Source organism: Pectinophora gossypiella, unplaced genomic scaffold, assembly GCF_024362695.1.
Source record: "Pectinophora gossypiella unplaced genomic scaffold, ilPecGoss1.1 Pgos_77, whole genome shotgun sequence".
Lineage (NCBI taxonomy): Eukaryota > Metazoa > Arthropoda > Insecta > Lepidoptera > Gelechiidae > Pectinophora > Pectinophora gossypiella.
Genome location: NW_026063287.1, coordinates 1 through 124999, shown reverse-complemented (window position 1 = coordinate 124999; position 124999 = coordinate 1). Strand labels below are relative to the sequence as shown.

The following is a 124999-nucleotide window of genomic DNA, read 5'->3' as shown; positions in this document are numbered from 1 at the left end:
AAAAAAAACAAAAATATTAGTTCATCTCGAGCTCCTCCGTGCTTCGGAAGGCACGTTAAGCCGTTGGTCCCGGCTGCATTAGCAGTCGTTAATAACCATCAATCCGCACTGGGCCCATGTGATGGTTTAAGGCCCGATCTCCCTATCCATCCATAGGGAAGGCCCGTGCTCCAGTGGGGACGTTAATGGGCTGATGATGATGATGATGATGACCTAAAGGTGGCAAAAATTAAGCTGTCGTGTCTAAGGTTTCTGGTTCTTCAATAGTTCCTTTGATTATAAAGGTTCTATAAATACATATTAAATTCGCTTCGACCGTTCGGTAAAATTCTACCAAGTTCCGTGTGTATTAAAAATTCTCAATTTCCCTTCACGGTCAACCCTACTCCTGAACTATAAATTATGGCTGCACGTCCAGACCACAGGCGAACATATTGAAACTGGGATTAATACTATTCCTAGGGAAATTACATTACGAAGAGCGTAATCTGAAGCTTAGGGAAATAATTTATTTTGTATAAAACGATCCATTTATCTTTGGACTTTGAAACTAGGGCTGCGTTTGCATGTAGATATTTTTAAATTCTTACATCGCTTCTTCTCGGCCATAGATAGAACATAACACACCATCACATCTGTATCTCTGAAGGGGTAGGCAGAGGTGTATAGTAAAATACAACCACTCCTCGCCAGCCATGTTTAGGTCTTATTATGTCCTGTCACAAATCCACAAAAGCACGTGGTGTCATCAACTGGGTCGTGTACTGGGTTTAAGATAAATTATGAAATTCTGTTAACTAAATAAAAGCAGATCTAAAACTAACGAAAAACATTTCCTTTTTCTATTTTATTTATGAATTTTAATGAAGAAAAACTTGATAATAAGTCCGACATTTTATCACGTTTTTCCATGACGTCACAGTGTGCTTTTTCATGTTTCAATTTCGTGTTTCGACGTTTAGTAAAAAGTTACTGGTTTGACTAGTTGGAAACTAGTCTATTATGTATGATCCAAACATGAATTCAAACCATAATAGACACTTTCCAAATCATTTTAAATATTTAAGTATTACAGTAGGTACAAAATTATGAGTTCTATAATTGCCTTATATAATGTCTTAGCACCTTCCCTGACGTTACGCCCATAGAAGGATTTAAAATTCCAGGTCCCACACAATGCGGGATTTTTCAAGCTACGTTCTTCAAAAACAATATAGATGGCGCTGTATAGATTTTCCTTAGAATAGAATAGAATATGTTTATTTATCAAAAAACTTAAACATGTATACATTACTGGCGGACCCCGCACTAGGGAAACCCTGTATCGCGGAGGTCCTGAACATTTGTTATTACCAAACACTTTTAAATAAACCGGTGAGCTAGCCTTTCATAACAGTACTATTATAACATCATCATCATCATCAGCCGTACGACGCCCACTGCTGGGCATAGGCCTCCCCCAAGGATCTCCATGACGATCGGTCCTGCGCTGCCCGCAACGCGTTTTCCATTATAACATATTAATGTACAATTTAGAATAAACAAAGGTAAGTAATAGAAAACAATAAAAAAGTTACATTTTATATGGCACATTTCCTTCGTTTAACATTCTAGTTTCATGAATAAGAGGAATATGCATCTTAAATCTTTGTTTTTGAGTATAAATTATGATCATTTTTATTACACCCAGGCACAATTACATCTTCCAGCATTTATTATTCTGATTAAAACAAAGAGAAGCAATATAGGTAGCAACATAATTATATACATAATGGTGCTAATTCCTGTAAAATACCATCTAATTTTATTTTAAGTTATATCTGTCATTTTCTTATCCGCCGAAAAGGAAAGGGACGGGTAATCGACAAGCATAAAATTTATGGAACACACGTCAATTTTAAGCACAAATCTAAACCAACCGTCTAAAAATTTTACATCAGTCAATAACCCGACACAGTTAAGTAGACATCACGTCAAACGGTTTGCATACCAGCGACGTACCTTTTGATTCGCCCGGGTTATTCATTCATTTACTCATTCTTCCTAAAATTAAGAGCTGTGAATCATCCGTCCCTTTCCTTTTCGACGGATATGAAAATGACGGATATAACTTAAAATAAAATTAGGTGGTGTCTGCAGGAATCGGGGCCAATGTGATCCAAATATCAAGTAACAATTGTTTTTATATTATGTTTCTGCCATTATATTGTATTTGTGAATAATTATATATCCGAGTAATGTGAAAATAAGTAATTATAATTTTAAAGCTGTACAAAGCAATGTCTACTGTTTTTGGTAAACATAGATTGGATAGTTCCTCATTATAAACAATGACACGTCAGTGAAAGGGTTAAAAATAAACGTAGTGAAACGTATAAATTGTGTATATGTAATCAATAAATTAATTTAAATCTACAGCACATATTCCGGACAATAAAGGGGGTTGTAGAGTGCGTGAGAGAGATCATAAGGTTTCTCTTCAGAAATGTGTTCAGGGTGTTTACGGTGTTAACATGCTAAAAGATCCCATGTCTAGGGGGCGAGCCGGAGTGGGGGAGGGGGGAAAGGTCCCATTTTTGGGGTTTACAAACGATGCGTCTTAGAGAAAAAAGTTCTATTATTGAATAAAGTATAAAAATTGCTACGACATTTTTTTTTTTCATTTTTTTTGTCATTACACACTTTTCAGAATTTTCATCCATTTTTTCATTACTTCAAAAATAACGATTCCTCTCACGCACTCTACAACCCCTTTTGAGGCATTTGTTGCATATCTTTATAACAAACATAAAAATCTTCTGAAATCTATTAAGCCGTAGTCATCCTGTCCTATTAAAGACATTAAGCAAAGAGCCTTTCATTTTTATTATACAACGACGAGGGAAAGACCCCGGCCACCGATCCTAGCCTTCATAATATATTGAAATGTATGGAAATGCTCGCAGGATAACGCTTTTGGCATATTGACAAGAGTGTGCGCGAAAAGTATTGGGGTTTCGGCCCCTAAATGTGAAGATGTCAGGTATAAATGTGCCAACAAATCAAAATTCTTCCGCATCGTACGCGCTGCCGGAACTTAAACTTTTATACGAAATTATATTCACTGTCACAGAACAGAAGGTCATTTTCTTCTGAAAAATTAGTATGCCGTCCAGTCTCCTATCGCGTGGGTTGTGGTGGATTACTAATCTCATCAACCCTGGTGTCAGGGTTATTAGTGACTCATGTAACGATCACGTACTTACATCAGTAAGTAGTAACTGAGATCAACGGCTTAACGTGCCTTCTTAATCACGGATCGTCTTACTTTCGAACAATCAGGTGATCAGCCTGTAATGTTCTAATCAAACTAGGGATTACACAGTGATTTTTGTGGTATGTCCTCACCGAGATTCGAACCCGGGACCTCCGGATCGTGAGCCTAACGCTCAACCACTGGACCACTGAAGCCATCCAGTGACATTATGTCATCAGATTTTTTCATATCAACAAAAAGAAAATCTACCTTATTTTCTCGTATAGTAATGATTCGAATTTCCAATAATTTAAAATTTTGACGGTACGTACAACGCGGATTCTTCCGCGCACTTTTGGTCTGGTTACAGCTTAAGAAAGAATAATAAGTAATGTGATAATGTAACGTCTGCGCGGAATAAGAATTGGCTTGTTTGACAAAAGGAATATTGTTTTTAAAATGATAAGGGTGACATTATTATACCTTTTGATAATATTAACGTCAGTGCGTTTTGTTGCAATTTTTCGTGCCTTTTATCATTGTGGCTCTGCCCACTCCATTAGGAATTACGAGTGTAGTTATGAAGAAGTAAACAATCTTTCTCGGAGTCGATTCAATAAAAACCTAGCAACAGAAGTTTGGTACTTAATTGAAATATTTTTCTATGACTATACGCCATTTATTTTATCTTGTCATAATAAGGCTTATGATTACTTATGTCAATTGATCTGGTGGCTAGGTAAGTATACTTCAACTAACTTGTAAGTCAATGTCTATTCAAATTGCTTTCACATTAAGTACCCAAGTTTCTTAACAAATTCTATACAAATTAAAGTAGAATTTGATATATTACTAAGTATTCTGTCTTGAGTATTAAATAGTCATTTATGTAAGTTGGTAATGTATTATAATACCATGTTATATGTCTAATACTCTTGAATGAGTTGTTCAAAGGAACTTTGATGGATTTTGTTTTATACCTCTATAATATTATGGTTGAAACACAAAGATCCACTTATAAAGTATTATGCTGCTTATACTTCATTGACTACTCGTCTTTGAGGTCAATGACACCAAATAACTTTATCGATTCCAAATGTTGATTATATTAGATAAAAAAAAATGTTTAAGTATAGTATTTATAGTCACATCACTAATTTAAGCGCCACGCTCTTGCCGGTGTTGAATTCTCCTTGCTACTTTTTAGGGAAAAATAGGGCAATGGTTTCCCTTTTGCCTTCTGCGAGTAGGTATTTTATAGACATACAAATAATTAGTAAGTAGAAAGTGTGTCAAGGTCGAACCAAATTGAATTCAATAGTCTCTGCTTACCCTGTTGGGAAATAGGCGTGCACCGAAAAGCTAAGGGCCCACACTGATTTTTCACCCTCACCCGTTATCGGAGACGCGTTAAAAGTGTTGTAAATTGTTATTTATTGCACTAAATGAACATAATATACCTACAACACAAACAACACAGTTAGGCAAATGGTACAAAAGCCGGCCTTATAGCTAAGGTAGTGAAAGTTTTCAGGTAACCTATATGTACATCTAGGACAAAATTAATATAACGTTGTACAAGAATGAACAATGGAAAGTAATAAATACATTATTTTTATTAATGATAAATATAATAATATAAATATAATAATATAAATAAATACGTGTATATACCTCTACATATATGCCATGTGTGCAAAAAGATAATAATCAGAATAACTCTTGCCTCAAAAACCGGGTACTTATAGGCTTTGTCCACTGTTTTTGACAACAGTACTGCAGCAGCTTAGCACGTACAAAATATGGAAACGACATACAATAATATAATAATATCAATACGTGTATACAGGGTGTTAGTGACATCGTAACGAAAACTTTTAGGGATGATTCAGGCCATGATTCTGAGTTGATATCAAGTGGATTTTTCCGTCGCAAAAGTATGGAACGGAAAATAATTTAAGAAAAAAATTAAAAATATTCATAAATTTTCCAACAGGAAATTCCACTTAATATCAACTCAGAATCATGGTCTGAATCATCCCCCTCAGTATTCGTTACGGTGTCACTAACACCCATACCTACTTGTATGGCTACCTGTAGTACTGGTAAGGGGTGTAAGTGACATCGTAACGAATACTGAGGGGGCTGATTTAAGTCAGTATTCTGAGTTAATATCAAGTGGAATTTTCGATCGCAAAAGTACAGAATTCAAAATAATTAAAAAAAAAAAGAAAAAACATGAATTTTGCGACGGAAAATTCCACTTGATATTAACTCAGAAACATGGTCTGAATCATCCCCCTCAGTATTCGTTACGATGTCACTAACACCCTGTATACATACATTCACATATATATCAGATAATTATCAGAATCATTTATTCAACGTAATTTAATCACCACAAATAGCGATAAGCGGTGTTTTTGTGCCCCTACGATAGATGATGCTTAAATCTTTAGACAAGATACATACACTGAGATACATGACACTCATTCAAATTTTGTGAGAAATGTCCTAAAATACTTAAGTCCAAATTCTAAACTATAATATAGTCATAAGTAAATTCATATATTTTTATGTTATTCTACTTTAATTTTATATTTTATTCATATTTGTCAGTTCAGGATAAATAGACTGCTGCTAAATTACTAATTTGTAGATGCTATGTACACTGTAATTGTCATATTAATAAGTCTTAATTTAAGTAATTGTCTTATTTGTTAGTGTTTTATATATATGATGTAGTGGTATTTAATAAATAAATAAATAGATACATACACTGCTACATTACATTATGAAGAGATAATAACAGTTGTAAAATACTTTTCAAAGAAGAATTAAGAAGAGAAAGAAGACGTTATAAAGAAGGTGGAGGAAGAGAAAGTGCTGCTTGATTTATCCTTTAAAGTGTAATAATTGACTAATCCTAGAAGGACGTGCATTGACCAAATATGAGATGTCCTTAGAAACAGTTCAATAAGATCTACTTTAAACCGGCGTGCGTGTATGAAACGATTGATGAATGTGGAGGAAGCAAGATAAGTATGTCAGGGTCAAAGCAAATGGAACTCTCTTCTTACCCCGGTAGAAAATAGGCGTGAGTTTATGTATGTATATGTAATATATGAATATTAATTACCTACTATTGTTTAGTTTCACTGCAAACTACGTATTCCAGAAATACAACTCTAATTTGAAACTATTAATTTGTAGACTACTTCAACTTTAATTTTGCTGCACTATAGCATAATTTGTATGAAATCCCGGATAGTTTTTAAATTGTTTCTAAACTTTAATTATATGAAGCATCCCTACTACCACCCTATTTGCTGCGTTTATTAATAATTATCTTTCTCATTATGAATTTCGTGTACGTAGTTTGAATGAAAGTCGATTTATGTGAAAGCTTGATAATATAAATAAGTGTAGTGACTTGGTAGCGGTACCCGATTGGATCAACTTATTGGAGTGACTAAGTACGGAAAATCGACAAACGCGTTGTACCCATCCATCTGCCCAACATTATATTGGGCACATAGTGAAATAATTGGCCAAATTACGCGATGCCGGCACACCGTTATCTCAGGCAGAGGCTCAGTTTTTGCGATCTACCCACTACATACAGTCATGTCATGAGCAATATCATGTACCCACTTTAGAACCTTGTCGTACTTTCATATTTAGGGAGGGTGAGAATAAGACTTACTGTTGAATTAGTCAAAAAAGTTAATGTGACATGATATCAAAGTATACATATTAGTACTCGTGACCGTACATAACACAATGCGTGAAATCTTTGCGCCCTGCGTGTTCAATACAATGACGCTTTCAGGATTCTGTTGGGGCTGCCTCGCTACTGCAGCGCGTCGGGAATGTTTGCCGAGGCTAACGTAGATGACTTTTATGCCATAGTGCGAAAGACGGTGGCCTCGCTGTGGCATAGGACGTGGAACAGCACCAACGGTCTCCTGGAGGTTGTAGCCGGGCGAGTCGATGGCCCTGTGCTTAAACACTGGGTCGGTGTCCATGTTGTCGGGGCTTCGCGCACGTTTTAGACGGAATAATTTTAGAAAAAAAAAAAGGAAATGATAATATTAATTCTTGATTGTATTCCACACTACATTTCTGCCATCTAATTTAATATTGATTTTGTGTTTTTTTTTTATTGTAACGTAAATTTTATTATTGATTTTTAATTTAAATTTCTTGTTTATATTTTTTATGTATTTGTACTTTTATTTTTTAACAATTTTTGTACTTATTTAGTGTTTATTATTATTTATTTTTTCTATGGACGTTATTATGGTCCGAAAATAAATTATTTGAATTTGAATTTTGAATTTGTACGCTAAGCTGCTGCACTACTGTTGAAACAGTGGATAATAGTAACAAAAGCCTATACATGTTTTTTTGAGGCAAGAGTTAACACGTTTAATGCAGTTGTGAGAAACAGGATTGCCTCTTTCATGTCTCATCTGTATCGGTCGAATAATGTTCTTGCAAGGAACTGCAACTAAGGATGTTAGGCACTTCTTGGTACAAACGATGGCTAAAAGTTGTGATTTAAAGTTTTACTTATTTATATTTATTAAAACTTGATACATTTTGTGTATTTACTCTGTAACAAGAATTTTATTGCATTTCTCACTTTTTTTTAATGTTACTATCAAATTTATTTAAAAATAACAGCAAGAAATAATTAAAACTAAAACTAAAAACAAAAAGAAACAAAAGTACACGCAAGTAACTATTAAAAAGCTCAATTAAAAATGCTCCCTTTTTGGAATATTTATATTTTATTTTAAAGCAATTTGTTATTTATCTTTTATTAATTATTGTATTGTATTATATTATTATTATTTGTTTCTAACTCGATGGATCTTGTGTCGGAAATAAATATCTATTATTATTATACTACAGATAACGAAACTCGAAGGTTGAAAAAACATCTTGTAATTTGGTAATTACAATATTATAGGGTGGTCCCTATAATACGAGAATCGAGGTTTCGAAGAGGACCACACAAACAAAAACCGTTTTATTTTTGGTCGTGCCCATTTATCAAGTGAACTGTAGGTATTGTCCACGTATAATAACATATAATTTAACATAATAGCCTGTATTTACAAGACAGCCTTAAAAAGAATTTCGTTAGAGTTAATAAACCTTCTCTTTCCGGGAAAAACCTCTCCAAGTGTAAATGATTTATCCATCACGGAGGTCCTGACTGCTCAACTTTTCAATTGTCAATGGAAGCAATCAGTTTGCCCGATTACCCGCTATATCTGGTAATTGATCTGCAGATTAATCCTGTGATTAATCGCTGCGCACATACATCAATGTTTGCCAACTTAACTGTGTCCAAAACAGACAAAATTCAACCTTAGTTTCCGACGAGTAGAAGACACAATGATGGTAATGGTAAAATGGTCGACAGCGATATGTTTGACGATCAGTGCATATGTGTGTATGGGATGTCGCGTCTGTGTGCTTCTATTCAGATTTTAGCTATGCGTTCATTCAATAAAAGTGTAACGTTTCAGGAAAAAATGTGATAGAAAAAAATATGGCTCATGGTATCAGCTTTAGAAAAGTTTTAAAAGGATTTTATGTATACCGTTGTTGGACAAAACCGACTCGCAGTTACGCAGTATAAACTGTCGAATGCTTCGTTTTATTTTTTGTTTTTATATTATTTTATTTTTAAAACTATACATTGTATTTTATTGTGATTACTTGTGCTCTGTCCGCCCCATTACACATGTTTGAGTACTTCTTCGCTCTTGTGGGTTATGAGATCTATGACTGACCCCATCAACCCTGGTGTCAGGGTCATTATTGAGCTGCCAAAGACGTCTGACATGGCTCAAGTAACGTGTATATACTTACTTAAGTACTTACATAAATTGCAACCAGGACTGATTGCTTGACGCGCCCTCTGAAGCACGGAATCATCGTATTTTTCGGTCAATCGGGTGATTTGATTATTAAGTTTATGTATGGCTCAAGTAACGTGTATATATATTATTTACTTACGTAAATTGCAACCAGGACTGACTGCTTAAGGTGCCCTCTGAAGCAGGAAAACATCGTATTTCATAGATCGTCTGGCTTCTAATTTTGTCATTTTTGTTTTTGCTTTTAATATGAATAGGTATTTAGGGACGACTCTAAACGGTAAAAAAAAACAATGGCATCGTTTTGACGTTTATAAATATCTCTCTTGTATCCTTTTGCGAAACATTTTAAACCGGAATTTCCGTTTGCCGCGCAGCGATCGAAGGGAAATTTAGCGGAAGAAAAGCCATTACTAAAATAAAGCTGTAAATAGTGAAGGAAACTGAGTAACTGTGTAAATCTATGACGAAGGACTGTATCTAACTACATATAAGTTTTTAATCACTACTTGGTTGGTCTCGTGAGGTGGAACGTGGATACTTAGTTAATCACGTGAAGGCTGCTATATAAGAAAGAAAGAAACATTTATTACTTCAGGACACCACAGACACAGACAGACAGGTACATTACATTTAACACAGGACAGAAACTACATGGAAATCAATACACAGGGAAAACATCCAAAAGAAAAACAAACCAAAACCATAAAAACAATAATAATGAAAGTAAGCATCCTAAATGCAACGCACTGACGGCCCGATCATCTGCGGTGGCGTCCGGAATAAAAGGACCTCGCTCAGCATAAGTCGCGGCGTGAGCCACGATGCTGGTATTATGTGGGCCCTGCCGAACGAGGCTATACCTCTGACTATCCTCATTCGAATTTTATAAACCAGCATCGATCAGTCAACAAATCACAAGATATACGATGTAGGTTTTACCACATTATTCTATTGTGAGGTTTGTGTGAATTAGACATAATGTACGTACTATTATGATCTAACAACTAGTGATGGACTAACTATGCATCTAAATATGAATCTTTTTGACAAGTCTGCTATGACCGTAAATCAATAAACCTACTTAAAAAATATATTTTTTTTTTTCAATGACATGGAATAAAACCTCGGCTACGACTACACTTTCTTGAATCGTTAATTTTTACATATTTAATTATATTTAAATTATTTTGTATACAATTGAAATAAATTATTATCATTGTAATATTACTTATATATTAAAATTAAATAAATTATCAGGAAATTTTATGACACGGATAAAATCATACAAAAACTGAGATATACGTATTTAGCGGGTAAAAAATACATTTCACTTGTACTTGTTGGCGGTGAATAATTCAATGCCCAATAAATGTAAGACGACTTTTAATTAAATCTTGTTAACTGAAATGTTTGATTACACCTAAAGGAGAACAGGTAATTATTTATTGAAAAGATTTTGGCTTGAAATAGAAGAATAAATAATTTACTACCATCAAATCAGTGTGTAATTTCAAGTGAAATAATTATTTAGTGTAAAAATAAGAGTTTACAATTTCAATGAATACTATAATAAATGTTTTAATATTCAAATCTATTCCAAATAAGTATTAGGTGGATATATATAAATATTAACGAGTAGTGTGAACAAACTGTTAAGATACACCTAACTTGAAAAAGCTCCACAGAATCAATTTTGTATAAAGTCTGGCATTAAATATTAACTGTACATTTTGCGTTCCTAACCCGCATTTTAAATTATCATAATTATGGAATTTATAATTAGTCCAACTCCGTCCATCTGCATATTTAAAAGTGAGCCTATATTCAACAAGCTAACGACACTTAGCTTGTAGTATGTCGTTGGATATATTTTACGCGGCGGCGGCGTATAATAATATCTCTTTCTCAAGTCGAACGTATATCAATAGCGACGAGCGGCCGTCCCTTCAGTCTGTATAGGTTCGCACCTGCAGGCATTCGACGTCAGACCCCCGTCGCGAACGGACGCGTTTCCCCGAACGCTCTCGACGATTTCCGAACACACCCGAACTCACGTGCGCGAGTGAATTCAAATTCGAAAACGTATTTATTCGTGTTGATGTTCTAATTCCATGATTTATGTTTGGACGGTTTTTTCGAGTGCGGAAAGATTCCACTCCGGGGACATCACGCCAATGGAATACAAAATATGTGAGGACCTTTTTTCTATTATGTTAATAGGATTTTGTTTTTTTTTTCGTCCAGATGGAATTGGGTTTGGTTCGTTAATGCTTTTTTGGTTGAATACAAAGTAACGTAGAATTTTATTGCTATCGGCATTTAGATCCGTGGTTTTATTGATGTTGGGGGTTCTACTGAATTTGCTGTTTGAGAGATGCGAGGCTCCATTTAACAATGTTTCTCGATCCATTTTCGAAATAAAAGTTATCTTTGTAGCTGTCCTGGTCGAGCGGTTTAGTACCCATTACTTGAATGGTTACAGCTCGTAGACTTTCGTAGCTAATAGCTACGGCGTAGCAACACGAAATTGTTGTGGCAAAAAGTTTTCTAAATGTTATTACTGCGGTTTAATCTTTGCTGCGAGCGTTTGTAATTACAAACGTCATGAAACGTGATGGCAAAGGAAAACATGTTTTAAATGTTTTCCGTGCCAGCCACAAACACTATCTATCTATGTTTAAGTTATAATTATTCTTATGTACCGAAATTCAAAGTGACACGAATCATGACCAATAAAATTGTGCCATAAATATAAGTTACGGTATTCTGTTTTACCATCTAAACGATACCATAAAACACATTATAATTCATCGATTAAAGGAAGGGCTCCGTAGAAAAGACCTACAGCGTAGCAGCGATGGAAATAAAATTATATTGGTAATATTTCACAAATTGGTTTAGAAAATTGGACGTCGCTCTTTTATAAAGAGATTCCATTCTTTCGATTCTTAAGAAATATTACGAACATTTAAAAATACTTACTTTTAATTAATAAACTCAAACTAATTTCTTGTTAGGAAATTGTGCCAAATTCTTTCGCAGTTTCTTTTCACCTTCAGTTATTTTTCCTGAAAGTTATCCGCCTTTATTAGACACTTTGTTATTTCCTTGAAATATTAATGGTGATTGTTCATCAAAACGCTTCTCTGTCACTATATTAATATTTTGCCAGAAGAAGTTAATTATTTATTTTATTATGTTTACTTCGAAAGAGACATTCATTTCTCTCTTGGAAATATTTTAGCGCGTATGTACATAATATAGAAATGTGACAGCATAAGTGGTTTTCCTTTTTTGATTTTGTTATTATGTACCTACTTAGCTAAGTAAGAGCCGTTGTAACTCAGTTGGAAGAATGCTTTACTAAATGGTCACAGGTTCAAATCCAGCACGAGCTGCAATTTTCGAATTCATGTTTTGGTTTCTGGATTAAAATTGTGCTTGATTTGATTATCTTAGGCTGGCTTCTATTTCTATATTAGCGTTTTATAATTCATTCTCTGATCTATTCGTCTATCTTATTGTTAGCACAGAATAGTAGAGCGCCATAAATAATATCAAGCACGCGTAGACCACCGCTAGATAACCACGAAAGGGGTTACGAAGCATATTTCATTAAGCTATTCCGCTGCGGGTCGAGAGGTTCCAGCGGTTCCCAGTCTACTACTAAATTCAATTGAATTTAAACTAGCCCCGAGACCGTAGTATCTCAATCTGCTGAAATATAAATAAACATAATACGCTTTAGTAATACTTTTGGTACAGATCTGTTAGTATCGGAGCCGTCAACTCTCCCTATTTGTCTGGCCAAATACCTAGTTATGCCATCTGAAGGAAACCCACAATAAGTTACGTCAAATTAAAAGGGTATGACAACCATTATGAGAATAGACAGTGACAGTGACAAAAATGTATGAGACTGACATAACGTGACATGTCAATGTCATACATTTTTATCACTGTCACTGTTATCAAAATGGTTGGAACTTGGCTAAGGCCCGACGTCGGTATCCTAATATAAGAAACCATAGCTCACAAATAAAAAGGGCTGGAGTAGTAATGTATGATCCGTTCTCTATCCATTCGACAAGCGGAGTTCTCTGCCCAACAGTGGGAAATGGGAAGTTTCCTAGGTCAAACATAAATTATGAAACTCTGACTACTAAATAGAGAATCTAAAGATGACAAAAACTGTTTTCTTTTTTCTATTTAACTTAATTATGAATTTTAATAAATAAAAATGTAATATTAAGTGCAACTTTTGTCACGTTTTTCTATGACGTCACAGGTTGTTTATTCATACAAATTCCATAGTAATTTCGTGTTTTGACATTTAGTAAAAAGTAATTTATATGACTAGTTGAAAACTAGCCTATTATACAAGCTGTTTGTTGTTATATAGGTGTTCATGTAGGCTAGCGATCTTGTTTCAAACACATTGATGGATCTTTTTTTTTTTAAATAAGTATTATCTATTTAGTAATAAACAAAATGAACAATACAATATACTTTTAACAATTAAGCGACACTGCTATTTACTGCACTCCTAATGGATTTATGAAGATTTGTATTTTCTAAGTAAGTAAGTAGTGTCTTTTTTAATTCATGTGTCTATACAGTGTTGAAATATCGGTAGTCTCATCTCCCTGATTTTAACGCGATAAGAATCCGGTAATATGTGTTTTAATCTTGTGTAAACTATTGTGAACTTTACATAACTTAGCTTAAGTTATGTACGACTATATCACAATGTAGTAATCAGAGGTACATTCTTAAGATGAGCTAAGTATCCGCACTTCACCGAGTTTTCTGTTAGACCAGCGAGACAGATGAAGAGCCGTATCTCCGTTTGTAATTTTCGAGTCAACTAATGTTTTACTCATACTTTTTATACAAAGACAGTCTCGAAAACGAGAAATCTCTTTTCCATAGAATATTCGAAAATAAAGCAATTATAAAAAAAGTGAAAAAAGGAATAGTTGACTAAGTTTTAATTGTCTTATTTACAAAATAAACCTAAGTAATTTGAATTCATTGAAATGAAAGCGTAAAATTTCAAAAGGTAGCCAAATGATTCCATCCTTGTGAATTGCAATGTCAAATAGGTCAGATATCTCGAAATTCAATACGATTCCAGTAACGTTATACAGGTTCAATCTTCACGTGAATTTCGTCTCAATACCCACATTTCGGTAGCAGACAAGATATTTATTCTATCCAATATACAATTGACTTGACAAATAGATGTTTGTATAGAGATTGGGTGTTTGTTTTGGGTAGAATGTTTAGTTTCTTACAGCATTCGCTCGAGGGTTTAAACTTCGGGAATACCTTTTGTGTTATTCGTTTTAAAATTTGATCTCTTGAAATCGATTTTACGTAAGGCAAACTTAACAATACTCGTTTTTATACTGAATTGTGTCAGAGCAAATGGGACTCCGAGTCTGAAACAATGGAATAATTTGAAAACGTGTACAACCGTGCTTCCTATTTTTATATCTTTATTTTTTTACCTATGACCTGATTCCTGCAGACCCCTTTCATTTTATTTTCAGTTACTTATACCCTCAGCTTATACTGTCATTTTCATATCTATCGAAAAGGAAATATAGCAATATTTGACAGCTGTTAATTTTAAAATGAACGAGTGAGAACGAATTATCGATGCGAATCAAATAGGCATCCCGCTGATATGCAACCCGTTGACGTGTGCTGACAACCTAATTCTGTGGAGTTATTGGCCAATGTAAATTTTTGAGAGGGATGTTGATATATGTGTCTAAAATTGACGTGTGTTCCATAAACTTTATGCCTGTCTCTTTCCTTCAAGAAAATGACAGGTACTTATAATTTAAAATAAAATTAGATGGAGTATACCGGCATCAGCACCATTGTACAAATAGGAAAACAAAAAAAAATTACAACAAGAAGACAACCAAAAGGCCTAAGAGACTGATAGATTAACAAGAAGAGAGCAGATATCGAGTACAAGAACACATAAAAAATATATATAAATAAAAAAAAAATATACGACTAATTATTTTTAATAGTGTATTTTCATTTCACTTTTTGTACTTGTAGTAAACATTTTCTTCTACCAAAGAGAAATTTAAATGGATAAAAAATTCTGACTCGGATCGGACTTCCGATTATTGACTTAATGACTATACATAGACCGCAGAATTTTGAATGGACGGGAGGAGGACCTGGTGGTGTAATGGGTTCAAGTTTTGTCCGAATCAGACATTTTTCGCTTTCAATTTCTCTTTGTGAGTTTCCCTAAGCACTTATGGTATAAAAATAAAAAAAAACCCTTTAATTTTCTTCTATGTTAATGCCTTTATTAATGCCCTGTGTAATTAGGGATAGGAAAATATTGTAATTGTACTTTGTCTTCTAATTATTATCGTGTGAGTTGTGAGGACGATGGTCGACTTCATCTACTCCGGTGACAGGATTATAACTGTTGCCAAGCGACCTTCACTCCATGTACGGTCACGAGCATTAATATGTATACACTTTGGTACCATGTCACATTAACTTTTTTGACAAATTAAACTGTAAGTCTCACTAAATGTCAAATATGTTAGTGCGACAAAGTCCTAAAGTGGGTACATTATATTGCTCATGACTGTACTAAGTATTTGTTTACGTATATAAATAACAGTCGGAACTAAGCTCGAAACTACCTATAAGTATTACTCTCAAACTATAAGTGATTTAGCCTTCAATGTCCTAATCAAACTAAAAACAATTTTGCAAAATTATTTATTTATTTTATTTTTACCACCCACCGGCAAACGAACCGAAGATAGGGTTCGTTTTATTTTTTTACTACTTTTCCATGCTTGATTTTAGGCCAAGTATTTAATGCCATACGCGGCAAATCTACAATAAGTAACTAAATAAAAATAAAATCATGCTTTACTCAAACATGAACGTAAATCTAGAATAGACTGAAAGTCTATGGCGTTTTCCTCCTTTTAAGTATAAGCAGCCTATAGTATACGTCACACCGATGGGTACTGGCCACCGTTCAATAAACCAGAGGGGATATGGAGCATAATCTACCACTGCTCCATTGCTGGTTGGTAGAAGTGTTTTGACGTAGTAGGTCGGGACCAACAGCTTAACGTAACGTAACGAATCAGCCTGCAATGTCCCACAACAAAGGACAGTCTCACAAAGTGATTTCGACAAAAAATGAAAATAAAAATGTCCCCATTGGGGATCAAACCCGGACCTCCAGATCGTAAGCCTAACGATCTAACCGCTAGACTGTGGAAGCCGTTTTCCGCCTTCATAAATCCGAAGATGTAACACGGGACGACTTCTAAAAGTATATAAGCGGGTCTCCATTATCATGTTTCAGAGAAAAGGGCCCTATTATCATACGTCACTGTCACAGTAACAACTATGTACATTCTCGTATTTCATATCACGATTTCTCCTCAATAGTGACGCTGCTAAACGATATCTCCATTTAAATAACTCGATTTAATTGAAGAAGAAACACAAAACACACTTTTTTTAGTTTAGGCAGGGTTACTATTGAGCGTGTGCTCGATAGACGCGACACTCATTGACCACACCTGGTTTGACACACTGGCGAACAGGAGAATGAAACGCCATCAAACCGACAACAATCCACTAGTTGGAGACTTCTAACTGCAGAGTGTGCGGTAGAGTTTGCCGCTCTAGGATTGGCTTGCACAGCCATGAAAAAAAGTGCATTTCTTCGAGGCAATGACGTCATAAATCGTCTGAAACAGACGTATAAGGCCAATGATGATGATGATGATGATGATGACGATGACTATTGAGATGCCAAAGGCCTCTGACACGACTCATGTAACGACTACATACGTACGTAGTAACCGGGACCAACGGCTTAACTTGCCTTCCTAAGCACGGATCATCTTACTTGTGGATTATCAGGTGATCAGTCTGCAATGTTCTAATCAAACTAGGGATCACAAAGGGATTTTTGTGATTTGTCCCCACCGGGATTCGAAGCCGGGACCTCCGTCAGCTCTCAACCACTGGACTACCATTAAAGTCAGTCATGATTAATCTAAAAAGTAGAATGGACGCTAGAAACTTTTTTTATGGTTTATAGAAACATCGACAACTTCCGAACATTTTTAAACTTGTTTTGTTTTCGATTTATAAATCGAGTCGATCAAAAAAAAATCAATAAGTATTTATTTTCTTTTCTTACATGTTTTTTCTTAAACCAGTTACTGGAGCCTCCTTTTAAGCAAAATATGCCTGTACCAGGAGACCCCGCTCTTCTATAACAGTAGTAAATAGGTAAGAAAGTCTTGTTACCTTTAAGTTTTACAAATAATTAAAGAATGTTTGTATAATGTGTGTGCGTGCGTTCGTGTGTGTAAGTGTGGGCGTGCTCCGGCAATTAGGGTAGATTCCTCCTGCCCTACGACGAAAGTCTTGGGGTCGGTTCGGTCGGTCGATGAGATTTAAGATAGTAATCGAATGGCTTGCCTTTTCAAGGAATAGGCGCAACACTATATATCAATTTCAGAACACGTTTGATAACGTTTCATAACGCGAGTATAATGGCTGAAACATGTTGGACATGTTTAAGTGCTAGTAGTTGTTATGAATATGCTCCGCGATTATGTATTGATAAGGATGTTTGATGGCTTGTGGTAATATCTTGATATATTAAAGCACTAATTATATTTAAATAATTTGTTAGGAGCTCGGTGCCGCAGCGGTAAACGCGCTCGGTCTGCGATTGTTGAAGTTAAGCAACTTTCGCAAAGGCCGGTCATAGGATGGGTGACCACAAAATAAAAAAAAATCTCCGTGCTTCGGAAGGCACGTTCAGCCGTTGGTCCCGGTTGCATTAGCAGTCGTTAATAACCACCAATCCGCACTGGGCCCGATGGTTTAAGGCCCGATCTCCCTATCCATCCATAGGGAAGGCCCGTGCCCCAGCAGTGGAGACGTTAATGGGCTGATGATGATGATGATGGTGATGAATTATATTTGAATAATAAATAAAGTTTTCATTTACATACATATTTAAGTTCAAACCTTAAGGTTTGGCTTAAAGTTTAAGTAACCCCGAGCCCCTTCAAGCCAAGTTCAAGACCTCAAAACCGGATTGAGAATCAAAGTCATGTTCTAAATTAACTCCCGAACGAATTCGGATTTGAACCTGCGTCCTCCGGATCGTTATCGCAAGTGAAGAAATGGAACTCCTTTCGAAGAAAAGTTTTTTTTTTTTATTATAAAAATTCAAGTCATTTATTTTTGAATTGTCCGCAGACGTTTCTTTTTAATAATTCGTTGCGATAATGTTATCAAAATTAAAATTGTCGAAATAAACACAAGCTGTATTTACGTTGCTTTTTTAAAAAAGCGGTCTCAGAGACCGCAATTTTTTTAAAAAGCAACGCAATTTTTTAAAAAAGCAACGTAAATACAGCTTGTGTTTATTTCGACAATTTTAATTTCGATAACATTATCGCAACGAATTATTAAAAAGAAACGTCTGCGGACAATTCAAATAAAAAAATAAATGACTTGAATTTTGATAATAAAAAAAAAACTTTTCTTCGAAAGGAGTTCCATTACCTGTAACAGAGCAGCAGCGTGATAAATTAAAGTTTTTTTTTTAAATTATAAAAGCAAGCTAAAATAAAAAGCAAGTAGATTATTGAATCTGTTTTTGGTATATTATATATTTTTTGTTTCATATTTGTACGTGTATGTTGAATGTGGAGGAAGAAATAAGTACTTATTTCAGGATCGAAGCAAATGAAATTCCATGGTCTCCACTTATGACGGTAGGAAATAGTTTATATATAAAAAATGCATTTTTGTGAAAAAGTGGTATCAGGTCATAGTAGATTTGATTCCGTAGTGTCTGCCTACCCGAAACAGGAAATAGGCGTGATCTTTTGTATGTGTGTTTCCAGTTGTCTAGCACTCAATAAATATACAGTGGCCCCGATTCCTGCAGACACCGCCTAATTTTATTTTAAGTTATATCCGTCATTTTCATATCCGTCGAAAAGGAAAGGGACGGATGATTCACAGCTCTTAATTTTAGGAAGAATGAGTAAATGAATGAATAACCCGGGCGAATCAAAAAGGTACGTCGCTGGTATGCAATCCGTTTGACGTGCTGTCTACTTAACTGTGTCAGGTTATTGACTGATATAATATTTTTAGACGGTTGGTTTAGATTTGTGCTTAAAATTGACGTGTATACCATAAATTTTATGCTTGTCGATTACCCGCCCCTTTCCTTTTCGGTGGATAAGAAAATGACAGATATAACTTAAAATAAAATTAGATAGTATTTACAGGAATTAGCACCATTGTCTCTTTAATTTGAAGTTTCTACCTCATCATCATTATGTACCAAAACTTTCAAAGATAAAGGAATTCATTAGTAAAACAAACTTAAATAAACTCCATTTAAAATTTTCACATAATTTACCATTATTATAATCTTGTACTCAATCTTTACCCAGTTAATTCAATAGCAAACATAATGCGGTAACATTCAGCAAGATCTGTCTTCGATACTAAAAGGAAAATTATGGGTTAACATTGGCCCATTTAAATTACGTATTGGCTAATGTCAACATACCACGTGATTCGGCATTGTTAAGCTAACGAAATGAAACAATTAAAGAGGTAAAAAGGTCAAGTTTATATTACACTGAATAAACACGTACAAGGAAAAATAATTATCAAACTCTTTCTCTTTATCTTTAATTAGGAATTTGATAAAAAGTTGTTCTCGTTAAATGTAATTTATACGTTTTTGTAATTGATGGTGTAAACACATTTTAAAGAGGGACACATGCACACTGTTACTTTTATTTGAACTTACATAAAATAACATAAGCTCAACTATATCTCAATTAGGATAGTCAAAGGTACATCCATAGCAAGATTAACTAAATAGGTATCCATACCTCACCGAGCTTTCCGACCAACGTGATAGGTGATGAGCTGTATCGCCGTATATAATGGTCAACACAACTATGTTAGTGACAACTTCACTAAAATGAGCATTACAAAAATCTTCTTATTCTAACTTCTAATCATCATATCTCACTAAGAAACCATGGTGGCTTCACCACCAGTCCGGTCACGAACAAAATATTTATGCAACCAAAAGACACAAGGGCCTTTGACCAAGTTGCAATTATTGCGACAATTGACAGTGACAGTTATAAAAATGTATGGGATTGACATGTCATCTTATGTCAAATCCATATTTTCGTCACTGTCACTGTCGATTATCCCAAATGCCCTGGTTGCAGCTTACGAAAACATCCCGCTCAGGGACGATACTGAAAAGTATCGGCGTCAGAAGGGCGTAATATACGATCCCGACGACCCGATTATTCTAGCCATAGAGGCGGCCAATCAGCTCGCGTCACCAAACACTTCAGAACCTCGATACCGACGCCGCCGGCGTGGTCGACGATTTCCCTCATTCAGCGCATATCGCTATCGACCCACTAGGGTCGATTAATTCTTTCAAATATTCTTCCTCTCAGACGACATCCTGAGCCGAGGTTCGCGCCCAACTGGACACCCTCAGGCCTGTTCTTAAACGTTGTACTGCTCACCCAGTACAACAAGAACAGCCTTCAGCGCTCCCCATTTGTCGGGCCAAGTAGTTAATGACATCTGCGGCAAATCTACAATAAGTTACGACAAAATTAATAAAAAAAATAAAACAAAAAAATAATAATGTCGATTGTAATAATCGATTGTAACTTAGCTAAGGCCCCAGATGAGGTAGCATTTATACACATAAGTACATTTTATTGGTGGCGTAACCAAGGTTGATGATGGTGTCCGAGTGAGGTAAAGCTCTTAGATTTCCTAACGACCGCAAACTCAATTTGTTAAATTAATTTTCCTAATGATTCCAAATAATTTGTGTAAGTAACTCGACGCCAAATCAACGAAACAATAAATTTTATGGTCTTCAAGATAATAACAATTCTAATTTCAAATTTCTCAAACTTGGAGCCATAATTAAAGGCACATGCTAACTCGAGTTTAATAACAAATAATTGTATACCTACCAACATAAGAAAACCTGACGAAAACAAGCTTTCAGAAATTTGATATTGGACTTTGTTCGGAAATCAAATTACTCCAACAATAACGGCGAGTTTGGTTTCGAAGAAACTTTTTATTATTAACCATGTCAAGACACAGTTTTTAGGTCAAATCAGTGGGTGCTTTTGATCTAAAATTTTAGATAATTACTTGTATACAAAGTTATTAATTACCTGTACACGATTGCTTGGAACTTGACGAAATATTCGAGTTCGTGTTTTATCCATTGAAGTGGTTGTTATTAACCCGTAGCGTACGAACTCGAACATTAGCTCCTGTTCGAGTTCGAACGAACGAACTTACTTACATCAGTAAGTAGTAACCGGGACCAACGGCTTAAAGTGTCTTCCGAAGCACGGATCATCTTACTTTCGAACAATCTGGTGATCAGCCAGTAACGTCCTAACTAAACTAGGGATCACAGAGTAATTTTTGTCATATGTCCCGACCGGGAATCGAACCTAGAAACTCCGGATCGTGAGCCCAACGCTCAACCACTGGACCACGGAGGTCGTCGACACTTATGTATCTTGATACAGAAAGGCACAAAAAGCGGCCGTATTTCTCATGCAGCAATTTCTTACAACACACAACAACCTGATACTTACAGAAATATTTTGTACAAATATAATAGTAGTAGCGGATTAGTACATTCTAACTAAAATTAAAAGGTTAAAACAAAGAAGGCCCGGAAAGTATCAACATTTGAACATAGAACGAGTGTTGTTACAAAGTTTCTTTTATAGCAAACTCGTTGCGGTTATTATTGTCGCTTACAGTACAATAACTAATTACAGTTCGTTAAACTTTTATCTTGGCATCTACAATTAACGTAGTCGATAGTAAATAGGACCCACGAGGTTTTACAATATGTGCGACGCTTAAAGTACTAGCGAGAAGCGTGCAGCGAATAATTAATACCTATGCGGCGTGCACAATTTCATCTTTTGAGTATGTTTTAAAATATAAACGGAATAAGATATTCAAATTCAAAAATATCTTTATTCAATAGGTAACATAGTTGCACTTTGAATCGTCAATTTTTACATAACGAACATCTCATCCGCCTAAAACTACTGCAGCTTCTCACAACTGTGCCTAACAGTGAGTGTATTTGCGCCTGCCCTTTCTGGTATGCCTTATAGGCGTGATGATTATGTTATGTGTTAGCGTTACCAACTTTATCCCTGATAATTACGTATATAATATTTAGTACATTTACTAAAATAAGTAATATGATTTTCAAATTGCGCACAAAATGTCGTGAGCAAAACCACACACCCGAGAAATACGCTCGGAGGTATGTGACCTAACCTACAGGCTGGTTTTCCCTTCGAGTTGAAAGGTCAGGCCTCGTCGCCTCTGTAAAAAACCGGACCTGACAAACCTGGTTAGGTAAGCGGACCTGGTCAAAACTTTGAAATTGTTCATTGAACCATTTAAATGGTTTACGTCAACGGTTACGGAGTCTTTAAGGCATTTGATTTAGACGATATCGTCACCTACCGTCAGGTGAGATTGTGGTCAAACGCGAAACTATATTATTAAAAAAGAAGTCTATCGCTACCAAATGGACAGAGGGTTTATGCCCTTATTAAAGGTAAAACGTTAGCCACAGAGCAATGCATAGTTTCATGGCAGTTAACCTACTTTTCGCATGCACAATCACGTGTTCAATACGGTTAGCGTATGTTGTGTATCGGGTCAAATCTGATTTAAACGATCGACTTTTTAATGAACTAGTTTCAGAAAATGGAAAAATATACAATGGAAAATCGTCTTTGTATTTAGCGCTTTCAATCTAGGTTTATACATTTATACCTATACTCACGCCTATTTCCTACCGGGGTAAGCAGAAACTATGGAATTCCATAATGCATTTCCATTTTCCAGATTTCAATATATTTTCTTTTCTAGGTTTAGTTTTGCTTGACGAGTATTTACTTTGCATTAGTATATTAAACCACTAACTGCACTCGTTCCAAATGTAATTTTTTGCCTCTTAGTAATTTTTCCTACCTTTGTGGGTTTGTTGGGAAATATTATGTAATTATCACAAAAAAATATCATTATTTAATTTTTTCAATTATCATTATTTCTTTTTAAAAGTATACTTTATCTTCTCTTTCGGAGGGTATTTATCAGAGACACGGGTCACAGACCTATTTATTATTTTTATTATTGTTATTATTTGTGCGCAATAAAGTGTTTTGTTACTATTATTATTATCACATATTTTGTTGCCATCGAAAATCTGTTGCCAACATAAAGAAACAATAAATTCTTCTCCAAAAAAATATATGAATAGGTAATATATAATAACCTACCTAGTAACTGTTCAACAAGAGCAAGAACAAGTTTAATCTCCGAGACTATTTGACAACTACACAAGTCACAACTGAGCGATTGCTATCGGCATGCCAGCGACCGTGTCGACGGCTTCGCCCCATGTCGACTCGACGACGCAGTAGCCCTGTGTCGGCATCGTCGACACCATCGTCGTGTCTATAAGCACCCATCACCACACCTTTTGCGCTGTCGTAAGTGCCCTAACACCTGCACTATTGAAGACCTTTGCGAAGCCACTGACAATGCCGTAAGCGTGGCCAATCATTGGTCAGCAAAAATTTAGTATCGATCGCCGTCGACTCACAAAGAAGAAGCTTATATCCAAATTAGGTACTTTATAAATTGACTGAATATTCGACATTCAATAGGTTTTATTTTTGACGAAATGTATGGTAAATTGAGTTTTTAACTGCTCATATCTTTTAAAAAAGACCAACATAGCTCATAGAAACTTTGTATTTGTGTACGTTTTTACCGACTTCAAAAAAGGAGGAGGTTCTCAATTCGACCGTATATTTTTTTTTTTTTTTTTTTTTTTTTTTTTTTTATGTTTGTTCGGGCATATCTTCGTCGTATATGAACCGATTTTGATAATTCTTTTTTTGTTTGAAAGGAGATATAGCCAAGGGGGTCCCATGTCAAGGAAGTCAGGATCTGATGATGGAAGACCAGAGAAATCGAGGGGAATTTTCAAAAATCGTAGGAGCGACTAGTGCGTTTGTAAAGTCATATTGATCGGATCGATCTTGAGGCTTCGGGAAAACTTCCCGACCTTCGAAAACTGGTCAGCATCAGGGAGATACCCTATGGCCTGGCAAAACTATACAACCTGGAGCAATTTTTCTTTCACGAAACGTATTTAAATCTTGATCAAATTCAATCGCCGGTGCAAAAAAACAAAATGGCGGAAAAAAAAGATGGCCGCCATACAAAATTTTGTCGATTTTGGAAGAAGCCCGTTTGGGTAAAAATAATGTATGGGGCGCTTACTCAAAACGTCATGTAGAGTACGGAAATACTTTCTGGTCACCAAAAACTGCTCCGCATCAGAGAGATACTCTACGGCCTAGCAAAACTATCGCACGTGAACCAATATTTCTTTCAGAGCACTTATTTAAATCTTGGTCAAATTCCATAGCGCGTAAAAAAAAAAACAAAATGGCGGAAAAACAAGATGGCCGCCATACACAATTTTGTTTTTTCAGAAAATGTCTCGGGATATAAAATATATATCGGGGTTGTGATCGGATCGTCATGTTAAGTATGGAAATACTTCCCGATTTTCGAAAACTGCTCCGCATCAGGGTGACACCCTACGGCCTGGCGAAACTATCACACCTGAACCAATTTTTCTTTCACGAAACCTATTTAAATCTTGGTCGAATTTAATGGCCGGTGAAAAAAATACAAAATGGCGAAAAAACAAGATGGCCGCCATACAAAATTTTGTTTTTCCAGAAAATGTCTTGGGGGTAAAAATGATGTATAGGGGTGTGATCGGAACGTCATCTTTGAAAACTGCTCCCAATCAGGGAGACATCCTACGGTGTGGCAAACCTATTGCACCTGGATTTTGTTTGTTTCCACGACACCCATTTAAATCTTGGTCAAATTCTGTCGCCGGTGAAAAAAACAAAATGGCGGAAAAACAAAATGGCCGCCATACGAAGAGGGACAGTTTCGAATAAACAGGACACGCGAGCTGCTTTAGCAGCGAGCGAACCACGCGAAATCTACTGTATCTATATGTATGCGTGAGTGTGTATGATAGCAGCTTCCACTGACAACCACATGTGTGTATGTACACATACACATGTGTGTGTGTGTGTGTGTGCGTGTATCTGTGTGTGTGCGTGTGTACGTGCGCGTGTGCTCGTGTGCGTTAGCGCGTGTGAGAGTGTGTGTGTGTAAACAATTCACTACTAATAATATATTATATTATTATATATGAATATAAATCAGAAAATCTGTCTGTCTGCATCCTTGCTCGGTCTAACCATCACTTAAAATCGTAAAATAAAATAAAATTTTTAACAAAAAAAAACCGACTTCAAACGCAAAACTAAAAAGCAATAAATAAATTTACTTCGCACAAAGTAATTAGTACGTATTTTCAATTAGTTAATTAATTTATAATTCTGAAGTCGGTGCCAAGTAAATGCTACAACAACCCTACTACAATATCAAATTACTATGTACACACAATATTGTTTAATACCTATATCAAAGCAATTACAAAACAATGTCAAACAAAAAATTACAAAACAATCAGTATTGAAAAATATATGAATCGGTACTTCGTTCTTCGTCTTCGTAGCATTTCCTTGGCACCGGCTTCAGAATTATAAATTAATTAACTAATTGAAAATACGTACTAATTACTTTGTGCGAAGTAAATTTATTTATTGCTTTTTAGTTTTGCGTTTGAAGTCGGTTTTTTTTTGTTAAAAATTTTATTACCTTATCTCCTATACGTAAATCCTATAATCTAATCCGGCCAAATAGTATAAAAACTATTGTTAAACCTAACTTTAACACGATATTAACGGCCTCCGTGGTCCAGTGGCTACGCGTTGGGCTCACGATCCGATGGTCCCGGGTTCGAATCCCGGGATATATTACAAAAAAATCACTTTGTCAGCCCCGGTTTGTTTATGACATTGCAAGCTGATCATTCGTTTGTTCGAAAGTAAGATGATCCGTGCTTCGGAAAGAACGTTAGGCAGTTGTCATCGGTTACTACTCACTGATGTAAGTACATAGTCGTTACATGTATGGAAGAATAACACGATTGGATTTTTGTTAAGCATCGGTAGGTACCTAGTTATTGTTTCGTCTAAAACTGGGCTCACCGCAAGCATTTCGCTTCAAAATGTCTGCCATAGTTTAAAAGCCGCTAGTTTTAGCTCGGCTTAAGAGGTGGACGGGTTGAGTGTCCTTATCCACAGTAGTCTAGTTTCGCTTCTCGCCTTCCGAGCCTTAACAAGCTGCTTCTAATTTCATTTTTAACATACCTATTTTTTACATAGACTATCGTTGTAGATATATTATGTAATACTAACTGGATTTAAAAAAAAAGAAAAGAAAGGAAAACATGAAACAGTAGGACTAGGGCCGTGTGCTGGGAGGTTTTCTGGCCACGTCTTTCCCTCAGCGTTACAGATTCCGATGTGGTAGTAGTTTTACAGCTAGTTACATAATATGTAATTTAATTTTTTTGACGTTCAAAAAGCGCTAATTTTGTAAGCCAATTTTGAAAAATGAATTTGTAAGCAAATTTTTTTTTGAGATTAAAAAGCTTCTCTTTTATGGTTTCCGTACCAAAACTGAACTCTGAATTATTTAGTAGTTCGGAGATCAGTTCTATTCAAAAAAATATAGTGAATATTATTTTGTTTTTTCCTGTTTGTGCAATAAAGTATTTGTTATGTTATGTTATATAGTAAGTAACTAAATATTATTATACATCAGTGGCATTAGTGCCATTGATTTGAAATTTGGAATAATTTGGTAAAAGTCATTCCAACCCCCCTGCCCCGTTTTCGGGGTTTTATAAATTGTATTATACTTACATAAGTTATACCCGTCATTTTTTTATCTGCCTAAAAAGAAAGGGACGGATGATTGACAACTGCTAATGTTGGAATTAAAGAATAACCCGGGCGAATAAAATTGGCATCTCGCTCATGTACAATCCATTTGACGTGTGCTCAATTCTATCGGGTAATTGGCCAATATAACATTTTGGAAGGGTTTTTACTGCCTAAAATTGACGTGTTTTCTATAAATAATAAATTAATAATATAAAAAGAAATATATGATACCTAATAATATTAACACTTTATTACGAGGCCGTCGGCTAGAGCAAGCAGCTTTTGTGCATATCAGTATAAAAACACACATTTAGAATCAGTACTAAACAATAAACCATAATATCGTCACTTCAACATCATCAGCCCATTAACGTCCCCACTGCTGGGGCACGGGATAGGGAGGAGCTCGGTGGCGCAGCGGTAAACGCGCTCGCAGTCTACGATTGTTGAAGTAAAGCAACTTTCGCAAAGGCCGGTCATAGGATATCGTCACTTACCGAAAAGAAAAAAAAATAAAATAAAGATTCTAATCTATTCTATTCTACCATCAGGTGAGATTGTGGTCAAACGCATACGCGATATTTAAAAAGAAAAAACGCCCTTATAACTAAGCAACAACCTTTTCCTGGCATAGTATGTAAATATCATAATTGCCTTAATACGGTCAGTTTATAAGTTCAGGTGGCTCCACATACAACGTATAACTTTTCCTTAACTGACATTGCGTGTGACATTCCGTTCAGCTTTTAGTTTTAATTTATGGTAATTTTACTTAAACAAGCACGAATGACAGCTTTATTAACGTGTGCAACTATATTTCGTGTCATAATGTCACCGCCATTAATATAAATCCCGTTATTTAACGAGAACGGTACCTATTTTATTTATAATAAAAATTATGAACATATTATTTTTTTAAATAAAAAACCAAACCAATTGACTCGATCTACTTCGGGAAATATTTTGAAAAAAATAAATAAAAAAGAAATACCTGAGACAATAAAAACACGTAGTAAGAATGCACCTCCACCAACCCGCAGTGGAGCAGTGTGTTGGATTATGCTTTATACCCCCTCTGGTTGATTGAGGGGAGGCCTGTGTCCAGCAGTGAGATATATGTATAATATGTTATGGTAGTCTGTGACAATATAGACTTAAGCGGAGGAACCAGAAAAAGATCAAATATACCTATCGAGAAAACAAGAATGTGAACCTAAATTACAAATATAAAACTGGCCAAGTGCGAATGTGACTCGCACACGCTGGGTTCTGTACCATTGTCTAGGTAAATAACAGTAGGTACACAAATTTCATATTGTCTACTTGTTGCCATTATTGAAAACAAAAAATTCGCGTTTGTTGTATGGGAACTCACCAAATATTTATTTTATTTTGTTTTTAGTATTATTTGTTATAGCGGAAACAGATTAACATAATGTGTAAAAAAAATCAGCTGTCTAGCTATCGCGGTTCTTGCGATACGGGTTATGACAGACGAACGGACAGACAGACATGGAAAACTTAGTATTAGGGTTCCGTTTTTACCATTTGGGTACAGAACCTTAAAAACGTAAAGACTAGAAAACTCGTATGTATGTAACAGTGGGCGGATGTAGGTAAGATAGATTGACCACTAAGGGTCAAAGTACAGGAATTCTTGCACGTACACGATCTTAGACATTGATGACTATAAAGAAGAAAAAATGTAGTAAATTCCATTGAAAGGTCGTTCGTGCCAAAATTGTTACAGCAAAGGGTAAAAATACGTTAAGTTCTATATAAAAGTTACATAACTTTCAAAGAAACCTGTTGTGTAAAATGTATTAATGAGAATGGAAATCAATTTTTAATTAATAATGTGGCGGACCCAACTAGTTGGCCAGCTAGTTCCGCCCACATGCAACAGATGGCGCCACATTCAATAATGCAGTCTTCTCTTCTCAACTTAAATTTTATTAAATATTCCTAATAGAGTAATTCTGAATACGAATTCAATTACTTACTTAAAATACAAATTGTTACAATGTTTCTATTTTATTAATGTCCCTCGAGAAGAATCGCATTCCCGAATAAAAGCAATTACGACTTTCTTTAAAAGTAAATGTGTGTCTAAAAAATAGAAGAATGCACCTACGTACGAACTCGACTAATACGAACTCTCCTGCTAATGAGTAGAAGCCTTATGTAAGAACTTTCTTCTACGTAAAATATACTTACCTAAATTTACACATAAAACATGTCATGTGTATTTTTCCAGTTAGTAAATCTGAGAATTTTGATTTCGGCTCTGTTGTAAAAATGTTTCGTCTGTTAGTAACTGAGACCCTGTTCAATCTTCATTTAGTATGTTGAGATGTAAGGAGTCCTTGTATCGCCGAGATAACAGTTCCGGATTTGAAAAGCTTTGGAATGTTTCTGTAAGTGTTCATATATATGCAGATACCTACATTATACATATTGTTATGAATAGCAAACTCTGATCATTCGAGAACAGTCAACAGAACAAAATATCACTACATACACAACGCACAGAACACAAATACACAGACGCAGAGAGGACAGCAACATAAAACAGTTTGAAGTCTGTTTTAGGTCTCATCATCATCATCATCAGCCCATTAACGTCCCCACTGCTGGGGCACGGGCCTTCCCTATGGATGGATAGGGAGATCGGGCCTTAAACCATCACGCGGGCCCAGTGCGGATTGATGGTTATTAACGACTGCTTAACGTGCCTTCCGAAGCACGGAGAAGCTCGAAATGAAAACTTTTTTTTTTGCGGTCACCTATCCTATGACCGGCCTTTGCGAAAGTTGCTTAACTTCATCAATCGCAGACCGAGCGCGTTTACCGCTGCGCCACCGAGCTCCTCAGCCGGTTTTTAGGTCTACATCCCATTTAATTACTTAACAATATTAACTTTATTGTAATTATATTTTTTTGTAAGTAAATAAGTCGTTTTTATCCAGATAAAATGAAAAAATTACTTAATTAAATAAAATATATGAAAAAGATAAATTTTATATACTGCAGTGCCCACCCTAAAAATACCATAAGCCAATTCCAGTTCGACGAACTTTCAGAAATGTAATATTTATACGACCAATAATAAATGGCATTATAACAAAAAAAAGATAAGTCTTGAGGTAATAAATCATCTGTCTCAGAAGCGAGATTACTCGTGCTTGCCGAAGAAAGAGGCGTAGATATACGTGGTTTTCAGAAATAATAAATATTTGAGTAATATACTACATAATAGACCTGCGTTTGTAATATAAACATACGTTTGTAGTGATTTCCTTCTCGAAAAGGGATTGCCAGTTCGATCCATGGCACCAGTCTTGCACCAATGAGTTATTATAATTATTAATCAGTACAGGTGGGTTAAAAAGGCCACATTGAAGCAATTCATCTAAAGAAGCAAAATAGCTATTTGACATTTGCGTATATAAAAGTAAGTGCGCAATGCAAACAAATGACAAATAGCAATATTGCTTTTGTTGATCTGGCCTTTTTGATCCCCCAGTTTTAACATTGTTGGTTCGACCAGACGGCTTAAGAACCGTGGCTAATTTGTCCATCTTCCGATGTACGAGTATGTACCTCTGATTACCCCAATCGAGACATAGTCGTAAGTTTACTATGTATAATATAATCATCTTGTTGAAAACTATACATACCATGTGGTAAGGATCTAAAATTGATATCACACACTAAAATGGCGAAGAGACCCGACATAACCCGAGAAAAATATTTTCGCAGGCATGTGACCTAACCTGAATAGATTTAGGTATCCCCTTCGGGTTGGAAGGTCAGATGGCAATCGAAAACAGGTATATACGTGAACCTTACACATTAGGCAAATATTTCCTGTGCCAATTTTCATTAAATGTGTTTGTTTTTGTATGATATAACAGAAGCGGTAGACAGAGGTATACTGTCAGCTATGTTTAAGTTCCATGTAATGAGGAGCAGGCCTTTTTCCATTAACCAGATACGAATCCTGGAAACCATGTGATTTCAATTCTCTATGACCTAAGGCTTTTTGGCGGGAAACGGGAACGGGACAGTTGCTTTCTTCATTGAATAATCTAAATAATTAATACGAAGTGGTGTTTTGTGATTAATGATCGCATTAAGTTAGTCGGAAGACATTCGCGAGTGTTATTATATCGGAGTATTCAATAAACAAAGTGTATCTGCCTATTTTCGCTTCGTGCCAGGAAGCCGCTTCATAACTCAAAAGTTTATGCGGACTTTTGAGTTAATTCGTTTGGGGTTCGGAGTAGGAGTCTACTCCGAGGGTGGGGGCTTAGGTTTCATCATCATCACCTTTCATCATTTTTTTAATCATCAAGAAAAATAATACGTAAGACATGGCTGTATGGGCATAGTTCCCTTTGCCTTACCCTTTGGGGAAAACCAAAACAAAAAAAAATCTCTATGACCTAAAAAATTGAATTGAGACTCATAAATTCGAATCTAGTGGTTTACTCGAACTGGGAATCGAACCTGCGACATTTCCTTTTAAAGTCCGAGTTATTTTATCGTCTTGCTTTTTTTGTAATTGTTTATTGGAAATTTGATAATATGATGTTATTGTTTATTTTTTATGTGTGGCGCCCTTTTATAATCAACTATTTCTATTCTATTCTATTAAAGTCCATGTTCTCTGAACAGAGTCGGCACAGTTTTACTGTATGTACTATAAATGAATTCGTATTTTTATAGCCACCCTGTATACCTCTAAACAGAGAATCAGGTGACGCCTGCCATATATTGTGTTTTATGGCTTTATCGTCCCTTTATGCGAACCAAATCTCTGCGCGCTCGTATACAATGCGATCGGAAGTATACGACGGTTATCAATCCATATCACTGTATTGTGCACGCAATTTCATGGGGAGTTGGGGGTGAGGAGAAAATTGAAAGTAATACTACAATGGTTGTGACTCGTTTTACGTTGTCGAGTGATACTTTAGGTCCCCGATACCGACCCCGCCGGCGTGGTCGACGATTTCCCTCATTCAGCGCTTATCGCTATCGACCCACTAGGGTCGATTAATTCTTTCAAATATTTTTCCTCTCAGACGACGCCCTTAGCCGAGGTTCGCGCCCAACTGGGCACCCTCAGGCCTGTTGTCTTAAACGTTGTACCGGGTGAGAGCCTTCAGCGCTCCCCATTTGTCCGGCCAAGTAGTTAATGCCATCTGCGGCAAATCTACAATAAGTCACGTCAAAAAAAAAAGTGATACTTACTGAATGCGATTCCACCAGCTTCGGAAGACACGTTAAGCCGTTGGTCCCGGTTACTACTTACTGATGTAAGTACGTAATCGCTATATGAGTCATGTCAGGGGCCTTTGGAAACTCAATAGTAACCCTGACACCAGGGTTGGCGAGGTTGGTAATCCACCTCAATTTAATTTATGTATACATTGATGCTAATTCTAATACACAGTATCTTAAATTTTATTTTAAGTTATACCTGACATTTTCTTATCCGCCGAAAAGTGTGAAAAAAAGTATCTTTGATTTGGGTTGGTTTTGTTTTTTTTAATGGGTTGTCATTTCAAATAAAGCAGAGGTGACAGTGCGACGCGGTTTCATGAAAATTCCGCTACTTGATCAGAAACGATCGTCTGTGTATATCAGGATTAAAATTCTAAAACGAGTCGAAGGCAAATCGCGGATTTGTTTACCGTCAAACAGTAAGCGCTTTTTCATTAGCATTTCGTGTTTGAGTTTCGCGGTAAGCGTGTTACGAGGGACCATCGCTGTGACTAAGTAATACCAGAATATTACCTATATTTGTTTAAAGTGCAGTTTTCACTAGCACAGTTGGGTCGAATATTATAGACGGCGTTACGGCTCACCACCTGTCATGTTGGTATAACAAAAGGCTCGGTACGGTGTGGGTACATAGTTCAAATTGCGATGGATGTACCTCTGGCTATATCAAGACGAATATGCTTATTACATTTAAAAAGAAAGAAAGTCTAAAGAAAAAAAGAGTTCGGTAAAGAAAGTATTTATAATTAGAGCGCGTCACAGTACAAAAACAATAGGAAAAGAAATATTAATTTAGTTGATTATCATCCCGATTATGTTGAAGTTTTTTCGGTAATAACGGCTTCCGTGGTCCAGTAGTTAAGCTTTAAGCTCACGATACGGAGGTTTCGGGTTCGAATCCCGGTGGGGATACGTCACAAAAATCACTTTGTGATCCCTATTTCGTTTAGGATATTACAGGCTGATCACCCGATTGTCCGAAAGTAATATCATCCGTGCTTCGGAAAGCACTATATTTGTGCTCTAAAAAGTATGAAAGAATATTTCTCCGAAATTCTTCCGAGTAATATTTTCTTGTAAGCATACATAGCGGTGAAACTTGTTACCCTCCGTATGCTTCACCGCAGTCGGGTAAAAAAAAATGCTAGAGATCGAATATGATTATAAAAGAATGCAAAATCAGAAACACTGTTGATCTTGTATTACATAATTTCTAGCGAACGGAATCGTTCTTAATTCAAATATACGGATTTGTTTTATTCAACAATGCAAACTGAATCGCAACCGGATTGGATTCAAGATTGATAAATTATTTGTTTCCATAATTTCGGAAGCGTGACAACAAAGATAAAAGCTTATGAAAGTACGACAACGCTCAAAGTTATAAACTTTTCGAAGAAAAACAGTCGAATCTAGGAATTTAATTGGAGGGTTGAAACAATACACCCTATCCACCATAGAGAGTAATATTGCTGTTTAGATGAAATGCTTCGATCTAGCCTTTTTACCCCCCAGTACGTAATCAGTACTTATTTCTAATTTATACTCCACGTTTAACGTAGCTATGTCTACGCGGGCGTAACACCGTCTACGGGCGCAGCAGTCTACGAGTTTTAATACGAAGCGAGAATTTTTAGTTTTAATTTCAATTTCCGAGTTTCCTCCGAAACTAATTTCGTAGTTTCTGTTCTTGTACACAACTTTTTGTTTCTCGCCAACAAAAGTCTTAATTATTTTTTTGTATGTAGGTAAGTAACTTGCGGGAGAGAAAAGAAAAACTAACAAAAGACATTGTGTTGAAACATGTAAAATAATAATTTTATTATAAAAGGAAAAGTTGTGTTCGCTTTCTTCGATCTGGTAGGTTAAAAACGCCACATTGACGCAATTCATTAAAATACGTAACATAAATATATATAAACTCACGCCTATTTCCCACTGGGGTAAGAAAGACTATGGAATTCCATTAACACACAGTTACTTTTCTCTTTTTATTTTAATAAGTATATCATTTTTGTCTGTGATATAACCAATAGGTTAATTCATGTCTGATCGAATATAACTACATGTTTTCTTGTTCGTCTTATAAAGATAATTATATTATAAGTATAATAATATAATATAATAAGTATAAGAAAAGTATAATTATATTATTTAGTTTCAACAGCGTTAAAAATCTTATAATACTTTGTGTAAAACCAAATTGGTAAGTTGCAACCAGGAGTTTATGAATGTTGTCGTTATCTTTAATTGTGGTATCAATTACGTATTTATATGTGCTAATGTGTCAAAACATGTTCTATTGATTATCATGTTGATAACCTACAATAAATAAAGAAATAACTTGAAGAAATTACGTAATTAGATCAACATAATACTTTCTTAAAAAACTGGAATAGCAGTAGTGTTCATTGTAAAGGAAAACGTTCCAGAAAATTAGAGGGTCGTCCTGTGTAGATTATAAATACACCCTTGTTTCTGAGGGTGGGTAAGGGGATTAAACTGAAACGGACCATCGTTAGAACCTTCAATATCCATTACATTGCATGTTATATTGTCTACAACTTGCCATTCATATAGCAAAAGTCATTCACAATACATAACAATAAGCTCACATCATCATTATCATCACCAGCCCATTAACGTCCCCACTGCTGGGGCACGGGCATTCCCTATGGATGGATAGGGAGATCGGGCCTTAAACCACCACGCGGGCCCAGCGCGGATTGATGGTTATTAACGACTGCTAATGCAGCCGGCACCAACGGCTTAACGTGCCTTCCGAAGCACGGAGGAGCTCGAGATGATTTTTTTTTTTGTGGTCACCCTTCCTATGACCGGCCTTTGCGAAAGTTGCTTAACTTCAGCAATCGCAGACCGAGCGCGTTTACCGCTGCGCCACCGAGCTCCTCAAAGCTCACAACTATATACCAATTAGGGTATTTACATCTTAGTAGGTTATTATAAAGTAAGTGATTATTAAGAAGATATGAATACATGGAATTAACTGTCTAAGAACTGATAATAGGCAGCTAAATTAATTAATTGTATAAAAATATTTAATGTTTATTTTTTTTAAAGAACGTCTACGGTCCTGTGCCGGTGTTTTTCTTGCAGCTTCTTTTCCCCGGCTATACAGGTTGTAAGAAGCTGCAGTACTTTTAGGCGGATGAGACGTACGTTATGTAAAAATTGACGATTCAAAGTGTAACTATGTTACCTATCGAATAAAGATATTTTTGAATTTGGATTTGAATCTATCACAAAATACACTAAGCACCCGCACCTCACCGAGCTTTCTGTTAGACCAACGTGATATGTGGTGAGCCGTATCGCCGTTTATAACGGTCGAGCCGACTGAGCTAGTGAAAACTGCATTCAAATAAACTTGTCACAATAGAGATTCGGTAATTATGTCTACTGATACTACCTGTTTTAACGAAATACTACAATTAATACTACTAGTTAGTTGCTACTGCAATTGGGGCTTCTCTATGTTCACCATCAGGCATAGTTGAGCCAACATACTTAGCCAATATTATATGATAATATATAATATATACAGGTTGTTAGTGACATCGTAACGAAAACTTTGAGGGATGATTGAGACCATGATTCTGAGATGATATCAAGTGGAATTTTCCGTCGCAAAAGTATGGAACTGAAAATAATTAAAAAAAAAACAATCATTTTGATGCATTTTCCGACTGAAAATTCCACTTGATATCAACTCAGAATCATGGTCTGAATCATCCCCCTCAGTATTTGTTACGGTGTCACTAACACCCATACCTACTTGTATGATTACAGTATGTACTTGTGCGGAGTGTAAGTGACATCGTAACGAATAATGAGGATGATGATTCAGCTGATTATTCTTAGTTAATATCAAGTGGAATTTTTTATCGCAAAAGTATAGAATTGAAAATAATTAAAAAAAAAAACTAAAAAAAAACATGAATTTTGCGACGAAAAATTCCACTTGATATTAACTCAGAATCATAGTCTGGATCATCCCTTTGAGTATTCGTTACGATGTCACAACACCCTGTATATATATATTTAAATATATAATTATAAAAAAAAAAAATATACGGTCGAATTGAGAACCTCCTCCTTTTTTGAAGTCGGTAAAAATAAATACCCGGGAAGTCAAACGTAAGGTCAAGTTCAAACGTCAGTTCATTTATTGCAATATTTTTTTACCTAATTTTCAAAAACAGGAAATATTTTCAATTCGTTTCAACCGTATCGATGACAGAGAGCATTGAAAACGATCTAATAATGGTTTTTTCCCGTTAAAATCATTCAGTTCGTGTAATTTGATTCCCTAAAAGCACTTTGGATTTTGCAGCCTATTCGCTGGAATTTGCAACCTCATGCTAATGAAAGTAGGTTTTAATGAATTCAGTTTGTAATTAATTTGTGTTTAATAACATCGAATATGTTACAACATAATTTATATTACTGAAGTTGGAGTGTTTTGCAAACTTATCTTTCGTCGCTTATCTTTTGAGGAATACAAATAAGGGCCTGCCTCATAAGTGTTAGAATCCATCGGCCTAATCTCGACTGATAACATCACTGGTTTCTGTACATCACTGGTTTCTATATCCGATCCCGACGATCCGATTACTCTAGCCATAGAGGCAGTCAACCAGCTCGCGACATCAAACACTTCAGAACCCCGATACCGACCCCGCCGGCGTGGTCGACGATTTCCCTCAATCAGCGCTTATCGCTATCGACCCGCTAATCTAATCTAATCTAGCCTACAAGATCCCACTGCTGGGAAAAGGCCTTCCCTTCCTCTTTCCATTTTTCACGGTCCTGTGCGACCCGCTAGGGTCGATTAATTATTTCAAATATTTTTCCTCTCAGTCGACACCCTGAGCCGAGGTTCGCGCCCAACTGCGCACCCTCAGGCCAGTTGTCTTAAACGTCGTACCGGCTGAGAGCCTTCAGTGCTCCCCATTTGTACAAGTAGTTAATGCCATGTGCGGCAAATCTAAAATAAGTCACGTCAAAAAAACGACGTTCCCTACGTATACTAGTCAAAGTGAAAGAAAATTCGAACTGCACTGGCAACTGCATTACAATGTACACATTAAATCACATCTCCTGGCATTTTTATTTTTTCGTAATTCGTTATAGTTTAGATTTTAAATAGCCCGTAAATAATTCTAAGTGCATTCTAAGTGCATCAAGGATTTAAAGAGTATTCAAATTGCCGCTTAGAATGGAGTACCGCGTATGCCATCCCTTTCACTCACACGCACACTACGACATTTGACACTTCGAACACTTTTGGCGGGAACACGTCGTTACAGGTTAGCTTACGAGAAAAATATTTTGTATTGGTTGTTTTTATGGCTAAAGTGTAAAATTCAGTTTAAATTTACGTATGATTAGTGTCTACGTGGAATAAAAATGGCGGGAAAAAGAAGGCTTTATGGACGACTCGAAAAAGAAGTCTCAAGTTTCGAAAACAGAGCAAGATCGCTTTTTAAGAAACCGTCACAAGGATAAAAGTAATGGTAAGTACCAAATTAAGATAAATTTAATTCATTTTAGCTTTAGGTAATCTGTAACTGCTTTTAATGTTATATTTTTTACTAAAACAACGTACATTATTCTACCTGGTAGATAGAATAATATGCGTTTTTGGGTCTAAGTTAATTGCCAAACTACACTATTCGATCCGGTAGATAGAATAGTATGTGTATTAATATGTTTGTAGTAAATGTATAAAAAATAGTATTCTATCTGGTAGAGCGAATAGTTTACGTTTTTGAGATTTCACAGACGAGGGAGGAGCATTATTATTTCTGGTAAGTAAATTGAATTCTGTGCCTTATAGGTTCATATTTATATAGCCACATAAGTTATTCTAAGTGACAAATAGATTAGTACACACCAGGTTAGTAGGATTAGTATACAGGAAGTGTATTTCAATTAGACTCATTGCATACTCAGGTTACCGCATTGAACAATTCGTTACTTTGAAACGAAGGACAAAAAAACGCTAGCTAGCTATTTAGACCGTGGTACTGAACAATATTTGCTACGTAAAGTAAATTAAATGTATATATTTGTCCCATAGTAGAAACAGTTCAGTAAGTACTATAGGTAAGTACCGTAAACAAATCTGTTTCAATGCACTTCATACAAAACACGGTGTATGTAACGGAACAAGTGATAAATAACATGCACTATCAAATACGTAGGGTAGTTTTCGAGAGATAATGCATTTATTTGAGACGGATACATTTTTAGGGTTTCATGACTTTCTTAATTTGTAGTCGTTAATAAAATGTTATTTATTTCTTGGTAAAATTGTAGTTTTTAAATAAGGACCTCCCCCACGTTAAAGTGTCCAGCAGTAGAGGTATCTTCGTTTGATGCAGTCCTAAAAACGGCGGTTGAGTCCGTCCTCAACGTATCCTTTGATGAGATCAATGGGTGCAGGAGGCTCTTCCGATTCGTTATGGCGATTTAGGAGTGCGGTGTGCACGGGATGTGGGTTTGCCGGCTTTTTTGGCGTCGGCGCATGGGGTTGCGGACCTTGTCGCTACTGTCCTTTATTCTAATGGCGGCGGGGAAATTTTGCCTTATGTGTCCGATGCCTTGACAGTTTGGGGTGGCCTGAATCCGGGTGTATCGGTCCCTGTTATCTGCCCTATTCAGCGTGCGTGGGATGATGTTGGGGCAAAGCGGATCGAGCGTCAGCTCCTGGCACATGCTAGTGGGGCATATTTGGCTAGACTCCGGGCGGTTTCACAACCTGAATCTGGGGCATGGTTGCACGCATTACCCTCCCCTCACTTAGGCACTTTATTAGACGATGATTCGTTGCGTGTGGCGGTCGCTTTCCGCCTGGGTTGCAAGGTGTGTGAACCCCACATTTATATGCACCTGCGGTTCCATGGTGGAGGCTGATGGCCATCACGCACTGAGTTGTCGACGTTGCGCGGGGAGGTTTTCACGTCACCATGCACTCAATGATATTGCGCGGAGAGCCTTAGAATATCAGCGAGTGTTCCCTGCGTGCTTGAGCCTCCGGACCTATGTAGGTCCGACGGGAAAGGCCGGATGGGCTGACTTTGGTGCCTTGGAAAAATGGCAAGTGCCTAGTTTGGGATGCTACCTGCGTCAATACTGTCGCTTCCAGTCACCTTAGTCGCACCGTCCACTCTCCTTCAGCAGCAGCTGAGGACGCCGCTGAGAAGAAAAGAGAAAAATACGCAGCACTGGCGCCACTGTACGATTTTGTGCCCGTTGCTGTGGAGACCTTTGGCTGTTGGGGAGCAGACACCAGAATCCTCATTTCAGAGTTAGGGCGCAGGCTCAGGGAAAAAACGGGTGACTCCCGCTCCGGTTCGTTCTTGGAGCAAAGGTTCGCCATTGCTATTCAGCGCGGTAATGCGGCGAGCGTTATGGGTACTTTTGCACCGGGAACGGTCAGGGGCGGGTTATTTATGGACTAAGATTTTTTAATAATTTTATTGATAAATTGTATATTTAGTATTAAGATTTAATAAATTCTTATTTTTCATCATCATCAATTTAAGAGCCCCTCATCTACTCACACCACTTATTTTTACTTTATCAAAATTCATATATAAGTTAAATAGAAAAAAAAACGTTTTTTACGTTTTTTTTGTCTATCCTAACAACCTATAACTATAATATGTTAGATTTGATTATAAAATACCTAACAAAAGAAGAGAGAGAAGTACAAATTATGTTACATTAATATTGCAAACTAAAATTTAAAGTAAAAATTGACAAGTATTTGTAAACATTTTTCTTGTCTCAAGTACTTTATACTATAAATAAGTAAATAAAAAAATAAACACCTATAATTTCATGTTATTTTTGATAATGTTTATGTTTTCTACTTACTCTATTTTAAACGTTATGATGGGTAAGAATTATGTGATGTCAAAAAAAATACTTTATACTTAAGAATAACTTTCGTAAAAAGACTGTTGGTATCTTTTTTCAATGTTACTTCTGTTTCTAAGAATAAAAAATATAACAAAAGCTTCGTGATTATTAAAATTGTTTTAATTTATAAAATTTCCCCTTCACCAACTGCGTTTTTATACAAATAGAATTGTTAGCATCTTAAGCCTTATTTTTATTTTTACAATGTATACCATTCTATTTACAGAAAATATTAGATATCTGAGTAATTATTTCATTCTAATTTATATTTAGTAGTAAAAAGTAAAAAATACACAGAAACTCACAATTTCGTCACAATTAATTAATCACATCATGTAAAAATAAATGACTTGTTCAGTCCTATGTATATCAGTCTACGTGTCACATTGAATAGTTTGGTTAATAAAATAGTAAAATTATTCAAAGAATACTATTCTTTGTGGTAGATAGAATAGTTTACGTAAAAAAGGGCCACAAAAACCATCCACGTATAGTATGCTATGTGGTAGTTAGAATGGTATACACGCAATTTATTGTCCCTTAAAATATTCTATCTACAAAAAATCCAAAAATAATAAATTTTAGTAAAATATAACTTAACTATTCATCAGGAAATTGTTAAAAGTATACACTGTATGAGTTTTATGGTTGTAGCTCGATTACGAAAAAAGTAATGACTGTTTTACGGTTTTCTGGCTCTCCTGTAAAGTGACGATTTTTCAGTTAGCGTAGTGTACGTAGGGAGCGTCGAAAAGATGTACTTTGACAGGTCTAAATCGTACCGCGCATTAAAGCAATTGTAAAACATTATTAAAAGTTTTCATCTCGAGCTCCTTCGTGCTTCGGAAGGCACGTTAAGCCGTTGGTCCCGGCTGCATTACCAGTCGTTAATAACCATCAGTCCGCACTGGGCCCGCCTGATGGTTTAAGGCCCGATCTCTATATCCATCTATAGGGAAGGCCCGTGCCCCTGCAGTGGGGACGTTAATGGGAAATATAATCACTAATTGTACTGAACTAGACGTGTTTTACACTCTAATTCCAATATATCTTTATTCAGTAGGTAACATAGTTACACTTTGAATCGAGATTTTTCACATAACGAACGTCTCATCCGTCTAAAATCCGTCTACTGCAGCTTCTCACAACCTGTATAGCCGAGGAAAAGAAACTGCAAGGAAAACCTCGCCACAGACTCCTAGATGTTTCTGGTGACGGATACCATGTATCTGCTAGCTTGCAACACACAACTTTTTGTCCATATTATAACACTTTTTTTAAAAGTATTTTAATAAAATATAATAAAACATTATAACAAAATACACTGTAACAAAACGAAATACCATAAACCACTTCCGTAACATTATTTTATTTGTTTGGTTGCATTAAACGATTTCTTTCATGTGTAATATCTATACATTTTAATAAAAAAATATTTCCTATTTTGTGTAAGCGTAAGTAAATGTAAGTACACTTCTTTAACTTTATTGCGATCACATGTGGAATGCGCGATATTGTTTTCTTATGTTATTTACTTTTTTAACCTACCGAAGTTGGAATAGCTATGGAAAATGTCTCAGGTTATACTAGTATTGCGTAACAGCCTCACTGGTTCAATGGTTGAGCGCCTTAATACTATCAGACGTATAAAATAAAAGTTTAAAAACAAAACCGACTACGGAAAAGTCACGCTCTTATATATTTTAAGAAACAAGACAATGGAACCGATTCCTGCAGACACCTCCTAATTTTACTTTAAGTTATACCTGTCATTTTCTTATCCACCGAAAAGGAAAGGGACGGATGATTGACAGCTATTAATTTTAGGAAGAATGAGTACATTAATGGATAACCCGGGCGCTTTAAATGTGTAAAATTTTTAGACGGTTGTTTTAGATTTGTGCTTAAAATTGACGTGTGTTCCATAAATTTTATGCTAGTCGATTACCCGTCCCTTTCTTTTTCGGCGGATAAGAAAATGACAGTTATAACCTAAAATAAAATTAAATGGTGTTTACAGGAATTAGCACCAATATTTCTCTTAAATTCTTCCGAACAGTGATACTCTTGAGTGAAAGCCGTGGTCGTATGCCATCGTAATCAAACTCTTAGAACATATTACAGACATACATAGCGGTCAAACACAACCTAAAGCCGCAGCAAAGCAAAAACGAGGGTAAAAAAATGTGATAAACAAACTTCGATTTACGTAAAGCGCGAAGGAAAAGTGAATTGAAATACAAAGTTAAAATGGCACTTTTCACCTAAAAAAAATATTCTTCCACTTTCCGTATAAAGAGCCGTACGTAAAGACATGTCGTTTTTTTTTCTGACTTCACACAAAAGGGTCGGGTCGACAATTTGGGCTTCTTTCTACGTACAATGGTACAGTGAAGCGATCATGAGTTTACGCCAGGTTACGCAGAACGTTAACTACAGTATTAGTCTAAATTGCTTTACCGAATTCAGTAGATATCTCGTTGGTATGCAATCAATGGACAAAAGATGTCTTTTTAATTCGCACGGTTATTTGTTATAGATAAAGATTTATTTATTTATTTATTTACTTACTAACACAAATTACATAGACATTACAGGCAGTCCCAATTCGACTATGTAATGCAATTATAACATTAGTACCTAACTAAAGAATTTAATAACTAACTCCGTGAATTCCGTCAACGAACACGTAAATAGGTCGATGTCAGTACACTGCTGAGAAATATCGTTTATGGTCCTAAGTGCGTGCGCTACTGGAGCGTATCTGCCGATGTTGGTGCGCGCGGTGGGCAACACGAACATGCGCGGGGGCCGCCTGGAAGATAAGATAAAGATAAAGATAATTTATTTGCTTAAACATCGGTCACAAATGTTTTTTTTTTTTTACATTAGGTATATGGTAGGTAATAGACATCATAGAAAGGAATATAGAAGAAAATAGATTTAGAAGAAGACCAATTACAGCTTACAATGTCATGGAACAGGTTAAGGAGAAGGCGAACGTCGGAACGTCGTGTCTTGTAAGGAAGTCAACAAATAGGCCTTTGATATAAAAAAACGGATAATGCTACACCGACAAGAGCGTGGCTCTTAAATTAATGATGATGATGGTAACAGAAATTAGTCATCACCCGTGTATTTTCATTTCATGTTAGAAAGGACACAATTCCTCTGTCGGTTTTGATGACATGCATGAGAAGAAAAGTTGATAAAATTTTACAAAACAAAGAACTTTCTAGGCTCAGATTGTATTCGAAAGACAAACTAGCTACATTAAGCGCGCTCGTGAAGAAAATTTCAAGGTAAAAGCTAAATTACAAAGTTGCAAAGTTTTGCACATTTTATCACGTGGATTTCGTCAAATTTACCAAAATTGGCACTCTATAAAAGTTTACTGTTGTCGTCTAAAGTTTATATGAAGTTGTGGTGAGAGTAGTGAAGTTATTTTACACATAACTTTGTATGAAATATTCCTTAAGTACAGAACGAAATTAATTCTAAACTAAAGCCGTAGTCATGCCAACAATTCACCCTGTCCCTTCTAGAACATTCACGAAAGCAACTAGTCTTTATTATCTTAGACAATTATCATCAAAACACACACACACTCAAGTCGTTAGTATTTCAGTAATTTCAACCCGACCTCTATCATTATCGACCCTAGTCGGGGCCACTTTAATTGCTGCTATAAAGCTAACTTTATGTAAATAGTGAACTCAAATAAACTTACAGGGAAATTAGCCCAGCTAATTTATATGGACCCTTCCATTTGGACTATAAAAGTGTCCTAAATTATCGGGCACCTGTTAAATTACATTGTAAATAATTCTCAGGTATTTGTACTAGTGTCGACGGGTAGCGAAAAGACAGTTTTTTATGTTATTTATTTACTTTATAACAATATAATTATAACATAGCATCACGCCAGTATTCCCTTAAAGGGGTAGGCAGAGATGTACAGTATACAGGGTGTGAGCGACATCGAAACGGAAACTTTGAGCGATTCATTCAGATTATGATTCTGAGTTGATAGCAAGTGGAATTTTTCGTCGCGAAAGTATGTAACTGAAAATGTTTAATAAAACACTAATATATCCATGAATTTTCCGACAGGAAATTCCACTTGATATCTACCCGGAATCATGGTCTGAATCAACCCCCTAACAACCAATCCAGCCAATCGAATTTAAAAAAAAATCGGTAAAGTATATATAGAATTGAAAATTATAAAAAATTAAAACACAAAAATAATATCATTAATTTTGCCACGGAAAATTTCACTTGATATTAACTCAGAATAATGGCCTGAATCATCTCCCTCAGTATTCGTTGCTATGTCACTTAACAGCCTGTTACACCCACTTCTTGCCAGCTGTTAGCTCTCATGTAATAATAGGTGGCGAGTATGTTACCATTAACTGGGCACCAGACCAGTCAACAACGTTATATTAATTATCTATGGTCCAAATATGACCTTCATTTTTTAAATAAAATATTATCTGTTGCCCGAAACAGCACCATTAAAACCTTCACTACTTCATCAAAACTACGATAATGTAAAACTAACTATAAGTACATTACTGTCGATCTCAGCGGTTCAGTGGTTGAGCGTATGTCTCACGATCCGAAGGTTCTGAATTCGATTCTAGGAGGTGATATGCCTCACAAAAATCACTTTGTTAAACTGTCACTAGTTTGATCAAGATATTAAGACTAAAATCACCTGATTGTCTGAAAATTACAATGGTCCGTGCTTCAGAAAGCACGGTAAGACGTAGTCACTGGTCTCGGTCACTGTTTACTGATGTAAGTACGTTGTCGTAAGTATCTTTGGCGGATCAATATTAAACCTGACACCAGGGTTGATGAGGTTGGCAAAAAAGAAGATTACTTAAAATGCTGACCAAACCATTTAGGATTACGGGCTTGAATTTATAAATAGACTTAATATACTTACTTTACTTTGAGATCGCAGGTTCGAATCCAGCGCAGGCCTAAACCATTGATTGTCTAATTTGTTTTCGAATTCATACTTGGATCATAAATTATTATCACGTGCACAGCGGTGAAGGAAAACATCGTAAGCAAACACACATACTCGAGAAATGCATTTTCGGAACTAACCTGTATTGGGCTGGTTTTCCCTTGACGGGTTGGAAGGTCTGACAGGCAGTCGCTTCTGTAAAAAACCGGACCTGTCAAATCTTCAAATTAATCTAGCGGACCCTGTGATGTAATGGAGATGATGACTTTAAAAATAAGTACACTGCTTTATCACTATTTTCTTCTTCTTTTTTCATCTTTTGTTCTTTTTTTTTTAAAGAACGTCTAGGGCCCTGTGCCGAGGTTTTTCTTGCAGCTTCTTTTCCCCGGCTATACAGGTTGTGAGAAGCTGCAGTAGTTTTAGGCAGATGAGACGTTCGTTATGTAAAAATTGACGATTCAAAGTGTAACCTACTGAATAAAGATATTTTTGAATTTGAAACTAATAGTGAAAAGGATTCCTGACAAGCCCGTTTTCTCTTAGTCAGTGAAAGACACCAAAATAAACCCACTATTTATTCTGAATTACTATACAAAGTGTATTTAAACAATTCAGCCTTTAATATTAATGAAAATTAAATTGTTGCTATTAATTGATGGTTCCTCTTGCCAATTTTGCTTCATAATCTAAATTTTGAAGAGGAAGGATAATTATAATCCTGAGCCTCCGTTTACTATGTTTGGTTTATCTAAATATTCGTTGCTGCATTAATTAGTAGATACAGTTTAAATCGTAGACAAAATGCTTCATAAGACTGTTTTTTTTTTCAATAGCGTCTAGAGCATGTGTCTAGGCTTTTCTTGCAGTAACTTCTCCTTAGTTATAGCTTTTCATAACCTCTATAGAGGTTATGAAAAGCTGTAGTAGTTTTAGGTGGATGAGAAGTTTGACAAAATCTAAATTTTAGTGTCTTTTTAATTATTTTCTGTTCAGTGCTTTTGCGACGGAAAATTCCACATGATATTAACTCAGAATCGTAGTCTAAATCATCCCTAAAAGTTGTCGTTACGATGTCATTAAAACCCTGTATTTTGTTGGCATACCAAATACAGTGTTGTTTAAAATATTTCACAATTTAAACCAATTGGGATGGTGAAAGTGACATTACATTACATAAAATTCAAAAATAAATGTAATTATCATAATACCATACTTAAAAATAACAAGGTATCGAATACCAATGTGGAAAAAGGTAAACTTAATAAAATTAATAAAAAAGTACATTAAGCAGATAGAAAATAAAGAAGCATGACAGTATTCTATTACTTAATGCTCATAACGAGACTGTTATGAGATAGTATGTCATTATTCTGTAACTCAATACTCACATCGCCCATAAATATAAAATATTGCTCTTTAGAAAAAGTATTTTTTTTTAAATCAGACGTCGTTTGAGAGAGAGTGGAGATGACCCCCGTGCCGAATTGCTCTTGGCGCAAACGTTGTCCATTGCTGTACAGCGAGGAAATGCAGCTAGTGTAATGGGCACCTTGGCGCGCGGTATTAGGCTGCCTGTCCATTTAAGCGGAGCGAGCTTGCGGAGCGGTGAAAGGGATAAAATATATTAACCAATAAGATTGACCAATCTCTGTCCACTGCAGCTGAGCGGAGTTTTTATGCAATCCTATTGGTTAATATTTATCCGTTTCACCGCTCCGCAAGCTCGCTCCGCTTCAATGGACAGGCAGCCTTAGTCAGGGGCGGGCTTTTTGACGAGTGCAGTAAATAGCATTATTTTTGTTAATTATTGATAAATCATTTCGTATTTAGAAGTGTTTAAGGATGAAATTATTGTTTATTACTAGAATTAAAATAAATTGGATTGTTTTATCTATGCTTATGATTTATTTAAATATAATTCTTTATTTTTTGACGTATCTTAAGTACTTCTTGGCCCTGATTCCTGGAGACAACTCCTAATTTTACATACATACATAGATACATAAACTCACGCCCATAATCCCAAATGGGGTGGGCAGAGCCACAAGTAATCAAAGACAACTTGCAGCCACTGTTGATACGAAGTCCTAAGATGGATATGATGAACCTTATGGTGATAAGGGATCAGCCTATCTCCCATAACATTAGTCCATCATGTTAGAGGATGCAATCCCTCTGTCGGTTTTACGACATGCCCGGGAAGACAAGCAGCTGGACGTGTTCTATGTTTTTTATTAGCTCCCAGAACAGCATAGAAGCAATACCTCCTAATTTTATTTTAATAATAATAAAGATTTTTATTATGTTTAAATTTAGGTACAATTATAAAATAATAGTTGCAGTTATAGAGGCAAATTACGTCTCACTAAATTTTGCCTTTGCAGGCATATACACATTTCACCCGGCTAAACGTGCCTTCCGAAGCACGGAGTATCTAACTTTCGAACAATCAGGTTATCGGCCGGTAATGCCCTAACCAAAGAAGGGATCACAAAGTAATTTTTGTGACATGTCGCCATAGTGATTCGAACCCGGGGCCTCCGGATCGTGAGCCCAATGCTCAACCACTGAACCACGGAGGCCGTTATTAGGTAAGTAACGTAAAATAAGCCGGAATCGATAAATGTACCTAAATCATAATTGTTGGATCAAATGAAAACGTCATTTACACAGACCTTGAGCTGTCAGTAACGTCACCACATCTATCTGCCTCTGACAGCTGTTGTAATAATGACAGTGGAGAATACGGGGACCTAAACCATAATTATATTTTTCTCATGTCCTCAGTATAATCGTATTTTTTTTTTGATTCCCAACTCCTTTTTATCCGTGTTCTCTTTCCTACCACTATTATTTGTTTATTGTTTAGTAATGATTATAATATCTATGCATTATTAACCCATTTTATTAAAAATAATAATATAAAATTGTAATTACGCACTCCTTAAACATGTAATTAAGTTTATTTATTCTTTTCTGCTTCAAACTAATCCTTTTCCGTGTCCTTTCCGTTAATTTTATAGCCATATTTCCCTAACTTTGGTGATTGGCTAAATGCGGAGGCGAAGCCATTCAATAAAAAATAATAATGACAGCTGTCACTCAGAACGTGTGGAAATACACGTTACTAGTACCCAGTCGAGTCCACTTATAACTTTCCAAAATTGACCGACAAAATACTCTCTAACTTAATATAACACATACTTTATTGCACACACAAGAAACGATATTACAAACAAAGAAAAATTGAAGATTACATGAGGCATTACTGATAAGTAGCATTCTCTTCCAGGCAACCTTTAGTTAGAGAATATTGCTTTTTAATCTTAAAATCCGTGATAGCCACTTCGGAGAACGGGAGACTTACATTTTTGTTAACAAAACCTAGAAATAGATAAAATTGTTTCGCGTGGCACTTGACAAATAGAATATTTGACTAGGTCAAAGATAATAATCGTATATAAAATGCTAATCAAGAAATACAAGCCAATTTAATACAATAATATAATAATAATAATATATCGTTTATTTCAGATTTAAAAACCCATACATTAAAAAAAGATACCACAAACAATACAAACAATTAAAATATTAAAAATCAAATTCAAATTACAAAATAAACAACTTAAAATTAAAAATCAACAATATAAACCAATCTCATTTTACTTTTCTACTTAATATCGAAATTTATTTAAAAATTAAGTAACAATGAGTACGACGTTTGACCGCTTTTATTGATGACGTCACAGAACAGTACTTCCATACAAACTCCGAATAGAACTTTCGTTTTGCCATTTCGTAAAAAGTATCTCATTTGACTAGGTTGGCTAGTAGACTATTGTACATTAGATAGATAGATCATCTTCCTATCATTATCCCGTTTTTCACGGGGTCCGCTGTATGAAACATGACAAATTGATAGTTTTTAAAAATACGTAGACTTTGTTTGCCAGGGTTATTAATTTGCAGACCCGATTGACAATAAATTAATTTTAATATTGTAATATTTAAGTACATACCTATTTAATATTGCACGCCCGATTGGGTTAAATTGTACCTAAGAACTGTATTTTTTTCTTTTTATAATCTATGACATCTTTTTTTTGTACTGTACAATTGCAATAAAACTCTTTTGATTTTTTTTTTGTTTCGCTTATCTAACTCGAAGATTTGACAGGTCCGGTTTTTTTACAGAAGCGTTTGCCTGTCTGACTTTCCAACCTGTGAAGGGTGAACCGGCCTAATATAGGTTAGGTCACATACCTCCGAAAATGCATTTCTCGGGAATGTGTGTTTCCTCACGATGTTTTTCTTCACCGCTGAGCACGTGACGTGATAATTATGATCCAAACAAGAATAGAAAACAAATTCGACAATCATTGGTTTAGGCCTGTGCTAGATTGTAGAGGAGGTGGAACTACTCCATGGAAATCCTCTCTACTCTCACGTCCGCATGCCTGATGGAAAGGCATCTAATTCTGTAAATCGGTTTATAGTGCGGGAGTAGTCTACCACCATCCGCTTACGATGTACTCCGCCTCCTGTCACTAGGACTAGGTGTATATTTATAGATTTTCTATTTTCCTTTTTTTTTTTTTTTGTGTCTTGAATGTACTCCGAGGTTACTCTTATATCCATTTTTTTTTTTTTTCTTCTATTTTTATAATGTTCTGTTTTTATAATGAAGTGTCATCGTCTGAATCTCTTGAGTTGCTTATTATTAGGTATTTTGTGTGTACTATTTATATAAGTAGGTATATATGCTAGGTTATGTATATAGGTTAGGTATATATTATATTTGTAAGTATGTTATATTATTTATTTGCATGTATTTGTTGTTAAGTTGTATGCATAGTTTGTACCCGCAATCTTTCAATTATTTTTTTTACCTTTTTCCTCACCTTATGGTTGTCTGGAAGAAATCGCTTTAAGCGATAAGGCCGCCATTTGCCATGTACTTAGTTAAGAGACTTTTTGTAATTATTTCTTTTTATTTTGGTGCAATAAAGTGTATTTGTATTGTATTGTATTGTAGGACCTGTGCTCTTCGAACCTGCGACCTCAAAGTGAGAGGCAAGCGTTCTACCAAGTGGGCTACCACAGCATACGTTAGATAGATAGATACAATCTTTATTTAGGCTTTTATTTTTTTATATGCCCGATCTTAGTATAAAAAAATTTAAATAAAATACAAACGTAAACGACCACATTATCACTCCGTATACGCTTCGCAATGACGTGGCACCGCACCCTGTGACCGCACTTCCAAAGCCTTGCACCTACCCATTACCTGCCCGTTATGTAAATACTTTTAGCTTTTTGTAGCATTAGACAGGTAATGTTTGTGTCCACAACCTTTATAAATGGAATCGTTTTTTCTTCGTCTTTGGTTTTTATATATCTGTTTTGTCGCGTTGGCTATGAAAATAGAGTAATGGATTTTAGACACACAGCTCACACCTTACATACATTAACATAAACAACCTATATACATCCCGCTCTTGGGCTCAGGCCTCCCCTCAATCAATCGGAGGGTATATGGAGCATACACCACCACGCTGCTACACTAGTGGAGCTGTTTTACGGCTAATAGTCGAGACCAACAGCTTAATGTGCCCTCCGAAGCACGGAATCATCTTTCACATGACAATCAGGTGATTCAAGCCTACAATGTCCTTACCAAACGAAGGATAGTCTTACAAAGTCATTTCGACAATGTCCCCATCGGGAATCGAACCCGGATCTCCGGATCGTGAGCCCAACGCTGTAACCACTAGATCACTGAGGCTGTTAGAAATCTAGTAATAAAAACATAGAATAAATACTACGTATAGAAGGGACATTTTCCGCACGCACCGATACAAACTTAGATTATCAGCTTAATAAGGCAACAGTCATTTATTTTTAATATATTTAACCCGTTAAGGAGTAAGGGAACGGCCGTGGTTATGTTTCTAAAATAAATATTTGAGAGATTTTAATACGAGCAGGTACGAGTTAAAATCACAGAGTTCATATTGCAGAGAGATACCGCGCGAGCATAGTTGGTGGGACCGAAATATGCACGAAATGAGCATATCATATGCGGTTACGATCGTATTGTTAAAAATCCTTTTCATTCATGGCTTTTTTGATACCGCACAATTACAATTACCAAGAACTAATTTACGAGCTAGATCAGTAGTAATACAAGGATGTTACTACGCACTCTCAGGTAAATCGATGTAGCGATTCAGCCAGAAATGTCTTGGTGCGGCCGCTTCATTCGCCGATGAACACACAGGCGACATGTGGACTTTTAGAATTGAGTGCTGAAAGCATATCGCCTTTGTTTCTATGATCTGTGGTTAAAATAAATAATAGTCCAACAACTAAATTTCTAACTTTTGTAGTACTTAGTTTCATATTTTATGAAAATGTTCGCGTAACCACAGCAATATGTGAATTTAAAAGGCTACATTGGAGGCTTATGTTATGTTACATAATCCGATTACTTTACGAGCTTTTAGTGAATAGCAAACTATTAATTTTATAAATTACTTAAAGTAGTTTAATATTATTTACTGCATCATTATAAAACAAAAACTAAAAATAGTACCAGATTTAAAATAAAGTTCACGCTATGAAAGAAATCTACGGATTTTAAAAGCCTTGCTTGAAAATTAGATATCAATCCATCACTTGCTATGTTATTTGATAAACACATTAGAATATATGTACGATAAGCTGCAAAAGTCCAATCAGTTTCTTGCAAAGTAATAAATGTTTACAATTCATGTCGTTTCTGTGATAGACCAAAAACACCTACAAAAACATTAATTTTATAATTATGACAACTAATGGTTCATAATTTCACTACTGTTTACAAATAATTCACTGGGTTTAGTGACTGAACTTTTGCGCTTTGATTGTACATAGACACACTATGGCAAGAAAAAATGTGCCACACATATGGGACATGCACGTACTAGTTCCAAAGATTATGCCTCATATGTGGTTCATACACAGTGAACGTGTTAATAATGGAATTTATTGGTAAGTCATAATAATTCTATGCAGAATCGGCGACACTAGCGCCGCGGCTGCGGGACTTCGTTCGTGGCGCGGACTACATATTAAACTTGTTATCATCTTTAAAAAAAAAATTGTAAAATTAGGTGACAGCAAGGTGAGTCTTTAACAATAATGGTAATTTTGAAATTAGAATTTGAGCTTACATGGAACAGATAAAGAGAGGGTGAAAATCGTGTCTTATAAGGAGGTGAAGAAATTGGTCTTTGATAGACAAGAATGGAGAATACTACACCGACAAGAGCGTGGCTCTTAAATTAGTGATGATGAATTTTGAAATATAATATTATAAATGTAGCTTATTTAATAAAAAAATTACAGAAATACAAATAATTTTAATAAAATATATTTTATTTACATTTGAGCTCGTTACGTTGAGGACACAAAAAATTAAATATTCCTCGAAATACCTTCTTAGCTAACAAAAATAGGGTACGATAAAATCTAACCGAGATATTATTTCCAAGAAAAAGTTTGAAAACCCTTGGAAAGCCATTTATTTTACGAATTCTATCCATTCTTTATTTGATATTATGACGACGCCCTAAATTCCTTCACGAAATCAACATAAAACTTGGGCTTGTAACGTAAAAATTGTTCTGCGGTATATAAGTATAATACAGGGCTGTATTTTTTGTAAAGGTCGGTATACATTCCAACGACAATATTACAAAGTGTTGCCTTTTTACACAAAGCGTCACTTCGAAGTGATCCAGTGTGTAACGACGTTTTTATGTTCATCGTAAAACCGGGATCGCCCTTAAATCTCCATCATTACCGTGTTTAAACCTTATGAATTATACAACGAACTTAATGCGTGACTAAATAAGGTTGAAAATGGTGGAATAGAGGGCCTTTATCAGCTCTGAAGGTTATTCTAAAGCCGATGATTGACAGGACCGATCGCCTTAACGAGACGTCGTTGGTAAGACGTTCTTAAAATTCAAATTTAATCATACTGCCCTAAGGAGTCGTGTAATGGATCGCTTTTTTATCGACACATCTATTTATTTACGTTTCAGTGATAAATTGTGATCATCTGCACGCTTGTCACTGTTGTTAGCGGAAAAATCGCAACCCTCGGACCCTAAACCCTTGTTATAAGCGTCCAAATCGATAATTTTGTTCGACGGAGTTTATTCTCCACCAAAATCAGATTATGCAAATATATTGTAAAGGAAATCCAAAGGAATATTAAACAGCTGTATATCTTTGTGTTCTTTAAATGTACTTATAAAAGAAATATAGCAGAAGTAGGTATGAGAATTTTGCTTTAAACACAGTTTTGAACATTCTAGTTTTAAAAGTGTAGAAAGTCTTTTAAACAAATTCTAGTTAAGATTAAAACATTTTCGAAGTTAATATTGTTAATAATTATCTTATTTCTTATAAGACATTTTAAAGACCTCCATAAAAGGCTTTGGTCATAAAGCGACCTAATCTTACTCAGTTCGTTGCTCGTGTTAGAAGTTGGTTCTTGGCCAATTTTACGGTCATATTTATTTTTATAGTCGCTATTTCATCAATAACATTAGCCATAAAAGAAGGATACCTTTTTAACTAAAATATTTAAATAAAAACTCTTTATTCGAAACTACAGACACCATACAAGGAAATAATTGCAAATTATCTTCTGAATACTTGTGGTTTTGGTCACCCTAGTAGGGATTGTATGCATGAGTTGTATAAGTAAGTTGTTTCGTCAATTAAATGTCCGTACTTCACTCAGTACTTAGGTCTCACAGAATACCAGCATCGCGGCTCAAGCCGCGGCATAATTATCAGTGAGGACCTTTTGTTCTGGACACCATCCACTACACATGGGTAAGCCGACATGACATCACATTTAATTTAGATATAAGTTTCTGTGTTCGTTTTTCATGTTCCTGTATAGAAAATATTTCATGTGTGCGATATTTTGTCTTTTGATGTGATGCCATTATAATGGGGTGTTAGTGACATTGTAACGAAAACTTCGATGGATGATTCAGACCATGATTCCGAGTTGATATCAAGTGGAAGTTTTCATCGCCAAAATATTGAAGTAAAAAAAAACTAAACCTTTTCATGAATTTTCCAACAGGAAATTCCTCTTGATATCAACTGCGCATTTGTATAGGCTGCATTTTATCATTACTTTTCATAAAGAAACTGCATACAAAAGTATTTAATGAACAGCCGACTATACCAAGGTTTTTAACGTTCCTGTGACAAGAAGGGATCTCCTTGCATGATAGTTGATATTTGACTTATTGTCCTGCAGGTCATAATGCACAAGACGAACTTTTAATATAATATATTTATGGAGCTCCGTGTGTCGTATAGTTTGCGAGTGGAGTGTAAAGTTGAAGTATGAACTATTTACTCATACTTGTATGGCGCACGTTTCGCTCACCTTTGATCCTTTCAACCTCCCTAAAATTGAATTAAGCAAGTACTTCTTCCACTATCGTGTGGGTTGTGAGCTGAATTACCAACCTCATCAACCCTGGTGTCAGGGTTATTATTGAGCCGCCAAAGGCCCCTGACATGGCTCATGTAACGACTACTTACTTACATCAGTAAGTAGTAACCGGGACCAACGGCTTAACGTGCCTTCCGAAGCACGGAACATCTTACTTTCGGACAATCAGGGTGATCAGCCTATAATGTCCTTACCAAACTAGGGATCACAAAGTGACTTTTGTGATATGTCTCCACCGGGATTCAACCCGGGACCTCCAGATCGTGAGCCCAACGCTCAACCACTGGACCACGGAGGTCGTCAAGTACTTGAAATGAAATACAAAGATCTTTTTTGGTACTATTTTTATACATTACCGAGTACTTATTTAGGGTGCATCCTTTTTTGTTGCATACTCTGCAATTTTAGTCCAATTCCTATTATATTTTATCACGTTTTTCGCTTCTCTTAATGGTCTTTGACTTCTTCATCTTTGGGAAATCACTAATCTGCGCTGCGTTGGAGTAAAAAGATGCATTCGAAAATCTTGTTTAAATCTTGTTAGTTTTATTTTTAAACTTTGTAGGTAGGTTGATTAGACTAATGTTAGCTTTGGAGGCTTTGTCTTTTACCTACTTGGAATATAGATCTAACTAGTGATAATTTGAAAGTCTATTTTCGTTTGTGCTAGCAACGAATCGAAATTACTTCGTGCGCAGAGATAGTTACATGTTTGTTGTCCTCCTCATCTCTTTAGTCGTCATCATCATCATCACCAGCCCATTAACGTCCCCACTGCTGGGGCACGGGCCTTCCCTATGGATGGATAGGGAGATCGGGCCTTAAACCACCACGCGGGCCCTCTGCGGATTGGTGGTTATTAACGACTGCTAATGCAGCCGGGACCAACGGCTTTACGTGCCTTCCGAAGCACGGAGGAGCTTGAGATGAAAACTTTTTTTTGTGGTCACCCATCCTATGACCGGCCTTTGCGAAAGTTGCTTAACTTCAACAATCGCAGACCGAGCGCGTTTACCGCTGCGCCACCGAGCTCCTCATCGAGCTCCTCTTTAGTCGTATTGCTGTTTAGTTGAGCTCTAATATTTTTTTAGTCATGTTTATGAAAACGTGGTCAAACATAGTGATACTAAAAAACTTCTCATGACAACATGATAGAAGTAACAAATAAAAGTTTGCGTTCAAAAACAATACTTTATTTAGTAGAAATAAACCGCTAAATTTTTGATTGAATCCTTAATAATTCACAGTTCAGCTACCCTTATTACTAAAAGAATAAGGTCTACTCAATATTTTATCTCCAACAAGTCTCATACAAAGCAAAAGTAATTCTGTCGGGTAAAAAAAAGTATGCCTAGATTTAAATCCCTTTTATTATTGGACGAGACAAGGGACAGGCAAGAACAGGTAAAAGGGGGTAAAATTTGCACGGCCCAGGGAGGGGGAAACACGACACTTCGACTATTAGGTGTCCTTTGCGTCTTCTCATTTTTACGATTATTCCGAAAGTGCCAGCAAACGGGACTTCGTTCTTTCTCGAAACGTGTGGTACAAGGTATAGGAATACCTAACAGATAATTGGAAATAATAATATGCAATAGTCCAACGTGAATCGGGAATTGACTTTGAGTGCACTCCCATAGTGCGTACATATTGCTACTCCACTGCTGGTTGGTAGAGGTGTTTTGAACTGAATCATACTTTTCGCAAACATCCCTCATCACCAACCCATTAACGTCCCCACTGCTGGGGCACGGGCCTTCCCTATGGATGGATAGGGAGATCAGGCCTTAAACCACCACGCGGGCCCAGTGCGGATTGGTGGTTATTAAGGACTGCTAACGCAGCCGGGACCAACGGCTTAACATGCCTTCCGAAGCACGAAGGAGCTTGAGATGTAACTTTTTTTTGTTGTGGTCACCCATCCTATGACCGGCCTTTGCAAAAGTTGCTTAACTTTAGCAATCGCAGACCGAGCGCGATTATCGCTGCGCCACCGAGCTCATCAGGCGGAATTTAAACATAGCTGGCGGGGAGTGTGTGCATACTATACACCTCTGCGTACCCCTTCTGGGCTACAGGCGTGACTCTATGTTATATTTTCATACAATGAAGCGATTCTAACGTATTTTATTTCGTGTAATTTCATTTTTATTAATAATATTAATTTTATTTGATTTTATATATAATTTAATTTTAATTTATCTAATCTAATCTGATATACTTATACTTATAATTATGGATATTAATCTGAAATAAATAATTTGAATTTGATTCTGCCGGTGATGTTCCTTACCATACAAAAGACATCCTGACAATGTTCACATCGGAAATCGAACTCAGCAAGTACAAGTGCGGCACTGTTCCCCCAAACGATGGAGCATCTTACATCGTGTCCTGCGTGCCCGAACACCTGCACGCAGGAGGATCTGATGAGCGCTGCAGATAGCGCCATACTTGTTGCCAAGTTTTGGGCCAAAACTATTTAGTTTGCCATCGACACGATAAGAAGATCGAACCCGGACCTCCAGAGCGTGAACCTAACGCTCAAACCTAGCTAGACTACGGTAGCTGTTTAGATCATTTCATGAAACCTTATTTATCTAGCCTTTGTTTCATTACAAATCAACAAGTTATCACCTAATTGTATATGAATACATTGACCCGAAGAGCCAAATAGGCTTTACTGGGCTTAGGCTAGGCTTGATTAGACTAATCGGTGGTTCTGAATCGAAGGGCGTAATATACAATCCCGACGACCCGATTACTCTAGCCATAGAGGCGGGCAATCAGCTTGCGACACCAAACACTTCAGAACCCCGATAGGGACCCCTCATTCACCCCCTAAGGTCGATTAATTCTTTCAAATATTCTTCTCTCAGACGACGCCCTGAGCCGAGGATCGCACCCATCTGGGCACCCTCAGGCCTATTGTCTTAAATTTTGTACCGGGCGAGAGCCATGACTTATCTGATCTGTGGCAAATCTAAGTCACGTCAACAAAAAGGTGGTTCTGAACATACCATCTTCAGGGTTGACGATTAGTCAATTCGTGGTGTAACACCTCTATTGTTGCATTTGAATAATGAAGTTCCCGACACATTCCCGAAATGCGTTTCGGAGGTATTATGTGACTTAACCGGGCTGGTTTTCCCTTAGCGGGAACCAATGAGCCACACGATACAAGAAATAGGTTAGGCTTAAAATATGTATGAACCCTATCGCATCGATTATAATTGACATTAATTATTGACACTTCGTTTCAATTTGTCAAACAAGTTGATATAACGAGGTTATTCATAAAATATACAGGTTGTGACATGTCACGAAAACTTTGAGGGATGATTCAGACCATGATTCTGAGTTGATATCAAGTGGAATTTTTCGTCTCAAAAGTATGGAACTTAAAACATTTAAAAATACACCAAACATTTTATGAATTTTTCGACGGGAAATTTCACTTGATATCAACTCAGAATCATGGTCTCAATCATCCCCCTCAGTAATGGGCCGTTTACCGCAACTCGACGTCTGAGCTTTGCGTGATACCTGAAACGGCTGGATCACTCCAGCCAGCCTTAGTCCCCAAGAAAATCTAACAGTCCTTTGACGTTGCTAACCACCTCAGGGAGGCACCCCGTTAGACCAAGATGCCTGGCCCGGTAGCTGGCGACTCCTCCACACTCCAGTAGAACATGAGCCGCTGTCTCCTCCATCTGATCCATGCAGGCTCTGCACAGGATCCCCCACAGTATACACTATTGAAGCTAAATTAATGTACATTATAAGCAGCATACCTAATATTTTTAATTACGTATTTAAATACACATGATTACATTAAAAATGACGACATCCGTGGTCCAGTGGTTGAGCGATGGGCTCACGGTCCGGAGATCCCGGGTTCGATTCCCGGTAGGAATATTATCACTAAAAATACTTTGTGGTTCCTAGTTTGGTTAGGACATTACTGGCTGACCACCAGATTGTCCGAAAGTAATATGATCCGTGCTCGGTAGGCATGTTAAGCCGTTGGTCCCGGTTACTACTTTCTAATGTAAATAAGTAGTTGTTACATGAGACATGTCAGGGGCCTTTGGCGGCTCAATAGTAACCCTAACACCAGGGTTGATGAGGTTGGAACTGCACCTCACAAACAAACAATTTTACTGTATAAAACAATCTCTTCCAGGCGACAAGATACTCTTGCGATAAGAAGTAACCACTCCGCGCTGTTCTAACTTTTGTGGTTAGGCGTTAAACCACAATGGTTAAGCACGGGATTTACCCTACTTCTATCGACGAGGTAGCAGATACAATTCCGTTGCAACATTTTAAGGTTAATTTCTTTTTGGCTTCTTTTATTTTTAGTATTTTGTTTCTTGTATTTTAGGTGAGTAGACATGGATGTAAATTTGTCCGAAGTAAAGTATTTGTTTTTTTATTTATGTTAGACTTGTGTTTGACCACAATTTCACCTGATACAGGCTTATCTATAAAATTCCTATTCAGTCTAGTTTTGAAGCAGAGTTTTTTTCTTCAGAAAGTATTTTTATTTATCAAAAATAAACATTATCACATAAGAACTCTTCTGTCTTTAGACGCCAAAGAGAATAATAATATAATTATTACTATTGGCGACCTACCAATAATACAATGGTTCTCGGGCAAACAGCAATATATTTTACAAGAAGACATAAGACAAAGTCATTATCAATAAACAAAGACAATAAAAGAATAAAAAACTATAAGTATCAAAGAAGTAAAATTATATAAAAAAGATGTGCTATCTTGCACAATTACGGTTTTAGACGTCACTCAAAGATTAACTTATTTATTTATTTAGTTATATTATAATAACGCGCCTGTCAGCTTGGATGGTATGCCGTAAAGTAGTCACATCATCACAGTACGCAAAAGTTTATGCAGTGTAGGAATTTAAAGGAAAGACTTCCAATATACTGCTTTTTTTTCTGTAGCCTATTTAATGTCCCACTGCTGGACAAAGGCCTCCCCCTTCTCTTTCCAACCCTCCCTGTCATGGGCATTGTATTGCCAAGTGTGCCGGAAGGCGTCCAGGGGCCTGTTTAATAAAACTTACAATTGAAAATTACAACGACAATTTGATGTTTATTACGAAGCTAATATTTAACTGCAAAATATTCGTGATCATACACTCCGCAATGTACATCAAATTGTCATTGAAATTTACAATTGTAAGTTTTATTAAACAGGCCCGTCCCTCCACGGTCGTCGTGAGCTGCCTCGACGTCAATGACCCTGTGGGGACCAATCAGATAATCATCATCATCATCACCAGCCCACTAACGTCCCCACTGCTGGACTTCCCTATGGATGGATACGGAGATCGGGCCTTAAACCATCACGCGGGTCCAGTGCGGATTGATGGTTATTAACGACTGCTATTGCAGCCGGGACCAACGGCTTAACGTGCCTTCCGAAGCACGGAGGAGCTCGAGATGAAAACTTTTTTTTATGGTCACCCATCCTATGACCGGCCTCTGCGAAAGTTGCTTTACTTCAACAATCGCAGACCGAGCGCGTTAACCGCTGCGCCACCGAGCTCCTCAAATCCGAGCTCCTCAGATAATAAACTGCTACAACACAAAAATATATTTACTGAAAGCTAATCTCCTCCATCTTGCACCACAAGTAGGGTGGACTTGAATTATAAATCAAGAGGACACAAGCACACCTGAGACGCCGGACTTTCTCTTTATAATAATACTTACGTCTGTTTTACAACAACTTCAGATATACGACCGGACAAAATATCACGCCTGTATCCTCGAAGGGGTAGGCAGAGGTGTATAGTACACACTCTTTTCACCAGCGTACCATATAAGATTACTGACGTAACTTTACTTTCTTTAAAAAAAGTTATTAAAAAAAAACAACAAAAAAATTTGATATGATGTTGTCTTTTTTTTGTGTATGTGGCGTCCTTTTATAATAAACTTTCTCTATTCTATTCTTTATACTTGAGAATTGTAAATTGTTGTTCTTCGGATATTATTAGCATAACAGCCTCTAGTCTAGTGACTATAGCGTTCGTTATAACCTGCAGGGTTCCAGTTCGATTCTCGGTGAGGACATTGTAAAACTGCACGTCACCGAATAAGATGATTTAAAGCGAGTAATTTTCTAGTTTTAATGATAAAGGTCCCAGACCATCTCTGAAGGACCTCTAAAGAAGAAAAATCAGCAAATTTGTTAATCTCGACAGTCGCCAAATTAAATTCTTTCTTCCATAACATAAGCTCAAGAGTATATCCTATTGGGGTAGAGATACATCCATCGCAAGATGAACTATTCCCACACCTCATCGAGCTTTCTGTTAGACCCACGTGATAGGTGGCGGCGTCTTCTAAAATAATAAAAAACAAATTCAAATTTTATACAACCCTAAACACGCAACGGCCAGTAACAGACACAATAGTACATACACATACATACATAAACTCACGCCCGTAATCCCTAATGGGGTGGGCAGAGCCACAAGTAATCAAAGACAACTTGCAGCCACTGTTGATACGAATTCCAAAGATGGATATGATGAACCTTATGGTGATAAGGGATCAGCCTATCGCCCATAACATTAGTCCATCATGTTAGAGGACACAATCCCTCTGTCGGTTTTTACGACATGCCCGGGAAGAGAAGCAGCTGAACGTGTTCTATGTTTTTTATATGCTCCCAGAACAGCATAGAAGCATAGACACAATAGTCCCTATAGTTATTACATGTTAAAATCTTCATAACTAAAAAATAATACCAAACTTAATTGATTATTTATGGAATCACTCGCTTAGACATAAAATGTCACGCCCCAAATAAAGAACAAACATTAGCTTTCCACTTAATAAGTCTATTATTTATCTACCTACCCCACCACGTCGATAAAGCTGTGAATACACCGTCTATTCATCTCGCTATCCAGTGGCGTAGTTAGACGGTTCATCCGTTTCGGGGCGACATATGTGTTTTTTTTTTTCAGAAACCGTCATAACGGTTTTTTTCTGTAAGACCAATCTATATCTGACTAATTAATGACATTCAGAGGCAAATCTACCCTAGCTACATTTTTTTTGACGTGATTTATTATGTATTTACCGCAGATGGTATTAACTACTTGGCCGAACAAATGGGGAGCGCTGAAAGCTCTCACCCGGTACAACGTTTAGTAGCTACAAGTTGCGTCTGCTAACATTAAAAACACCACTAAAATTACCTTACTAACTCTGCATAAAATACATAATTAACACGTTACTTGATGCAGCGTTGGGCTCGCGATTCAGAGGTCCCGGGTTCAGTGAAACCTAACCATGCAAATCACTTTGTCATCCCTAGATTGGTTAGGAAATTTCCGGCTGTTTTACCTTAAGTGTCTGAGAGTGAAATGATCCGTGTTTCGGAGGGCATGTTAGGCAGTCAGTCCCGGCAATATTTACATAAGTAACGCCTATGGAAGCGCAGGTTCGAATCCAGCACAGGCCTAAAATAATGATTGTCGAATGTTTTTTCCGAATTTATGTTTCGATCATAAATGATTATCACGTGCTCAGCGGTGAAGGAAATCATGAGGAAACCAACGTAATAAGTAAATTATTATTATTATGTATGTCGTTTCCATATCTCGGGCCTATGGAGTCCCGGACTTTTGGAAGGCGTGCGTGGGGCCGAAGCCAACACGTAGAGGCCCCTTAAGACAGTTTAATCTAAATGTGGTGTGACACCAACCGGCGATTATCCCGGTATGCACTATGGGAGTGCAACCAAAGACAATCCCCGGTTCGTGTAGGACTATTGCATATTATGGGAATAATGGGGGCAGATTATGGGGGCTAGTGGACTGGGATACTGGAGCTATGGGGGATTATGGTATTAAACAGCATGTGTGTATTCATCGGGTGACATCCCAATATCGACATCTGCTTCCACCTACTAGCTACGCCACTGTCATTACCACGTAGAGATAACCCTATAAATAAAAGTTGTCATCATTATCCTCAACTTTATTATATTGAAAATCGACATCAAAGGAGAGTATTCAGCAACTTTCGAATGGCACTGGAGTTTGTGAAATAACTTGGATGGTGCGGGGAGACTTGCGGTAGAACGTTCGAGAAAATTCGAGAACATTCGAGAACATTCGAGAATTTGTGGATACGTGTTTGTGAACATTGATTGTGATGTCTCCGAACTTAAGCACTAACTGAGCATTGAACTATGACTTGACTTTAAAATTTACATAATCAGAATGAGAATCATTTATTCAACGTAATTATCATAGATAAACTTGTTGAAGGTCAATCTAATATTTTTGAATCTACATCATTTCGTAATGTGTGTCACTTGGCTATCTGGGGTGGGTTGTACGGTGGACGACCAACCAACCTCATCAATTCTGGTGTCACGGTTATTATGGAGCATCCATAGGCCTCTGACATGGCTCATGTAACGACTACAAACACCCTAATATTACACATTAGCACACACTGCAAAACTAAGTACTACATACATACATAAACTCACGCCTATTTCCCACCGGGGTAAGCAGAGACTATGAAATTCCATTTGCTTCGATCCTGACCTTGTTTTTATTAGCATCTTGCATAATTATCGCAGCAGAGAGCGGGTTATAAAATGTGGCAGCTTCCGAACACTTTCTGCTACAGTTACAAACGATTTTTTTGACGTGTCTTATGGTAGATTTGCCGCAAATGGCATTAACTACTTGGCCGAACAAAACCCGTTTTCACCAAGGCTTAATTATAACGTAACGTATTACAGTACAAAATTTCTAAATTTGTTACTTTACAAACGAATGTATTTCTTATAACTCAGCCAAAAAGTCGAGCTAACCTAATCTAACTTCATTAAAATTTCTTTCTGAACTATCCATATAGACCTTATTTCTTAATAAAATAAAATACCCATACTCATATTTCCATACTCAGATAAGTTAAAAAAAAATGAAATTATGACTTTAATTGTTTTTATAATATCCTGTTCTGTGTTAAATAAATAAATAAGATTTTTTTGTAATACTGTGAAGAAAGTATTCCATGTTTGAAATTTTGCTATTCCATTGTTGATTGTTGATCTTGTGTCCATTGTGGTCAATAAAGTATCTATGTATTTATTAATCCGTTTATTGAAAAATCAACCATTATCTACTCTATTATTATTTTTATATATATAATCATCAATTGAGCATCATTAATTGAGCTTTTTAATTTAGTTTTAGTAGTATAGTTTTAATTATTTGTAATTTTAATGCCTAAAGGAAGTTATTTTAAGTTATGTAGAGCTATTATTCTGTGTATTATTCTTTGTTAATTTGTTAATTGTATAATAAATTTTAATAAAAAAGAGAAAAATAAAATATATATATATATATTTTCATATCCTTACTTTCTGAATATAATAAATATCAATATTACCTATTATTATGCAGTCACATTACAGTTAGACTCAACTCAACCAATATTCACAAGCGCTATTGTGCTACATTCATGCTTTATGTCAAAGGAACGGGATATTTTTATTGTGTTGCAATGAATAATTGAATACTTCTATCCTTCCATCTTTTTATCATCAATTTCTATGACATTTCCACAATTCCTGCACGATTCAAACACGATTTCCATTCATTCTGAGTGAATAAACTGCATTGTTGAACGGATTATGTGTAACCATTTTTATCTTTATTTAGTTGTTATATTATGTTGTTGGGTTTTGATTAAGTATTTATAGGTTATGTTTATGTTATGGACAAAAAAAAAATATGAAAAAAAATGGTTTAAAGAGAAGTGTGTCAGGTTCGATGCAAATGGAATTCCATAGTCTCTGCTTACCCCGGTGGGATATAGGAGTGATTTTGTATATCTATGTGTGTATGAACATAAAATAAAATTAATATTACAAAGCATCACGCCTGTATCCCCGAAGGGGTATATACATATAATATTATTATACACCCACTCCTTGTCAGCTATGGTTTGTACATACATACATAATGTATATAGGATTGATGTTATTCTTTATTTTTTGGTGATGGATGTAGACGGATACGTCATGTCTATTCATGATTTCTAATCTGTCACTATAAATAGAGCTACTACGTCGCAGTAGTATTGTGGCGTCCATTATAGAAATAAAACTTTTTTTTTTGACGAAGCCAATAGGTATTTATTTTTAATATTGTTACCTAATTATTCATTTATCGATCAGCCGAAATATATAAATGAGTGTTTCTTTCTTTCATTTAGTCGAGGCGCTTTCGTCTTTTGTTTTGCATAGACACCAACGCGACGCATTTTTAATCGAATACACACACATTACAAAGCATATGCCTAGCACGCCGCGCTGTACGCCTTTCATGTGTATTATAATTATATTATAATATATGGGCAGCAGTGTTTCTATACTATTAACACACCTAACCAAATAGTATGTATAATAAGTAAGTACTCCTATATTCCAAGAAAAATGTATAAATGATGTAACAATTGAACTATTAAATCAGTGTAAGTAGCAAGTAAATTGCATACAGTTCCAAGCAATTAACTGAATTCGAAGTTGCAAAGATTCTAGGAAGTAGGACTCGCCTCTTTGTGTAAATAATTACAATGGAGTTCGACTCTACTTGTACTTGTTTTTTACGATCTTTAACTTACTAAAGCAAATTTCGTTACTTAATTTCAGCGGCTGTAAGTAGGTAATTATATCGCAAAAACCGAATACCCAATTCTGACGTCATCATCGTGATTTTGAATAGGTTGGTTTTCATTACATTAAAGAACTTTAATACCAAGTATGGCTGTAAGGTATTTTATATGTTTATATAAACCATTTTTTTTTTTAATTTTGATTGTTAAGCAGTGATGTGGTCTAAGGTGGAGCTCAAAAACTTCCTATTTACTCTTGCCTTTAAAACCTCACGAAATTTAAAAATGTATGTGCACAATTAATTTCAAATTGCAATATTGCTTTTCTGGATGTATAGTTTCGATGTGGCTTTTTTAACCCCCAAGTTCAGAATAATTAGCGATTATCACTACATAGCATAAAACAAAGTCGCTTTTCTGTCCCTATATCCCTATATACGCTTAAATCTTTAAAACTACGCAACAGATTATGATGCGGTTTTTTTATTAGATAGAGTGATTAAAGAGGAAGGTTTATAATATGTATAATAACATCCATCAAATAGTGGAGAAATACTGTTATTTTTGAGGTTTTTATGTGATGTCGTAAATAATTTAATTTTTTGCTCAGCATTGCACGCCGGGGCGGGTCGCTAGTATTTCAATAAAGATAACATTTCAAAATTGCATCAAAGCATGGTAATAGTTAAATCTGTCAAAGAACAGAAGCCAGTGTTGTCACGTTCATTAGCATAGTGATGTATACGTATTATGTAGTCGAGATTAGGGCGATCGATTCTGTTCTAACACTACTTTCATTGTATGTCAAATTTACTTGCACCTTATATTTCGACCTTTCGATGTAGTCTTGCACAGTAGCTCAATATTTTGACCTTTTCCGTGCCTTTTACAAGCTCCAACATAATATCACAGCAGTTGAGTGACAGAGGGAGTCGCGTGATAGGTCGTGGTCGAACTATACAATTAATCAGTTACAACTTGGTGAAAATACTTCAGGTTTTTGTTATTAAGGACTAAATGATTGATCGCTGTTGTTTTGTCTACAATGCAGGCGAGTTTATTTATACGTATACATAGCTGTGAGGATATTAATTTATCATAAAAATACATTTTTAGGGTTCTGAAACTCAAAAGGAAAACGGAACCCTTATAGAATCACTTTGTTGTCCGTCTGTCCGTCAAGGGATTATTCCCGGAAACGCGTAGAGGTATCACTTTGAACTTAACAAGTAATACTTACGTCTGCGGTCTTATGAAGCTATGTAAAAATCAAGCTTCTAAATCCATTTTTAACCTGTTTTTGCATTTACAAACTTATATTTGCAGTTGGTTAACTATTCGCGACGTAGTCGATGTATGGCGCCAACAGTTATACAACAGTAAAATTAAATTGTTTTTTCAATTACAAACTTATTTGCAGTTTGGACTTATGTTGATTTGTCTTGATGAACACCAGAGTGTTAGGACCAGAGTCCTAGGTGGTATTTGGTGGTTGGCATTCAGTCTGATAATGATCAGATGGCAATTTGTGCGGAACCCTCGGTGCACGAGTTAGACTCGCACTTGACCGGCTCTTTTTTCTATAGCCTATATGTCTTATTGCTGAGCAAAGCCCTCCAGAAGGCGTCGAGCTCGTCCCTCCCTCGTTGCCGTCGTCTGCTGCGTCTACTTCGACGATCTAGTGGGCTGAACCCCACACTTCCAAAAAACACAAAAAACACTTCCTGAGAATTTATAAGATCCGTATTTATAAGTATGTGAATACCGTAACGGCATTCATGGTCTAGTGGTTAAATGTATCGCTCAAGATCCGGAGGTCCCGGATCCTACTTATATTAATATACTTATAATATACGTAGCTGGCGTGGAGTGGGTATAATACTACGGGAATATAAGCATGATACTATAATATATATTATTTAGATCCATAATGTCAGAAAGGACAATCTCTGTAGGTTTTTACAATATGCCCGAGAAGATTTCCTGGGCATATTGTAAAAAAAAGGTATCTAGGTAAACTAACCTATGCATCTAGGTAACTACTTACGTCTAACTACATATTACTACGTCGCCATTCATAAACAGTAACAACTCTTTTAAACAGCCATACCTACTTTGCAAAGTTGTTAAACTGTTCTTATCATTACCTGAATCAGTTCAGTTAGTTACAAGCGAAGTATTGTTCAGTTCCATTGTAGAAATCTTTTCAAATTTCAGTTGAAAAGCACAGCTTTCTGTGAATGTAAAGTACAAACGTACGGAAGAAAGTTTTAATTGGATTGGCGAAACATTTCCTGAACGGGAACCCCGCTTATCATAATATGAAGGTTAGTTTTTAAATGGTTTGCGTTTTACTTTGTCGAGGAGAATGTTGATTTATAATTTTCATTTCCGGTGAAAATGCCTCTTCAAATTGGTAGTGTTATTGCAACGCCGCGGGTTGCGTTACGGAATCGCGCTTCTATCGCTATTTAAAGAAGTTAGTATTAACATTTCATTTATACTCTCTCGCGACTGAACCGTGATAATATTGCAAAAAGTCGCAGTGTATAAAGGGCTTTAATACAAACACAAACAGGGAGAGTTCCAATGGAATTCAAATCTTCGGATTACAATCGGCACGTTCGATAACGACATTATCACGGTTGCAGAATTTGAAATTAGTTATGAAATGAAACATGACGACATAGGAATAAAAGACGGTTCGGCAGACGGTTATAAGGTCAATTATATACTATTGTAACGAAGTCTGTCATCTTTATGTTTGGACTAATAAGAATTTGCATGACCTATACTCCTAAATTGTAGATCAGAATCACTTGATACTTCACTTGTTTATATTTTGTAGGGATTATCAGTAATCATATTAAATAGGTAAATTAAACGAGTATTAGGAATACAAAATAATTGTTATTGTAGAGTGGGTATTATAAGTTTTTTACTTCTTAATATTAACATTCCAAATTCAGATTTCATTTTTTAAAACGCCTATTTTGTTCAATAATAATCGGAGGTGTTTCAATTATTTTGATGAGGAGTAAGTATATAAGATATTTAGCTTTCAATATGAACCTCAAATATGACACCACCAAATCTAAACAACGTTTATAATGTAACCCAATACAAAGGTTAAAGGAATACATTAGTAGAATGACATAATAATATTATGATAGGTAAAGAGTCAATCAATTCCCTGAATCGATGTCATTTTCCTAAAAGCCTTAGCGTTTAACTGGTCGTCGATTTCCCCAAATGGTTATTACTTGCTGTTGAAAATTGAGTGACTATAGCGCAAAATGGTAATGGGCAAGTGATTCACAATTTCTATGGAATTGTTTAAAATGTTCAAGCAATGCCAAATGGCTTTTTTTTTAAATGCTGTGACACTAAGACCTATTTTGGCGTAGTCGAAATTAAATTTTCATTTTTGACATCAGTTCGTGTAGATTTGCCTCTGAAAAAAAAATCTAAAAATCTATTACTCGATTAGAGAAAAGTTAGAAAATAGGTATATTTCTTTGAAATTCTTCCAATTAGTGATATTTAGGAGAGAGCCGTGGTCGCATGCCGTGGTAAAGAAACTCTTAGGACAGATTGGCATCATTCATTCATCTCATTTGTTAAATTCTGACAGGTGGTTTTGAAGTTAAATTGGAACAAACGTACATACACACATACACAGCGGTCAAACACATAACTCGCCTTTTTGCTTCGTTGCAGTCTGGTAGAAAAAAGAAGAACAAGGATAAAAAGCGCTAGTAAGTGTCCTTACACTTACTTATTTATATGCCTATTTCCCCTTGGAAATAGGCAGATATTGAGAGTTATTGAAGACCAAAGACGCAAGATGATTGGAAGCTTAATAAGGACACGACGAATTGATTGTATTTTTGGGAATTACTTTGGACGCTAAGCTGCAATGGAGTCCCCATATTGATAGGTTGTCCAAAAGGCTCAGCTCAGCAGCATTCGCGGTCAAAAAAAATCGTTTAATAACCGATGTAGAAACCGCGCGATTAGTTTATTTTCCCTACTTCCACAGTCTAATGTCGTACGGCATCTTGCTGTGGGGTCATGCTGCAGATATGAACAGCATTTTTGTTCTGCAAAAGCGAGCCATTCGGGCGATTTACAAATTGGGACCCAAGATGTCACTTAGAAATAAATTTAAAGAAATTAATATTTTAACTTTGGCATCACAATATATCCTTGAAAACTTAATATATGTAAAAAAACATATAGGATTATTTGCAAAAAATAGCGATCGGCACATTTTTAATACCCGGAATAAAAATAAACTTGCTTTACAAGTTAGTCGATTATATAAGATTACTAAATCTTTTAAGGGGCAATGTATACGTTTTTACAATAAGATTCCCATTGACATTCAGAATTTGCCTTTCAACTGCTTTAAGACAGTAGTTAAACAAAAACTTTCCAAAAAAGGTTATTATAAAGTTAGTGATTATTTAGAAGATATGAATGCATGGGATTAACTGTCTGAGAACTGATATTAGGCAGCTAAATTACTCAATTGTATATCAATATTTTATGTTTATTTTTTTAAAGAACGTCTAGGGCCCTGTGCCGAGGTTTTTCTTGCAGCTTCTTTTCCCCGGCTATACAGGTTGTGAGAAGCTGCAGTAGTTTTAGGCGGATGAGACGTTCGTTATGTAAAAATTGACGATTCAAAGTGTAACTATGTTACCTACTGAATAAAGATATTTTTGAATTTGAATTTGAATTTTGATTAAAGACATCATAGAAGGGAAGCTACGAGGAAAGAGAGGAAGGGGAAGACCAATAAGAGCTGACGTGGAATATATTAAAGAGAAGGCACGTCGTGTCTAAAAAAAATGAAAAATTAGCCTTAGATAGATAAGAATGGAGAATCCAGCAAGAGATCTTTTAAATAAGTGATGATGACAATAAAATGTGGGTGTGTATAATATACATCTCTGTCTACCCCTTCGGATATACAGGCGTGATGCTATTTTGTGTTGTTTATAATGTTGTTGTGCTAAGATAAAAGACTATACGGGGTACATAATAATAGAGAGGTTAGTATATAAATGAAATATTATATTAAGTTTCCGTGAATTATAATTAACGTATTTGGAATGTTAATATAAAGCCAAGAATATGATCCTAAAAATAAAAAATATCATGTTCTTTTCCATTAAAAGCAAAAGTCTTGACCGTAATCTGTACGTTATTCAAATCTATCATCGCGAGCTTTTCTTGGGGCTATTGATATCCCATCGACTTGGGTTAACACCATTTATACTTTCATAGAGGGTGTTTCCTCAAGCAAACTTAACAAGCGACAACTCTCGACAGCTCTCGACCACTCTTGTAACGGTCAGTGCCATGGACAAATGGGCCCTTGACGGGAGTTACTCCGACCACTGAACTGTTTGTATGGTGCAAGCTTCCGGATAAAGTTTAAATGAGCGGAAGATGAGATGAGGAGGATTTGAGCATTCAAAGCTGAATGAAACATGGAACTCCAATTTGAAGTTGTGAATAGTATGTAAAATAATTTTATTGAGTTTTGGAAAGGTTTAACAATGGAGTTTGGACATAACGTACCATCCCGCCTGTATAACCGAAGGGGTAGGAACTGGTGTATACTTGTGGTACTGGTGGTGGTGTACTGGTGTACTGGTTAGTGACATCGTAATAAATATTGTGGGGGATGATTCAGACCATGATCCTCACTTGACATCAAGTGGAATTTTACGTAAAAAGGTTCATAATTTTTTTATTTTGTGTTTTTAAATTATTTACAATTCTATAAGTATTTTCAAATGGAATTTCTGGTCGGAAAATTCAAAAACATTTAAGCGTTTTTACTTTTACTTTTGGGACGGAAAATTCCTTTTGATATCAACTCAGAATCATGGTCTGAATCATCTCTCAACGTTTTCGTTAGGATGTCACTAACACCTTGTATATCCCTTCTCCTCGCTATGTATGTTTATGGTAGGTATGGGTTTTAAATGAAATTGATTATAATGTATGGCTCCAAATGGTTCGTGTAATATTACACACGGTGCGGCTCGCCAGTTCTGTTTCTTGAACTTGGCTTGACACGCTACCGCGTGTCTAGATGTTAGTCAGGTTTGATGTCGAATATCTGCGCAACACTTACTGAATATTTAGGTACTCAATAGTAGGTAGCAAAATATGAATTATTTTTGTAAAGTTTTACCTCTTAAAGTATCTAATTTAGAACTACACGTGGAAAAATATAAAATATGTTATTTGGTAAGTCCCTCAGATTGATCGGGGGTTCATGAATAAGTGAATTTATTTATCAGGTCATTATTCAAGACTTGTATGCTGGGGTAAGTAAAATACAGGCCCTAGCCAATCCGGGCCTAGATGTGTCAGGAACTTTAGGCGGTTATAACTCTGACACCAGGGTCAATGACATCGGTCATTGTTTTCACATCCCTCCCGAGAGAAGATTGAAACTCATATTCAAAATATATTTGTTCAGTAGGTAACATACATCGTAGTTACACGTTGAATAGTCAAATTTACATTAACGAACGTATCATCCGCCTAAAACTAGTGCCGCTTCTCACAACCTGTATAACCGGGGAAAAGAAGCTGCTAGAAAATCATCGGCACAGGGCCGTTAACTTTGTTTAAAAAAACTTAAAATATTGTTAAACGATGCATCAAAACTTTCGTATGGAGTATAGCCCTCTGTGGATGTGAAACTTGAACACTGACGCAGAAAGACAGAAAGAGACTCGAGTCCTTAGAAATGTGGTGTTGGAGGAGGATGGAAAGAATAAGTTGGACAGAAAGAGTTACTAATGAGGAAGTGCTAGGAAGAGTAAAAGAAAAGAGTAAAATATTAAGATTTATTGAGGACAGAAGAGGCTAGATAATTGGACATTTAATAAGACACGACGTATTTATTAAAAACATCATAGAAAGGAATCTACAAGGAAATAGAGGAAGGGGAAGACCGAGAAGAGCTAACATGGAACAGATTAAAGAGAATGTGAACGTCGTGTCTTATAAGGAATTGAAAGAATTGGCCTTTGATAGACAAGAATAGAAAATGCTACACCGGCTAGAGCGTGGCTCTGAAATTAATGATGATGATGATTGTTATTGAATACAATTTAGCAAAGAACTCCCGCCGTAGCTCACATCTCGAGCCACCGATGACTGGATCCACTTCACTAGCCATCGCTTTTGTGCGAGATTGACGGCTTGTTGTTCGAGCGAGTGCAAATGAGCTTTTTTGCCGACCCTACTTTGTTATCCCTAGTGTACTTCTCTTTTAATTGGTTAGATCCTGTCTATTCGTTCGTGAATCTGGCATTGATGGCCAGCACAGATACGATTATTTTGGCCGATTAGAGTACTAATCGGTTGATATGTGCTTGTTGGTATTTATAAGCTGTTTTTTTATTTCTCACACGGGGAACGCCGGTTTGAACCCCGTTACCAGCCTTGCGTCAATGAGTTATTAATTTATCTTAAGTGCATTTTTCACAAAAATAGTTGGCTCGACCATTATAGACGGCGACTTAGTTCATCTTGCGATGGATGTACCTTTGACTACCCCAACGATTTTCCTGTACCCAAAGGTTGTCTGGAGGAAATTGCTGCATAAGCAATAAGGCTGCCTGTTGTGTCTTTTTATCCATCTATACTTCATTTACTTACAAAGGATCTTAGAACTATAAGCATAATTAAACACCACTAAAAACAATGCGGATCTTAAACGAAAAGCGAAATTCCGTGAAATTTTCCTCTACACAAATGGAAGGGGAGCGGTTTTCGCAAAGTCAGCTAGACATTTATTGCTTGCAGTAGCTATAAAATTTTTCACAGTACATTGCACGCCGCATATCAGCTATCTTGACTGTGTCAACACGTAACAAACGTTGGAAGATAAACTGTTTGTGCAAAATAGTACGCTAACTTTTTCTAAAAATTGAATTTAGATATTCGACCTTAGTCTTTTATTATATTGATCAACGAAGTCGCATTCAGAATTGACTAAGGACCGCGACGTTGCTCAGCCAAACCGCAGTGGGGCAGCGAAGTGGAGTTTCAATTAGTGGAGCAATCATTGATTTAAGTACCACCCATTCTTGTCTATCAAAGGTCAATTTCTTTGGCTTCCATATAAGACACCACGTCCGCATTCTCTTTAATTTATTCCATATACGCTCTTCTTAGTCTTCTCATTCATATCTTTCCTTATAGCCAAATCACCTTGCCTCTTTCGTCTTTAATAACTCTCAATATTTTGTCTCTTTTCTATACTCTTACTAGCTTCTTTATTCGAAATGGAATAAACACCTAATCAATATTTAAGGGGAAGTCATGTGTGTAGCTGTGGGGCGTTTATAAGCATCAGTGTATGTACATTATGTTTATGTATGAATTAAGGTGTCACGGTATTATTTACACTAGGTTAGATAAATGGGGCGTTGAGGGCTGTCACCCGGTGAAAATGTAAGCAAGTCAAATTCCAAAGGATATGGTATTTTCTTGACACAACAAAAAAAGATTAAGTGACTAACCACACCATACGTTGCCGCTCTGTTGTGACGTTAGAGCTTCTTCGTTCTACATACTGAGTTATGACATCGGAACGCATCACGTGGTCTGTCATTGTTTGTTTTGATTTAATTCGTTTAAAGATTTTAGTTCCACCGATTCACCACTAGATGTCGCTGTTTTTTTTAATTAGAACGCAGTATTGACTTGTTCATCTAGTTTCTTATAAGATTTTTTTTGTTGATTTTCTTGTGAGTGTAGTAAATAAAAAAAGTGAGTTTGAGTGTTTCATTGTGCAGGCATTGAGATTTATTTATTTATTAATGGATCACTTACAGCTATGTACATTATAACATTTAGTTAGGACAGTTCAGAGGGGGAATGCTGCCAGCGTTTTGGGCGCTCTGCCTCAGTGCAGCGCGCTGGAGGAGATCTTCTATTTATAATAAGTTCGTATTGTTAATATTGTTATTTTTAGATCAAAGTCTGTGTCGACAAAATAAAACTAAGTAGTTAGGACATAATTAAACAAAGTAAAATAGTACTTATGTGTAAGCCAATTACAAGTGAACACAACATTCATCATAAAAAAAAAAACAACATCTAGTCTGTTGAGGCTAACTTCTCGTCTTACTCGGGTTTTTTGTAATGGTGTTAAAAATAATGCATAATATTTTCAAACAGAGAATTTCATTAAAACTTATTACAACATTTCCTATTAAGCCAAATAATTTATGGCCTTGCAATAGGCCATTGTCCATATATCTTGTTAAAAAGAACACTATCGCTTCCACGAGATTCGTAAGTGAACGTTTTCTATGGTTTGTATCCATTTCTATTACGAAATACAAATAAACACCCTCCCTAAAATGAAATTTACAATTCAAACACTGTTATTCCGGATATTCTCCCAATCCGCACTAAGCGCGTTGCTTTTGTTTCCTGATGCAAACCACAAAGACTGGAATTGCCTGTCGTTGTTTATATTTAGAACATTATAATCTTGGTATTGCTAAATGTCTTCTATTTTCATTTCTTGACAGATTTGCAGAACGTAAATAGTGAAAGTGTATGATAACTTCTTTTTATACTTTTAAAATGATAACTTTTATATTCGTATTTGTAATGTCGCTACACTGTATTTTTTTCTTTTTCTTCTTGACAATGTCTTGCAAGCAGTAGGACAATGTTCGACCTTATTTTTTTTTTCAATAGTGAAATCCATGTTTTCAAGGTTCCTATGTTTTATTTATCGGTTCATTCCGATAAAAAAAACCTGCTGTTCCGCTGTTGGTAGGAATAATCTTACCGTGTGCTTTAACGCACAAGTGCGAGCGAGACACAATGCTATCTCTCTCCCACTTACTCCTAAGTGGCTTACGGTCATTTAAGACTAAAGTAAGACCCAGAGGGGGTGGGATTGGCGCTCGATAGGAATTGGTGCGGGGCGTAGAGTCACCATTATATACGTAGTATTATTTATCCTCCAACAATTTTTGTGATAGTCCTGTTCGGAGAACACCTGACTTACATCGTAGTGTCACGGGTTAGAATCCCGGCTCGAGCTTTCATCATCATCAATTTAAGAGCCACGCTTTTGTCGGTGCAGCATTTTCCATTCCACGACATTTCCAGACACGACGTTAACCTTTTCTTTAATCTGTTCCATATAAGCTCTTCTTGGTCTTCCCCTTCCTCTCTTTCCTTCTAACATTCCTTCTATGTTGTTTTTAATAAATTCGTCGTGTCTTATTAGGTGTCCAGTCATCTCTGACTCTCCTGTCCTCAATAATTCTCAGTATTTGTCTCTTTTCCCTTACTCTCCCTAGCACTTCCTCATTTGTAACCCTTTCTGTCCAACTTATTCTTTCCATCCTCCTCCAACACCACAATTCAAAGGCCTCGAAATATGGTGTTGGAGGAGGATGGAAAGAATAAGTTGGCTTTATAGCTGAAATCGACTTTATGAGTTAATACTTTGAATACATGGGACTCAGACATAGCTGGCGCGGAGTTATGAACCAAGCTGAGCTGGAGTGCATACTATAACTCTCTGCCAACCGCTTTGGGGCCACATGCTATGTTATGTTGCTATGTTATGTCTGTTACAATATTTTAATTTCCAACTCTTTTTAAGCGCAGTTCGAATCGCTAAGACGTGTTGAGACGGGGCCGTTGTACTAATGATACTATTATACTAATTAATAGATGTTAATTTATAATAAATAACAAATTTAGTCTTGTTTATTTATTTAACAGTTTATTGTATTAGACTAACATAAGACAGACACACTGTTCATCTTATTTCTAGTAGAAATCTGATAAATTATGAATTCTGATAAATTATAAATTCCTGCTAACAGACCTGGAAAGAGATGAACTGAAAACTTAGAACTTTTTATTGTTTTTAATATACTTAATATAGGGCAAACCTTACTCAAAAGTCAGTTTTACTTTGATAATACTACTAATTATACAAAGTAGGTACCTGCTTAACAATGGTGCTACATTCTTAGTACACCGAAATGGTCTTAGAAATATTTTATTCGCTTTATGGCTTTAAGCACTTAACAAGATAAACCACTAATCCCCATTGAGTGCTTGCTTCCAAATCATGTAGGTACACACAAATAAATTGAATTCACAGTTTGCCGAGTGTTTAGAGTCGACTTAGTGGGGGTACAAAGCTCCTTATGCCAAGGGTGAGAGGGATATAGAGGATTTGTTGAGGAAGGAGGAGGCACGAAATCTCCAAGAGAAGAGAGGCAGTGTGTAATGAACGTAACAATGCTTTTGTTTACTTTTTTGTATTGCTACACGACTGAGAAAAGATATTTTCGAATAGTTAGCAGAACGTTCATAATAATTCTCATAAAGAGAAAACTTGGAAATGCGAATGATGATAAGCAAAATAAATAAAACCTTTTATGAAGCCAAAATGGCACATTTTTATTAATAAAATATTGTTGCTTCACCAGGTGGCTTTAATTACTTGGCCGGAAAAATGAGGAGCGCTGAAGGCTCTCACCCGTTACGACGTTTATGACAACAGGTCAGGTCGTCTGAGAGAAAAAATATTTGAAAGAATTAATCGACCCTAGTGGGTCGATAGTGATAAGCGCTGATTGAGGGAAATCGTCGACCACGCCGGCGGGGTCGGTATCGGGGTCCTGAAAAGTTTGGTGTCGCGAGCTGATTGGCTGCCTCTATGGCTAGAGTAATCGGGTCGTCGGGATTGTATATTACGTCCTCCCCAAAAAGGCACAGATCTTAGTTAGTAGATTATGGAGTGTTTTAATCCGATTGATCCAACAAAGTTGTTATTTTAGATCAAAACGCTTTGTATATCCCGCATTTTACCTAAAAGAGATTCAAAGAGCCTCGCAAAAGGTCTTCATGTAAGATTCATTCCTTATGAAGACTTAATCCTTAATGAACAAGAAATTTTCTGATAAATTCGACAAAGGAGATGTATGCCCGTATTTTAAAGCAAACCTTTTTCGTTTAATGAATCGACCTTCGGTAAACGAATGTACAAAGAATCGAGTTTTGAATCGAGGTATTGGAATTTGAAAATAATTATAAAGAAGAATAGGAAGTAATTTTAAAAGGTGTTGAAAATAGTTAAATTTATATAGAGGCTTTTTATCAGTGGTGAATAAATTTCAGGAGTTTTTGTAGAATATTATCTATTTCCCGTAATAGTTGGTGTTACGACTCACCACCTATCACGTTGGTCAGACAAAGCTCTGTGAGGCGTCGGTACTTAGTCCATCTTGCGATAGATGTACCGCTGACTACCCCAATTGGGATATAGTCTCACGCTAATGTTATGTTATGTTCCTATCTTCAATACTCAAATATTGCCTTCCATTCCAAGATAGGCTACTGACACCAGGGTTGATGGGGTTGGTAATCCACCTCACAACCCACACGATAGAAGAAGAAGTACCCGTACTTATAAAAAAATATGAGCATAATGCTGACTTTCATTATTTCAATTCCACAGAAACCCCATTTTAATGTGATAAATTATGTATCTATCTGTTTCTTGTCCGTACTAATTACTATGAAGCGATTAATTTGCGCCAAACCTGCGGCTACAAACACGGGTTTTAATAATTTAACGATTTATTTATAATGTTGACAACTCGATTATTATTGATGTTGCGAACTCTTCGTAGGTTTTGTAATCTTTTTATATTATTATGTTTTTATATTTATTCTTTTTTGACGTTTTGTACGTTGATTTTGTTTTACTTCTTGTCGTTTTCTTTTTTGGTGACTGGTGAAAAATATATTAAATAATTCTCAAAGCTAAGTATCTGTTATTCCTTCATTTCATTTAGTTATACAGTCCACTTCATATTCATCAGCTACCACCGTAATTCACAATTTACTTGACAGTTTCAAAACTCAATCGACGTTAATTAAACGTTGATGTTTTGCTTGCAGCTAGATATATATTTTATTAACATAAGAGTCTCTGTGGTCTGGGTTCGATTCCCGATGGAGACATTGACGAAATCACTTTGTGAGACTGTCCTTTGTTTGGTAAGGACTATTCAAGCTTGAATCACCTGATTGCCTGAAATAGTAAGATGATTTCGTGCTTAGGAGGGCACGTTAAGCCGTTGGTTTCGGCTATTAGGCCTAAAAATACCTCCACCAGCCCGCAGTGGAGCAGCGTGGTGGAGTATGCTCCATACCCCCTTTGGTTGAAATGGTGTATATAGGATGTTAATGTATGTAATGTAACTTAACATAGTTGTAGTAACGTAACATGCGATTGATGAACGTGGAGGAAGCTAGAGAAGTGTGTCAGAATCGAAGCAAATGGAATTCCATAGTCTCTGCTTACCCCGGTGGGAAATACGCGTAAGCTTATGTATGTATATATGTGGTAACATAAGATAGGGAACACGCCTTTAACCCCGAAGGAACAAATACACCCAATGAAATAGGGGCAAGATTATAGCCATTAATCGAGCATGAATTCCGGAAACCACGTGAAATCAATTATTTATAATAGCAAATAGAAGTGAGACACACACACATACACACACACACACACACATACACACACACACACACACACACACACACACGCACGCACGCACGCACGCACACGCACGCACGCACACGCACGCACGCACGCTCGCACGCACGCACACACATACACATACAAGCATTTATAGATTTGATATTTTCTTTTTAAGAAATATTTTATGATTTAGTCTAACAATTAAAAAAAATATATTTTTTTATATTTTGTTATTTTTTCTTGACCATGACTTTTTGGGGGCGGAGGCCTGGAGTCCTAAAACACAGGGTCTCCTAGTTTAGGCTCCAGCCTCTACAAATATTGTATTTTTGTATATATTTATGTATCCATGTGTTTTATTATTTGTAGAGGAAATAAAGATTTTACTTACTTACTTACTTTAATTATAATCCAAACATGAATTCAAATTCACCAAGTCGAATTCATTGGTTAAGACCCACAGGGCTAGGATTCGAAGCCACGACACTACACAACGTAAGTCACACGTTCTTAAAACAGGACTACCACGGATTCACGGATATTTTATTTAACTTAAATTAATAATTTTGTCAATAATAATAATAAAAAGTTTATTTAGGTAAAACCTACGACACACATATACATTTACAACATTAAAATATACACACATTAATATATAGTTGGAAAACATAAAGGTATATGGGTGCCGCAGCTCACCAAAAAAGGCCAGGGTGCAGTGAAAATTTACCCAGAGGGCAACACTGATTTTCAACCCACGCCGATCGGTGAAACGCGAGTACCGCACAATAAATTAAGTACCCGCACAAATAATTATATCAGTGCTGTGTTTACTTACATTTCTCAGTTGACTCGATTCTTTTCGGTGTTATGCAAGTCACTGCCATGGCAATCTATACAAAGATTGTGAAGCGACGTCAACGACGGAAGGAGATTAATGACTGTTGCTTTTCCGGTACCTATACTGTAAAATGACAGGCGACATATTATCTTCATGGAACCCTAATTCTTGTTGCACACAGTACCGGGAAAGCAGTGGTAGAATTTTGCCCAGGCCCTTGCGTCCTTGAACCATTTTGTCTAGCTTTGTCTCGTTTTTCACAAGGTCCGTTTACCTAACTTGAAGACTTGACAGGTCCGATTTTTACTGAAGCGACTGCCAGTCTGACCATCCAACCCGCGAAGGGAAAACCAGCCCAATACAGGTTAGGTCTCACACCTCCGAAAATGCATTTCTCGGGAATGTGAGTTTTCTCACGATGTTTTCGATTTTGTCTAGCCTCTTGCCGACTTGAAACATTTTGTCTGGGCCTTCGCCTAATCGAACTATTCTGTTTGGGACTTTGGTTACTTGAACCGATTTGTCTGGGCCCTCGTTTACTTAATCCTAATTTATAGTATATCTTCCAAAAAGGTAGTACTTACTTTTAATTATAGATCACTCAAGGACTTTAGAAGGGATCAGCAAGGTGTGAAACGTGCAGTGACTCTTCTTATTCATATTTGTACAACATTTGTACAGTAGTCAGCCATGTTGGTGTTTGACCGTCTAAGGACCTGTGGCGAGGTTTTTCTTGCAGCTTCTTTTCCCCGGCCATGCAGGTTGTGAGAAGCTGCAGTAGTTTTAGGCGGATGAGACGTTCGTTATGTAAAAAATGACGATTCAAAGTGTGATTATATTGCCTAATGAATAAAGATGTTTTTGAATTTGAATTTGAATGGAGGCAGGGTAGAATACATCAGCACTTAAACCAACATTATACACATTATAACACTAGAACTCAGCTCAAGGGAACACATCATGTCTAGACCTTCTAACGGTAATAGAACATGCACTTCTGGCTATTAGTGCTAACACTTGAAATACAAATTCCTATTCAGATGTGCATACTTCAACTCGGTTTTGACGTAGAAACTATAGTCTACATAAGCGTGAAGAGCTAATTCTTAGTAGAGTGCCTTCCTATTTTCTTAATTAAATTTTCGTTTAAGTTTTTAATTCTTGCTTTAGTGACGTCACCAAGGGTGAAATTTTAAGTGTTTCTAAAAAATAGATAGGATTGATAAAACACAAAAATATCGAAATTGGTTCCTTAAAATGGACTATATTTTCAAAACAAATTATAAAAACAATACATAAAAAAATCGTAGCATGGCCAATTGTACATGTTATGAATACGTCAAAAGATAACTTGCAATCATCTTTTTTGACAACCATGAAATCAATCTTATTAACTTTACAAAATCGTACACATACATACCTACATGGTGTTAATGACATCGTAGCGAAAACAAGGTGATTTAGACAACGACTCTGAGTTGATATCAAGCGAATTCCACTTGATATTAACTCAGTATCATGGTCTGAATCATCCCCTTCAGTATTCGGTACGACGTAACTACTACCCTGTATAGGTATATAAACTCACGCTCGTGATATCTAATGGGGTGGTCAGTGCCACAGATAATCAGACAGAAGACAACTAAATCGATTCCGCTAATTAGGAATGGAACAACGTGGTGTAGTGTGTACTACTACATACTCTGTAAACAATGACGACAAGAGGTCTGTGTACTCAACAGAGAAACGATTTTCATATTTATGTTTTATGTATTGTTATGATAATAATCATTAGGCTCTATCTAATAAGCGTTAGGCTCACGATCTGGAGGTCCGGGTTCAATTCCCGATGGGAAGATTGTCGAAATCACTTTGTGAGACTGTCCTTTGTTTGGTAAGGACTTTTCAGGCTTGAATCACCTGATTGTCCGAAAAAGTAAGATGATTCCGTGCTTCGGAGGGCACGTTAAGCCGTTGGTCCCGGCTATTAGCCGTAAAAACACCTCCACCAACCCGCAGTGGAGCAGCGTGGTGGAGTATGCTCCATACCCCCTCCGGTTGATTGAGGGGAGGCCTGTGCCCAGCAGTGGGACGTATATAGGCAGTTTATGTTATGTTATGAATGATAACAACAATAATAAATTAAATCCCGCAACCCTCTTAACCGCAAAAGCTTAAAGTAATGACATTTAAAAAAAAATAAACTCCTAAAAAGTATGACTGAAATAAAATTTGAAATGAGCTCCCTTTTCAATTACGTGAGGGTTGGAAACTGATTCCAAGCAAAGCCTAAAATAATTTACGCAGAATTATAATACTTTTAGGTTGTTCCGCTTCCCTTTACTTGGCCCTTTTAGTCTTTTCGTGTTTACTTTTAATGTAATTTCAGATAAACTTATATTAACTTCCTTCCTTGCTGGACTGGCGCTTCATCAACTCCATCATTGATCACGCCTGTATCCCCGAAAGGGTAGCCAGTGCATAATGTACACACCTATTCAACGCCAGCTACGTTTGAGTCCCTTAGTAGTCTCTGGGTAAATTTTCACTGAACCCCGGCCTTTTTTGGTGAGCTGCGGCACCCATAAACCTTTATGTTTTCCAACTAAATATTAATGTGTGTATATTTTAATGTTGTAAATGTATAATAATATGTGTGTCGTAGGTTTTACCTAAATAAGCTTTATACATTGTTTTAAGTTTACGCATCATCATCAGTCATCCCGTGATCATAGCACTTGCAACAGTGTCGAAAATCGGGAGTCTCATATCCCCATTTTAACGCGGTAAGGACCCGTTATTATGTGCTTTAATTAAATAAGCTTTTTTATTATATTTTTTTTTAAATAGGAGGTAGTACGCCACTACTTCCATTAACTGGGCACAAATCCTGGAAACCACGGGATTTGATTAATACAATACAATACAATAACAAAAGCGGTTACAATACAATACAACAACACTAAAAACAATTCAAAAGTGACAATAAAAAGAAAATTGGCGGCCTTATTACTAAATTGCAATTTCTTCCAGGCAACCTTAGATTGGACCTGCCCTAACCTAACCTTGGATTAATCTATGATTCAAACATAAATTCAAACTCATAAAGTTGATTTCAGTGGTTTAGAGGCCGAGCCGGGATTCAAACCTTGGACACTATGATGTAAGTGACGCGTTCTCCGAAAAGGGCCACGGAGATTTTTTTTAAACATATGTAGTTTTATTTTATAAGCTGTCACCAACGCTTCATTACATCCAACATGATAACTAGTGGTTTTGACCACCACAGCTAGTTGGCTAATTTATAGGTAGAGTAGAAGTGAGGGTAGTTTCTCTTATGTCATGTGAGATCAATGACCGACGGTGCCATTTCTAGTACACAGAACAAGTATCTTAGTTATAAAAGAGCGTTAGTAATTTACCTCCTTCGTAGATCTTTTCTGGAAAAAGACTGCAAAAATGGAGTCTACGTTTAAGTTGAAGTCAGTGGTTCGTATTTTCCTCTTTAAATAAAAGTCAACTAAAACTGCGGGTTGGTCGCCACTGTAAATAGCACACTTTCAATTAAACTTACAAACGCTGGAAAAATAAATGGGCAAGGATCTAAAGTGTCAGTTAATTAATTCCTTTTGAGACCTCACAGTGTAATTACTGTAGCTAGGTAATTAAGAAGTGTTTGCGTAAACGGACACTTCATTTTTTTCTGTGTTTAGCCGGCGACAAATCGTTTATTTTTATTAAATTTAAAGCTATGTCGGAAAAATGTTGAAGATTCTTAGATCAGAATTTTGGACGGCGCCGTCTTCAGATTTTTTTAATTTATATGTTTGTAGTTTTATGGAGAAAACTGTTTTTTGGCGCTAAAAAGGTTATCTGTTCACAATTTACAGTGTATGCTGTTTAGAAACAATTCTCAATTTCTTTAAATTCGGAATTTGGAATTTCTTACTCACTGACATAATTAATACCAAATCTATCTCCTTGAAGCATGTTTGCGCTGGAATTACAAATCCCTCGCCACTTAAGACACAAATCTAACCGCTTAGCGCTCAGTTAGTGTAGTCTTAAGACGGAATTAATATTCATACTGGCTCGCTGAGTCTGGATATTCCTTTCGTGAATGGCTCGCAGTGTTCGGGACAAGCGAGACGGTGGCTGTGACATAAAGAGAACGAATATACACGCTATCGGCCAGCTTCTTAGAAACTAGGCCTCATACGTGTGGGAAATTGTGGGATATAGAAATAACACGGGATATTTTAAATATCTTTACTCTTTATATTTTAACAAAATCTTCTAACCCGACCATCATCGCACCAAAAGACTCCCCTCTTTTACCTTTTAAAACTGGCTTACGTCCCATTCATTAACCATCCTCCTTTCATATCATAAACAATCAAATTCTAATTCATTATCCTTCCATAGTACATACATACTTCCACATAAATACATACTTGCTTATAGTATAGGTCATATACATAATTTAAAAACCTATACATAATATAAAAACCTATAGAGGTACATTTATTACATAAACTCACGCTAGTAATCCGTGTGATGTTGTCACGAGGCCACCGCTTCCAATTGCGTTGAAAACGATATAGTTCAGTGTGCGTACTACGTACATAGTGTACATGAAAATATTTATATGTACGTACTTTAGTAATAAAGAAAGCAACGAATTTAAAAGTGGCTCCGCTGCAGAGCATGCTCCCAAGCGGAGCCGCTCAGTATACACACTTCTAGATGTTTTCTTTCTCTTATTTTAAGTACAGGTTATATGTGTATAACTCCTGTAAACACCATCTAATTTTATTTTACACGCACACGTCAAACGGTTTGCATATCAGCAAGATACCTTTTTGATTCACCTGGGTTTTTCATTCATTTACTCATTCTTCTTAAAATTCAAGAGCTGTCAATCATCTGTCCCTTTCCTTTTCGACGGATAAGAAAATGACAGGTATAACTTGAAGTTAAATTAGGAGGTGTCTGCAGGAATCGGGACCATTGTGCGTGAAAAGTTTTTATGCGTACGTTCTATATTAAGAAAGAAAATAACGAATTAAAGTGGCCCCGCTACAGAGCGTCACACTAGTAATCAATAATGCAGCCATTTTTAATACGGAAACAACATGTATAAATTTACCGCTCGAAGCGCTGGTTATCGTTTCACATGACTCGCCACATTCTATACCTACTAAATGATGTCAACCAGTGATGTGCCGTTCCCGCGAATTTTCCCGAAATGGGAATGTTCCTGTTATTAAAACTCTATGATAGGAAGAATAGGTTTAACTTGCCACTCAAAGACAAAGAATCATCATCCCCCTAGTATTATCCCGTTATTCACAGGGTCCGCTTACCTAACCTGAAGATTTGACAGGTCCGGTTTTTTTACAGAAGCGACTGCCTGTCTGACCTTCCGACCCGCGCAGGGAAAACCAGTTCAATACAGGTTAAGTCACCTACCTCCGAAAATGCATTTCTCGGGAATGTGGACCTAATGGCTGTTTTATTTATATGCTTCTATGCTGTTCTGGGAGCAAATAAAAAACATAGAAAACGTTCAGCTGCTTGTCTTCCCGGGCATGTCGTAAAAACCGACAGAGGGATTGTGTCCTCTAACATGATGGACTAATGTTATGGGCGATAGGTTGATCCCTTATCACCATAAGGTTCATCATACGTATCCAGCTTACGACATCGTATCAACAGTGGCTGCAAGTTGTCTTTGATTACTTGTGGCTCTGCCCACCCCATTAGGGATTACGGGCGTGAGTTTATGTATGTATGTATGTATTTATATCCACCTGTTCTTTCTTGTACTCTGATCATATCTACTTTTTTACTGCCGGGAATGTTGCCAGAGTGGGAATATTCTCGGTAACGGAACAACCTGGTTTTAACTTTCTTAAGTCCTCACATCGAAGCGGTAGCGCAAACGTTGCGGGGTAGGGAGCGGGTGTGTGTATGCAAGCTCGAAAACTCGAAGACTACAAAATATTACCAAAACTTGCCGGGTGCCGGTTTAATTAAGGACTTTCCAGGCTACTTTCCCGAATAAAAATATAGATGGCGGTGTAGTAGGCTGAGCTGTAAGCCATCTACGGGGTCCACAGGTAACGGAACGGCCATCAGATAATTATGATGGTTGCTAATATAAAAATAAGCAGTCTCCGACCAAACAGCGACAGGATTAGCAGAACGTAGTGTCGTAGTTCACTGGGACGGGCTAACCTATAAAATGCTACTTAGGTTCCATGACGGTCTTGTGACGTAGCGAGTAGGTGCCGCTACTTTAAAAGCGCACCCCTGATGCCGGGCAACAGCGGTATCAGTACTGGTTGGAGGCCGAGGAAATGGATTCTGGTAGGGCTCTAGCTAGAACATCACCGATTGAGAAATTGGTCGTTGTACTGCGGAACGGAAGGCGATTGGGGCAACCACCGTTCTACACAGAAAGAGAGAGAGATATATATATAGATAATAGGGTAGTTTCCAACTAGTCAAATCAGTTACTTTTTACGAAACGTCAAAACATGAAATTACTATGGAATTTGTATGAAAAAGCAACCTGTAACGTCATAGAAAAACGTGACAAAATGTCACAATTAAGTAATATTACATTTTTTTATTTATTTAAATTCATAAATAAGTTAAATAGAAAAAATAAAACGTTTTTGTCACCTTTAGATCTGTTTTTATTTAGTAATCAGAATTTCATAATTTATCTTTGACCTAGAATAATTACCTATTGTGTGGCAGAGGCATATATTAAACATAATTATTGCTTGATATTTGTATTAGTTATGGTATAGAAATATGTTTCTACCTGTATTGCTTCTCTTTATTTTAATCAGAATAATAATGGGTGGAAGATGTAATTGTGCCTGGGTGTAATAACAAGGGTCATCATTTATACTCAAAAACAAAGATAAAAGACGCATATATCTGTTATCCGTGAAATTTGAAGGTTAAATGAAGGCAACTCTGTACTCTGTGTCTTTTTAGGGAAACGTAGCATGAATAGTCCTTCATTACTTCTAAGTATTGCTAGTTAAGTTTTGCGGAATAAAATATTGTCTTCCTTCTCACTGGGACACAAGGGTGGCGGCATCACCATCAACTTAAGAGCCACGCTCTTGTCGCTGTAACATTCTCCATTCTTGTCTATCAAGGGACAATTCTTTGACTTCTTTATAAGACACGACGTTTGCCTTCTCTTTAATTTGTTCTACGTAAGCTCTTCTTCTTTCTTTTCTTCTTCATTTGTTTTCTTTTTCTCTTGTGGCGACACCAGCACTAACAAAATGTATGCAGTTGTATAAAGGGTACCCCAAATAATTTCCCGATGGTGATGCCTTGGCGTCCTTGAGACACGGCCCTTAGAGTCTCTACATGCAAAAGCCTCAACATATTATCTGTATTACTATGAATATGTGTCAGTCAAATGTAACAATTTTGTATAACCAGCTGCCACACTGTTCCCGAGCTAACTAGTCAAAGCTGTTATAACAGTAGTAACTGTAATGAACATTGTGTTCGTGTAAGAGACAGCCCACAGACAGTCGTAGACAATGACGCAAGTGGTGCGTTTACCCTACTTCGCTTGATTATGAGGTGTAGGAGGATTGGCCTGGAAGATTTTGGCTTTATGTGAATCATAAGACTAACGTGTAGTTATAAGCTGATCAACTGTTTAACAGAAAATAAGATGATCCGGGCTTCGAAAGACACGTTAAGCCGTCCGTAACCGTTAGGTATATGAGCCATTTCAGTGCCTTTAGCGGCTCAATAATAACCATGATACCAAGTTTGTTAGAGTTGGTAATCCACTCACAACCCAGACCACGCTGCCGCGTCGTATAAGAATCGTATGATAACCTTATGTATGTGGGATGGAAATAAAAGCTCGGGAAATCAGCTTCGCACAGTTTATTATTTTTTACAAATACAATTATCTTATCGTTTCGCCATTACGAGAAAAAGTGAAAGTCACACCACTCATAGATTAATCTAGAACATTGCCATAGACAAAAAATATTATAGACCTCTTTCAGGGATACATTCGTTTCGTGGAATTCCAAAATCCTACAGCTCGGCTATCCTGCTGAAGTCTGACCTCAGACTTCCCTACTGTAATACAAATGTCTACAACCCTATTTAACAATAAACTGGTTTACAACACTACAATTTGGTTTGAATTTTAATTACAAATTTGCAACATATCCCTAACACTACCCCGTTTCTTACAAAGGAAAGAGTCAACTAGATCAATAATAATAACCTTTTAATAACACTACAGGTATCTATAAGTAAACGAAACATAAGTAAATTATTTAAATTTTCATACAACATAAGTAAGCAAAACAAAAGTAAATTGTTATTCTCCTACATCATAAGTAAGCAAAACAAAAGTAAATTGTTGTTATTCTCCTACAACATAAGTAAGCAAAACAAAAGCAAATTGTATTTTTCCTACAACATAAGTAAGCAAAACAAAAGTAAACTGTTATCTTCATAAAACATAATGTGTAAACAAAACAAAGGTAAATTGTTATCCTTGTAAAAAAAAATGTAACAAGTAAAATAAAAGAAACAAATTGTAATTGCCCTCTTACAACGTAAGTGAAACTTAAGGACTTAAAATCTTAAACATGACAAAATTATTTAGGTATAAACAAAACATAAAATGTATAGGTACACAAACATACTCAATTATTGTGCTCTCAAAGATGGAATGTCTCACAGTCGTTTGTCACCACCAACAATAGCAACAAAACAGCCAATTAGTTCAGACAGATCTAGACAGATAGATCTAGTCGCAGTGACTATCAGGGTAGGCAGAACCTCAGGTAAGTAGAAATCAAGATTCCTGAAACAGATAAAACAAATAGACAAAGAAATAATACCTATTCTGCAGGAATGGGCCACTTTTTCATGTATTCTGCACAAGTAGATGTGACAATAGGACCTTCTGCAGAGCTGTCAGCTTTCTCAACATTGTACCTGTCATTCCTCTTCACTTTAGTTATCCTATATGGTCCCAAATATTTAGGTTTTAATTTTAGCCCTGGTCCAAATTGTGTCCTCTTAATTGCCACCAAGTCTCCTTCTTCATATTTCTTACTCTCCTTCCTTTTCCTATTATATTGCTTCTTATTCTCCTCCTGTACCTTTTGAATTTGTTCCTTCGCTTTCCTTCTTAATACTTCTCTATCTTCATTATACATCTCTGCACTTTCTTGTTGTAGCATTAATTGTAGTTCTATGTCTTCCTTATTTTTCATTTTCCTTCCAATAAGTAGATTAAAAGGTGTAGTATTTATACTTCTCTGATATGTACTGTTAAGTGCTCGCTGTACTCTACTAACATGCCGGTACCATAAGCCTTGATCTTGTACACATAACTTGGTCAATACCGGTATAATGGTACGATGGATGCGCTCCACTTGTCCATTCCCACGTGGCACTCCAGTGGTAACTTGAATGTGTTCAATCTTTTCATCTTCACAGTATTTCTTAAAATCCTGGCTTGTAAATGCAGTCCCCTTATCTGAAATAATTCTATCTGGGTTTCCAAACATTTGTTGTAAAATGTAGAGTTTCGACAATGTCTCCTTACTAGTGGTTGACTTAGTAGGAAATAACCAAACAAATTTTGTAAAGGCATCTACTACAGTGAGAATATGGTTATACTGTTTCTGGGTTGCGGTCAGTGGTCCAATGTGGTCCACATGTAAAGTTTGTAATGGTAATGCTTCCTTCTCAATAGGGTTTAGGTATCCTTCCTGCCTTCCACTTTTTCTTGATGCTAGAATGCAAGGGATGCATGTCAACAGGTAATCATTAATCTTCTTGTCCACATCTGAAATAAAAAAATCCTTGTTAATCAACTCCTTCATCTTCTTGCTAGAGAAATGTCCATTGCTATGTGTATTCTTAAAAATTTGCTTTTCCATACTTTTGGGCACAACCATTAGTCTTTGATCTCCTTTGAAAAGAATGTTATTTTCTACCCAATAATCCTTGTAGGTACTGCCTTTCAAAATGTCCTTTATAGCTTTTAATCCTTCATCTTGATCTTGAGCTTCTCTTAGTTGATTGTGAATACTGTTTACCATCAGTCCAACATATGGGTTTCTACTTAAAGCGTCCACATGTCGCATCCTCGAGCCCGCTCGGTGTTCCACTTTATAGTTGTATTCTTGCAGAAGCATAATCCATCTTGCAATCCTGGTAACTAAATCTTTTTTCTTTAAGGTCATTTCAAAAGCTAAACAGTCTGTTACTATTGTAAATGTAATACCAATCAAGTATTTTCTGAACTTCTTAACACCTTCTACTATTGCTAGAGCCTCCAGTTCATAACTTGAATACTTCTTTTCTGCATCAGATGTCTTCTTGCTCATATAGTGTACAGGATGGAAACAACAATCATTAGGGTCTCTCTGCATAAGAATTGCAGAATATGCCAGTTGGGATGCGTCTGTATGCAGCTGTGTTTCCAACGCTGGATCAAATATTCGCAGTACTGGGTGCTCAGACAACTTGTGCTTCAACATTTGAAAAGCAATTTTCTCCTGTTCTCCAAAATGAAAATACTTGTCTTTTTTTAGTAAATCAGTAAGCGGTCTTGCTATCGTCGAATAGTCCTGGATAAATTTACGGAAATATGAGGTAAGTCCAATAAAACTTTGTAGCTCCTTACGTGTTTGAGGCTGAGGGAACTTCATGACTGCGTCAGTTTTGTCCGTTGATGGCTTTACGGTACTATTCTCCACTACATGCCCCAGATATTCAACTCTAGTGGTAAGTAACTCACTTTTTTTCCAGTTTATTAGCAAGCCGTACTCTGCAGCTCTTCGCAGGACCTTTTCTAGCTTCATCACCCCTTCTTCGTAAGTTACTGACGGTATGATCACATCATCAATAAATATTAGCACTCCGTCCTCCACAATGATGTCTCTGAAAATGGAATTGATAAACCGTGTGAAATAGTTCGGACAAATTGACAAACCGAAGGGTGCTCTCGTGAACTCATACTGTCCATTCTGTGTCACGAATGAGGTGTATTTTGTACACTTCTCATTTATCTTTAGATGGAAAAACGCATCTTTTAGGTCAAGTTTACTAAAAACTTTTGCTCCTTGTAGCTTGTCAATATGGTCTTCTATAATTGGTAGAGGGAATTCGTCCTTCACCATCTTCTCATTAACTTTCCTATAATCTACACATACTCGGGTAGTACCATCCTTCTTTTTCACAAGTACCAATGGACTTGCATACTCTGAAAAACTAGGCTTTATAATGCCTCTTGTTAACCACTCACTTACCTGGGTATCAACTTCTTGTTGCTCCTTGATAGCCAGACGCCTTGGTCGCTGAGCAACTGGGATGTCGTCCTTCATCACAATGTGCATCTCAATGGGTGCCTCCTTCGTTTGCACTGGGCTGTAATTCTTGACAAGATTCCGTACCTGATCCTTCAACTGCTGGTTTGGCATGTAAGCTATTGGTTCTTCTGTGACATCTGCAATCAAACAATTTAAAAGACTACCGTTCTCACGGGACACAACATTCACTAACCCCCTATCAAAAACCAGTGTTATGTTTTGTAAAAATGGCTGACCTAGAATAACTTTGTAAGGCATTACATCTTTGGGCACAATATAGAATGTAGTAGTACAACAGTATCCGTCGATATTCAGTTCACATTCAGTCCTGCCTAAAGAAGAAACTTTCGCCGCACCAAGTCCAGAAAACTCGATGTTTTCTTTGACGTACGAAGTCACATTGAGCTCGAAAAACAAATCCACCGTTATTAAGTTCACATCACTGCCGGAATCTATCAAAGAGTTAATGTTTACACCACTAATTTGTATCATTTTTTCAGATTTATTTTCACTTCGCGACATAATGTTTACGTTGAACGCCGGTTGTTGACATTGACAGTTCTTGTCATTCCCGCTGTCGTCGCGCGCGTCGCCGCCATGTTGAACGCCCATAAACAAATTTTGGTTTTCAGTGCTACCAACCTCACCGATGTCATAATTTGTGAACGAATCCGCCGCCGACTTCAAACACATTGCGCGGGGTTCCCATTTTACCGCGTTTCCGCCGCCGCCAACGCCACCATAGCTTACTTCACGTTGTTTACTCGTCGTCGCCATCGGTTGCACCGCATCACGTTGCTTCGAATTTATGCATGCCGTCGCTATATGTCCGTACTGATTGCACTTATAACATTTCAAACCATTCTTGCACGTACTTGCTATGTGATTTTTCTCGCCGCACTTATAGCAATGTCGAGCCGCCCCTCTCGCTGCGTCCGCCGAATAACCGCCATGCTCTCTAATTCTCTGCCTCGGCGCTTGTGCCGGCTCTTGCCGTTTTGCCGCCATCTTAGACTTCATATTTTCGTAAATCGCCAATCTTTCTTTCAGGACTGGATACGTAGTCACGCCGTATAATATAGATTTGTTGTTTTCGTAGTCGACGATCCCGTCTATTATATATTGTATTGCTACATAATCAGGAAATTTGCCGCGTTTGCCTAATTCTTTCATCACGAGCATATATTCGTAATAAGTTTCATCCCTCTTTTTCTTTCTTGAAGCCATAATCTCGTGTACTTCCTTCACGTTGATACTGTCTGGAAATTCCCTTTGCAGAGCCACCTTGAAGTCATCGTATTTTTTGAATATTTTTTCAGATTTCGCCCATAATTCCGCCGTGCCCGTTAGACAACGCCGCGCCACAATAAGTTTCTGTTTTGATGTCCAGCCAAATAATTCCGCATTTTCCTCTATATCTTCCAGCCATTTTGAAGAACTTAGGGTTTTGTCGGTTCCATTGAACTTGCCGACAAACCTATCGTAACCGCCTGCAAATGAAATAGTCGCCTGTCCATCTTCATCACCTTCTTTCACGCCTTCCGCCATTATTCACCTTCGCCGTCCACCTTATAAAATTCTCCTTCCTCCGTTTTCACCTTAAAAACACCTTTTCTTGCCCCCACACTATATTTCCATCCCGGACGAGCCCCCAAAAGTTGTGGGATGGAAATAAAAGCTCGGGAAATCAGCTTCGCACAGTTTATTATTTTTTACAAATACAATTATCTTATCGTTTCGCCATTACGAGAAAAAGTGAAAGTCACACCACTCATAGATTAATCTAGAACATTGCCATAGACAAAAAATATTATAGACCTCTTTCAGGGATACATTCGTTTCGTGGAATTCCAAAATCCTACATGTATTACTATATTTTACTATACGCGTGATGGTTTAAGGCCCGATCTCCCTATCCATCCATAGGGAAGGCCCGTGCCCCAGCAGTGGGGACGTTAATGGGCTGCTGATGATGACTATACTATATCCAATATCAAAACAAAAGTTGGACAAATGATTTTTCCTAATTTAAAGATGCTTTTTTTTTTTTTTTTTTTTTTTTTTAATTAAAGTCAAAGAGGTTGATAAGGTTGATTGGTCTAGGTTGATTAATCTCACAACCCGCACGACAGAAAAAAAAAAAAAAAGATGCTTTTTTATTTCTTATTTGCAAATAAACGACTTCCTGAAATTAATGTTTTGTAACTCACTGCTAATGAGACCTATTCACAATACAACTCACGTTAGATTTTATAAAGGGATATAAAAATCAAATTCCACACTTATTTTGAGTAGGTAAGGTTATAAGCCTTTTCCTATATTTTAATATTTTTAAAACCGACATTGAATTTAAGACTATTAAGATTACATATTTATACAAAGATAAAACATACCTATTTTTTACCCACGATGGAACGGAGCAGGTACCCACGACGGATATTCCTCGGTTATGTATTATGGTAAAATAAAATTATTATCGCTACATTTAAGTATATCTTCGAGAAACAGACACGTTAGGAACAAACTGTAAACATCCATATTCATTGTTTAGGTACTTAAGTATATCTATTACCGATTTCTCGAGATATCAACTCTTTTTTAGAAAGTATTTTAAGTCTATTATAATATTTCGTTACATAATAATTGGGTTAAGTCGGGGGGTTTGAGTTATTTTACTCTTTTTCGATGAGATTTTTACCGTCGTGGGTTTTTTCAAAATGTTTAATTTTGCTTAATTTTTTAATAATATAAACGTAGACACGGCTTATCTATCACGTGGGTCTACCTAACAAAAAGCTCGGTGAGGCATTGGTACTTGGTTCATCTTGCCATGGATGTACATCTAACTACCCCATTGGTAAACAACGTGACTTATGTGTACTTATAATAATATAATAAAATAAGAACACCCAAACAGCATCTCCACTAGAATTATACTACCTAACAAATACCATGAAAATATTGCGAAAACAATCACCCACAAAACATCCCGGAGCGAGTACCGAGTTCCTCTGAATTCTACCTGTATTTCTTTAGGAATTCCTTTTTCTTACTATTATTTTCCTTGTCCGCAGGCTATGTAAATAGGAGACGATGATTGCGAGGGGGGACAAGACGTGCGAGTCAACGCAGCATTATGTAGCATTGTAACATGAAGCTTAGTAATTTCCTCGTTTACATCACTAGCCTACTGTGGCTCAACCTGACAGACGCAAAAATTGGTAAGTTCACTTTACATCGCCATTTGTCTTCTCTCATTATTCTGTTCGTTGTCTCACCAGCCCGTAACGGATATGCAACAGACGCTAGCTCCATCTAAGTCCTCATTTATATTCACTAGTACGAGTATTATATAAATACAAAAGAGTTTGTTTACGTCCTATGTTTTTGTTATTGTGATAAGTAAAGATATTGTAATCTTGGTTCCTTTCAGCTGATGCCATTCTAACGTTCAGGAGTTCCGTGGTTATTATTATTTGCCTCTAAATAAATATGCTCTGTTTATAGAATGGATGAACGAATATGAGACAGTTTTATCAATAACGAACATATCAAAACATTTAAACCTGTGATCGAGCTTACAAAAGTAAAGTTATCTACTTCAGACTGCCATCAGATGGACTGTTGCACGCAGTCGGATCAACAAATTATGCAGTCGTTACTTCAACTTCACACATTTGGCTGCAGTCGTGACTTCTACCTGACACGGTCGGCTATACAGATTGCACACGATTGCAGCCGACCGCGTATAGTTGAAGTCACGACTGCAACTGACTCCATGAAGTCGCGACTTTGAGCGGATTCTGCAGTGTAATCCCCCTGACGCGACGGTAGCCTTATTATTATTTTTTTCCACTTTTGAGGCAGCGCGCCCGACGACAAACCTCATTATGAGCCACATTATTCTGATGTGCAAACTAAAAGCATAATTTTATTTTCAGGCTACTTTTGGCACATCACAGATCTTCATTATGACCCGTTCCACAATTCTCCGGAGTTCCACAGAGGTAAAATTTTAATACTAACATAAACTTTCAGCTATCTACTCGTATTTCCGTAAAAAAAATATACCTCTGTTCCACATTGTACAAAAAAAAAATTAAAAGATATTACTGGCGAAAAAATACAATAAACAGGAAATGAAAAAGGAATTAATGGAAACAGATGTATTGGTGTGAACACTTTTGCAACAGGGTTGTTAAAAAACCGAGCGTATTTTACTTACCGACCTATTATTGAGAAATGATATTTGCTAATAAAATTCAACGAAAGCAAAGCATTGTATCAAGCACCAATTATTTATAAAGCATTTAAAAGTTTTTTTTTTTTTATACCAATGAGACAAAAGTGTTGTTCCGTGACGAATTAGCCTAATATAAACTACGTATCTGTATTGAAGACTATAGAGAACCGGAGAGGAAATATGATTGGCCACCTGATACGACACGATTCATTTATAACAAACATTATAGGAGGAAAAATTGAAGGGAAGAGAGGAAGGGGTAGACCTAGGATAACATTTATGAAACAAATAAAAGAGAAGGTGCAGGTCGTGTCGTATCGGGAGGTGAAGGTTTTGGCGGGAAGAAGAGAGGAATGGCGGTTACTCCACCGACAAGAGCGCAGCTCTTAAATAGAGAGAGAGAGAGAGAAACTACATATATACATAGGTATCTTGCACGTATACTCGTAGCAGTCACACGTTTCCAAAAATCTAACCTTCGAGAAGATTCCAAAATATTTTTTTAAGTAGCGCTAAGTATTAATTATGTAAGTAACTAGATTACTAATAATTAATAATCATAGCACTCGACTGAAATGTAAATGTGAGACTAACAAGTACTGATTATACCTCTAGATCATTATTTAATTAATTCCCCCACCCACAACAGCTGAAGGTGTTATGTTATAATTTTATTTCCCTGTCTAACTTTCTTCTGGTATAAAGAACGACATTTCCCTGCAGGATGCCGACACAACCGGGGCAACACGGAGCACAGCCATCGCAATGGCCGGCACAGGGACCATACGTGTGACAGCTCCTACTCTCTGATACAAAGCGCCGCCGCGTTCATGGCGGAGCGACACCCCGACACGCTTGAGTTCGTGCTTTGGACTGGGTGAGTTTACATACAAATACAAAATTTGTAATGAATGCTCCGAATTACGGACATGTAGACAGAATGACCCGTGGTCTAGTGGTTAGAGCGTTAGGCTCACGATCTGGAGGTCCGGGTTCGATTCCCGATGGGGACATTGTCGAAATCACTTTGTAAGAATGTCCTTTGTTTGGTAAGGACTTTTCAGGCTTGAATCACCTGATTGCCCGTCCGTACTTCGGAGGGCACGTTAAGCCGTTGGTCCCGGCTATTAGCCGTAAAAAAAACACTTCCACCAACCCGCATTGGAGCAGCGTGGTGGAGTATGCTCCATACCCCCTCAAGTTGATTGAGGGGAGGCCCGTGCCCAGCAGTGGGACGTATATGTTTATGTAGAGAGAATTAACTCTTCAACGTTGCTGTGCTCACCAGGGTGTACCCTGTTTTAGTTCTTATGCCTATCTAACACCCTATGGAATGCAAAAAATAATTGAGCATAGAGAATGAATGAAAGTAGACTTACGAAGAAGATTTACGATACGGGTGAAATTGGTAAGGTTGGAAGAGGAAGTAGGTGTATACACCGAGATCAGGATGTTTTATGGAAAGGTCAAGAGAACTCTAAACCGGCGAGAAGGCATGAAGTGTTTGATGAGAGTGGAAGCAGCGAAAGTGGTGTTTCAGAATCGTTATAAGTGGAATCCCGTGGTGTCTGATTAGATTAGATTCTTTATTTTCCATAAATGCAGTGTGACAGATGTTACAAAAAATATAGTATACCGTGCATTTAAATTACATAAATCATACAAAATTTATAAAATTTAAAATATAAAAGTGACAATTCATACAAAGGTCCTATAATGAAATTAATTGTTATTAATAAAAGTCAATAAAAAATATAGAAAACTAATAAAATAAAAATAGAAGTATAACAAAATATTTTTCATTCAAAAACGTTAAATCAAAGTTCAAATAAGAAAACATAATAAAACAAAGTGCAAACATTATATTATACGATGCGTGTAGAAATCTCTCAATTATTTTTCTTACTTAGATATATCCCATGCCTACACGACGAGTCAATAGTAACCCTGATTACAAGGTTGATGAGATGATGTTTTCACAACCCACACTAGATCAAAAGAAGAAGACAAAGTTTTTCATAATAAGAAATTCGTGTCTAACCAATACTCATTTACCTGGAAACGTTATCAAATAATGATCAAACAATTCTTTATTGCCCATTAAAATTATATTTAATTAGGCAGAACAAAAATCGTGCGCTCCAAGGTTCTAAATTGGGTCCGTTATATTTCATCTTCTACGACACTGTAATGTCGAAACAAACTTTATGGTAGAAGTATACATAAAATAATAACGTCGAAAGGGTCTTCTCATCTACATAATATTGTGGATAAAGTACGCTTGAGCTTGTGGTATGGGCAAGGTTGTATAGCAGCGATTCAGAAGACAGGCCGGAAATTACGCGAGGCGCGACTCGACCGCTGTTGGATTGAAAAATGTAAAGCCACAGAGCCATAAATAGTAAACGGTCGAAACCCTTTCTGTTATAGGGAAATGAAAAAGCAAGCCTAGCTGTTTGTTGGTCGTGTATTACTTTTTACCGGAATGAAGATCACAATCATTGTTTGTACCGTCGCCGCGTCGAACAGTAGTTCACTTCTTTTAGCTTTTCAATTTCATAGCAAGGCCGTCGAGATCAATCAATAACGGTATTATGTTACGTAACACGACCTGAATAGACTAAGCTCTGTAAACTTGATGAGTTACATAAGACGCCTGTCTCAATTTCAACACGAAATATGTTTACATAACTGATTAAAACGAAGACACGTTAAGTACAAGCTTCTAATATTACATATCGAGATGGTTTATTTTATATGAGCCGTAGTAGTCTGGTCGGAAGAGCGTTTGGCTACCAGGCAAGTGTTTTTTCTTATTCATGTTTGGGTTATAACTAATTACCACGTGTTGAGCGGTGAAGGAAAACATCGTAAAGTCACCCACTTTTGCGGTAATTGATTTCCCTTTGCGGGTTGAAGGTCAGACAGGCAGTAGCTTCTAAACACGTGGGCCTATCAAATCTTCAGATTAGGTAAGCGAACTCCGTGTAAACAGGATAACGCTAGGGAAATGGTGATGATTTTGATGTTATTTTATAGGTAGGCAAATAGTGTTAATTAACTTTTCAGAATAATTGATATGGCTACATAAATAAACCTTTAATCGATGCTATTACTGTAGGTTATTATTTTTAATCTTGACCGCGATCGATATTAGAATTTATATTCCATAGACAAAACCCACACCTATGAACAAAACGTATAAAATAACATTATTTATAACTGTTACCCCCCACTTGGCTCGCATGAAACCCTACTATTAAAACTGTAGAAGTTTCATACAAACTTTGCCACCCCTTTTTACAGAATTAACGAATTTCGCAAAATTACATCTTAGTGAGCACCTACGTTCTAAAAGGAAACCCCATGCAAAATTCAAGACTCCTAGCACTTGTGGTTTCTGAGATTTCGTGATGAGTGAGTTCAGTCAATGACCTTTCGCTTTTATGTATTTATGCAGAATAGTCGTATGGTAAGGCACCCTCACCCCGCGCCGCCGCGCGGTTGTCGTAGACAGTTAACCAGCCTTTCAACTGAACGCATTCTATGTTTCGATTTATTCTTCGTTTGTCCCACTGAGTTTTGTCCACATTAAAAATCGTAGGTCTTCCCAAATAATTTGCGTCCTTCATCCCAAAATATAATTTTAATCTTTTTCGTGTTTCGTGGGTCGGAGAAGGATATATTCCTTCTACTTTTTCATATGCCTAAGCTTTATATTTGCTTTGGCCAAACTTACCAGTTCGTATAATCAGCAGTAATGAAAACAATTAAACCTTCATAATATGTCTCATAAAAAATAAGAAATTGTATAATATTTTTTAATGCTTTTTTTAGTTTAAACTCAAAGACGAAGCACAACTTTAATAGTGATATGGGATAACGTAAGTTTTTTTTTGGAATGTGGGACAAAATTTCAGTACGTACGAAGCATTAATCTATGTTTTTCCTATACTCTAAGTTCTGCAAAGTAAAAAGTATATATTTTTAACAGGGACATTCTATCTTCATCCATGGAGCATCTAGACGGAGAATTCAAGTTGGAAGCGGTGCGGAACGTAACAGACGTATTAAGTCGGACGTTTAGTAGTCAGTTCGTATTCCCAGCACTGGGACACAGTGATCCACCGCCTTCAAGAAGATTAGTGGATATGTGGATGCAGTGGCTACCGACAGAAGCTCTGCAGACATTTGAAAAAGGTAAGTCGTTTATGCCACAAATACAATTGCACTAAATAATACAAGAAAACTTTTCGCTCGTACAACGTGAATTCTTAGCAAGCACGTAAGTAGAATACATTCATTTTCTTTCAACATTGTTTTCCAGAAAATCTTGTTGATAATTTGAAATATTTCACTCACTTTACTTTACCAAATTTTACTTGAGTCCTAAATTTTTGAACACGTTCATGCCTCGTTTACTCTTTAGTAACATTGTAACGGTTTCCGAGACTGTTTTCTAGATTAAGTACTAACACAACATAACATATAATTATAGTCGTGATGTTATGTTGTAACATAATATAAGCTCACGACTACATTTTGGTGTTATCATAGGTACGGTCACGAGTACTAATATGTATACACTTTGAAACCATGTCGCATTAATCTTTTTAACAAATTAAACCGTAAGTCACATTAAATGTAATATGATAGTGCGACAGGGTTCTAAAGTGGGTACCTACATGATATTGCTCATGACTGTACATCCATCACAAGAGGAATTTTCTGTTACTAGCAGTTTCGCCGCCGTCTATAATGGTCAATTGTGTTAAAAACTGCACTTAAAATAATTTGATAACTCATTGGTGCAAGTCCGGTGTCAGGATTCGGCTCCCCATTTGACGATAGTGACTAAGTACTAAATAAGAAATTATTCCTATTCTGAACGGTATATTAAATGCATAGGCGACGTGATTCACATAGAGTCAGGGGTTGGAAACAAAACACACACTGCCCGAAGACATTTTGTATTCAGTGCAAACACGGAATAAACCGCTGCAGCGCCAGTATGCGATTTGAATTTTATGACGCGTAATCTTACCTTTGCGCGGAAGGATTGCACAGAATCGGATTAGAGAAGAAGAAATTGCCTATATCCAGCTGGGGATTCTCGTGGGGAGTCCACTTTAATTTTTCAAAGATGTTGATTTTCTTTATCATCACCTCAATCCGGAGGTCACGGGTTCAAATCCCGGTGGGGACATATCACGAAAATCACTTTGTGATCTCTGAAATTACAGGCTGATCACCTGATAGTCCGAAAGTAAGATGATCCGTGCATCTGGAAGGCACGTTAAGCCGTTGGTCGCGGTTACTACTTACAGATGCAAGTTAATAGTCGTTACATGAACCATGCCAGGGGCCTTTGGCGGTTCAATAGTAACCCTGACACCAGGGTTGATGGGGTTGGTAATCCACCTCACAACCCATACGATAGAAGAAGATACCTCAACCACAACCAAATGTGTTCGATTTCCACTACCGGACATACACACACAATCCCCGTTTACTGGTTTTGTGTACCTGCAGTGGAACAACAAGGTAAAGTGTAATAAGTATCTCCTCCAGTCAATGAGGGGAGGTCTGTGCCCAGCAGTCAGACATTTATAAGCTTACGCGGTTATTATCATAATTAAAACACATAATAACGGGTTCTTACCGCGTTTAAAAAAGGAATATGAGACTCCCGATATTTCGACTCGTTCAATCGTCACGTTCAGTCATCCCGTGATCATGACACTTGCAACATTGTCGAAATATCGGGAGTCTCATATTCCTATTTTAAACGCGGTAAGAATCCGTTATTATGTGTTTTAATTTATAAGCTGTTAATGTTTATTGGTTATGTGGTGGATTACCAACCTGATCAACCCTGGTGTCAGGCTTGTTATGGAACCGCCAAAGGCCTCTTTCATGGCTCATGTAACGACTATGTACTTAAATCAGTAAGTAAGTAAGCCTTCCCAAGCACGGAACATCTTTCTATCCACTCCGGGTTCACAAAGTTATTTTTATGGTATGTCCTCACCGGGATTTTAATTCAAGCCTCAAGACCCAGGGTATACTGTCTTGTGCTAAAGCATTTAATAAGCAAGTAAGATCTTACCCAATAGTTATAATTATAAACTGAACCGTACCTTTTTCTCGCAGGTGGTTACTATACTATAGAACAATCACATAGCAAGTTGAGGATCGTAGTGCTGAACAGCGTGCTGTGGGCTGGTGGCCAGACGAGGACTGATGGTGCAACGCAGGGCAAGGCGCAATGGGAGTGGCTGGAGCAGGTGCTTAGCACGGCTAGGAGGAAAAATGAAATGGTGAGTCATAAATACCTATTCAGGGTTATAGCTCAAAGTCAGAGGAGGTGACCTTAGGTCTGCGTCTTACCTGGTCCAACTATCAGTGGCTGTGCAACGGAGCAATGCCGCTAGTGTAATAGGTTCGTTTGGACCAGGTTAGACTCAGAGCGTCTAGTTGGATGTGACTAAGTTACGTATGTTTCTGATTATTTGACAAATTGTATTCTTTTATAATTATTTTTTACTAACATTCAATACTTTGAACCAGCTAATAGTTAACCTTTTTTTCACGGGGGTAACGAAGGGGCTTGATTTAATGATTAAATGAATTAAAAAATATATGTTTTTAAATGATTCACTGCTACAAAATGTTTATTCATGGTTTATGTTTATTGTTCCTTCCATCATTCAAAGTCAAAAGAACAAAAATATCGCCTAATTAATAATATTGATTTTGAAACTTTATACAAGGAAATAACAAGTATTAATTAAGTTATTTTATTCTAAGAGAACAGCGCGAACAAAGTCACTTATATGTAGGTATTTTATACTGTAACAGATTATTTATAGAAACGTATTTTTATAATCCCTTGGATCTCGCTCACGACATTCAGAGCCTCAAAAATTCAACTAAATTGACATTAAACTAAATATAGAATAGGTTAACTAAATTTAGTAAAAGAGCTGTAAGTAGAAACCTATATTTAGTTCTATAAAATTCGAGATTTGAACAAAAATATACCGTTCCTAAACTTTTCCAGTCATTCATAAAAAAAGAATGATACACAGCCGCATTGAAAATATAAAACATTTTTAGGTTTTTTATGGGCTCACTTTATTAAATTTTAATGAATCAAGTTTCTTTCTTCTTCTTTTTATCGTATGGGTTGTGAGGTGGAGTACCAACCTCATCAAACCTGGTGTCAGTATTGAGCCGCCAAAGGCCCCTGACATGGCTCACGTACTTACTTGCATCAGTAAGTAGTACCCGGGACCAACGGCTTAACGTGCCTTCCGAAGCACGGATCATCTTACTTTCGGACAATCTAGTAATCAGCCAGTAATGTCCTAACCAAACTAGGGACCACAACGTAATTTTTGTGAAATGTCCCCACCGGGAATCGAACCCGAGACCTCCGGATCGTGAGCTCAACGCTCAACAACTGGACCACGCAGGTCGTTTCTTTTTAAAGTTTCTTTAAAAAACGAATATTGGATATGGATAATTCCAAGTTTAAATTTCAAATCGTAATCGTGTGTTCATGTCGCGTGTTGTATGTGTGTGTCTGTATATTCATTAATGTTAGTGATACGCACAGGAACAAAGCTGTTGTTCGTAACTGCACCACTATACAAAATGTAAATTTTTCCTCCTTTTTCGATAATCGCTAACGCCTTAAGTTTGTATCGATTCTAAGAACACGTGACAGGTTTATGTTGGAACATAATTCTCTGAAACAACGCCCTGAGCCGAGAGTTCGAGCTCACATGAGGACACTGTCTGGTCTCTAACTGTTTCCAGGTAGTGCTCTCTATTTGTCCATTAAAGTACTCAAAGGCAAAAAATAAGGATTTTGTAGCAAACCGTAGCAGCACTCGCGGCAAAAACTGTAACCTAGGGTTTCGACCAATAGCCGTAAGACTTTTATGTACCATAGATAACATACCCTGCGTCGAGTGGTCGAAGTCGGCGACACATTTTTTTTCATTTATTTTGGCACAAAACAGTCATTTATACAAATAAGTAAAGAAAAACAATACATGACATAAAGACAACGAGTGCCCAAAAAGTGCTTACAGATAAAATGCAATTAAGAGCTTATTGAGACAGACTCAGTTATGCTAAGAGGTAGAACATACATGAAACAAATTATTAGTAGGTACCTACTAATAAGATGGTCACTTAATCTATAAAAATAAAAAGTGGATTATCCTTATACAAAAAGAAAATTTAGGATACAATATAAAAGCAAACCAGATTTAAGTAAATAAAGAAAGATAAAGATAAAAAGCAGACAAGAGTGAAATTATGTAATATTAAAGTAGTATTTATAATAATTATACACTAAGTTTTAAGAATATTTTATTTTTTATGGTATTCAAAGAGTTATTGAATAGGTCGATATCAGAAAAGTCCCTATTATACATGTTCAGACAGCGAGAGGTAAAATTATTATTTGTATAGTTTTTACGTAGTCGTGGTGGTACAAAAATGTTTAAAGTTCGTGAGGAACGAAGTGGCAATCGGGCTTTATTAATGACATTAATTTTAGATAACAATAACGAAGAATCGATTTTATTGTTCAACAGTTTGAGAGAAATACTATATCGAATTGCTTACGACGATTTTGAAGGGTGAGCATTTTATGTTTTTTAAGTGACTCGATGTATGATGCATTGGGTGTACTACTGCGATAATTTATGATCTTGACGAATTTTTTTTGAACTTCGCGACATTTAGGTGCCTGGTGTGGCAAAAGTAGTTGGACAGGTGACCGTCTAGTAACTTTCACTTTAGGTGCCTCTCGAAGAAAACGTAAAGTCATTAATCCCGGTTATTGGATTTTTGTTTTTATAGCACTTACCCGTACATAGGGAAACTCACAAAGAGAAAATTTAAATCTAAAGTCTCAATATTCTAGATAGATGGCGCCGGCGTTGGACTTAATGACGATACATAGCTCGAAAGAATTTCGCATGGACAGGAGGAGGACCCGGTAGTGTACTGGTTAACACGCTCGTCCCGGCTTGACAAGCTGTGGGTTCAAGTCCTATCCGAGAAGAAATTTTCAGACTGTCCTTTGTTTTGGACATTGCAGGCTTGAATCACCTGATCGTCCGGAAAAGTAAGATGGTTCCGTGCTTCGTCATGGAGTATGTTCCATACCCCCTCCGGTTCATTGAGGGGAGGCCTGTACCCAGCAGTGGGACATATATTGGCTATGCATGCATAGCGGGAATCGACGATCAGGAACTCGCTGTCAATGCAATGCAATGCAATTGATCCTGGCGAATTATCGAAGATAGCGAGGATTCAAATATCAACCATATTTGATTGGTTGCTAAACATGATTATAATAACTTGATTGTATTGTAGGTATACTTAGTGGCGCACGCCGGGCCCGGCGTAGAGGAGCGACACAACGCCGGGAGTTCCTCATCGACGGGAGGAGGGGAGCTGACTCCAACAGCCAACGCCCGACTCCTCTTCGTCGTCAGAGCGTTCAGTGACGTCATCGCTGGACAGTTCTATGGGCATCGTCACGCGGATACCTTCCGACTCATTTATAGTGAAGGTAAGATCGTGATCGGAGGGAGAATGAGTCTTCATTCTGACCCTGTGGTACACCGGCTTGCTTCTCAATCGGGAGGCGCTGGTTCATACCCAGGCATCGGGCTTGCACGAGTTATTAGTTTATCTTAAGTGCAATTATCACTAACACAACTATATTAGATCCACGGCATAATTGGAGATACCAATGTTGGAGATCCTTGGAATGTTGGAGATACCAATTATATCGTAACACAGTTTTAACACTTACGTCATCAAAGGGCTAGCTGGCGGCTTGTCATAGGATTGAGCATAGCTGTTTTTCTTATACCATGGTTAGATCAACGTGATACTGGGTAAGTACTAGTACTGAGAGAAGTAAAATAAACCCGCAAGTAATAGGTACATACTTGAAATGTGAAAATTAAGCCCTTTCATAATGATATCCTACACAATACCATGTCTTTTGCAGGGTGCCACATTGAATATTGACACCACATAACCTATAACCACAAGACAATCAAGACATTTCCAGTGACACCTCATTTGTTAAATTGTGATAGGTGGTTTACACACATACACACATGTATACAAAGCAGTCATACACATAACCCTCTCATTTTATTCGCCGCAGTCGGGTAAATACACTGTGTAGCTTTTGACTGCATTACATAGGTTAGTTACCTATACAGTATGTTATTGACATCGTAACGAAAACTTTGAGGGATGATTCAGACGACGACGGAAAATTCCACTTGATATTACCTCAGAATCATGGTCTGAATCATCCCCCTCAGTATTCGTTACGATGTCACTAACATCCTGTATATGCATGGAAACTTCTGTTCTCATGACATACGTATATATACTAAGTGACTCGAAATTCTGGTACTCGTAATGAAATAGTGATGGTTTTCACTTGGATAACAAATGATTCCAAATGATTCGATGTTTCTTTTTTGATGATTGATTTGATTGATGTTTTTGATTTTTTTGTTTTTATTCGTATGTTTATGTCCTTTGTATAATGTCGTTGTGCAATAAAGTATTATTGATTGATTGATTCCATAATTTCATAGAATAAAATAAAATAAAAGGAAACGATTTATTAGATTACTCTATTGACTTGTTGACGTTGATTTTTACGCTGCAACTGTTTGCAGGTTACTGTTGCATAACTGAATCCTAAAAAAGTGAATATTTTTATATTGGCTAGATATTCTGACTAAAATATTATTTTGTTTCGGTAGATTTTATGCTTATTGTGGCAATAGAAATAAATCGTGTGTTTTCATTACAGGGCGGCCAGTATCGTGGGCTTTATTAGCTCCCTCGTTGACACCACGCGGCGCCGGCAGCATATCGAACCCTGGATTGAGGCTCTACAAATTTGACTCCAAAACTGGAAAGGTAATTACTATTAAACAGAACGTTCAACCGGGTCTGCATGATAACCGCGCCGCGCGCGAATTACATTGACCGCTTCCACCAATAAACGATACGAATACTATCTACGTAGATGGACATCAAACGGCTATTGGTCGAAGGCCTCGATATAATTCGCGCCGCACGGTTATCGTGCAGAGCCTACAGCTTAGTAGCTTCAATGCACGGTAAGACATGTCAAGATACGTCAAAGTACGTTCGTAAGCTAGTGTTGTGACATTCACTAGTATAGTGATGTATCATTATATTTATTTTATTTATTTGGCTCACGGAACAGGTTGGGATTACAACACTAAAAATAGGTACAAAAAAAATTATTTTGAACTAGATCCCAGCCCAAGACATTGTGTGCTCAGCGTAGCCAAATGTTACGAAGCTTATCAGTCGAGATAAGGAAGATCGATTATTTTCTATCATTGACAATTCTATTGCTATCAAACGATAGTATAGGTATATTCGTATAAAATGCGAAACTATCATTTTAATTGCATACATCATTAACTTCGCATAAAATAAATAAATAAATTTATTTTATTCTTATTCTTCTTCTTATATATATATTTTTTTAAGAAATAACAAAATCATGAATTGGCCACATTGTTAAAGTAGCAGTTACTATTTATAAATCCCTCATAGACCAACAAAATAACATACCTACTAAATTAATCATAGAACCAATTAGTTAGCAATTAGTTATTGAAAATAATATTCATTTAGTCAATTCCGTTTGAAATAAAGTACGCTCTACGAAAGAAGTCTTGTATTCATGGAAATAATTGACAAGTCACAATAATTGGGTACCTAGTTTCATCAAAGATAAATTATGAAATTCTGATTACAAAATAAAGATCGATCTAAAGGTGACAAACAACGTTTTCTTTTTCTTTTTAACATATTTATGAATTTTAATAATGGAAAATGTAATAATAAGTGCCACATTTTGTCACGTTTGTCTATGACGTCACAGGTTGCTTTTCCATACAAACTCCATAGTAATTTCGTGTTTTGACGTTTAGTAAGGTAACTAGTACGAGTAACGAGTAAAGTAAAGTTGACTAGTTGGAAAGTACTCTATTATATATTATACAGATACCAACTACCAAAATGGCGCTGCTGCGACTGCGGGACTTCTTAATAGTTTCTTTTGCTTTTGATCTTTCTGTGTATCAATAGAAACAAGTACTCACTGTAATAAGCAACAGTTACTTAAATACAATAAACTGAAAGACTTATCCAGAAGTACCTAAAAAGAAAATTTTAAATTATGAAATTCTTATTACTAAATAAAGACAGACCTAAAACTGACAAAAAAACATTTTCTTTTTTCTGTTTAACTTATTAATTTTTACTTTTTATCAAGAAAATAGTATTACGTTTTTCTATACGACATATTATAATTATATTATTTTCTTTATTTTTTTTATTTTCTATATTATTATTTTTTTTGTTTTTTTTTTATTTTTTTGTAGTCATAATGTGCTTTTACATACAAATTCCATAATAGAGGTAATTTCGTGTTTTGACGTTTAGTATGTAACAACTGACTTGACTAGTTGGGAACTAGCCTATTCAGTGAAGTTGCTAACTTTAATCAATCTTTGGCAGGTTTTGGACTACACACAGTATTACCTAGACGTAACTAAAGGGGAGATGCACTGGGCGGTAGAATACAATCTGACGCAGTATTACGGGCTGAGAGATGTTAGTGCCGCTTCACTAGACGCCTTAGCCGAGAAGATCCGCCACCACCATGATAGAGGGATCTTTGCTAAGTGAGTATAAAATATAATAATAATAATATTCATTTATTTTCAGATTTACAATCCATAGTTGTTAGTAAAAATGCAGTCTTAACCTATTGTTAGTAGAAAATACAAAATACGTTAACGATTGCCAGATTTGTGCAATCGCATCCACCGCGCGAACATAGGCGCGTCCCACCTGCCGATCAGCACACTCAGGATACTGTTCGAACTCTTACACATTCGATTTAGGGTCGAGGCGCCTCTCTTCCTCATTATTGTATAGAAGCAGTCTACCCTCGCTTCAGCAAACATGAGAGAAGCGCTACAGAATCGCGGAAGTCCAAACAGTATCCTGAGCGCATCATTGTACTGCACACGTAGCGCGCTGTACGCCTTCTGCGTATAGTTGACCCACAGGCTGCACGTGTAGAAAGATTGGCAGTAAGCTTTGAAAAGCATCGCCTTAACCTGCTTGCCACAACGTGCAAATCTGCGTGCCAACATGTTGCATCGGACAGCCAGCGCCCTACGCTCCCTCTCAATGTCCGAGTTGTCACATTGAGTCTCGGTAACCCAGTGGCCCAGGTACTAAAAACGTTCAACTTGAACCAATGGACTCCCGCACAGTCTTACAGGAGGCACGTTCGAATAAGTCCTAGTACCGGCCCTGAACTATGACTTAAAATGTGTATTCTATATGCCAATGCGGTTTTACCTATCACGTTGCTCGAAACGCGAGGCCACTTAGTTCGTCTTACGTTGGGCGTACCTCTGACTACCCCAACCGTGATATAGTTATTTTGACGAGTGTGTGCGCCTGCGTTTTGCGCGAACGTCTGCGCACCTTAATATATCCTGCGTACCTGACCGCTTCATCATCATAGTTATTTTATATTTCTATAGTTAACTAATTAAGAACTTCGAAAAGCAAACATAAAGACTCATGAATTAATCCTTGTAAGATACAAGACCAATTTCCAATTTCGATAAAATTATTACTTAATGAACATGATAAGTGTAATTTTACTTGCTTTTAGTATATTATTATTAATGTGTATTTATTTTTCTTGAAAGGTATCTATCGGCTTTGCGTGTACGCCATTCAACGGACATATCAGACTGCGACGCGGCGTGCACGCATGTTCACTTCTGCGCGATCACGCGCGCGGATTATCACGAGTTCCGTTCCTGCGTGCGCAACCCCGCGTCAGCACTTGCGTCGCGCGCGCCGCACAACTCAGCCGCCATTTTGCTTTACGCAATTTTGATTTTAATCTCTTCTTAAAAAACCACCAAGGCAAAAGTTCTCGCGTGTATATTTTGAGTAGATCCACTGGATTTTTTATTGCTGTTGAATATTTTAGGACCAATTTCACTGCCTTCGTTTTAATTATTTCGAGTGCGGCTCGACAAGATAAATTGCAAGCAAAATGTGTACCTTACAATTTATCTGTGCTAACTCTACAAACAAAGATGCGTGAATATCTCATGAACTTCGCTCGATTTTACGTGTATATAGCAAACCTTATTACGGGAGTTCCATGGGATCACAATCTCTGCTTAAATTACTCAGGTAAGCAACTTACCGTATGTTTCTGTTACACGATTACTTAAATAAGATTCTCATTCAATCAGCTTATGTCGAGGTGGTGAAATAGGCGCTTAGCGTGTTGTAGGATTCGTGATCAGAATAACTGAAATAACTATTTGTAAAATAGCATCATGCTTCAGTTTTCATAAGTATAAAAGTGGTATATAAAATCATACTCATTGATGTAATTAAATATACATTATTTATGTAATTCTCGTTGCTAATTTGATTGTGATATAATTAAACTTTTTGTATATAAATTGTACTAAGTGAACTGAAAGTCAGTGTAAGTAAAAATAAATTTGAATATTTAAGCAAATGTCGTTTTTCATTTCTGTATGTAAAATACTGTTCTGTTCAGCATAAAACTAACGAGGCTGGGAACCTCAAAAGAAATCGGGATCGTGACAAACTAACGGACGCGGGTCGAACTGAAATAAAAAGCTGTTCCAGTAGTTGCTGATCAAACAAAAGATTTCCATTTTAATAACTTCTCGAGACAAGTTTTCCAGACTGTAATAATAAGCCAAGTGCGTAACTCAAACAATACAGGTTCCATTCTTTCCTAAAAATACCCCGCTGAACAAATATATTTCACCGTATTGTTACATGCTCAACAATACGTGAACAGAAACATTTCATTCGCGTTGTTCATATTATAAATATATCCCTTATTGGACCACCGAATATATTCAGGCAATATCCAAACGAAACATTCATATCCGCATTTTCATAAGAATATTTTTCTAAGGGGTACGCTAGTATTACTAATCTTTGGGGTACGCCTAAAAACGCTCGGAAAAATGGGTCGTACTGAGCCTTTTTTCTCAAAAGCTGCAACAGAACCATTCATAGCTGAACTTCCATTCTCCCTTTTGTGTGTGTATCTTTACATCTTTGAAGAACCTTCTTTTACACAGCCAAAGGTCACGCGTAACTGGTAGCAACATACGTATTTTATGCCATATGAATAAGTTTCGATGTACGGACGAAAGGGTTGCGTTCGCTTAGAAAAAAGTGGTAAAATGGTAGTAAGCGTTTATGGGCTGAACTATGAAAGGAAATTTCACTAAGAGGGCTTTTGTCGCTTTGCAAAAGGAATGATCAGTCGTGGGGAATAATGTATTGTCGTTGCCAATGCTGGACGTTTATTATATTTATGCAAAGAAATATTACGAAGTAGGTACTACCTAAGTGGATATTTATACATTCCCTCACAGAATATACTAAGGTACTTACAAAGGAAACGACTGTCTACAGAAGTATGGGTGAAGGTCAGTCCTTAATTAAGTATTTTCTTGGTAATGGAGCCATGTAGGATTGGTCCTATCTGAATAATAAATACAATCACTTCACAGAAACATTTATAATAATTATATTTTTTAGTTGAAACAGGTAGTATTCCTTTAAAAATAACTTTAAAAATTTGTAAACTTATTTAATATTTCTTCGTAACGTTTCCCAAAGGCTGACCCAAACAATTACGACAAACAAGATGACATAGAAGCCCAACAAACGTACATATTTACATTAGCTGGCTCGTTTCATGTTTATTATATTACGTACATTTAGCTGGCTGACCCCTCGACTTAGTAATTTAATTCGTTGGGAAATTAATGAGATTCTGCCCACGACGCACTCTGTGGCCCCGTAGATTTCCGGACGCAATTAAATTAGGTGCCTAATGATCTAAGAAAAGGTCTCGTTTGTCAAGCACTCGGTTCTGCTCTATTTGTTAAATTACAGTCAGAAAATGTAAACGGCAAAAGACAAGAGGGGATGATAAAGCTCGACTGATGTCGGATTAAGCTTCGCGTGCGCCCTCGTCCAAGAGAACAGAGTAAATGGACGAAATGCGAAACTTTTGTCGTTTTTTTTTTCTTTAAACAATAACAAGGAAACGTTAGGTCAGCGCGAACATTCTATTGTTTGTTTTTAAATAACATTCGGAATAACGTGAATGAGGACTGAATGATATCAAGCTATTAGGGAGGTATTCTGGGACCGCTTCTTTTCCTCTTTCACAAATTGGAAGCCAGTTGACGGAAATAATTAAATTCCTAGAGAACCGTGCTCAGTTTCCAAAGCTTATAGAGCACTTCAGTAAAAATAGTCTAGTCGATGTTGGAACTACTGTAAATGTTAAGCTATGACGAGTGACAAAGGTCCCAGTCCCGTTTGGGCATGAATTACTAATTCATATCATAATATAAGTATTACGTGTATCATGTAGAGGAGCTTCAGTGAAAACGATCCAATCTCATTAATTTAGAGTCAAGCGTACATGTTGCATACTAAGAGAGACATGGAATTTGTAATCATGGTTTACAATCAAGATAATCGTAGTGGACATGAACAATCTTAATGCTTTGTCTAAAATGCATAACGGGGTCATAATAATATTTTTAGGTCAATTAATAGCGATATTCCGGATCCCCGCCGAACACCACCACCACCAACTCCGACTCCAATAGGAATTAGGTGGGATGTTGTGTACCTATGTATGTGACAGTGATAAGTTATAGTGTATCTATTTTTGGAGGACCCTTTCTTTCGGACTCTATTTCATTACATGGTTGCGCAACCAACAGACACCAGCATAGAATTAAGAATAATACTACGTATAGAACGGCAACTCTCCGCTCCCCGCCAGCGGCTGAGCTAGGTTTACCTCACCCCCGTCGAACATAGTTTAGACTTGAATCGTATGGGCGCCAGACGTCACACACACAGATGCGTGTGTACGATAATGTCAATGTGTAGTATCTGTGTGAAACGAGGTTGTTTATAATGAAGTGTCCGGGGTGTAACACCTGTACCAACTGCGTACTTTTTGTTGGTGACGCCAATACGGTCGCGCATGGTTGCCATCATAAGTATTGTCCATTTTACGATTTCGCATCAAAAGTGCCTGTAAGTTGCTCTCTGATTACGTGTGGCTCTGTCTACCCCATTATGGACTGCGTGAATATAATAATTATGATAAATAAACTTTATTGAGTACGCAATAAGAAACAAGCAAATATGGGCACAGGCACAACGAGTTGTCTTATTAACCAGATTTTTTTTTGTTTTGGTCTTCCCCGAAGGCCAAAGCAAAGGGAACTATGCCCATACAGCCATGTCTTATGTATTTTTTTTTTCTTGATGATGATTAATGAAATGATGAAAGATGATGACGATGAATGATAAAACCTAAGCCCCCACCATCGGAGCAGACTCCTACTCCCAACCCCAAACGAATAAATTCAAAAGTCCGCATAAACTTTCGAGTTATGAAGCGGCTTCGTGGCACGAAGCGAAAATAGGCAGATACACTTTGTTTATTGAATACTCCGATATAATAACACTCGCGAATGTCTTCCGACTAACTTAATGCGATCATTAACCACAAAACACCACTTCGTATTAATTATTGAGGTTATTCAATGAAGAAAGTAACCGTCCCGTTTCCGTTCCCGCCACTTAAGTCCTGAACCAGAAATTATATATTTAAGGTACGAATATGAAGGTTTTATGTATTTTTAATGTTGTTTCTAAAAAAAAAGATCTACAAGAAATAATCGTTCCGCACTTTCCTTGCAAACGGCGTGAATAAAATAAAGGGAAATATACGACCAATTCTCTTTAATATTATTCGACATCACCCGTTATTAGGAAAGACTTATTGAATAATTCTCAAGCGCCGTTCCCATGTTGTTTTAGGATGATAGAGCCTGAAGGGTATTGGTAGACATAACAAGGGACAATTTAATACAAGTTTGGCTCATACTTATTCCATTATGGTTGGAGATACATCAACTGTCGGGAGTTTAGCTGGGTCTAGTGTTTAACCGGCTTAATTTGATTTGATAAGAATGTTAAAACTATAATAGTTGCCTGATCCCATTTTTCGACGAATGAGCATTGTCAAATATGACAGAACACCAACTAAGACTCCCGGTCAAAAACTGTTTTGGGTCCCGCCAAAAAAAATCTACTCTATGCCCTAAAAACGCAATAAAACCTCATTAGTCGCACCGCTATCGCGCGCTTATCTTTGTAAAACTGTAAAACCTCGTCTGAACGTAACGTAACATAATTGTTTATGTTACGTTACGTTCTCATTCTTCCTTTTCATTTTTCTAATCATATTCGTACATTCTTGAACGACTATGTACAAAGATCGTAAAAACGTCGAGATATCGCATGTAAATACCTACATATGCCAACGATATGCCATAGCAATTTTATCCTCATGTCAAATTGCGTTATATTTTTCGATCGCACCCAAATTGTAACCCGATAATACGAAGGGTAATGATCATACACATTTACAAGATAAAAGGAATTTCGTAGGCAGGTCTTTGAAATAAAATATCCTTCGATAATACGTTTTGTTACACATTTTACACAATGACATTTTTTGTTGTGCCGTACATTTGGTTTAGAATAAATGTCCAATGAAAAGTTAACAGCCTCCGTGGTCTAGTGGTTAGAGCGTTAGGCTCACTATCTGGAAGTCCGGGCTCGATTCCCGATGGGGACATTGTCGAAATCACTTTGTGAGACTGTCCTTTGTTTGGTAAGGACTTTTCAGGCTTGAATCACCTGATTGTCCGAAAAAGTAAGATGATTCCGTGCTTCGGAGGGCACGTTGAGCCGTTGGTCCCGGCTATTAGCCGTAAAAACACCTCCACCAACCCGCAGAGGAGCAGCGTGGTGGAGTATGTTCCATACCCCCTCCGATTGATTGAGGGGAGGCCTGTGCCCAGCAGTGGGACGTATATAGGCTCTTTATGTTATGAAAAGTTAAGAATAAAGGTATGACGGCGCTGCATGTTTGGATCATCATCATCATCAGCCCATTAACGTCCCCACTGCTGGGGCACGGGCCTTCCCAATGGATGGATAGGGAGATCGGGCCTTACACCATCACGCGGGCCCAGTGCGGATTGATGGTTATTAACGACTGCTAATGCAGCCGGGACCAACGGCTTAACGTGCCTTCCGAAGCACGGAGGAGCTCGAGATGAACACTTTGGATCATCGATAACTAATTCATATTACGTGGATTCTAGGATTTGAAATAGACTCGCCCCCTACCCTACCCTATTACATGGGACTTAAACTTTTTTTTTTTTTTTGACGTATGTGTGTGACTTATTGTAGATTTGCCGCAGATGGCATTAACTACTTGGCCGGACAAATGGGGAGCGCTGAAGGCTCTCACCCGGTACAACGTTTAAGACAACAGGCCTGAGGGTGCCCAGTTGGGCGCGAACCTCGGCTCAGGGCGTCGTCTGAGAGGAAAAATATTTGAAAGAATTAATCGACCCTAGTGGGTCGATAGCGATAAGCGCTGAATGAGGGAAATCGTCGACCACGCCGGCGGGGTCGGTATCGGGGACCAAGGACTTAAACAAAGTCAGAATAGTTGTACCTGTACTATACAAGTACAGTGATGCTATGTTATGGAATTTACATGAAGAACAAAATAACCAACAAAAGAAATATAAACATTGCAACTTCGAAGTCTAAAAAGAAACTTAACCCATAGTATTCATATAAAGACCTAATGAAATACAAACATACATACATAAACTTACATCTATTTCCTACCGGGGTAAGCAGAGACTATGGAGTTCCACTTGCTTCGATCCTGACACTCTTATATTGCCTCATCCACATTTTATTAATAGTTTCATACACGCACGCCGGCGCAGAGTAGCTCGTACTACCTTTTCTAAGGACATCTCCAATTTGGTCAATGTACTTATGTCCTTCTAGGTCTTCCTCTGTCAGCCCTACCACCAACCTTCGCATTATATACCGCTTTCGTAAAGAAATACTTTTATAATTAAATAGTATAACGCGCTAAAATAACGTACTTATAAGTGTGTTAAGTTTCTATTTGGGTCGTTCTTCTTTTTTATCGACAATGATCTGTCTTACGTACTGCTTTTAATAAGTTATGTTTTAGAATTTTATTACATGTTTCCATTGTCCAAAAATATAGTTATCTTATTATACTCAAAATAAAAGCAAAATACTAATCGGTTCCTCAATTAGTTATTAACGTAGCTTCATTGTTTTTCACAAAATTTTGTGACAGAGTGGTATATTGAAATGCTGTCTCCGATGAAAAGGGCCACTCTGTCACAATATTTTTTGGAATGCGCCTGCAAAGAAAAGTATGTTACCAAGATAAAGAGAACCACTAAATAGTCCTTTACGGACAGATCTTTATATGATGTTTTAAAATATTTATTGCCGTTATAATTTTAAAGATGTTAAGTCCGATTAATTGGGAAAATGTCTTTTTATTGTCGATAAAAAAGAAGAACGACCCATTTATCCTATAAGGCATTATTTTCTAAAATGAAACAGTCGCAGCATGAAATTGAATGATACTTACGCCGCTGACAATATTCTATACTTCATTGACGTTGGTCTAACATAAAGCTTGGTGTGGGTACTTAGTTCATCTTGCGATGGATGTAACTCTGACTACCCCAATTGGGCTATAGTCGTGAGCTTATGCTTTGTTTATTGAGTTAAATACAGCATGAAAAGTTCTCTGATTTCATAGTCTCTCTATTCTATCCTGTGGGTTGTGAGGTGGATTACCAACTTCATCAACCCTGGTGTCACGGTTACGATTGAGCCGCCAAAGGCCCCTGTCATGGCTCATGTAACGATTACTCACTTACATCAGTAAATAGTAGCCGGGACCAACGGCTTAACGTGCCTTCCGAAGCACGCATCATCTTACTTTCGGACAATCAGGTGATCAGTCTGTTATGTCCTAACCAAACCAGGGACTATAAAATAATTTCTGTGATATGTCCCCGCCGGGATTCGAACTCGGAGCCTCCGGATCGTTAGTCCAACACTCCAGTACTGGACCACAGTGGCCGTTAAAAAGTGATAACTCTGATTTCATAGTAAAGTGTTACAGCATACAGTGCCTCGAATAAAACGACTTCGCCTCGATATTGGCGCTGTCTATTTCCCATCCAAAATTTCCGGCCCATTGTACATCCATCTACGTTCACACTAGTCTCACGCACACAAAAAGTGTCGTAAAGCTGCAATAGTGCCCTCGGGACGAGGCGAAAGGTTTCACAGCTATAACTCACATGTTTCGCCATTTCAGTGCCCAGCGAATGTGGCCCGAGGACCTTTATAATTACGACCTTGCCTCGCGATTTGATCGACGGCGGGAAGCGTCCTTTTGAAAACAATCTGAAAGCTCATTTTAAAAAAAATGTACTTGTAAGTAGGTACATTTTATATTTATGAAGCTGGTAACAGTGTTGAGTATTTCCAAATAAATTATACACATAAATAGTTGTCTATCTTTTATCATGATTTATGTGCCTATAAGAGCCACGCTCTTATCGGTGTAGCTTTCTCCATTCTTGTCTATCTAAGGCCAATGCCTTAACTTCCTAATAAATGTTCGCCTTCTCTTTAATTTGTTCCATGTAAGGTCTTCTTGGTCTTCCCTTTCCTCTGTTACCTACGCGTCTAAATTACATAAAATTACAAAAAAAAAGAATGTACCTACTGTTGCAGGTATCACCAAGAAACTAAAATTGAAGTGAGTGCGTACTTATAAAGTGGAAGAACATATAGAGAAACAAAGAACAAATTCGAACAAAAAATAAGTTTCAATTACTTACGATTAAATAAAGAACATTACCCCAAGCAACGTATTTAAACAAAAACAAAATTTAAAAAGAAAAAGAAAAGCGCATTTTGTTAGAGTCAGGCACAGCGTACGGTCCTGGCAAACGTGTAATCAAATTAGTGCACTAATAAACCAGGGCAATCGCTTTTACCCGGTTAATGGCCATGCGGGCAGATAATACATTAAAAATGTCCGTACATTTTGTTGCTCAATTTGGTGGTACGTGTATAGAATCACAATGTAAAACTGACATTTTAAATACTTTCTTTGACACTTACTTATTCTTCTGACATAGAATAAGGAAATACTACGTGTAGAACGGCAACTCTCCGCTCCCCCCAGCGGCTGAGTTTGGTTTACCTCACCCCCCTTAAACATATAGTCCTCCTTGTCGTATCCGACAACGGCGACCTCAGTCTCATCTCTCGTGCGCTCGAATGTGACTGGCAAAGCCAAACTTTGTTCTGAAAACCCGGTCACATTGGAGGCAGAATAGCTGTCCATCCGAGTTAAAGGTGTAGCTATAGGTGGGTTTGGGACGATCCTTGCGTTTTGTGTGGGTGTCAGACGTCACACACACAGATGCGCGTGTATGACAATGTCAATGTGCGGTGTTCGTGCATTTTGTTGCTCAATTTGGTGGTACGTGTATAGAATCACAAAGTAAAACTGACATTTTAAATACTTTCTTTAACACTTACTCTTCTGACATAGAATAAGGAAATACTACGTATAGAACGGCAACTCTCCGCTCCCCCCAGCGGCTGAGCTAAGGTTAGTCTTCGATCCTGTGGGCGTCAAACGTCACACCCACAAAAGCGCGTGTACGATAATCAGCGTAAAATGAGGTGTTTTGTATGAAATTTCCGGGGTGTGCTTCTGATAAGAAGTCCTAAGATGCAGCAGGACAGCAGATCACCTATATTACAATGGGTCATCATGTTAGAATGGACATAATTATTCTGACGACAATCCCTAGAAAATTAAGTGAACATGTAATAAGTTTTTCGCTCCCTGTTCAGTGTAGCGATCATGAGTTTACGCAGTAATACTTTAACTACATAACCTATATACCTACGTCCCACTGCTGGGCACAGACCTCCCCTCAATCAACCGGATTAGCTGCAGTTCGAGTTGGTGGAGGCGTTTAGACTATTAGCCCGGGATCAGAGTAAAGTAAGTTGTGTGTAAATGTTTGTTTCCTGGTAGTGGTTGTCTGGAAGAAATTGCTCTAGAGCAATAAAGCCGCCAAAATTATACTGTATTCATGTGTTATGTCTGATTATTGAAATTTAGTCCTGTGCAATAAAGTACACAATCAACAGCTTAGCATACCTTCCGAAGTACGGAATCATATTACTTTTTCTGACAGTCGGGTGATTCAGCCTGCTATGTCCTAGCCAAACAAAGGGCAGTCTACACAAAGTAATTTTCAAAAGTGCTCCAACGGCAACTGAATTCTGGATATGCAGATTGTGATCCCAATGCTCCCACCAGACCACGAAGACTGTTGGCATCAGTATATTATTGCCATAATTACAGTAGGGATAAACGATCACATTTTTGACAGCGTCAGAGTCATAATAAACAGGAACCAGCAAGGCAAATTAAACTTCATAACTATGAGGTTAAGGAAACGGCAAATGTGTTGTATTGAATAAGCTCTACTATAGTATTTAATGATGTAAATAATAAATCAGCAGATAATCAAAGAGCAGATAGTTTAAAAATAGAAACAGAATTTTATAATTGAATTTTCCTTTAATTAGATAGCTTCATTGGTACTGTTGACACAAAACCTTGTTGGTGCCTCTATGTAATTTAAAAATTAAAACATATACATAGGCAGGTATAGGCTTGTCCTTTGATACAATGTCCCGGATGGCGTAAATAAACTTTCCGGAAATCCGAATAAACGATGTAAAGGTATGTTAGGAAAAAATCCATATGAGTAAAATTTTAAAAAATGTGAGTGAATTAGTTCACACAGAATTAGGTCAACTTAAACTCATCAAATATTTTTAATCATTGAATTTGAACACTTTGAATCGTCAATTTATATATACTTACCTTAATATATTTTTTGTCGAACGTCTTATTTGCTTAAACTACTGCAGCTTATCGGGTGAAATTTCAACTGGGTGATCTGGAGGTTAAAAAAACCACATCGAAGCAATTCACCTATAAAAGCAATATTACTATTTGACATTTCTTTGCACTTCACACTTACTTTTATATGTGTAAATCTCAAATTGCAATATTGCTTTTTTAGATGAATTTCTTCGATGTGGCTTTGTTTACCCCCCTGTTCCTTTTTTTTGTCTCGCTTGCCCATACGCGTTAGGCATCACATGGTGAAAATGAAATTTTTGTATCGAGTGTCCAGGCTGTGGCAATAACTTTTACACCCTTCAATCATTGAGTGGTAGCACAACGTAGACACGTGATAGAGCCTAACAGTTACTGGGGGGTTAAAATGGCCAAATCGAAGCAATTCATCTAAGAAAGCAACGTTGCAATTTGACATTTGCGCATATAAAAGTAAGTGCGCAATGCAAACAAATGTCAAATAGCAATATTGCTGTCTTACATGAATTGCTTCGATGTGGCCATTTTAACCCCCCTGTACTATGTATTACTTACTTGCAAAGAAATACATTTCTTTCGTGAGTACTACTTCTCCTTAAAACTTCAATTTGTCCTAATTAAGAAAATAGAAACGTTTCCGAACGTTAACGTTACTTTATCAGCTGACACAGATTAAAAAAAAAAACGGGTAAGTGCGAGTCTGACCTACGCACTAAGGGTTCCGTGCTGTAGGAAGCGCTGGTTATTATAATAAAACCCCACACAAATATGTGAATGAACTGTATTACTTAGGATAACATAACATAACAAATATATTGCACAAACAGGAAAAAACAAAATACAAAACAAAAGAGAAATAGAATGAGTACAATAGGCGGCCTTACTGCTAAGTAGCAATCTCTTCCAGGCAACCCCTAAGTATAGGAGATATTGAATATTTTATTATTGATATTATATTAAATTACAAGATCCAAATATTGATATGCGTAGGTTTGCTCGCGCTAGAGATGTGACTGACCATAAATGATAGACTATTAGGTAAGTCCCATACGCGTGCCAAGAAAAGACAACATAGGTAAAAGGAAATTCTGATTGCGAAACCCAAGTAAGATGAGTAAACGATTGAGTAGATAAGTATTTAGGAACGGTATTTTGACCGGACGAACATACTCTCATTTTATAGGGTTAGTTTTACTATGTTGGCACAGAACCCTAAAAACGCACTTCTTTGTAATTTTGTGATCTCTTTTATGGCAACCCAGTTGAAAGAGTTTTTTTTTTTCTAAACCAAATTAAGATGGAGTATAGTGAAGAATATATTCCGTAGCCCACTTGTTAATTATTAACTTTCCACGCGATTACAAAAGGGGGGCCTTAGTAAACTACAGGATTTCTTAAAAAAAAAATAGGATTTATACAAAGCCAGATTACATCGTATATACCTAATATTTGAACTGTGTATCCCTGTTATTTATTAGTACTTACAACTAATAATTACTATATAATATATTTTCCCTTATATAAATAATTCTGCTATACCTTACAAAGAAAACAGCGATTAATTAAGGTACGGAATAGGTAAAATACTATTTAAATTGATCGTTTGGAAAGTAATTTGAGGTAAGCGTTATTATTTTAGGCCTAATTCCTTTGGGCCGCAGAGATTTCCGTAGGATTTTCGCCTTGCCTCTTTTTGTGTAGGGGTTCGCGCGTAGCATCAAAGCCTACTTTAGGTATATATCAGGTATAATTTACTCTTTAAATCAGATTTGGTTAGATAATTTCCCTTGGTCTAAAAAAGCTACATCAAAGCAATTTATCTATAAAAGCAATATTGCTATTTGACATGTGTGTGCATTGCGCACTTATTTTTATATGCTTGCGCAAATGTTAAATTGTAATATTGTTTTTTTTTTGATGAATTGCATCGATGTGGCTTTTTTAACCCATTGGTGACCCTATCAAACTAGATATAAGTTCGTGGTAGGAAATCCCTTAGGTTCCCGATACTGATCCTGTTAGCCTGATCGACTTTCTTATTCCGCACTTATCGCTATCGGACCGGGTGAGATCCCTTAGCGCTCCCCATTTGTCCGACCAATTGATGAATGCCGTCTGCTCTGCAATGCAAATTTTTAATAAGTCACGTCAAAAAGAATCCTGAAACTGTTCGTCAAAACCTAACTATTCAATTGTTTTTTCTTTTTACTTAGGTTTCGCAATCAGGTTGTAGTTCTATCCACCGCGATATGATTATGGTATTCGTACCTAGTTGTCTGTCTGTATAATGTGATTACTATTTTGCTTCTTAACAACATTAACAGTACAATCATCCCGGCGCCCGGTGTTTATTACAAATCCTCCCCGAGTCCGGCGCAGGCAGTGAAATGCGGTTTGTAATCACGCAACCAAGCTTTGTTCCCGACAAAGTAGGCTTAGTTATACATTGTGTTGGTTATAAATTGAATGTCGAACTAATATTTGCCGTGTAATTTGATTTGTTTAATGGTGAGTGGAGTGAGTCACTTGAGCGAATCACTAGCGAACTCCCGCACGATCGATACAGCCTGAAGGTGTTCCGTGAAGGAGTTAAACATAACGTGTTGATGACCTGGGGGGCTAAAATGGCCACTTTAGCAATTCATCTAAATCCAAATCATTTCCTGAATTGCGAGCAATATTGAAGCAATTCTGCTATTTTTGGTAAAATGGTCGCATTCTTTAGAGGATCTGCAACAATTCATTTCATCTTTGATTCATCTGCTGAATTCGATTGCACGCATTTATTGCCATACGAATAAAATAAAACCGTAACTTTACCGGAACTTTACCGGTAAATTTTATTTTATTTTTTTAGATTATTTGAACAAGGTGTACATCAAAAATGTGTTAAAAAGCATTAAAAAACATAATTTATCAATAAAAGATACTAATGTTAATCAAAACAAACGTAATTATGGATTAAAACAGGATACTCGAAACAGACTGAATACATTATTTTTATTCTTTTTCTTTAAATGGCAATAATTTTATCACATTTTTAAAAAATGGTTGTCAAATATGGCGGCACCGGCAAGTCAATGTCAACAACAAAATGTTTCACTTTCCATGTACGTAATTTTTAGGTTTTTACGTTCTAAGCGGCTATGTTTTAATACCAAATCAAGAATAAATGTAACGGTTGTAAAATTAACACAGAAGAATTTCATGGAGTGGCGGCATTTCAAATGTTGTTTACATAAACAATATTCAAACCATATAGTACAAGTTGATGGAATTCAACTTGTATTTAAAAGTAAGTATCCTATTAATTATACATACTGTTTCCTATACGAATATGTAAAACAATATTTATCAGTATATCTATGATACTTCATAGGAGAATCATTTGTTGTGAGTGCATATTGTACGTATTTTTTCGTTAAAGTATACGTAACTCGCGTCCAATAAAAAGTTGGGTTCAGTATTCAAAATTATTCGATATAAATAGCTGAGATAGGTAATAATCATACATAACATAAAACATAAATAGTATAGTATAGGCTACTAGTGTTACTTAAGGCTTAATAATAATAAATAAATATATACGTCCCACTGCTGGACACAGGCCTCCCCTCTATCAACTGGAAGGGGCATACTCCACCACGCTACTCCAATGCGGGTTGGTGGAGGTATTTTTACGGCTAATAGCCGGTAATAATCAGTCATAGAAAAAAAATAAACTATTATCTTTTGACTTGCTTTTTTATTAATTGTCATTCAGTCGTTAAAAGGTTTCTCCTTTGCGTTTCTCTTCATATAACTCCACAGGAGGCAGTTGGGCTCAGTTTCTATGATTGGAGTTATAACAGTAGGTCGTAGTACGTCACAGATAACTTAATAACCACACTGTTTCCGTTTCAGTTTCGTGTAGCAGCTTGGGTTTCAAGACGTATGTGGAAGAAGTATGTGGTTGTTCCACACAAAGGAGTCCCTCCCCGGAGTGACCTCCCCGACCATGGCCATCCAAAACATTTAAAAGATTGTACTCCGCATCACACACCTGAAATTAAATAGTTTTAGTACTTAGCTATATAATAAGGAACTAATTAAATAAACTATTAATATAAACACATTGTTTTATTTCTGTATGAAATGGCTATTTAGATATAAAACAATTAAGTGATGTGCTCACTTTTGGAGCGTTGATAGAATGTTACCATTTTCTATTAAAACACTTTGTACTAACAGTGTAGTAGTAGCAATGTATCAGTGTATGCTTGTTGTTTAAGGCCAGAGTCGCCACTCTTATGCAGTTTAACACACTGGCCTAATGCATGGAAACATGTGCACTAGCTCCTATACGCCTCTAGTATAAGCCATAGGCATAAAAACTCAAGTGTACTTAATAGGTAGGTACCTATTAAGTACACTATAAATATGTAAGCACTTAGGTACAATTTTAATATCGAATCTTTTCACTTACCTTTGCAATAGGGCTTATATCACACCGAGACACTGGCAGATAGGGTTCTTATTAACTCATTAACATGCCATATCAAGCCTAAATCCGCCGTAATTAAATTATTTATTGAATTTTATACAAACACTTTCCCGCGTTTTACAAGATGAATTGAAAAAAGATGCTCTTGACTAACTTCTAAGAATTCAGCTATTTGACGTTTGCAATTCATCTTAAAGTTGGCCATTTTACGACTTTCCATAGAGAACTGTCAAAATGGGCAATTCATGTTATGAATCGTAATATGAATTGAAATATGAAAATCTATAAGTGGCCATTTTACGATTTTCAATTCAATTCATAATAGGAACCTATTATGATTCATCAAAAGTGGCCTTTTGAGGCCCCCTGCTTTTTGTCTGTACGAAATAAAGATGACAAGATTTCCGCACGTTCAGCAGTCGATTCCATCTAATATTTATCACAGTAAGTATACAGGGTGTTAGTGACATCGTAACGAATACTGAGGGAGATGACTCAGACCATGATTCTGAGTTAATGTCAAGTGGAATTTTCGGCAGCAAAATTCATGTTTCTTTTTTAGTTTTTAAATTATTTTCAAGTTTATACTTTTGCACTGGAAAATTCCACTTGACATTAACTCAGAATAATAAGTTGAATCATCCCTCTCAGTATTCGTTACGATGTTACTTACACCCCGTACAA

The 124999-nt window shown here is 36.7% G+C and overlaps 1 protein-coding gene across 1 annotated transcript; it reads left to right on the top strand.

Moving 5' to 3' along the window:
* The first annotated feature begins 11138 nt into the window (after positions 1–11138).
* On the top strand, positions 11139–110280 carry LOC126381666 (acid sphingomyelinase-like phosphodiesterase 3a). The gene is made up of 10 exons (XM_050031124.1): positions 11139–11325; positions 94546–94692; positions 95413–95478; positions 96438–96591; positions 99709–99914; positions 101868–102034; positions 105114–105312; positions 106588–106697; positions 108339–108505; positions 109553–110280. Exons 2-10 carry the CDS (start codon positions 94623–94625, stop codon positions 109761–109763), a joined length of 1350 nt encoding a protein of 449 aa, XP_049887081.1. The 5' UTR covers positions 11139–11325; positions 94546–94622; the 3' UTR covers positions 109764–110280.
* The last annotated feature ends 14719 nt before the right edge of the window (positions 110281–124999 follow it).

Excerpts from the sequence above, each read along its gene's own strand:
- LOC126381666 (XM_050031124.1), top strand. The coding sequence starts at position 94,623 with ATGAAGCTTAGTAATTTCCTCGTTTACATCACTAGCCTACTGTGGCTC. Across the intron at positions 96,592-99,708 it reads GAGTTCGTGCTTTGGACTGG|GGACATTCTATCTTCATCCA; the intron begins GTGAGTTTACAT and ends TATTTTTAACAG. Across the intron at positions 108,506-109,552 it reads GATAGAGGGATCTTTGCTAA|GTATCTATCGGCTTTGCGTG; the intron begins GTGAGTATAAAA and ends TTTTCTTGAAAG.